Source organism: Chelonia mydas, chromosome 9, assembly GCF_015237465.2.
Source record: "Chelonia mydas isolate rCheMyd1 chromosome 9, rCheMyd1.pri.v2, whole genome shotgun sequence".
Classification (NCBI taxonomy): Eukaryota; Metazoa; Chordata; order Testudines; family Cheloniidae; genus Chelonia; species Chelonia mydas.
In genome coordinates, this window is record NC_057855.1 from 49,831,030 (window position 1) to 49,951,235 (window position 120,206).

The window sequence follows — 120,206 nt, forward strand, 5'->3', positions numbered from 1 at the left end:
ATGGTGGGAAGGTCCCTGTTTCCTTGTTGTGCAAACAACAACAATCTATTTCCCCCTCTGTCATTGTGAGAAAACAGATCTGGTGTATCCCTGGGACGATTGGCAGGCATGGAATGTCCTCCAGCAATGAGTCTTCCTACCGCTCCTTCCCACCTCCCAGCAAAGAATCTGATTCCTGAACCTCAGGTAGTGTTTTCCACTAAACAGTAGCAATGAGCTGAAAATCCCAGTTGATGTTTCTCCTCATTTGCTGAAGGATTGATTGATTCTGGCCTGGACTGAGCTGCATACCGTATCCGAGCAGGTGGGCCTTTTCCTGTTGATCAAGGTGGGGGCAAAAATGAAACCATTGGAACCGCTAAGGCCATTGCATAGAGGTGCTGCTCATCGGTCTTTGGTATCATGAACAAATTTTCTCAAGCATCCAAATGACTGGCAGATCTTATTTCATTCCATGATATTCCTTAAGGGGGTGAGTTTCATAATCACCGAGTGATTTAGGAGCCCAGGTCTTTCAATGGGGCTTTCAGTGGAACAAGCAGGAAAGAAACAAGGCATTGCCTGTAACTATGATCCTTTTCCCACAACTCTTGAGCTTATTTTATCTAGGCTTCTATGGCTCTCATTGCCACGAGTATTTGATTATAACGTAGGCTCTAATGTAGGAAGAGAAATAGCTGGATTGTTATACAGAGGGTTTGTAGGTTTGGTGTGTATGTATAGAGCTCCTGAGGCAAGATTTAGTCACAGAGATGCATTTGTTTAGTTCTGAAAGTGGTTAGTCCCATGGCCATCTTGTCTCTGACAAGAGTGAGCTCTGTAGCCAAGGTCCAGGCCCTGGGAACGGCCCATCTCTCACTGTTAATTGGCCCAATATATACAAGGAGTTGGTGCCTGCTCTCGCCCATTACAGCTAGGCACTGATACAGAAGCGAACATAGAGTGAGTTATTCCAGCATTCCACTTCCCCTGTGACTCTGCGCATTCTCTCTCTGTAAATGGATATGCTTCCAAGCCCTGTGGGTTCCACTTAGCAACTGACCGATTTCCCCAGAAACAGACGTGTTAAAGCAGCGCTTCGTTTTATCAAACCGAAAGAGAAACAGGCACAGCAAAGTCATTGCAAAAGCCTGATCCTCCAAAGCCTTACTCATGGGAGTAGTGTCATGGATGTACTACCTGCTGGAGTGAAGGTTACTCAAAGGAGTAAGTGACATGACAGGCCCTAGATGAAGAGGAATAAGCACCAGGTCCTAAATGATCAGGAATCAGCTAGTAAGGAAAAGAACAAACTTTCACTGCATGTGCAAGTGCATTGTAGCAGAATGGAAGTGGTCATCTGGTGGGGGGGGTGTGTGTGTGTATGTATATACAAACACTGGAACCAGTTTAAAAATAAGCCTCTGGGAAAGGAATACAGCATTCAAATGAGTCCCTTTTGCCATCCCCACTTGTGACAACATCCTGTTTCTTGGTGAAAAGCAGTGGATGGCGCATGGCTTGCTGAACCCCTTTAACAAATCTCACCAGGTTTCCACAGCCAGGACTTGCATGAGGCACAAGGATCCTTTGCCTCACTCCCCTTCACCTGAACCAGGAGGCAGAACGTCGCCGAGGGATGACCAACTGTCACTCTCTCTGCTAGTTGCTGCTTTTCACAACAGATCTAGGATGCAGCCAGGGGTGAAAGTAAGTCGAGTGACTTACCGGTACTCTGGGGCCAGCTCTGGCCCCAGAAGGGGCAGGGCTAGGGCAGAAGGGGCGGGGTTGAGGGGGTCAGAGCCAGCCCCAGCCCACCCTGTAAGGTAAGTGCCCCCCCCCCCCACTGGGGTAGCAGCCGGAGCCCTGGAGTAGTGGCAGTAGGACTCCAGTGGCTATTTAAAGGGCCCGGGCGGTAGAAGCAGAGGAGCCCCAGGCCCTTTAAATAGCTGCTGGAGCCCTGCAGCCTCTACCCCAGGGCTCCAGCAGTGGGGCTCTGGAGGCAATTTAAAGGGCCTGGGCCTCCAGCCACTACTGGGAGCCCCAGGCCCTTTAAATTGCCCCCTGGGGAAGCCAGGCTGCCCCAGTACGGTGCACCAGCTCTTGCCGGTACTCCATACTGGGGCACACTGGCTTACTTTCACCTCTGGATGCAGCCGGATGAGCTCAACTCTGTTACTAGCTTAGTCACTGGGAGCTACAAACCCTGATCCACTGCACTGCCAGAGAGGTGCAACAATGTAATATAAGCCCATGCTACAGCCCTCTTATTCTGCCAGGGTGGTGTAAAGGGCCTTCGTGTAAATGAGATCCCCTGCCAGTCAGGCAGGCTGCAGAGGAAGGATGGCCTGGTAATTAGGGCATTAGCCTAGGACTTGTGAGACCCAGGTTCAATTCTGTTCTTTGCCACAGCCTGCTCTTGCCCTTGGCACTTAGCCTCTCTGTGCCTCAGTTCCCCTTGTGTACAATGGGGATAACAGCCCTGCCCTGTCCTGCTCCCTGGGTGGTGTGAGGTGGAGTAGGTTAGATTGTCTGACGCTCTGATGATGGGAGCCATGTAGCTTCCTCGTCTACCTACCTGAGCTCACTGTGTTCTTTGCATTTATCGCTTGGGATCTGAGCAGCACAATGAAATGAGCCCTGTGACAGATACAGTAGCCAGGGCAGAGTCAATGTCATGGACAAAACAAACCCACTGAAGCGGTTTCATGTATTTGTGACAAAGAGGCTTATCTGTATTTACATGAGGTATTGCGTCTAATTAGAAATATTAGTCTCTTTCACATTGTACTCCTCAGTGCACCTGCAACCTGCCAGTATCTGAGGGAATTGTTCATTTGCATGTAAATGCAGCTATTTCTTGGAAGGTGTTAAATGCCCTCTGGTCAAAGAGAGCTCACTGAAAACAGGTTCCTGTTTGCCTAGGAGATGAGATAAATCCTCTCAGTTTTGTATGGAGAGAGGTTAGCAAGAGTTGAGAAAAGAAAAGGAGTACTTGTGGCACCTTAGAGACTAACCAAATTTATTTGAGCATAAGCTTTCGTGGGCTACAGCTCACTTCATCGGATGCATTCAGAGTTGAGAGTGTCACAGAGAATCCTATGAGTGTGAGAAGCCCAGGCAGCATCTGCTTTGTGTACCACAACCTTAGGGCAAAGCCCCACTTGTGGAAAATGGGACAGCACCTTTTAAGGCAATGAATTATCATAGAAAATCCATTGTAACTGGGAATCTGAGGGCCAAATCTGGCTTGCTGGCAGTGGGGAAGCTCACTTGACTTTACTAGAATGGCAGTGACTTATACCAGGTCTGAATGGGGCTCAGTATGTGTCTAGTAATAAGACAAAGGGAATTGTAACTTCTGGGCTTTGCTGTAGCTTCAGACAAGAGGATGCCCTGTCATCAAGGCCTCCTAGATAGTATGACCCAGCCAGCCTTTAACTAACTGTCCCTTCTGAGCAAAAGAAAATTAGCCTATTAGCAGGGCAAAGGTCTCTGCAATCTGGGAGCTCATTCTGGTGCTAGCGGTAGAAGGAAGAGGAGGTTTCTCTTACTCGATCTTTTCCCAGGTTTAACTTTAACAGCAGGATTTCCACACTGCAGAAAGCCATGTCTGTGGCTGATGTTTGTTTCATGAGGTGTTTGTTTAAATGTAGCATATTTCTGCTGGGGAGGGTGTCCTAGTGGGTAGAGCACTGTGCTGAGAGTCAGAAAAGCTGGGTTGTGTTCCCAGCACCACCACTGTCTTGTTCTGTGACCTTGAGCCAAATCACTTCTGTTCCCCGGGCCTCAATTCCTCCTACCACCATTTATCAGTCTTGTCTACTCAGATTGTAACGGTAGCAGCTGTACGTTGTGCCCATGCTCTTTGCGAGAGAGCGCTGAACTTCACTGGGGACACCATGGGTTTCTGTAATATAACCAATATGCAGCAGTTGCCTAGGTGATCTTAAAAATTAATGGTGGAAATTAACTAACTACCATGCTTCACTTATTGTGAGAGAAGATCTCCTCTGCCACTTCCAAAATGTCTGAAGACCTATTCTCTTGGCGGTCCACAGCTGCCTAGATGCTGGTGATGAGATAAGAGAGAGGCTCTCTTGAAGGCTGGTACCCAGAAGATTCAGTGAGGAGACACACTGTCAGTTATTTGATTTGACCTGACAACCAATTCGTTACACTTATTCTGGTGCAAACAATGTGGAGTTTATTAAATAAACCCAGTAATAAAGGCCAGGGAAGCAGTAAAGGCCTGTAGCAGTAAAAGGTGTACTTCAGTATTCAAATGCTGAAGTCCATTGGCTGGGTGAATGGCTGCAGTCTTGCTAACTTGTGGGGTTTTTTTGGTCACAAGGCTTGTGATAGCTTGTGTGCGTTTTTCCCTTTAAAGCTGCTGTCAATGTAGGAGAAGCGCAGCTTCCATTGCAAAGACAAAGGAAGAATCTGGCTCTCGTGGTTGCTCAGAAAAGCTTAAAACCATGACCTGAGTGCAACCTGAAGGCTCAGAGACCAGAGAGTAAAGGGAAAGAACAAACTTTGTGACCTTAAAAATCACACATCATGGACCATGTCATAGAATGAGAAATGTAGGTCCAGCCCCCTGTGCTAAGGCAGGACCAAGGAAACGTAGACCAATCTGGTCTGGTGTTTGTTCTTAAACCTCCAGTGATGGGGATTCCACAACCTCCCTTGGAAGCCTGTTCCAGAGCTAACTACACTAACTCTCAGGGTAGTTATGTCTACATTGGAAACTTCAAATCGCTGCTGTGGGAACGCTCCCGAGGCAGCGCTTTGAAGTGCGAGTGTGGTCAAGCGCTGGGAGAGAGGTCTCCCAGCGCTTCTGGTAATCCACCTCCATGAGGGGATTAGCTCCCAGCACTGGGAGCCTGTCTACACTAGCGATTTTTCACACCCCTGACCCAGCAAGTTAGAGCGCTATAAAGCGCTAGTGTAGACAAGCCCTTAGAAAGCTTTTCCTAATCTCTAACCTAAACCTCCCTTTGCTGCAAATTAAGCCCATTACTTCTTGTCTTGCCTTCAGTGGAGGTGGAGAACAATTGATCCCCATTCTCTCTTGAACAGCCCTTCACATATTAGAACACTGTTATCAGGGACTCTTATCTGTCTTCTTTTCTGAAGACTAAACATGCCCAGTTTTGGTTGTTTTTTTTTTTTTTTTTTTTTTAACCTTTCCTCAGAGGTCAGGTTTTTCTAAACCTTTGGTCATTTGTTGCTTTGTTTAGGACTCTCTCGAATTGTCCACATCTTTCCTAAACTGTGGTGCCCGGAATTGGAAACTATGCCCACGGAAGCCTCCCTGGTGCCTAGTAGAGTGGAACAATTACCGCCTGTGTCTTACATATGACACTCCTGTTAATACACCCCAGAATCTAAGCTCTTTTTGCACTTCATGACTGACCCCCAGGGGTTGGCTGTACTGTGTCCACACCTAGGTTTGTAGTAGTCCACCTTTCACTTACTTCAGTGCAGGGCTAGTGACTGAGCTCAGGAAAAACAGAACAACTCAGGCTGCCTTTCCCCTATGTTAGCCTTCAGGACTTTTTGTTAGTATTTAATAACACCCCCTTTTAGTACAAGAGGCCACCCCTGGCAGTCAGGGGCTGCCCAGATCAAGTACTAAATGGTAAGCTTCCAAGCAAGCTGTGCATTGCAAACCTTTCAGAGGGGGATCTCCCTGGCTTTGTAGACAGAGACTAGTCTTCCTTACTGAGAGCACTAACCCTCAGTGCTCAAGTCTGGAGCCAACAAAACCTCAAAGCCAGGTTTTATCCCAAGATCACCCGCTTAGCCGTGTACAGCACTCCTTCAGTGGCCATTCACCCAGCCCTTTTTTGATTAGATTTCAATACAGGGAACCCTTAGGCTTGCATCAGTACTGGGTTTACAATGGCGCCATGGCGCTGGGCCCACGCTCAAAAGGGGCCATGGCCCAGCCCACTCCACTTGCGCTGCACCTGGAGCAGCTGGCTCCTGCCCGCCCCCAGCTCGCTCATCTCAGCCAGCCCAGGGCTTCTCTCTGTCCTTGTCACCGGCCGGCAGCCGCGGATGGAGACAGGGGCAGAGAGGAGCCTTCAGCAGCTGCCACTCTGGGCTGATGACCATCCACTTCTGCCTACCTAGGAGCAGGGCCCGCCTCTCCCCGCTGCTCTGTGGAAGCGGCGGGCTGGGGGAGTTGGCGGCTGCCTCCCCCGCCACCCCATGCAAGGAAATGGCTTCTCCGCCATGAGCACCACTAGCACCAGGCGGGTAGGGCTGGGTGAGCCCTGGGGGAATGGGACTGCTCTCTGCTCCAAGCTTCAGCTGTGCGGGGGCGGGGGGGAGGGGGTCCCTGTTGCATTGGCTCAGCAGGGTCTGTGGGGCAGATGCTGGGCTGTGAGGAGGTGGTAGGCTCAGGCAGTGGGGGTGGGGTTGTGTGTTTTGGGGTGTTGGGCAGTGGAGGTCTGGGGGGGGTGCTGTGTGGTTATGGGGAAGGGTACTGGGCAGTGGGGGTGGGGGAGATCTGTGCATGTTGGGGTGGTGGTCAGTTGTGGGGTCTGAGGCGCTGTGGGGAAGGACAATGGGCAATAGGGGGTGGGGGAGATGCGTGCGGGAGTGGGGGTTCTCTGTGGGGTGCTGGGCTGTGTGGTGGGGCTAAGGGCGCTGGGCAGGGGTGGTGGTGTGCAGGGCACTGTGCATTTGTGCGTGGGGGTGCTGGGCATAGCAGGTCCGGGGAGTGCTGGGGGGGCTGTGTGGCGTGGCGTGGCGTGGCATGGTCCTGTCTCCAAGGGGAAGGGGCATGCTGGCAGCACAGGGCAGGGTGGGCTAGTGTGCATCTGGCGACTGCCAGTTTGTAAACAGTGCCCTCGCACTGGGCGGAGCGGGTCCGCCCCTGCCATGCCAGGCCATACCATGCCCCATTGCCCCTGGCCGGCCCCTCGCTTCGGGGACTGACCTCCTCATGCCATGTTCCATTGTTCCCATGAGGGCCCACAAATATGTTTGGGGCCGGGCCCAGAAAAGATTAATCAGGTCCTGGTTTGCATATTAATTCTAATTGTAGCTCCTGACAGAGGGAAGGTTTACACATCTGTAATTCTTCCCTGTCTCTCAATACCGATTGCACCATGTTCTCTGTCAGCCCACAACCTCTTCCCACACTGTGCAAAGGCTGTATTTTATAAATCATTAGCGAGTCAGCGTGCAGGAGAAGGGCCAGGAACATGTGTGGGCAGTGTTTTTCGTACAGCAAGTGAGAAACGGGGAACCAAGCCTCAGCATTCTTGTGCTTGGCCTCGGGAGCTCAGTTTATTGCTTTTACAAGACAGTTTTTGTTTCACGATTTTAACTGAGGTCAAAAGCAAATAATATGTCTTTTCAAAGGGCACTGTGTCACCCTGGCAGCCTTCTGCAAAACACAGCTTGGAAATAACAGAACCTGGACATCTCGGTCTGGTCCAAGAAGGAGCTTTGCAGATGGGCAGTATCTCTACTCCTGGCTCACGTGTCTCTGACACACCCTGTGGCTCTGATCCAAAGCCTTCTGCCAAATGGGGGTTTTTTCAGTGACGCTGTAGGGCTTTGGATCAGTATGTGTCTGACATGTATGTGGCTGTAGCGTGTGCTTGTTATCCACACACAGGCAGTGCAGATCATGGTCTCACACCTGATAAACTGAGCGTATTGAGAACATATAATTACTGCTTCTTTGGGGAGGACCACAGATGCCATGGTGATAGGAGTTGGAAAAGAGCCTAGACAAATGCTGTTGTTAGATACATAGGAGAATGAGACTTCAGGGGTTTACATCTTGTCAGAGGTGTCATTTTTCCTCTTCCTGTCAGTATGCTGCTGGCCGTCATGCTTCCCTTACTGCTGGCCAATAGGAAATTGATAGTTGACCCAAAGCTAGCGGGGAAGATGTGACCCTATCCAGCTACATATAAATGCTTCACTGCTTGTGACTCTGGTGGAAACGTTTGCAGTGTGAAGATTTTACCTGACCTGGTAGGGTGTTTCTCCCCTCCCCATTCCTGGTCTTTTCAATATTTTCACAAACTTTTCCATATTTTTTTTTCCTTATGGCAATAAATCTTGCAAAAAAGATACCAGGTTAAAAAAAACAATTAGTTTCCCCCCCATTCACATGTTTGTTGGTGCAAAATTTTCCCATCCAGGGTCCACAACTAACTATGCCCGTGGCCGAGGCATGGAGCTCAGGAATTGCACTAGCCAGTTGGGTGGGGTTTTGCCTTTAGGCCAGTCTAAGAACTGGCTAAGAAGGGTGCCTAGCCTGTTGTTTTTGTTACCCTCTCTCGCCTGCTCCATGTTTGTCTGTTTGTCTCCTCACCCATGATGTCTCCTCTTTTAGACTGCAATGTCTTGGAGACAGGGACTCTAATGTTCCACATGTTTGTACAGTGCCTGGCACCATAGGGCCCCAACCTGGTTGGCGGATAGGCACCACTGCAGTATAAATGGTAAATAACAATAAAAAGAAACTGACATTCCCAAGATAAACTGCATTCATGTCTCATTGGGTACGGTCTCTTATCCCAAACGTTACGTTTGGCAAGTGGATCTGTGTTTAACGCTGCTTTGGGCATCGTGGACTAGGAATAAAAGAAAATGAAGATGCCAAGCTGCTTTGCACTCTGCAGGATGGAGGTTAGTCATTCAACCACTTGTGTGGCCAAACGGCCGTTTTTGCCTGGGCATTTGGTCCAACAATGCCTGAACTTTGCAGCCACTTCTTCAACTGGCGAGAACGAGGGGCAGAAATCTGATCCAATGGTGAAAGCAAAAGGGATAAAGGTCCAATCCAGGCAGGTACGGAGGACCCTTGATCCTAGGATGTTCAATAGGCACAGAGAGCACTCAACACCTTGCAGGGCTGAGCCTTTAGCCAGCTGCCTCCTACAGAACTGCTAGGGAAAGCTGGACATGCTGTAGTGAAGTGCAGCACTCTGCTCTGCCGGTTCAAGATCATTTCAGCTGAGACAGGGCTAGGCAAAAAGACTAGGAAGCAGAAATCTGTTTTGGGAACTCTTGGGTGGTTTCTCGCTAACTTCAGTGAGGCCAGGATCTCACCTGTTCTTTCTAAAGAAGGGGCATGGAAGGTATTGAAAGCATCCAGAGGCTGGGTTGTACGGTGCAGGCGTGCCTTGTACTAGGGGAACAGGGTTAAATGGCAGCTGCTGAGAACAAAGGCATGGGAGTGGATGTGACTCTCGGCCCCAACACGGGCTGCACGTGCTCAGGAGCTGATTGCCTGGGCCGAGGCCGGTGCGGCGTGTGGGATGGGGTGGGCTGGATGGTGGGGGAGAAAGCGGGGGTGTTCAGAGATCAATAGGGCTAAAGTTAGTACTTAGGAGCCAGCCCGGCAGCGTGGTCTACTGTGAAATGGGAACAGCAAGGCTGGTCGCCCCCATAGGGGGCCAAGCACAGGACAGTGCCTATGAGGAGAAATCTCCATAAGATTCCCTTTAGCCCATTGGATTGAGGGAGCTGGGTTTGCACCCCACTGAAGCAGCTTGGGGGGCCGAGCCCCTCAACCCATCCCCATCCCTGGGACCCACACAAGCCCGAGAGAGCTGCTGCTCAGAAGGCCTCTGGGCTAGGTCCTGTGCCCTCTACTGCTCTTCCAGAGCTACCCCAGCTAGCACTGCCCCCTGAAAATGGGGGTTCCCAGTGCATAGGGGGCTCCAGCACAGTGTTATAGCCTAAGACAGTGCCTTCCCTGGCCCTACCTCTCTGGCTGCCGCCCCAGCGTGGATCCCTCTGGGGCTGGGGACAGTGAAAGGGGTCTGGGGTAGAGGAATGACTAAGCCTAGAATATGTAATTCTGACCTCAGCAGACTGGATCGCAAGGCTGTTCTTCCCACAATCGCCCATGCAGGCCAACAGGCGAACAGGCACAGATTACAGGTATTACAGAATAAGACACACTTATTGTTTTATGTTTGTTGATCAAACTACCGTGCTGGAGAGCTGCTATGGGAAGGCTATTTCTGGTGCAAATGTTGGCCTTATTGCCTGACTTGTAGGGATCTGGGCTGGGCTCTGATCTATCAATCAAGCACTAACGAGCTATGTATGACTTCAGGAAAGCTCATGAACAGGCAGAGGTGCAATGCAAGTCGATCACACCAGCTGATGATTCCCTTAGTTTGGCTTGTTTCATCAGAGTAATTAATTCATGACCTACAAGAATCCTAGGGCAGATCTCAGCCCTGTGGAAGGCATTTTAATCCCTCCCCTTGCTGCTTCTCTCTCTGACCACAGAGTCACTGTGACTTGAGTGGAGTTTTGCCTGATTTAGACCAATGTGAGGAGAGACTCAGGCCCTGGGGGCTATTTTGATACATCTGACTGCAGGCTCTGGTATTTTTAATGAGCTTTGCACACATGGCCTCCCACGCAGCGTGAGGGAAACACAGTCCTTTTGAACAAAACTGTCTAACACCTGCGCTGAGTGGGTTAGAGATAAGGGGCATGTTTTAATTGTTTCACTCCAGTCCCTTTGCACTATGCTGGTTGGAATTGCCATTCGCTCCCCCGTTACAGCCCGTTGCACGCCTGGAGCGATGTAGCAGGGTCTTAGTGTGACTGAAAATCAGGTTCCCAGAGTTTATTTATCTAAAATGTTGTCGTCATCTGTGCGGTCTGAAGTAGGAAGCACCTGTTATTTGTCATCTTCCCCTGTTCGGGCTCTTGCCTCCTGAGTCTTCTAAGGATCTTTGTTCCAATCCCCTCCCTGGAGCCACGCTAGCAGCTACAAGGAATGATTTGGAGCCTTTGTTGCTGTAATTTATACAAGTGAATGAAAACGCACCTTGCTTTGTCAAGGCGTCTTTCTCCACCTGATGTTTCCCAGCTGGTGCGGAAGCTGCCCCGCGTTTGCTTTGAAAATGACACCTGCACAGCAAGCGTCGGCGCTTGGCTGGCTTCCCCCCTACCCCCCCCCCCCCCCACTGTCGAGCAGTGTGGAACAGCTCATGCAGTCTTGCAGGGGCAGTTTACAGCTGGTTTGCAATTCCCAGGCATGTCCATCTCCAGCGCTGGCAGGCTGAGCGATTGCTCGTGGCCTTTTCCAGCTGACTTCCCCCTGCAATGTGGAGGGCCTGGCGCATTTAGGGAGGTTCTCTTGGGTGCAGCATTGCAAGAGAGGATGCAGAGGCCCAGGCTGTATAGACAGCATTGGCTACCACTCTGCATGGCTCTTTTCTGGGCCTCCTCTGGGAGCCACTCAGCCATTTGCTGGCTCCTGCTGCAGCTACTCAATAGGTGATGGAAGGATTCCCCGGTGGAGTTAATACAGATCAAAACTCTATTCGCTCTCAACCACCTAGAGGGCAACCTGGAACTTGGCCTGGTATGCTGGCGATTGATGCACCAGGGTGCAATTACTGTCCGGTCTATTGTTCCCCACCTATAAACCTGTGTAGGATCCCTTCTGCGAGCCTCCCGTAGGGGAGGAGCAGGCAGCACCCCCTGTCTGGGGGATTGTCCCATGGACAGTCCTGGAGGCCTGGCTTTATCACCACCTCGTCCTGTGGCGCTTTGACAGCCCTGCCAGTGTAAAGTGTCTGCACTTTGGGACAGCAAAGGCTCAGTCAGCTGAGGGAGAACAGGCCTGGCCGTGCTCAGACGTGCCCTCTTCTTGTTCCTGGGCTTTCCCAGCTCCTCAGGCTGTTCTGAGAACATGGAGGCAGACAGGGCCAGGATGCAGCCAACCCCAGGGCTGGATGGCACAGACACCTGGCAGGATCTGCTAACTCACCGGGACGCAGATTTCCACACCAGAACAGCCTGGACTCGGCCGCGGGAGAGCTGGCTTCTATTCCCAGCTTTGCTTCTGACCTGCTGTGGGACCTTGGGCTGGTCACTGACTCTCTCTGGGGTTTGGTTCCCAGTAGGTAAAATAGGGCTGGTTATCTTTCCCTACCTCACCGGGCTGCTGTGAGGCAGAGTCTAGGAGCTCGTGTGATTACTCCACGAGAGTCAACACTCCCATTGGAATAAATAGATGGCTGTAGTTCTAGCTGGGGGGCTGGGCTAGAACTTCTGTGGCCCAGATTCAGCCGCGCACCCCAGCCCACACTGTTGAAGTCCATGGGTTTCACAGAGAGCAAGGGACTGCAGGATTTGCCCCCGTGTGTCCCCTGACAGAACCATGACTGAGAGAGAGGCTGTGGTAGGGCGGTGCAGCCAGGAGTTAGCTAAGTGATATGCTTCATGGCGAAAGAACTTTCCATTATCAGCAATCAAATCAAGGCTGAAAATGGACAGGGCAGAAGGATGCCTTGAGATGTGACGAATAGCAAAGAATCATTGGCAGGAGAAATTCATTGTCCTGACTGAAAATGCCAGCGCGTTCCTGGTCCTGGTCAGAAGCCACCATCCAAGGCCTCCCCCAGAAGCGTATTGTACATAGCATCTTATTGCTTCGATATCATGCAAAAATCTGGATCCCGGTTTCTTATTGAACACCATAGTCTAGTTCCCCAAACATATGAACAATGCCACTGAGATTGGAGCAACAAGTACAAGCAAACTCCTCCATGTCAGGAGTGCTAACAGTACCAGACCAGGATTTCCCAAGGGATTTGAAGACACGATTCCCATTAGTGTCTCACTGAACTTCCCAAGCCACCTTTGAAAGTCCCACCCTTTCTTAGGGCATGGCTACACTTGCAGATGTAGAGCGCTTTGAGTTAAACCTGCCTTTGGAGAGCGCAGTAGGGAAAGTGCTGCAGTCTGTCCACACTGACAGCTGCAAGCGCACTGGCGTGGCCACATTTGCGACACTTGCAGCGGCACTGGGAGTGGTGCATTGTGGGCAGCTATCGCACAGAGCACCTCTTCCCATTCTGGCGCTGTGGCTTGTGGGAAGGGGGTAGGGAGTGTGGGGCATTCTGGGTCCTGTCCCAATGCCCTGTGGTGCATCGGTTCGCATCCCAGCAATCCCTCTGCTTCCGTTCACAATTGGCGCCATCTTTCAATGTTTTTTGTACTGCGCGCTTTGTCTTCCCTTTCGGGCTGCGGGAATGGAGCCCAAACTGCTGAGGAGTATGCTGACGAGTGTCGCCAGCATGCCATGTTTGGCAGTCGAGTTATTCCTTAAGATCCAAAGTGACAGCGAGGACTCAGACGATGATATCCACGCGAGTAACGCATATGACATGAGATTGCTTGTGGCATTCACGGACATGCTCACCACCGTGGAACGGCGCCTTTGGGCTCGGAAAACAAACACCGAGTGGTGGGATCACATCTTCATGCAAGTCTGGGATGACGAGCAGTGGCTGCAGAACTTTCGGATGAGAAAAGCCACTTCCCTGGGACTGTGTGAGGAGCTCGCCCCAGCCCTGCGGCACAAGGACATGAGATTGAGAGCTGCCCTGACGGTGGAGAAGCAGGTGGCGATTGCAATCTGGAAGCTGGCAACTCCAGACAGCTACCGATCGGTGGCTAACCAGGTTGGAGTGGGGAAGCTGACCGTTGGAATCGTGTCGATGCAAGTTTGCAGGGCCATTAATCACATCCTGCTCAGAAGAACCGTGATTCTGGGTAACATGCATGACATTGTGGCTGGCTTTGCCAAATGGGTTTCCCTAACTGCGGAGGGGCGATAGATGGCACGCATATTCCAATTCTGGCACCAGCCCACCTAGCCTCCGAGTATGTTAATCAGAAGGGGTGTTTCTCGATGGTTCTCCAGGCGCTTGTGGATCACCGTGGGCGTTTCATTGACATTAACACAGGCTGGCCCGGAAAGGTGCATGACGCAAGAATCTATTGGAACATTGGCCTGTTCAGAAAGCTGCAAGCTGGGACTTTTTTCCCAGACCAGAAGATCACCACAGGGGAAGTCGAAATACCCATTGTGATCCTTGGAGACGCAGCTTACCCGTTAATGCCATGGCTCATGAAACCCTACACAGGGAGCCTTGACAGCAGCAAGGAGCGGTTCAACAGGCTGAGCTGGTGCAGAATGACTGTGGAGTGTGCTTTTGGCTGTTTAAAGGGCCACTGGCGCTCTCTGTATGGGAAGCTGGACCTGGCTGATGACAGCATCCCTGCAGTTATGTCCACGTGCTGCACCCTCCATAACATTTGTGAAGGGAAGGGTGAAAGATTCATTCAGGCATGGAATTCAGAGGTTCATCACCTGGAGGCTGAATTTGAACAGCCAGAGAGCCGGGCTATTAGAGGGGCCCAGCGTGGGGCTGCAAGGATTAGGGATGCCTTGAGGGAGCAATTTGAGGCTGAAAGCCACCAGTAATGTCTGGTGCCCTGAACGGGAGTGAAGTGCAGTGGTTCCAATATTAGTAGGAATCTGTGTTTGCTATGTATGATACACTGACTTGCAGTGCCTGTTTCTTTCCTGGGCTAAGGTATCTTTTACTTTGTGCAATGATAAAGAATGTTTTCAAAGCAAAAAAATCCATTTAATGGAAAAAAAAAAAAAAAAAAAGGCATTTATTGAAAAGAAACACAACTGCTTGGGAAACAGACAGGGCAAGGGGATGGGGTGGGGAACGGTACAATCACAGATTTGCATGTGTCCTGTTATCATACTCAGCCTTCTTCTTTGGACTACTGTGCAATGAGTGCTGCACTTCAGGATGGCTGTACTGCATGGTGATGGGGGTTGAGTGCAGTGGGCAAGGGCCGTAGTTTTCAGGGCTGGGTGGTGAAGTCACAGGTGTTGGAGGCAGCTGATGGTGATAAGAACCTGGATGTTGGGGAAAGTGGGTTGGAGGTGACATGGGGGCACAAGGGAAAGAGTTTTGGGACAAGGGCTGCGGGGCAGGGGGCGTGCGGTAGTGCTCCGCCTGCATGGCTACGAGCGCCTGGATTGAGTCCGCTTGGAGCTCCATGATGCTTATCAGCCGCTCTGTGCTTTGGCGCCAGCGATCTGCAATCTGCTGGCGGACCCTCCATTCACTCTCCTACCACTCCTGCACTTTTTGATTTTTCATTAAGGGATTACTTCATGACTTCATGCAGCATGTCCTCTTTGCTTCTACGTGGCCTCTTCCTGGTTCTTTACAGCCTCTTGGCCGGTGATAACATGGACGGCTGAGATCTCAAGGTTGCATCTGTAAAGGAAAAATGCAACACTTAACAGAGGCAGCATTGTTCACATCAGACAGAGCAATGATTCCCCCGTACTTAAGGGCAAGCACAATCTACACAATTGCATAATTTGCCTGTCCCAAAGCTAGCGCACATAACCCCCAGGAGCCCCAACATGCTGAGTCAGCACATGGTCAAGGGGGACTGATTGTTTCACGGCTGTACTGCCCTCTGGGTGTCTGTGCCTTGGGGAGAGCCAACAGCTGCAGGGGGTCCCTATACTGAACACCGTCCCTACGTTTTCCACAGGAGTTTGTCCTGGAAGATATCTCGCTGCTGAGGGTCACCTGGGAAGCAAGGGAGGGTCTTCTACTGGAATGCGGCTTCCACCTTGGCCCATATGCAGCTTGCCTGTGTGCAGCAATGGTCCTCCCACCCCACATGGCACAATGGCGTGGCCGTTAGCCTGACTGGGACAAGGAACAGAGTGGCTCTCCCTAGAAACCTGTGCAAGCGCATTGCCCAAGTTCTGGATGAGACCTTTGAAGAGATCGCTGAGGCCAATTACCATGATGTGAGAGAGAGCACACCAACGCCCTATTCCGCATCTAGGCATGCATGCAGCCCTAACCCTCCTCGCCCCAAGAGCCCACACCGACCAACTTCCTTCCCAAAATAAAAGCCGCTTACCAGGAACCTTCTCTGGTGTTTGTCTTTCCCCAAGCACCTACCACCGTGACTGGCTACCTTCCTCCTGGCTTGAGAACAGCTCCTGGCTGCATGCATCTAGGGATGCCGGGGTGTCTTCCTCCGCCTCAGCACCCTCACTCCCGCTTTGCTGCTCCTCCTCCTCCTGCCTTGTTGCACGGGGCTCTGAAGTGTCCATGGTGATACTTGGAGTGGAGGTGGGGTCCCCCCCAAGTATCGCGTCCAGCTCTTTGTAGAAACGGCAGGTCTCAGGGGCAGCACTGGAGTGGCTGTTTGCCTCGCGGGCTTTGCGGTAGGCATTCCGCAGCTCCTCCACTTTAACCCTGCACTGCAGTGCGTGCAGGTCATGGCCCCTTTCCATCATGTCTCTTGATATCTGCCCGAAGGTATCGTAATTCCTACGGCAGGAGCGCAGCTCAGATTGGACAGCTTCCTCTCCGCAAACACTGATGAGGTCCAGCAGCTCGCCATTAAGAACATAAGATTGGCTATACTGGGTCAGACCAAAGGTCCATCCAGCTCAGTATCCTGTCTTCTGACTGGCCAATGCCAGGTGCCCCAGAGGGAGTGAACCTAACAGGTAATGATCTAGTGATCTCTCTCCTGCCATCCATCTCCACCCTCTGACAAACAGAGACTAGGGACACCATTCCTTACCCATCCTGGCTAATAGCCATTAATGGATTTAACCTCCATGAATTTATCCAGTTCTCTTTTAAACCCTGTTATAGTCCTAGTCTTCACAACCTCCTCAGGCAAGGAGTTCCACAGGTTGACTGTGCACTGAGTGAAGAACTTCCTTTTATTTGTTTTAAACCTGCTTCCCATTAACTTCATTTGGTGGCCCCTAGTTCTTATATTATGGGAACAAGTAAATAACTTTTCCTTATTCACTTTCTCCACACCACTCATGATTTTATACACCTCTATCATATCCCCCCTTAGTCTCCTCTTTTCCACAGAAAAGTCCTTTCCTCTTTAATCTCGCCTCATATGGGGCCCGTTCCAAACCCCTAATCATTTTGACTGCCCTTTTCTGAACCTTTTCTAATGCCAGTATATCTTTTTTGAGATGGGGGCCACAGCTGTACGCAATATTCAAGATGTGGGCGTACCATGGATTTATATAAGGGCAATAACATAGTCTCCCTCTTATTCTCTATCCCTTTTTTAATGATTCCTAACATCTCATTTGCTTTTTTGACTACTGCTGCACGCTGCATGGACATCTTCAGAGAACTATCCATGATGACTCCAAGATCTTTTTCCTGATTAGTTGTAGCTAAATTAGCCCCCATCACATTGTATGTATAGTTGGGGTTATTTTTTCCAATGTGCATTACTTTACATTTATCCACATTAAATTTCATTTGCCATTTTGTTGCCCAATCACTTAGTTTTGTGAGATCTTTTTGAAGGTCTTCACAGTCTGCTTTAGTCTCAACTATCTTGAGCAGTTTAGTATCATCTGCAAACTTTGCCACCTCGCTGGGGATCACCTGGCGTGTGGAGGCATGGTCACCTGGAAAGAGTCGCTGAGACAGGCCATCACCTTCTTCACTCTGCTTGCGTGTACGATCCTCGCCCCACAGCCCTCATTCTGTCTTGTCTGTTTGGAGTGTGAGCTCTTCGGGGTACGTACAGCGCCTGGCGTGATGGAACCCACCTGGGGCTGTCAGATGCTGCCGCAGTACTTGCAGTGGTAATGAGTTGCTGTATCAGAGCATTAAAACGCCCATCGTAGTCCAGGGCCTGAGGGCTCCCTTCATACACACAGATGTGACTGGTGCACATGGCACATCACTGCTCCAGTGGGGGCCGGTATCTCTGAGCGTGGATCTCCCATGGCAGTGTGGGCAGTGCTCAGACTGACCCCCCCCTTTCCCCCAGGTTCTACTTCAGGGAGCAGCTGGGGCTTCCTGGGTGCCCTTCCAGGGGAGCTTCCCCTGTAGGTGCCCTAAATGCACACATGCTCTAGACCCCACACCCTTCTTGTACCCTCAGGGGGTGGGGAGGCTGCATTTGCCTTGCACCCCTGCCCCGCTCTGCGGGAGGCTTTGTGCTGCCGGGGGCTGTGCAGCCAGGCCTAGGAGCCAGTCTGGATCCGGGAGGGAGAGGAAATGAAGCTGGGCCCTCGAGCAGAGACCTGTTCAGCTGTCAGCATTGGCCTGCTCAGGTGGCCATGGCCTGTGTGCAGGACTTGCCTGGTATGAGGTTCTCTGCAGAAGAGGGGCTTGCCTGTAGGATCCCAGCAGTACCACACCTGGGTGGTCACTAGGGGCTAGCATAGGTCAAGCAGCCCCAGCTGGTGGGATGGATGGAGACTCAGAGAAGCTGGCTGTAATTGTGGAATAACCAACCTGCAGCAGCTGGACAAAGACGGGCAGTCTCCAGGGCCCTGGCACTAGCCCGTGGCCAGTGCTGACGGCAATCAGGGCCACGTGATGCTGGGCTCCGGGGTCCCAGGCAAGGGCACAGGTGCATGTGGAGACTGTGTGGAGGGGTGCGTTGCTGGTTTGGGGACAGGGATGGATGTACTGGTGTCTGAGATGGGCTTTTTACAGGGAGAGCAGCCTGCCTGCTGCTCCTCCATCCCTGTCCAAGGGATGCATCCCAGGAGCAACAGTCAGCCCTCCCCAGGCCCACCTTTCCCAACCCCTGAGCACTGACCCAAGCTAAACAGCCAGTGTTAGAATCCACATGGGCCAGCTGCGAGGGAGGGAAGCGGCACGCACTTTGCCAGTGTTGTGAGCTATTTGTTAGATAACAATAGAAGTTGGGGGACCAGCATTTTCATCCTGGCTCTGAAGGGGAATGTGCTGTGCCAGCAGAGCAGCTCAGGACACATTTCAGATGCTCAGCATGGGGTGTGCATGAGACTTACGCTTTTCCTGTTGCAGGTTCTGTTTTCACCTCTGCATCAGCTGAGGTCGTGCAGTTGCTCTTACCTTATTTATAAAACGGAAGCTGTGGTTAGACTGCCTTGGAGGGTAGGTGTCTGAAGCCTTGACCAATGATCTGGGGTAGGAATTGCACTGAAATATAAAGAAAAGGTGTACTTGTGGCACCTTAGAGACTAACCAATTTATTAGAGCATAAGCTTTCATGAGCTACAGTTGTCTGAAGGTGAAGCCCCCAGCTAAAACCTCTCCAACGCATCATCAAGGATCTACAACCTATCCTGAAGGACGACCCATCACTCTCACAGATCTTGGGAGACAGGCCAGTCCTTGCTTACAGACAGCCCCCCAACCTGAAGCAAATACTCACCAGCAACCACACACCACACAACAAAAACACTAACCCAGGAACCTAGCCTTGCAACAAAGCCCGTTGCCAGCTGTGTCCACATATCTATTCAGGGGACATCATCAAAGGGCCTAATCACATCAGCCACACTATCAGAGGCTCGTTCACCTGCACATCCACCAATGTGATATATGCCATCATGTGCCAGCAATGCCCCTCTGCCATGTACATTGGCCAAACTGGACAGTCTCTACGTAAAAGAATAAATGGACACAAATCAGACGTCAAGAATTATAAAATTCAAAAACCAGTCAGAGAACACTTCAATCTCTTTGGTCGCTCGACTACAGACCTAAAAGTGGCAATTCTTCAACAAAAAAACTGACTCCAAGGAGAGATTGCTGAATTGGAATTAATTTGCAAACTGGATACAATTAACTTAGGCTTGAATAGAGACTGGGAGTGGATGGGTCATTACACAAAGTAAAACTATTTCCCCTTGTTTATTTCCCCTCCTACTGTTCTTGTCAACTGCTGGAAATGGCCCACCTTGATTATCACTACAAAAGGTTCTCCCCCCCTCCGCCCCCCCCCCCCCCAACGCTCTCCTGCTGGTAATAGCTCACCTTACCTGATCACTCTTGTTACAGTCTGTATGGTAACACCCATTGTTTCATGTTCTCTGTGTATATAAAATCTCCCCACTATATTTTCCACTGTATGCATCCGATGAAGTGAGCTGTAGCTCACGAAACCTTATGCTCAAATAAATTTATTAGTCTCTAAGGTGCCACAAGTACTCCTTTTCTTTTTACGGATACCAGACTAACACGGCTGCTACTCTGAAAACTGAAATATAAACAGCTGAGAGGTGAGGCTGGAACCTTCCCAGCTTAGTGCATGGTCTCCTCACCTAAAGGGAATTTGGAGAGTCTCTCTCATACCACAGTGACCAACTTTGCAACTTAGTGGAACGAAACTCAAGTGTACCTGAGCCCTCTGCTCCTGTACTATGCCCCTGTCTCTGAAGTCCAGGGTTTGTAATCCCAAGCCACACTGATACATGTAAAGCATTTCCTCCTGACTAATTGTGGGGCATCCAGAATGCCAAAGGGATTAATAATTTACCACTGGTTGCAGAGCTGCCTCCTGTCACAAGCCTTGCAAATGCATGAACACGGTATGAGGGCCTTGCATAGTTTGTTACCTTAGAGCTGTCTGGGGCGAATTCAGAGATTTCAGCAGCCTTGACAAATATCAGCTGTTTTCTCAGAAAAATGCAAGCATTGTGTGGGCTAGGTTGAATTTCCTGTGCCATGGACTGCCATCAGCCTTAGATATGAATGAGGAAACATACTTCCTAGCCTATTTTATACACAGAAGGATCCACCTGTGAGTGCTCTTATCCAGCTAGTATAAAATGGGTCAGTCTGGCAATTACACGTGGCCGAACTCCCCCAATCTCTCCAGGCCTTTGCAGAGGTGCCTGGAGAAAGAAACGCTCGGTCAGACTGCATGGTAGATAAAAGGAAATACTTTTCCCCATATAAGAAGCCTGGGGAACTCATTGCCACAAGATCTGAAGAGCTAAGCAGGACTCAAGAAAAAGGATCATCCATTTATATGGATGAGGGGATGTCTATAGTTACATTAGACAGGGTTTTAAAAAAATGAGGACAGGATACACCAAGCTCTGCAGAGTGGGGGAAGGAGGAACTGGTCACGCCATAATTGCTCAGTGGGGGTTCTTGCCACTTCCTCTGAAGTGCTAATCACTGTCCGAGACAGGAGCCCAGCTCTGATCCAGCCTCTGAGAACTTGCTTCCTCCAATCTCACTGTCGGACTAACAAGGATAATGTCACTGTTCATTTGTCGATGATTGTATTTGAATGCAGGTGTTAAGTGACCCAAGCGGCTGGCACAGGCTTCAGGTAGACAAATATGTAGATTTGGCTGATCTATGTCTGTATGGAAAATCATCAGCGACAGCCTAAACCAGCCTGTGGTTTCAGTGGAAGATGCTACATGCTGACACGCCTGAAAATCAGGCCATGTAAGAGCTACCGAAGGATTAAGGCCCTGATCCTACAAACACTTACCCACATGCTTAACTTCACACACATGAGTAGCCCCACTGAACTCACTTTGCCAGATTCTCATTTATACTAAGGCCCCTTGCTGGCAGTAGGAAAGGGCCTTAAAATGAGTAAATTACACTTACACCCAGTGAGCAGCCTTAGTGTAAATAGGAATAAGGCCGAATGAGAGTGCCTGTGTGTGTTTGTGACACCTAACTTTAGGTACCTGTCTTTGATGCTATGGCTTCAGGCAGTATGGTCTAGTGGATAGAGCGCTTAATGGGGACTCAGGAGACTTGGGTTCTAGATCTGGCTCTGCCACTGGCCTGCTGGGTGACCTTGGGCAAGTCACCTCCCCTTCTGTGCCTCAGTTTCCGCACCTGTAAAATGTAGCTAACACTGCTAACCTCCTTTGTAAAGCACTTTGAGATTTCCTGCTGCCAAGCACTATGCCAGGGTCTGTATTTAATCTTTTATGTTCATGTAATTAAAAAGACAAATGCGAGTTGAATGATACAAAGAACTTTAAATGGCAAGAACAAAGAAAAAGGAGGAAGTGCCAGCTGAGTTGCATTAAGTGCATTAAAATCAGCATTAAGTCCCTCTGTGGGCCCGACTCTGCATGAGTGCCCCATTGGGGGGTCTGTCCCCTCACGCATAGCGCTTGGCCAGATTAGGCCCCACAAAGAAGCCCATCGTTAAGTTGTCATCTTGAGTTCTTTAAAAAACAAATCAAGCCCAAGTTTTAACTGAAACTTCTTGGCAGTTCTTCCTGGACAGCAGTTTTCCATTTTGTAACTTGTCTTGTAGGGGAACTGGGAGGATGCTAATTGCATTGTTCTAAGAATAGGAGTCCCTTTTCTTTTTCTTTTTCTTTTTTTGTGTGGCTATAGACACCAAATGGAGCTTGCTGTATTTGGGGAGATTTTCCATTGCTCAGTCTGTTTGAATATTTTTACCTCCAGGGTTTCTAAAGCGACACTCTTGAGCAGTTCTTTCTTCAAGTGCTTCCCTTCTAGCAGATCAGGTTTTGCTGTCTGGCATTTAGGCAGGCAGTTATTTCCTTGAGCCATAATAATATTCAAAGGGAATCCCAGCAGCAGCTGTGCAGCACCACCTTGCCAGGAATCATTAAAACAAAACCTTTCTGCACAAAAGAGGGGTGTAATTAAATAGATGGGCTCACACCCACTCCACCCACACCCTTGTGTGCTAACTGCAAGCTAGCGGCAGCGTAGACACTAAAGCACTCAGGTGCACAAAGCCGTGTCTTTGCCTTGTTCCCATTTGATTCCCTCTCTGATTTCTCTGGAGAGGGAAATTCCTCTACCGAAGATTCCTACCACCCCCAGCTGAAAACAAACAAAAAGAAACAACCTCAAGAGGGCTGGGCAAAAGATACAAAGCTCTCTAAGGCGGTGGGACTCCTCCTCTTGACAACTGACTTCTCCTTTAAATGTCTGCAAAGGCAGGCTCCAGCTAGAGTTGCTTTTGTGGCTGCTGGGGGAAAGTCTCCTTCGGGCTAGGGCACTGGCCTCTCCGAGGCTCACCGGCCACATGTGCCAGCTGACACAGGCAGTTCCTACGCTTCCTCTTTTCTGAGCCTCCCACCTCTGTGCTGATTTTTGTGCTTCCTTCTGGAAACCTTTCCTCTACCTAATGCCAGCTAAGAGGCCAGGCGGAGACAGGGATCAGCCGGCACGTGTGGCCGGGAGGAGAAGCAAAGCGGAAGGGCAGCCTGCGTGGCCAGTTCTCAGAGGAGCAGTTGAAGCTGTGAGGCAACTACAGTGAAAGCCTTGGCAGAGTCCTGCTCCTGGAAGTGCCCGGGGGAGGGAGGGTGTTTACATCCAGGATGAGGAGGTCTCCAGAAGTGGTTGTCATGTGAGCTGGCTATGAGAAACTGGAGTGGATTCCTGAGCAGAGTGCCACCTGCCCAGGGTCTGAAGACAGGAGGGCAGGAGTGTTCTTGTGCATGGAGCCAGTGAAGAAGGCCTCCTGATGTCTGCTTTGCTGGTGGTCTGGGCTGTGCTCCTGCACTCGGGGTTCACCAGCTACCTGGCCAGCGGAAGGACGTCATGGCGACATTGCACAGGTAGGAGCAGCTTGTCTTGGGAGTTAGTACAAGTTGTTTGATAAGCAATGATTAGCCACCTTGCTGGTGGGGGTGGGGAGCTGGGTGTGGAGGAGCTTGCAATCCAACCTCTGCGCTCAGCGCTGCCCTTCCAAATCTGGGAGATCATCACAAACGTGTCAAACATCCCTCCTCTGGAAGAGCCACAGCTGCAGTCCAGGGACCCTGATGTGGAACTACACCCAGCATGGCTCTGCCATTGACAATGTCCTCCGGCACTCACACGTCAGTGCTGACTCTGACTTAGGGCCGAATGAAGCTGGCGGACATGCCGGGTATTTTGGGTCTGCCATGAGTCCTGTTTGCCCGGGAGCTTGATCCGGCGAAGTGTCCTAATCCACGCTCAGAAGCACAGCTGTGTTTGTTCCTTTCTCCCTCGAGGATCTTGTGCTGCCTTCTCTGGACGGTTTGCTTTGCTTTAGTTTGGCTTCCAGTCTCAACGATCGGAACCTCAAGTCAATGGCTCTTGCAGTTTTTGCAGAAACAAGTCCCCATGCTGTAACCGATGGATGGAAATTTGTAAAAGCAGGTGGGGCATCTGACTGAGCCAGAGCTAAGTGAACTGCTGGGTCTGCTTGTGGGCTTTTGGCTCTGCAATTTATTAAAGATGACCTGATTTATCTGCTAACGAGCTGGCTTTGGCACCACACCAAGTATTGTGATGAATAGCATGTGCCCCACCATTCATCCAATGACCTCCGCTAAAAATAAGGGAGGAAATCAGGCAATCCAGGCCTGGAGTATTACAGCTGCCGTTGGCTGGGGGCTGCAGAAGATGTGGCCAATAGTTACAGGGATTTAATCTGCCAGGATATGCTGTTATCTTCATGGCCTATATTGCTGTAGGAGAGTGTGTGAGGGTTGTAAGCAAAGGACTGAGGCAACTGCCAGCCTCCTGGATTTGCTGGTGTAAAAGGGGAGTAGGGCTACTGATGGTGACTAGGGCTTTGTTTGGGCCAGCTAGAGCCATTTCAGAACCCAGCCCAAATATCCTCCATCCTGAACTGTCATCATAGCAACTGACCTGGGTGCTCATCTGGCCCTCTGAGCATCGCCATCATTAATGGGACTTGATCCTTGCAGACCCTGCCTCCTGGGAGGGTATGTGTGTGGGGTGTTTGGTCCCCATTTAGTAGGCAGGGAACCACGACACAGGGCGGATGATATCACTTGGCAAGGTCACCCGGGCAGTCCGTGGCTGAGGCGAGAATGAAAGCTGGGTCTCCCAAGGCCCTAGCCCTTTGCCCATCTTTCCAGTAGGGGCTAGTTCCAGTTCCTCCCATCAGCAAATCTCGCCAGGGACTCTGGAGTCCCATGCTGCAAGGTGATAGCTGACAAAGACGGAGTTCCTGGTAGGGCTGTGGCAGCTGGGAGTGGACAGGCTGGATGGGGGCATGGAAGGGGGGAAGAGTGGGCAATATATAGCACATGTTAGAGGAGGAGGAGGAGTGGCCCTTGTGGGGCTGCCACCTTGTTCTCCTGCCTCCAGTGGCATCCTCTGCTTGCAGAAACCCATGAATACAGCGTGGCAGGGGCAAGGGGCTGCCCATGTGCGGGAGGAGAGCTGCAGGGAAAATACAGCTTCGGGGGGAATCAGGACTCGGGCAGGTGGTGAGGAGTGTGTGGAGGGGGGTGTAGGGTGGGACGGGGACTCTGGCTGGATGCTGCTGGGGGGCAGAGGGATGGAGTGTGGGGAGTGGGATCTGAACCAGCACTGTGATGGAGCAGAAACGGGGCCTATGGCTGGGAGCTGGGGAAAGGGAAGACTGCTGAGTGGAACGGGGGCACAAGGAGGCCAGTGGGTGACGGGGACTGGCCATGATGATGGAGGATGGGAAGTGGGGTGGGAGCAGGACTGGCAGTGCTTTGTGCTCAGGGTGGTCCCTAGCCCCTCTGGCAGGAGACCTGCCGTGGGGAGCCAGTGGGCAAAGGGAAGGCTGAGCATTTCTGCTGCACAGCAGCCACAGCTGATTAACTAGTGGGGCCGCTTAGTGATGTGTCCCCATCCAGCCAGGCCCCAGCAGTGCCCCCAAGCTGGGTGTGGGGCAGCAGGGCAGGTGCAGGTGATGATGTCTGCCTGTCCCCATCCCACAGCCAGGGTCTGCCAGCCCCTCAGCCCGAAACCCCATTGCCTCCTTGCTTCACGTGCATGCTGTGTTTACAGTGTCGGGTGCAGCAAGGCTGACTTTGGGGTGCTGGGGGTCTGGAGGGAGGGGCAGCACCAGATTGTGTCTTGCGGTTACGTTAGGTGAGAGTAGCCCTGGCAGATAGTGGCGCTCACCCTTCAGACTGTGTACAGACCTGCAAGACACTGCTGAGCCCAAAGGTTTAGTGGCAACACCCCTTGTAAATGCCAGAGTAGATCCTGATCTGTCGTGCATTGTGTAGGTCCTGTCTGAGGCGGGGCCTGAGCTGTGTGCCCATGGCAGGTCCATGCCATTGAGCCCATATGCGCTGGTTCAGGTCCACATACCGGGAAGAGGTTTGAATCCCTTTCTGGACAGGCTGTCCCTGGGATCCTTTGCTGTGGCGCTGCTGGAGTTAGTCATCTCTGCCAGGGGAGAGTCAGGGCTCATGGTGAGCCCACAAGCCTGAGCCTGCTGTGTGTAATAACAGTGCAGAGCGTTTATCATCTTTAAGTGCTTTGCAGGCACCGAACACCCCTTCCAACAGCTCCGGGAGGTTCCTAAGTAGGTGCTATTATCCTCACTTCACAGCTGGGGAAATTGAGGCAGAGATTACGTGTTTTGCCCAAGGTCACAGAGAAATCAGTGTCAGAGCCAGGGTTAGGCTCCATTCCTGCTGCTCAGGGCTGGGTGCATGCTCTTGCTTCATGATCATCTTGGAATTGGAGTCAGTTCTGTCCCTGCTGCTCCGGCAGCTAAAGCAAGGAGTGGCGGTGGCATTCACAGTGCACTATCTGAGCGGATTCATGACATGCTTAACACAAGGCCTAAATGAAAACACTAAGAATGGAAGGGTAAGGAAAGCAGCCCTCAATATCCAGGCCTTGCCCAGACGGCACCAGTGTCCTTGCAGGGAATGGGTAACACGACCCAATTTGTATTGCAAAATTGCAGGGTGGATGTTTCCAGCTGAAGAGGTTGCGGTGCTGGGGCAGGCTGGTAGTGCTGCGATTTGGAGAGCCATCTTGTGAGCTTGCTGTGCGCTGGGTGCCATTCTAGTGCTGCCCCTAGGATGCGGGGAGAGCTGCTGGGGGATCCCATTCACAGAACCTTCTCCACAGCTCTACTTCTGCATACGGGAAGGAGACCCTGATGGGCGGGAGGGGCAGAGATGGGGAGGAGGCTGGGAGGAGACCATTTTTATGCCAATGTTACGTCACTCAGCTCTCAGGGGGTTTGATGGCCCATGGAGGCAGATGTGCATCTCAACCAGGGGAGGAGGTCTAGCCATGCCCACACACCTTAGCGCTGTGACCAGTGAGTGGAGAACCCCAGCACAGGGTGGTACCCCCGCCTACAGGACCTGCCCTGCAGCTGGGCTGGGGCCAGTGCCCCGGCCAAGGGAAGGGCATGGGAGTGCTGTGGGGTGGCGCTCAGAGCAGTGAGCTGGAATGATGCCTGTGGGAGGCACGGGACACTGCTTGGAGAGGCAGGAGCAGGGCTGGGAGCTGGCACCCCAAGGGCTGGGCTTGGTGCTGGTGGTGCCCTTCCGGGAGGCCGGTTCTGCACCCAGCTTGTGTTGCGTTTTTGGTCTGAAATGCCCCGACTGGGGAAGGGAGAGGAGGGACAGAGCATAAAGGGTGACATTGGTGCACAAAGGAAATGGGGTTTCCTAGATATACCCCTCAGAAACGCGTAGCCGGCTCTCCTCTTGGTCTGTCTCATGGTGGTTTGAGGCAGCTCTGGGGTGCTCAAGGCAGGCTGGGAACTGGGTTTCCTGGCCCGTGAACGTTCCTGCGGTTTCGGGTCTTGTCTTGTTCTTTGTCAGGATGGAAGCGTGAGCAGAGCTTCCTGTGATTCAGGCTGTGCGGGACCCAGGTACAAGAGCCAGCGCTGCCTGATCCCGACCAGGCCCTTGAACCTGGCTCCTCCATATCCCAGGTGCCTGACCTAGTCCCCTGGATGCTGGCTGGTCTAGGGACAGTGACTGGCTTTCTCTGGCCACACATTCCTCCCTGGCCCTGACGCAAATTTAGTCCAGACTGAGACTGGTGCATTCCTGCCAAAAGATTGTTCTGGCAAATTGGCATTTGACAAAGGAGATGGGGGTGGGGGTGGGGGAGGGAGAGGAATGGGACTGGCTGGGCCAAAAGCCAGGGAAGGGATGGTGTCGGGAGGCTGAGGTTGGATGAGGAGCCCAAGGAGGGAGTCTGGGACTGGGAGCCAGTGGTGGGGGAGAGGAAAGACTGATCGGGCCAAGAGTTGTGAGCGGGGAACTGGGACTGGCAGGGCAAGGGGAATGGATTGGGATGTGAAGCCTGAGAGTGGAGACTGGTCCTGGGTAAGCAAGGAGAATAGGACTGAAAGTAGGAGCCAGTGGTGGGGAAGAGCTGGACTGGGACAGGGACAGATTGGAGGGGCCAGGGCAGAAGGGGAAAATGGGAAGAAGAGTCTGTGACCACTAGAGCACACTCCCCTCTAGAGCATGAAATGGAACCTCAGATGCCTATGAACTCGGACTGGCTATGAAACCTACTGGCATCCAGATGGCAAAGTGCATGTTTTGTTCCCCTTTAGTGCTGGTCCACACAGGGGATAACAACCTACTACATCTCTCAGGTACTCTGTTAGCTTGAGCGGCAGAGCTCTGTGCAGTGGATCTAACAGTTCCAACCCTGCTGATTAATCATGCGGGTGTCAATACAATGCCACAAGATGGAATTTGGTGTATGCATTATGAGACAGTTTTTAAATACATGATCACCTTCTATTTTTCCCACAGGACCCCTACCTCGTTCAGGGCACAGGACGAAGTTGCTCTGGGGATGAATAAATTTGTTAGTCTCTAAGGTGCCACAAGTACTCCTGTTCTTTTTGTGGATACATACTAACACAGCTGCTACTCTCAAACCTGTGTAGTGAATGAGGCTTTTGTCTGTAGGCCCTGTCTCATTTGTTGCAGAGGTTGAAAGGTGATTAATGAACGAGGCAGGGGTTTGCAGGTAGAGAAAGGAGGGTCTCATGGTTCAGGCAGTTGAATGCTGCCCTGGAGAACTGGATTCTATCCCTGCCTCTGCCACAGATATCCTAGGTGTCTCAAATTGAGCCACCAAAATTAGTGAAAACTCTTGACTTTCAGTACTCTGTGCCTCAGTTTCTCAGCTGTAAACTGGGGATAATACCACACCCATCATTTCACAGGGCTGTTGTTATAATAAGCTATGAAGCACTTGGATACTATAGTGATGAGGGCCATGGAAAAGATCGGGGGAGATTAATAATTCTGCCTTTAGAGAACGGTTTGAATAGTTTGCAATAAATAAGTTCTGGGGTCACACCCTGAATGAGGAGAATACAAAATATTCCATGGCTGCTCATTAAGTGAGCACCATCCATCCCGTGCACTGAATGAGGTAGGTGTCCTGTGGAAAAAAATACTATGTGATCATGTCATTAAAGACCATATCATAATGCGCACACACAAGGGAGCCACATTTAGGTTGCACAGACAACATTAATTCTGGCATTTCCTAACTGTTGAATACTTGACTTTGCAACCTTACAAATGTTCTTTTCATGCAATTATTTTGTGTGTAAAATATTTAATATTATAAAAATGAAACCTTTCAATAAGCTCATTTTAATTTTTCCAGATAAAAATGTTTTGGGATTTCCATTCGGGAAAATTTCTAAATTTCAACTTTTCTTCCTGATTTGGACCAAAAACCATTTTGGGAAGTTCTGAATTTCCTCTGGGACAGAAATTCTGTTTTCTGGGCAGCTCTAACACTTCGATTGTCAGCTCTTTAGGGTAGGGACAATCTCGCTGTTAGGTGTTTGTGCAGTGCCTAGCACAATGGGGCCCTGAGCCAGGACTGAGGCAACGAGGGGTCACTGTAATACAAATAAGACAGCCTCTTTCAGTGACTTGTAGTTCTGTTCTAGTCACAGAAATGACCATGGCTGTATGCAGTGTAGGGGTAGCTGTGTCAGAGATCGTAGAGAGACAAGGTGGGTGAGGTCATATCTTTTATTGGACCAACTTCTGCTGGTGAGAAAGACAAAAATGTCCAGTAAAAGACATTAGTTCACCCACCTTGTCTCACAAAAATGACCAGACTGGTTTGAGTGCAGGCAATATTTGCTGTCTGCACTGGCAAGCCCGGCTCTAAATGCAATAACACATTCAGCCAATCCTTTACGCACTGAAATGCACCTATTTTCTTGTAAGAGCATTCAGACTTTTTTTTCTCGTCTGTGCAGTGCTTCCACCCAAGAATAGCGTTCCTTTTTGCCAAAGGTAAGAGGTAGCTCACCAGATTCCAAGACATGAAAGCAGCCAGATTTCAAGATCTATAAACTGGCCAAACTACTCTAAACCACCCCAGCTGCTGCTCTAATCATTAATGAGGTTGTGTGTAATCACCAGCTGTGTTTTAATCATTAACAGTGCCTGTAATGTGGGAGCTGAACCAAAACACAAATCCTCGTCTTTGGTTTTAACTGAAGATCGACTTGGAGGGATGGTGGCTCTCCATCGTATTAAAATCTGACTGCAAGCTATGGAGAGCTTGGGTGCAAGAACAGCTCCCATTAATACAACTTATGAAACTCCTCATTCCAGATGCATAGCCCTGTGGGAAATGAATTTTGGATGATTCATCTGCACAAGACAGCTGTGATTAGGGAAAGAATCCATGGGCTGCTAACAGGCAATGGCTCTGTAAATCCATACAGAGTTGGAAACCCAGTCCTAGGCCCCTAGTTCTTCAGTTTCAGAAGTATAGATGTCTCCCACATGAGCCAGATAAGATCACCCTCTGCTGAGAGTTGCCAGCCACAGGAGAACATTACAGCCCATGGCTGCCTCCAACAGCAAGTCCGGGCCCAGGGGCAGAATAGTCAATGGGCCCCCACACCCGCACAAGCTGCGTCTGCATGGCCGCAGTCCACCTGACGTTTGGGCGGTGCTGTGCCTGCGTTGGCTGGTGCCCAGCGAGCTGCCGGCTCCGCTGCTGGGTGCGCTCTTCCGGCCCGGCCAGGGCTTCTGCATGCCTGCCCGGGAGGGTTACCAACTGTCTAATTGCACAAACCCAAAGACCCTTGTCCCACCCCTTCCCTGAGACCACGCCCCCTGCTCACTCCATCCCCCCTCCCTCTGTTGCTCACTCTCCCCACCCTCACTCACTTTCACCAGGCTGGGGCAGGGGGTTGGGGAGCAGGGTGCAGGCTCTGGGAGGGAGTTCGGGTGTGGGAGGGGGTGAGGAGTCGGGCTCTGGGAGGGAGTTTGGGTGCGGGGTGCAGGCTCTGGGCTGGGGCAGAGGGTTGGGGTGCGGGAGAGGGGCAGGGGGTCAGCGCTTACCTTGGGTGGCTCCCGAAAGCAACTGGCACACCCCTCTGGCAGTGGCTCCTAAGTGGGGGGCCCAGGGGCTCTCTGCGCGCCGCTGCCCACAGGCACCACCCCCACAGCTCCCATTGGCTGCAGTTCCCGGCCAACAGGAGCTACGGAGTTGGCACTCAGGGTGGGGGCAGTGCACGGAGACCCCCTCCCCAGGGGCTTCAGGGACGTGCTGGCCACTTCCGGAAGTGGCACCGAGCGAGGGCTGGCAGGAAGCCTGCCTTCACCCAGCTGCGCTGCTGGCGGTGGCCGGGGGCCTCCAGGCCCTTTTAAATCACCTGGGCCCCTGGGCAATTGCCCCTGCTCCTCCCCTCCCCCCCAGTCGGCAGGCCTGTCATACCTCAGATATGCATACAGAGTTGGTGCATGCATTCGGCTGGGATCTTCAGTATTGGCCTAGCTCTGCTCCTATTGAAGTCAGCAGGCATTTTACTATTGACTTCAACAGGAGTTAAGTTAGGTCAGCGGTTCTCAAACTGTGGGTCAGGACCCCAAAGTGGGTCCTGACCCCATTTTAATGGGGTTGCCAGGGCTGACTTAGCCCGAGCCCCACTGTCTGGTAAGACTACAGGCCCCCTGGCTGGTGCTGAAACCCCTGGGCTTTGACATCCCCCTCCGCCCCTCCCCCCGGGATGCCAGGAATCGGGTGGGCTCAAGCCTCGGTCCCCCGTCCTGGGGTCGTGTAGTAATTTTTGTTGTCAGAAGGGGGTTGTGGTGCAATGAAGTCTGAGAACCCCTAAGTTAGGTCATTGCAGGGCCCAGCCCCGCCAACCCCCTGCGGAGGCCTGTCCCGTCCCCCCCCCCCGCCCACAGAGGAGGGGCTGCGTAGGGCTCCAGAATAGCTAGGGATGGCCCTGTCCACAGGCAAGTCCCTCCCGACCTGTGTAGGTGGGGGGAGGAAGTGGGGCAAGAGCAGTGAGTGATGGGAAAGAGAAGTGAATGGGGGTGGGGCCTTGGAGGCAGAAGCGGGGCCTCAGGAAGAGGTGGGGCAGGGCCTTGCGGGGAAGAGGTGCGTGGGGGAGGTTCTGGCACTCCTGCTGGAGTGTTACGGTCTCTAAATATTGCAAAGTTGGCAACCCTACTGCAGAGTCATTTCACATGGCACCTCTTTCCTACTTGTTCTGCAAAGGTACATGGGTTCCCCAAGGAAACGGAGCAAATCCAGATCTGTTGTAAGAGGCTACAGGTCCCGCTGAAATCTCTGGGTCGTGTTCAGTAGTGATGTAAGCTACCCATCAGCTGTGCATGGGTCACAAAATGCTACCTCCAGGGTGGTAGAAAATTCTGATTGGACAGTGTTTTACTTGTCCGAGTCTCAATGACTAAACAAGCTGCAAGGCAGTGGAGGATCCAGCCCTTAGCACCGATTCATAGTTACACAGACGTTAAGGTCAGAAGGGACCATCTGCTCATGTAGTCTGACTTCCTGTGTAACACAGGCCACAGAGTATCACCCAGTGATTACTGCATGGAGCCCATAATGTTGGTTGAGCTGGAATGTATTTCTGAGGGTGTCCCTACACTGCTGCCAGAGGTGTGACTGCAGCAGGCGTAAACGGCTAGCTAGCTCTGGGCTTCAGTGCAGGCTAACCCCCTGGGGCTAGCTCTCTGCACTGCTAGCCAGATGTGAGCTCGCTCAGGTAGGTCTACTCCAGCTGCATCATACCACGTGACTGCAACACAGGCCTACCCGTAGAGAGACAGCCATTGTTCTCTGGAAGAAAAGTGTACCAGGTGGTCTTCCTAACTGGTGACCCCCTCAGACCAGAGGCTGTGGGGGAGGGCTGGAATTTGATGGTAGCAAGGTAGAGCTGAGTAAATTGGGGGGAGGACTTTCCCACGATCATTGATTTGAATTCAAACACAAATTCAGTTTCAGCCTTGTTCATGACCCTTTGCAGCTGGCTTGCCATGAACATTTAAGCAGTCAAGGCTTAGCATAAATAGCGTCTAAAAGCAAATGCTAATCTTGAAAGCATCCCTTTTGGCTAAAAGGAAATTTTGAATTATAATTTGTTTGAATTGTACATTTGGTGGTTCGTTACATAAATTAGGAGGCAGAAATAATAGCCTGTGACTTGTGTTATTAACCATCGTGGAGCCATTTTCCAAGTTCAAATGCGGATCATTTCCAACCGAGTGTTCACGAGCTCTTCATATAAGGAAAACAGCAAGGAAGAAATGAGCAAGGAGTTTGGTGTAATGCACGCAATCAAAAATTTTGTGATTTGTTTGCTAACCTTTTACAAGCAGAAGAAGAGGTGAAATTCAACAAATAATGTGTTCACTCATAACCCAACCAAATATTGAGTGCTCCACTAGGGACCTGGGAATTTCTCTGTTTAACCGGATTATGGAAACCAGGACAAATTTGTATGAAAAATGTGTTAATTTCATTCCCTAAAATGTAACCAATTCAAAGGGAGGTTATAGCACGGAGCCAACAAAACCCAAAGCAACAAGAATGGCTGCGTCCCAGAATGGTGAGAAATTGAACCTGGAATGGTAACCAAGGTCATCTCCTTGGTGCCACAGAGTGCTGCCAGCCAGCCAGTCCAGCTGCTCCACAGATGAGGTTTAGGTTTTCTGAGTGCCTGGTGAGTTTTATTTCACTCTGATCCTGTGGTGCTGGCCCACTGGAAATGCTTGGAGACGCAGGAATGGACAATGGGATCGTCTGGGTGAGACCCAATGCCCTGCCATAGCTTCTGGGACACGACAGGCCGGGTTTCATTTCCTCTGTCCTCTGAGGGGATGTCGTTTGCCTCATACAAACTGTGGGCCAAATTCTGATCCCCTTACTCACATGGAGTAGCGTCGTACTCTGTTGTGTTCAGTGAGCCTGCTTTCTGAGCAAGGTGCTACTTCCCAGGAGTAAGGGGATCAGAATCTGGCTCATTGCGGGTAGAAAATATTCACTTGCTACAGACACCTGCAGAATCTCTCATTGAATTCTGGGAGTTCCCGAAGCTCTTTGGGGCGGGATGGTCTCTTTGTTCTGAGTTTATACAGCACCTAGCACAATGGGTGTCTTGGCCATGATGAGGGCTTCTAGGCATTACAGTAATACAAATAATAATATCTTCTCCTACAAGCAGGAGCCAGTGGATACCAAAGCCAGGTAAGCTCGCTGTCTAGCACAGTTCTGCTGAAAGGTATCTTCACCTTAAAAGCATCAGTGTAGCTGAGGGTGGGAAGAACATCAGTGCACCAGATTCTGTGCAACAGACAGATCTTTACTCAAGTGCAAAACCAGTGCAAATACTCTGGTCTGGTCTACTTTTGTTAAATAAAGAATGTTGTCAGGGACGCTGACAGCAATCAAGAAAAATTGGACCGACGTGATGCTGATGCCAGTTAATAGGTGAAGCACCCTGGCAAAGTTTTCTCCTTTGCAGTTGCTCCACAGCACGGTATTTGTGAAGAGATCAAACGGTGGGTGCTCTTAACTGGCTATAATTCAGCATTGCTGGCATGGGTTTGAAGCGCTGCAGACAGGTTGTGGGTGGCCTAGGGCTGCCAGGCTGATGTCTGCACTTCCCAGCTGTGCCCAATCACAGGCTGTCTCCTCACTGAGTTTTTCAGTCCGGGGGGATGCCCTGAGGCCACCTGTGCGTTGCTTTCTTCTCTGAGTAGATGTTAGTTCTTTAACAACGATGTCCTATGGCTCTGTGTGCGGGCAGGTGGGTGGTGCATAATTAGGGATGAGCCAAAAAACCTGGAACTTCCAAAGCAAGTTGTTTCAAATTCTAGGGCCATCTGGATTCTGAGCCCCAGATCTAAACCTGCCCCTACGACTTCGGTCTCAGTTCAGATGCAGAAACGTTCAGAGCCCTTTGTGGGATTCTGGGTCTCTGAAACTTCATGAGAGCGGCGCAGCTCCCAGGACTTTCCCCGATTTTGACTGAATTCCTGTGGGAACAGCTCCCGAAGCTTTGATGACCTTGATTCTGCACCCAAACGCCAAAGCTGCTTGAGCCTCCAGCCTGAATCATAGTGTAAATCCAGACCTGAACTTCCGCAAATGCAGATGCAGGCTCTGGTTAAGGATGATTTCTAGGCTAAAACTACATCGGGATCCACACCCCATCGCCTCTGCCCATCTCTCTGCCTGCCAGACACGCAGTGGGTGGGGTGGTGCTGTACAAGGCGTTTACCAGCAGGAGTTTGGGCTGGCCGCATTCCTCCCCAGGGTGTTCTGTGCTTCCAGGAGTCTTTAGAAAGCTGTGCTGACACTGTTGTTTGTGTCCCGGGGGCATGTAAAGCCAGGCACCTCAGTACCATACTGTACTTGAAAGACTGTGTTATACTAGAAAGAAAAGGAGGACTTGTGGCACCTTAGAGACTAACCAATTTATTTGAGCATAAGCTTTCGTGAGCTACAGCTCACTTCATCGGATGTGTGTGCGTTGCCCCCTAGTGGCAGAGAGGATATGAGCCCCATAGAAGGGAGACGGCTTTTAGCTCACGTGACAATGACCAGTAGTTTTGGAAGAGAAGGGCCAGGCTTCTATTCTAAATCCGGCTTCCCCCATCCCCGCATGCTTGATTGGCCTAGTCATTGATTAGCCTATTCATTGAGCATGTTGTCTGCAGCACACAGATCCAATGCAACACCACTGAGAAATCCCTACAGTAGCTGTTATAATGCCAGGATTGCAGGGGCCAATCTCCTGGGCCATAGCAGGGCTGGCAATCAAGTGCTATGTCTCAGCGGGAAGCTGGCCTGATGGACTGAGAGCGACTGGCTCTTTAACCTGTCCCTGGCACAGGACTGAGCAGCGACTGCCCTGCAACTCAGAGCAGGGTCATTGTTTCCCTGGGGTGGGGAGGGGAAGGAAATCCATATCCGAAGGATGGGAGTAGGGGGCTGAAGAAGGAAAGAAATGTTTTTTTAAGCAGTTGTCTGAAGCATCTCACAGGTTTGGGGTGTTGGAGTGAGTCCCATGGAAGGTGGGAGGAGTGCAGGGGCAGTGCTCAAAGGTGCATGACAAAAACAGTTTGTCAGCCATCCACGCTCTGTTGTACGTGGATATCACCAATCCTTTTTCGGAGGTGGAGCTGAGCCCGGCATTCCCTCCTGGGGATTCTGCACGGTGTGGGCAGCATTAATTTATGGCCAGGGATCCATGGGAAAGGACATGCTAGATCAGAGCTTCCCTGGCGACTCTCATGCAGGTCCCACAGTGGAGGGAAGGGAGAAGCCACTTTCCATCAATACCCCTCCTCTATCATCGGCACGGACATCTGTGCCAGCAGAGACTGAAGTGGATCCTGGGCTGATCCTGGGCCCCAGTGCATAGGGGGAGATAATCTGTCACATTATCTGAAATGTATTAGCAGGATTTTTCCTCTCCCTCCAAGCACAGCTGAACTCCGGGTTCCAAGCCGGGATGGCTTTACAGGCAGAGGGATACAGATATTGTTTACAATGCGGAGTGAACTGGCGCTGCTTCATTGATCAGTCCCATGAGTTAAAAAGCATTCTTAATCCTTTGTGGTCAGGTAGGAAACTCCCGCCCCCAATGTATTTTTTGAGGGGAGAGGTTGTTTTCTAAGCATCAGGGATGGCCATGGCTGGAGATGGGACACTAGACAGGGCGGGCCAGGGCTCTGAGCTGGCACGAGACATTCTCTCTCTGGTGCTTGGCTGGCTGCATCTTGCTCACATGTCTAACTGATTGTCATGTGGGGTCGGGAAGGAATTTTCCACCACGTCAGATTGGCAGTGACCTCAGGGGGTTTCACCTTTCTTTGCAGTGCGTGGGTGCGGGTCACTTGTCAGGATTATCTGGATATTTCTCACTGAATCATTCCTGCCAATGCAGGGGTCTCAGGCATTGGTGCATCACAGTCTCTCCATTCTCTGACTTTGGCACACAATAGTCTAGTGTCCTGTGGACTGTAATATTTTGTGTTAATTCAGGTTGTTGGGCTTGGCGTGCAGGTGGCTGAACAGTGCCCAAAGTGGTCTGAAAACCCTGTGGGGGCTCCTCTCAGAATCTGGGAGCAGCAGCTGTGGTAAGATGGTGCTTGAAGTGTCCCCCTCAATCCCCTAGCTCAATTGAAATTAGTAGTAGTAGTATTTGGCCAGGTCTGCAATCCCTTGTGCCCTCTCCCCACTTCAAGCACTGTGGCTGGGTGGCGATGGGGGCTTGTGCTGTACAGGTCAGATTATGATCTGGTGGCCCCTTCCGGCCTTGAACTCTGTGACTCTCTGCAGAATACAGGGCATCAAACAAATTCCTGTCCAGGGCTGTAGAAGTGAGTGGGTGTCACCGCTCATGAGGAATCCAGCCATCTCAAACCAGCGATGCTACAGCGCTGACACCATGCAGCAGCGTGGGGTGTGCGTGAGCCATCTGCACGTGTCGTGATGAGTGCTTGTCCAGGATTCTTTCTGAGCCCCCACAGTGTGGGAGGCACCTCCCAAAAGCAACCACAGGCACATTGCCCAGAGGAGCGCACAGCCTGCATCCAAAATGACACAGCACATTGAGGGTTAGAAATAGACTAGGGGGAGGGGAAGCAGGTGGGCGGAGCTGACAGTGGTCATTCCAGGCCATGACTCTGGTAAGGAATGTGCGCATGGCATGGCAGCTGTGCTTTTGGGGGTTTTGTTTGTTACCCCCCTCTCCCCACATCTGATCCATCATCTCCCCCCCACATTTGTTGATGATTCCAGCTGGGTGGTTTTAGTTACTTATTTAGCTGAATTGATTTTCTGGTCACAAAAAGCATTTTTCAGTGCTCCCAAACTATTTGTGAATTTGGGTCAAATTCAACAAATGGTTTTTGGCTGAGGGAAAAAAATGAACTTTCTTTTTGAAAAAGTTGACACGTTTCACTTTGGCCATTTAGAAACAACTTGTTTGGCCTTTTCATTTTGAAACAGGTGTTTTGAATTCAAATTTGGCCAATTAAAACTCTCCCCCCCACACACACAAAGGGTGAAAAACACCTGAAAAAAGCCAATTTGAAATTAAAAACTCAAAAATCATTTTGAATCAACCCAAAATATTACAGTTGATTCAGAACACATTTTTTATTAGAATTTTTTTTTAAAAAGTGGTTTTGAATTAACCAGATTTTTTTTCTGGTTTGGTACCCAAATGGAAAAATCCATTCTTAGCTCAGCCCTACTGATGATCTTCATGCCATTGGCAAGGGTCGTGAGCAACCTTAGTGATGTGGCTCTGTGATTTCTCTGACACAGACTTGCGCCCCCTGGATATTCTCTCGGAAGTGGTTCCGACTAGTGGTGTGAGAAGTGGGATTCGGATGCTCCAAGTGCAGGGGGCACGTGGGTTTCAGTTCTCTGCATCAGCACGCCATGCCCTGAGCTTCCCGGCTTCCCAGATTTTCCTCTACTGTGACCTCTTCCCAGAGGAATTCTCCATCATCATCACCCTGAGGGTCCTCAGCGTCCCACCAAAGGTAAACACCAACCATGCCTGCACCAGGGCCCTGGGTGTGGATGCCCCTCCCCTTTGGTGAATGGTTAGGACCCAAGCCCATATCCAGACCTGAGTTGCACTCCAGAGTCTCAACCACAAACTCATCCTTCCTGCCTATGAGCTCTCAGTTCTCCCGTGCAATCAATGAGCAAAAAGGTTTGAATGTATAGTCGTCCATGGGCAGCCTCCACGCCCCAAATGCTGGCCTCAGAACTAGCCCTTTCCCTGCTCTTTCAGAAAAACGAGTATGTCTTCACTGTGATGAAGGAGGAGAGCAACACGGTGCTTGTTGGGCTCAGGTACTCGCTGAACAAACTCTACTTCCTCTTCTGGAGCAGAGAGTTCTCCAACAGCTGGCAGACCCAGGTCACCTTCCAGGGCATCTCCTTAACTGACAACCAGTGGCACACACTTGTCTTGGCCGTGTCTGGGCCATTCTTCTCCCTAACTGTGGACTGCAGTATCCCCATTGACGTGTATGTATAGTAAGTGCAATTCAGGGGGACCTCCTGGGTGTAGGGCTGGCTGGGAGGAGGTGAAAGCTTTTCAGATGTGGGTGCTCTGCAGGCTTTGCTGTTGCTCTGTCTACTCCTGCCAGCTCACTCTGGCACACATAACACTGCAGAGAACCTGGATGCTTCCCAATGCTGCACAAAGGACAGAACTCTATGTCCTGTCCCTGGCCCTCAGGCAGGGAGTCCTGGAAAGCAGAGTCTTGCTCCAGCTCTCACCAGCCTGGCATTCTCAGAGGGTACCCAGCAATGTCAGCAATTTTTTGGAGGACTCTGCTCTCTTCCCCAAGTTTGCAGCCAGGCTCCTTGGTACTGGGGGTGACCTGCCTGCCCCAAGAGGAGTTCCACAAACGTCTCCTCCGGGGCGGGAGCACTGAGCCAATCCAGGTTCACGGTCTCCCCTTTTCTGTGCCATTCTGCCATGGAGTTACGAAGAACAGAGCTGGCTGGAGTCCGATCATGCTGGGCTAGAGGCTGTCAGTCACCCTGGAGAGGTGCCATGAGGCGGGCAGGGCAGCAGGAGGGTGCACTGAGGCAGCATTGGCAGGGTAAGCTGGGTGGGGGTGGGGGAGATATTTTGGGAATGGGGAGGTAGGGAATGGAAAGAGGAAGGTGTCTTATTGCTCATCTCATCCCCACCATATGCTCCACTTCTGTGTTGTGTTTGTCTCGTCTCTTTAGCCTGTGTTTCAGGCCAGGGATCTGGTGCTCTGAGCTGTGTTGGGGCTGGCTGGAAAAATGTCACCAAAAAGCCAGTTAAAAACAGGGTTTCATTGACAAATGACTCTTTTTTTTTTTAAGCTGAAATGCCTGTTTTCAAGGAGATTTTGAAAAAAAAATTCTAAATGTTCATTTGGAAATACTGGGGAAATTCCCTCTTGCTCTTAGTCCCCCCCACCGAAAAAAGGTAGGGGGAGTAAAAGTGTGGGAAAGGGGGGAGCCCTCCTAAAACTGAAACATTTTTGGAATCAAAATGAATTTTTTCTAAATAAAATGAAAAATTTCCATTTTCACTTTGCAATTTTTCATAGAAAAATGAAAACCCAAAACCGAGTGAAACATTGGACAAAACAAAAACTGTTCATTTTCTTTCCAAAATTTTTGCAACCCCTACAAAATGTATGTTGCCCAGCTCCAAGGCAAGATGGATCAGTTTGGGAGAAGGGCCTTTGGGTGCTATTGCAGTATAAATACTACATAACAATCACCAAACTGGCTGCAGGCAGTCCATAGGCTGATTGGCTCTGCTGTCTGGTGACTTTAGTGTGAGAAGGGTCCATCATTGGCTCCCCCTTTGGGGGGAAGGGCGGGGGCTCGGCTGTAGCTTGGCTGGCTCAGGAGGAAGGTACTGACCCCTGGTGGAAGGTCTGGGGGAGCGGGTGCCTTCCCTGGAGGGAAGGGGATAATCTGGGGCATCTACAGTGTTACAAATGGGGAGGGAGGATTTGGTAGGCAGATGTGAAGGGGAGCAGAGACAGTGTCAGCTTAAGTAATCTCACTGAAGTCCTGCATAGGGGACTTGTCATCTGAAAAGTCGCCGAATGTTCTGTCCAGATCAGAGTCAAAACAGCCTGTGAGACCTGGTTCTTCCCTAAAATCCAGAGAAAAGGAAAACCTTTAGTGCCCATCACCAAATTACCTTGTGGAACTCTCTGCCACATGAAATCATCACTGAGGCAAAAGTCTTTTAGTAGGAGTCCAAATATGAATAGCCATCATAGCCACTGTCTGAGGCAGGATCCCAGGCTAGATGAGCATTGATCTGAACAAGTCTGGCAAGGCCTGTGTACATTTGTCTTCCTAGCAAATGAGCGCTGTAATTACACAAATCTCCTTAGGCCATCAGGCCCAGGGTTGGTCTTTCCAGTCACCAGTGGATGCCATGAAGTTAGCTGCTCTGTGCTCATGTGCCTCTTATTGTAATCCCTCCAGGGTGGTGGATACACCGTTCCCCGCATCCTTGGCTGTGAAGGGATCCAGGTTTTATGTTGGGAGCAGGAGGAGAAGGAAAGGGCTATTCACGGTAAGTGTCACTAGTGACATGGGATTGGCTCGGTGTGCTCTGAGAACACGATTATCAGACACAGGGCAGGCTCTGGCTCATGTGGGCTCCGGTGAGATATGTTAGCAGTGGCAGTGCAGGGTTGCCCCCATCTCTGGGCCAGAAGCATCATCTGTTTGAGACACACTCCTCTCAGGAAGACTGGGCCCCGGTAGCACAGAGTGCCGGGCTGTCCTTTGGGAAAGATGGCTGCACATTTCTCAGCCGAGCTCCCAAAGGCAGTGGGAGGGGACCCCAGTTTAAAACCCCACCATCTGAAAAAGGCTTAGGAGCTCCCTGGTATGCTGGCCTCTATTGTCTCCCTCCATTAAACAGCATCTAATGGCCAAGGCAGTTCCTGAGCACATATTGGCTCCCAGCCACATTGGCCTTCGGTCACTGTCCTGATAGTATCTACACTGGGTTTCATTCCAGTTCTTTATTCATGAGCCCAGGCTTCCGTCCGGTGACCACAGCCCCTGCTTGCACCATAGACAGTACAGAGATGCCGGGATTGCTGCAGAGCGGCCAGTGCTGTCACACCCCTTAATACTTTGCAGAGTTCTTTGGATTCCTCTGAGGATGCAAGGCCTTATCCCTAATTCTCTGGATGGCTCTGCTAATGTGAGCAAACCCTGCAGGACTGGAGCCAGGATGGACAGTGCTGATCTGCACTGTTGTGGCTTCTCCATTCACTATTCTGGCAGTTACAGAATTCTGATAGAGATTAACATGGCTGCTTCTGTTCCCTGCTGATTTATGATTGCAAACGCAAGCACATTTCTGAGCTGAGGCCATGTGCTTCTTCCCATGCAGTTTTTGCCCCCAGTACAGAATTCAGCTGCGAGACAGCATGACCAATGTCACAGAACAAACCTGGAAAATCTGGGGTCACTTCTTAATAGGGTAGACGCCGGTCCTGCAACTGATAGCATGCGAGCGGATTGCTGTGCCAGTGTGGAGTTCCAGTGGCACCATTATGAGCACTGGGCACATGGATTTACCCATGTGGTTCTTTCTGCAAGACTGGGGCCTTATTCCTTTTAGGTATTTTTGGATGGTGCGCTCATCTTCTCCCTCAAAGACAATGGTAGATACCAGATTACCCTTATTTTTGGAACAGCAAGGCCAACAAAAATTCAAGCATTATTCAGTTGCCTGTTACTTTGTTTCACAGCTGGTTACGTTGCTGAATGAAAATAGAGTATGTCAGCGGTCATGTTAGTTACCAAATGCAAGCACTTAAGATCAATGAAGTGACTAGAGGGGGAATCTATCTGTATTTGCCTTTTGTCTCTCATCTTGTACTTAGACTGACCTTTTACTCTGTGTTTATACAGCACCCAGTACAATGGAGCACGGATGCATATTTATGACTTACATGCTTTGCACCAAGAGGCCCCGATTAGTAATGGGACCTTTGTGTGTTACCACAATATAAATCTGTGTCGATAATACCAATAATTGTAATAATAAACCTTCCACTGCCCATGTAATCAACAACAGCATAATTCTTATAGAATATGAGACCAATTTCATCACAAGAGAATAGCTTTCACTCTTGCCAATGGTATGATGGGGTTTTGTTGTCTTTGTTTTGGTCTCTAAATAATTTTCATTTAAAAGATGTTGGCAAACAGGGAAGTAATGTCCATTAAATGTATTTATTAACTGGCCACCAAATTTTATTTTGTCAAATTACTTATAATTCCTTTGAGAATAATGACAGGTTTCAGAGTAGCATCTGTGTTAGTCTGAATTCGCAAAAAGAAAAGGAGTACTTGTGGCACCTTAGAGACTAATAAATTTATTTGAGCATAAGCATTCATGAGCTACAGCTCACTTCATCGGATGCATTCAGTGGAAAATACAGTGGGGAGATTTATATACACAGAGAACATGAAACAATGGGTGTTACCATACACACTGTAACCAGAGTGGTCACTTAAGGTGAGCTATTACCAGCAGGACAGCGGGGGCGGGGTGGGGGGAACCCTTTTTAGTGATAATCAAGGTGGGCCATTTCCAGCAGTTGACAAGAACGTCTGAGGAACAGTTGGGGGTGGGGGGGATAAACATGGGGAAATAGTTTTACTTTGTGTAATGACCCATCCACTCCCAGTCTTTATTCAAGCCTAAGTTAATTGTATCCAGTTTGCAAATTAATTCCAATTCAGCAGTCTCTCGTTGGAGTCTGTTTTTGAAGTTTTTTTGTTGAAGTATTGCCACTTTTACGTCTGTAACTGAGCGACCAAAGAGACTGAAGTGTTCTCTGACTGGTTTTTGAATGTTATAATTCTTGACGTCTAATTTGTGTCAATTTATTCTTTTACGTAGAGACTGTCCAGTTTGGCCAATGTACATGGCAGAGGGGCATTGCTGCACATGATGGCATATATCACATTGGTAGATGTGTAGGTGAACGAGCCTCCGATAGTGTGGCTGATGCGATTAGGCCCTATGATGTTGTCCCCTGAATAGATATGTGGACACAGTTGACAACGGGCTTTGTTGCAAGGCTAGGTTCCTGGGTTAGTGGTTCTGTTGTGTGGTGTGTGGTTGCTGGTGAGTATTTGCTTCAGGTTGAGGGGCTGTCTGTAAGCAAGGACTGGCCTGTCTCCCAAGATCTGTGAGAGTGATGGGTCATCCTTCAGGATAGGTTGTAGATCCTTGATGATGCGTTGGAGAGGTTTTAGTTGGGGGCTGAAGGGGATTGCTAGTGGCATTCTGTTATTTTCTTTGTTGGGCCTGTCCTGTAGTGGGTGACTTCTGGGTACTCTTCTGGCTCTGTCAATCTGTTTCTTCACTTCAGCAGGTGGGTACTGTAGTTGTAAGAATGCTTGATAGAGATCTTGTAGGTGTTTGTCTCTGTCCGAGGGGTTGGAGCAAATGCGGTTGTATCGTAGAGCTTGGCTGTAGACAATGGATTGTGTGGTGTGGTCTGGATGAAAGCTGGAGGCATGTAGGTAGGAATAGCAGTCAGTAGGTTTCCGGTATAGGGTGGTGTTTATGTGACCATCGCTTATTAGCACTGTAGTGTCCAGGAAGTGGATCTCTTGTGTGGACTGGTCCAGGCTGAGGTTGATGGTGGGATGGAAACTGTTGAAATCATGGTGGAATTCCTCAAGGACTTCTTTTCCATGGGTCCAGATGATGAAGATGTCATCAATGTAGCGCAAGTAGAGTAGGGGCGTTAGGGGATGAGAGCTAAGGAAGCGTTGTTCTAAGTCAGCCATAAAAATGTTGGCATACTGTGAGGCCATGCGGGTACCCATAGCAGTGCCACTGATTTGAAGGTATACATTGTCCCCAAATGTGAAATAGTTGTGGGTGAGGACAAAGTCACAAAGGTCAGCCACCAGGTTTGCCGTGACATTATCGGGGATATTGTTCCTGACGGCTTGTAGTCCATCTTTGTATGGAATGTTGGTGTAGAGGGCTTCTACATCCATAGTGGCCAGGATGGTGTTTTCTGGAAGATCACCGATGGATTGTAGTTTCCTCAGGAAGTCAGTGGTGTCTCGAAGATAGCTGGGAGTGCTGGTAGCGTAGGGCCTGAGGAGGGAGTCCACATAGCCAGACAATCCTGCTGTCAGGGTGCTAATGCCTGAGATGATGGGGTGCCCAGGATTTCCAAGTTTATGGATCTTGGGTAGCGGATAGAATACCCCAGGTCGGGGTTCCAGGGCTGTGTCTGTGCGGATTTATTCTTGTGCTTTTTCAGGGAATTTCTTGAGCAAATGCTGTAGTTTCTTTTTGGAATTAATTTGCAAACTGGATACAATTAACTTAGGCTTGAATAGAGACTGGGAGTGGATGGGTCATTACACAAAGTAAAACTATTTCCCCATGTTTATCTCGCCCGCCACACTGTTCCTGAGACGTTCTTGTCAACTGCTGGAAATGGCCCACCTTGATTATCACTACAAAAATCCCCTCCCTTCCCACCCCCCCACCCACCCCCGCTCTCCTGCTGGTAATAGCTCACCTTAAGTGATCACTCCGGTTACAGTGTGTATGGTAACACCCATTGTTTCATGTTCTCTATGTATATAAATCTCCCCACTGTATTTTCCACTGAATGCATCTGATGAATTGAGCTGTAACTCATGAAAGCTTATGCTCAAATAAATTTGTTAGTCTTTAAGGTGCCACAAGTACTCCTTTTCTTTTTGAGAATAATGTTTTCTGTGTAGTTTAATAGGCGAAGAGTATAACAGCCTTGATTTATAGTGAAATGACAGGTGCATGGGTCTTATATTGGAGACTGATCCATGTGTCTGTTTTAGCTTTTGTTTCTTTTTTTTCAAAAGGGTTTTATGTTTTGGGGTTGAGTAAATGATGGGTGAGTAAGAACGTTGTTGCTTTTTAAAGACCATTTCCTTGCTTGGACTAGTAGCAAAGCAGGAGGAGAGAAGTCCCAAGCTCATATCACTTGGCAGGCAGGAGCAGGGAAAACAAGTTAGCTGGCTCTGCAGCAACTCACCCAGTCCTGCGCGTGTTTGGGCCCTGCTGTATCTGTGCTCAAAACACAGAGAGCCATGAATCCTCAAGTCAAATGATAAGGACTGTCCTGGAGATCAGGGGGTTCAGGGGGCCGGTCACAGGTGTGGGGGTAGAGGTTGTGCCCATCCTGATTACCACAGAGGAGGGCCCTCTTGGGTACCACCCCCCATTCCTGCCCTACAGCTGCAGCTATTGAGCACCCTGTCTTAGGCTGCACAGCCCATGAATGTTCCCAGCTGACTGAGAACCACAGAGGAAAGCGCTCCCCTAAAGAGCTGGGGAAACACTGTGTATGGGTATTGCCATCCTGATGCCCTCTCCCATTGCCAGGGGAGAGAGTCGTCATGGACCATGCCCCTGAGCAGGGGGTGGGGTTGAGTGTAGGTTCAATCCCCTACTTGATTTTGACTGGCTTTCTGCTGCATCAAAGCACACCCAGGACATGGTACAATAGCATCAGATTAAAGGAATTCTAAACACCTAATTGATCTTTCCCCATTTATGCTGTTTGTTCAGTCTTTACATTTCTCGCAGCTTGGGTTGGGAAGAGCAGCTAGTCAGTTTCATGCTGGGGCTCTCCTGCACAGGTCCTGTTTAAGTTACAAACCGTTTGTGACAAGTTTAAACCCAAACATATGCAATGGTGCCAGTTCTCGTGATTTTGTTGCTAGTCTTGTGATAATTGCTGTTCATCAGTCTGGGACACTAAAAAGAACGGCTCAAGTGTGGGAATCCCCCGCACATCCTCTGAAGTGAAGACCAATAAAAAGAATTAATTTAGCTTCTCCACCACACAGTCCAGCATAACTGACAGCCTCAACCACTGAGAGCATCAAGGCTGGAATAAGGGGGTGAGCTGCAGGGCCAGATTCAGGTGCATTGGCAGAGCTGTGCAGAGAAATGATCCAATGTGCCTGGGCTTGCTATATCAGCATCTAATCCAGAGGTGGGCAAACTACGGCCCACAGGCCACATCCAGCCCGCGGGACTGTCCTGCCCGGCCCCTGAGCTCCTGGCCTGGGAGGCCAGTCCCCGGCCCCTCCCCCGGTTCCCCTTCCCTGTAGTTATGCCGCCGCGCGGGCAGCGGGGCTGCGAGCTTCTTCTGCTCTGAGCAGCATGGTAAGGGGGTGGCGGTGGTGGGGGGGTTGGGTAGGGGGTCCTGGGGGGCAGTCATGGGACAGGGGACAGTTGAGGTGGGGGGGTCCCAGGGGGCAGTCAGGGGACAGAGAGCAGGGGGCGGTTGGATGGGGCGGAGGTTCTGGGGCAGTCAGGGGTCGGGGAACAGGGTGGGTTGGATAGGGCATGGGAATCCCGGGAGGTCTGTCAGGGGATGGGTGTGTGGATAGGGTTCAGGACAGTCAGGGAACAGGGGGGGTTGGAAAGGGGATGGGGTCCCGGGGGGGGCAGTTAGGGGCGGGGGGTCCCGGGAGGGGGCGGTCAGGGGACAAGGAGCAGGGGGGTTGGATGGGTCGGGGGTTCTGAGGATGACAGTCAGGGGGCAGGAAGTGGGAGGGGGCGAATAGGGGGTAGGGTCCAGGCTGTTTGGGGGGCACAGCCTTCTCTACCCGGCCCTCCATACAGTTTCGCACTCCAATGTGGCCCTCAGTCCAAAAAGTTTGCCTACCCCGATCTAATCACTGCTGGGGGAAAACCTAATTTTCATTCAGCTGTGAAAGCCTAGGAGCGTGTGATGTTTGGAGAGCTCTTTGTACATACGGGTGTAAGAGCTAAGTGTGGCGGGATGGATTCAGTCTAGCAGCTGGGCACTACACGCATGGCCTAGACTACTAGGGAGGGGGTTTATTTCACCATGTTAAAAACTGCAACGCTTCTGCCTCTCAGCTTCACCCTCTCTCAGGAACTTGACAGTGAGTTCCTTGGGACAGCAGAGCAAATAATTCACAACAAATGCATCCAGATTTAGCCTCTCTGCTGCTTGGTGAATATCTGTGACCCCTGGTGATTTTCCTTGAATGTATTAGTTATCCACATTTATTCAGCAAATGTTGCATTGAATTAGTTTTTTACTTTCTGAATTGACTGAGAGCGGGTCTCTCTCTGAGAATTTCAGAATTAAAATCTGAGCTGTGGTGGCCAGAAAGTCACATGGTATTGTGGCTGGATGCGATTGCAAGGACCTCCAAATACTTGTGGGTGGGGATTTAAAGTTAGTTTCCCACAAACACTCAAACACATGACTTTGAAATTGCGTTTCTCTGAACATTGATGTGAGTAAATCTCAATTGGTTGGGTGTTTGCAGAAAGCAAGCACACAGGGCAGCAAACGTGGCCAAAGAGAGTTCATTTAAATGTGGGAGCGAATATTGTTGGAAAATGAGTTATCATATCATAGAATCGTAGAACTGGAAGAGACTTCAAGACGTCATCTACTCCAGTCCCCTGCACTCATGGCAGAACTAAGTATTCTCTAGACCATCCCTGACAGGTGTTTGTCTAACCTGCTCTTAAAAATCTCCAATGATGGAGATTCCACAATGTCCCTGGGCAATTTGTTCCAGTGCTTAACCACCCTGACAGTTAGGAGATGAAATATCTCACAGCTCTTTTCCAGAGGCAGCTATGCAGTCAGGTGAGTTGTTAAAACATTAGGCAGTAATTTGTTTCCCCTGTCTCTCATCTCTTGTTGCTAGTTAGATAAATGTGTTGTCCTGAAACCAGCCTCATCCTTCACTGAAACAGCAAATACAACACTGTCCGCCCCAGTGATCTATCCCTGGAGACCTTCCCTCCCGCAGGCCCACATCCACAGGCTACAAATATGAAATAAAGCGTGCTTGCGACATAATGGATAACTTGAAAGCAAGAGAATGGCCTACAGCCACCCCTGTGATCACAGGGTCAGAACCATCAGCCAGAGCCCACTGAGTTCCCACTACTGGCTGCACAGGTGGAGAACTTGGTGAGCGACTCTTGCAAAGGAGGTTGTGGAGGGGGCTCAGATGTGGAGCATGCCATGGAGGAAAAGGATTGCTAATGGAGTAGTTTCTTGCTGCTCTAGGACACACAATCCAGCCAGTGGGAGTCACCATGTTGGGTGCCATTGCTGAATCACCTGCAGGACATGCCAAGTTCTTTCCTCTGGATGGGCTGTCAGAGCTCCAGGAAATAGGCCCCTCCAGGAAATGAGGGTGTTGGTGGGGGGAGGGGAGGATGAGGGTGTTGCAGGAAGGGAAGATTTGGGGGCTTGGTGTGAGGGGACGGAGGATTTGGGGGTTTGAGGGAGGGAAGATTTGATGGGTTGGTGGCTGGGGAGGGGAGTTTTTGTGGATGTTTTGGGAGAGGGGAGGATTTGGGGGTTTGAGGGAGGGAAGGTTTGGGGGTTGGTAGGAAGGGGAGGAGAGGATGGGGAGGCTGGGGAAGGGGGAGGATGAAGGGGTTTGGGGATGTGAGTATTTGGGGGTTGGTGGGAAGGGGAGGGAAGGATGGGGGGCTGGGGAAGAGGGAGAAGGGAGGATAAGGGGTTTGGGGGGAGGAGAGGCTGGCAGTTTGGGAGGACTGAGGGGGGAAACTTGGGCGTGAGGGGACTTCGGCTGTAAGGGTGAGGCTGCAGGGGGGGGTGAAGGGGCCTCGCTGTGCTGGGCCTTCTGCTTGTGCAAGGGGCTGGCGGCACTTCGGGGCCTGCCTCCCCCCATCTTTGCTGACAGAGTCACGCCCCCGAGGACAGAGGCCATTCAGGAGCTGGGTTGGGCTCGGAGTGCGGCTAGCGCAGCTCCCCGGAGGAAGGCCTTGGAGAGGTACAGCACCATCCCCGCACCGGGGCTCTGCCCCCAGCTCACCTCGAGGGTGACATGGTTTAAGAGCAGCCCTCGAAGGGCAGGGCAGTGGCTTGGCCTGGGCACCCCTGTGGGGATGAATGCCAGCCTTTTACCCCACACAGGAGTCCAGGCCCTGAGGCCAGGCGCAGGAGTGAGCAGGGCAGATGGGTGGGGCTGGGCTGGGAATGGGCAGAGCATTGGCTCCACTCGCCCTTTTCTGGCCAGTGCAGAGAGTCGGGGAAGCAATTTGTTGTTGAGACATGCCAGCAGTAAATTACCATCCCCTGTGTGCAAAGGTAGGGACCTGAGCTCATATGGTGGTGCAGCAAGGACATAATTCTTCCTCTGCATAGCATGGTCAGTCCTCTGTTTCAAGCTGCTTTTCCTTTGCCAAGCCGTTGGCACAAACACCAGGTTAACCCGTGTTTTTTCTGAGAGAAGTGGGCACAGTGAATGTCAGTCATGTATCTGAAGCCCACCCCTAGACAGAACAAGCCCTGCTGGCTGTTATGTATCCACAGGCAAGAACAAAGCACGCCCCTGCAGTCTCAAATAACTGGCCTTTTAGATTAAGGAAATCAGCAGGTAAGAACAAAAGTAGTCTCCAAAAGCGAGCACAGTGTGTGCGTTTCCTCTGTTCCAGACTAGAGACAGCTCTGAGAACAAAATGGCCAATGAACTCTACATGAATCTACCTGTGTAGTTTAGGTGTTTTACGCAAAGCTGAGCACTGCCGTATCTATGCACTGAGAGCCAGATTATTTAGGTGCCTAAAGATGCAGACAGAGGCCTAGTGAGATTTTCCAATGTGCCTAAGCAAGTTAGGCATCCAATTCCCATTGAAACCCATAAATTAGGTATCTTATGAGAGTTTGAAAATACCATTAGATGTATAGGTGTGTTTTGAAAATACCACTAGATGGCTATGTTCATCTTTATATCCCTAAACACCTTTGAAAAGTGTGCCCCTGCTTCCCTAACCCAAAGCAACTCCCATTGATTTCAATGGGCTGTGGATCCGGCTCTGAGCACGGGAAATGTAAAAGCGCAGTACACAGAAATCCAATGTCAGTTTGTCAGCTACACCTGCCATATGCTCCACTCATAGCAGGCTATGCTGTGGGTTGATAGGGAGCGAAGTGCCGTGTGTAAAATTGCTGACGCACCTGCAAGAGGAAGGCTAGCCACATGCACTGGAATCTGACCCAACATTTCCTTGCATTTTCCCAGACTTGCATGACACATAGAAAGTGACTCAGGCAGTTTGTTAAAATGTCAAAAGTTTTTAAGCAAATATCTTAGAGGTGTGAAAAAATATTGACTGTCCCTTATCTTTGGGACTGATGTGGTTTTTGAAGTGTCAGTGATTTTGTAAAGGCAAGGGGACAGTTGCCTGTGGTCATTCTTCGTCTCTAATTTGGCAGCGAGGTCTTTTTAAAGCTAATTGTCTCATCATTGACATTAATATGATGATGGCTCTAGAACTGCTGTGGATGGACATCTTGGAAAGCTAAGATGGTGTCATTACACTCTGACCCTCGTTCATGAATCACACCCACTCAGACTGTAGGAGTTTAAGGGAAATTCAAACCACAGACCACCACCGTGCCCTGCAGTCTTGATGGATTATTCCTACCTACATGCCTCCAGCTTTCACCCTGACCACACCACACGATCCATTGTCTACAGCCAAGCTCTGCGATACAACTGCATTTGCTCCAACCCCTCAGACAGAGACAAATACCTACAAGATCTCTATCAAGCATTCTTACCACTACAATACCCATCTGCTGAAGTGAAGAAACAGATTGATAGAGCCAGAAGAGTTCCCAGAAATCACCTACTACAGCACAGGCCTAACAAAGAAAATAACAGAACGCCACTAGCCGTCACCTTCAGCCCCCAACTAAAACCCCTCCAACGCATTATCAAGGATCTACAACCTATCCTGAAGGATGACCCAACACTCTCACAAATCTTGGAAGACAGGCCAGTCCTTGCCTACAGACAGCCCCCCAACCTGAAGCGAATACTCACCAGCAACCACATACCACACAACAGAACCACTAACCCGGGAACCTATCCTTGCAACAAAGCCTGTTGCCAACTGTGCCCACATATCTATTCAAGGGACACCATCACAGGGCCTAATAACATCAGCCACACTATCAAAGGCTCGTTCACCTGCACATCCACCAATGTGATATATGCCATCATGTGCCAGCAATGCCCCTCTGCCATGTACATTGGTCAAACTGGACAATCTCTACGTAAAAGAATAAATGGACACAAATCAGATGTCAAGAATTATAACATTCAAAAACCAGTCAGAGAACACTTCAATCTCTCTGGTCACTCGATTTCTGATCTCAAAGTGACTATCCTTCAACAAAAAAACTTCGAAAACAGACTCCAACGAGAGACTGCTGAATTGGAATTAATTTGCAAATTGGATACAATTAACTTAGGCTTGAATAGAGACTGGGAATGGTTGAGTCATTATAAAAAGTAATCTATTTCCCCATGTTTGTTTCTCCCCCCCCCGCCCCCTCAACTGTCCCTCAGACGTTCTTGTTAAACCCTGGATTTGTGCTGGAAATGGCCCACCTTGATTATCATACACATTGTAAGGAGAATGATCAATTTAGATAAGCTATTACCAACAGGAGAGTGGGGTTTTTTTTGGGGGGGGGGGGGAGAAAACCTGGATTTGTGCTGGAAATGGCCCACCTTGATTATCATACACATTGTAAGGAGAGTGATCACTTTAGATAAGCTATTACCAGCAGGAGAGTAGGGTGGCGGGAGAGAAAACCTTTTGTAGTGATAAACACCCATTTTTTCATGGTTTGTGTGTATAAAAACATCTTCTGTATTTTCCACAGTATGCATCCGATGAAGTGAGCTGTAGCTCATGAAAGCTTATGCTCAGATAAATTGGTTAGTCTCTAAGGTGCCACAAGTCCTCCTTTTCTTTTTGCGAATACAGACTAACACGGCTGTTACTCTGAAACTTGATCTCCCTAGTTTTTCTTCCTCTCTTTTCAGGGCTTGTTAAGACAGCTAGTCCTGTTGCCAGGATCTGATGCTACCTCAAGGATGTGCACTAACATGAACTTTAAGCTAGCAGTGCTCTCCATCCCCCCAGTACTGCAGGATCTCCCAGTGAAGCCAGCGAGCAATGAGGTGCTGAAATACCCTGACGGTCAGTAACTTGCAGCAGATAGTTCATGAGGTGCTTCACCATCGCGCATTAGCAGAACGTTAGAGCAGAACCTTAGTGCTGCTTTCTAACCGCACGGAGCCTGATACTAGTCTGATGGGAAAGCCAACCACGGTGAGTGGACTGCATAGCAAGCAGGCAAGAGTTGCAAGGCATTTAGCATCTCAGGGGAAGGAATTTTTGTCTTCCATTGATTTTATCCTATTCCTTTTCTTGGAAACTTGCAGAATCAGTCATGGAACAGAGCAATCTTGTGGGTATTTCTCATCAGGTGCCTGGGCCAAGCTTGGAAGGAATAGCAGTAGCTCATCTCCTTTCCCAGAACAACACTTAGTTAACAGCAATATGCAAGACAATGTATTTCCCTAAGCAATTTCCTGTAAGTACAGTATAGGAAGAATCTTATCTTAAAACAGTAGTATATTTAGAAGAAGGATAGTAAAGTGACTACGGTGAGGGGCCTGGGCAGCAGCAGACCCAGCTTCTTGTTCTGCTATAAGCTTCCTGGATGATTTTAGGGTGGGTATCTTTCTGAAAAGTGAATGGCGTGTCGAGAGAGAGAGAGACGAGGGTTTTGAGAGAGACGAGGGTTAAAAAAGGAAGGTTTTCTCCCCTTCTGAAGGTTTGTTTTGGCTTGTCATAACTCCAGAATGGCTTGGCCCAGAAATGACTGATTTGGTCTAATCTATTGGTCTGGGTAAGAGTTGACGCTAATGAATAGTCTTAGGATGGGGCATATGGAGAGAGGGCCCAACAGGATGATGCAGGGAGGAGAGTTGGCCCATACAGCAGTCCAGAGACCCACTCCTGAAATAAATCCGCCATTCAGTCTTCATTAGACTTCAGCGTGAAGACCTTATTAAATCGCATGGGGACAATTCAGGCCATTCATATTCATTGTGTCAAGCTGTCTGCAGACTCAGGCAGGTAGCACTATTGTGTTTTGCATTCTGTTCCTGTTTGGAAGGTGTTTGTCAGTCCCATAATAGCTACAACCTTAATTTTTTTTTTTTTTAACATGAAAGCTTAGGCTAGCATCCAGTTCTGGCAAGGGGTGGATTGGGTGGCAAATTCTGCAGAGCCCTGTCAATAAGGAAGCTGGTTTTATCCCTTGGAAATAGCAAGGGAAGCTGCGTTTCTGAGTCTGATCTTTGCGGTATGTGTCAGTTTGCAAACGCCACTTCTGAGAATTGCTAGGGAACAAGGCCCTGCCAGCAGAATCGCAGATCAGAACTGTGAGAGCTGTCCTGGGGATGTAATGCCTGTAATGCACAGTAATATTCTCATTAGAGCTCTGCTGTGTGGAGCTCTGTGGAAACAGGTCTGGGCTGGTCTCTCTTGCTCAGAAAACATCCCAGTGTTATTCCCTATGCTGTTATTCTAAGCACTGCTGTGGTTTTGTTTCCCCTCCAGGCTATTTACTATCATTCTAAGCATAGTGCAGCATCTTCCAGGGCTTGTGGTCCAGGTCTTTGTGTCCCCGAAGGGAATAGAGCAGGGAGCTCACTCTGGAATTCTGGGAGGAATCCATTAATATATCTCCATGCCTGAGTTTCCGCTGGCTCACACCAGTGTGATTCCTCAGATGTCAGTGAAGTTACCCCTGATTTGCACCGGTGTAAGAGCGAGGAGAATCAGGCCCAAGTTTCGGGAGTCGCTGCAGAGCAAAGGAAAGCCAGGCACTGAAAGCAGGGGGATCCGAGAGCACGCTCTGTGGCCGGTAAGGTGGTTGTGGCAGGGGGTGATGTAAGCCAGAAGAGGGGGGAGAGAGAGAGAGAGTAGTTCCGCCCCACCAGCCCAAATCAGAACGAGGTGACGCTGGGCTCTGGAGAGTTCTGCAGTAGGTGGCTCAGAGAAACTGAACTAGCAGCTGAATTGAGATACCAGGGGGAGAGCTCGGAGTAGGGGGAGAAAATTAAAAAAAGAAAAGTTTTTTCCACTTTTAAAACATATGGAATCAAGGCATTGCATAGTGATCAATATGCAAATTAAGCTCTTGTACATTTTGTATGATATCTCCAAATTTCTGGACCTTGGGCCTTAACAGATATGGACTAGATTAGGCCCTCAGAGCTGTGCAGCATATCTGCTGAGTCTGGCTTTGTCTTGGAACAGTGCCCTTGCTAATTGCTCCTGCAAAGTGGACATACAGTCTCTTTCTCGTGAGTGAAGGCCCCATTCAGCACAACACTAAAGCACATGCTTGACGTTAAGCACAGCGGTACTCTAATTGACATGAGTGGGGTACGCTGATGTACTTAAAGCTAAGTGTGTGCTTAGGTGCTTTGCTGGGTGTGGGTCCTAAGCCATGTAACCCACTGTGATCTGTAGGAGTCTCTACCCAATCCAGGCCACCCTATGCTATATGCTCTGGCAGGGCAGTGGTCTCCATTTTTAATAGTCTGATTTAATCTTTCATTGTATTGAGGGCATTAAAGGGACCTGTTTGCTTTTGTTTTGTGTTCAGAGGCTGATATGAAAGTGACTCTGGGATCCCGACCTCCCTGCACGAAGAATGAAAAGGCCCAGTTCTGGTTTAACGCTTCTCAGAAAGGGCTCTATCTATGTGATGGGAGTGCATGGATCGCCATGCTAGAAGGTAAGAGATCTGTGACTGGTGGACAGCTCTGCTATTATGGCTCACTTTGTTGCTTCTAGTGGTAGAGATTTAGATTGTGAGCTCTGTGGAGCTCAGACTCAGTCTTCTCATCTGGGAGCACATGTGATTGGTCTGACACTCCCGTGGACACATCTTATGGAATTAAGATAAATGTTATTGAATTAAGTTTAATATCTTGGGGTCTATTGTATTAAAAATGCAAGTGTGGATGTGTTATTGTGGAGCATCTACAGGAGACTGACTAGTACAATCTCTGGGATGGATTAGGAACTTCCGAGGGCTTTTTGGGGACAAGAAGTATGAAGTGGAGCTCCTAGGAAATACATGAGGTGAGGGCATTGCAACTCCCCACCTACACACTCAGTCTTTGAAACTTCACCCTGGGGGGGGCACCTGTTTTCTATTGATGACCTGTTACATGCGGGCAGTTCAGAGACACAATCTGGATTCTCCAGGAACCTACAGACACAGAAAGGACTTCACAGAAAGATGACTCAGGGCCTTCTCCCTGATCCAACAAATGGGCAGGACCTCTGGGCGACAGAGGGCCCCAGTCTTTAGGGTTGGAAGGATTTGACCATCTGAGGCCCCATAGGACTGGGTGCTGGTTCTGAGCTGAGGCTTCTGACCGTAGCAGAGACCGCTTTGTGGGGTATGGAAGAACTTCTCCTGCCATAGCCCATGGTAGAGTTGGGGTGACCTCTGGTAAACTTGTCTGTGTGCACATAGGGTCTCTTCTCGTTTTTAATATGTTTTCTGTAGAGTGCTTTTACCCAAAGAATAAACGTGCTTGCTTAGGAAGAGCTGTGTGGTAGCTTAATTGTGGCCAGCAAACACTATTAGTCCCTGGAGAGAAAGCAAGCAAGTGTGCTTAGACAGATTGTCTTTTCCTGGGAATAACACGGTGATGGCTGGGAATTGTTCAGCCTGTAGACACCCTGTTCAGGAAGAAAAGAAACGCAGGTCTCCACCCAAGAGAGGTGATGGCAGGGGAGCTAGGGGCCCTTGCTGTACCACTGAGGGAAAACACAGGTGCAGTTGCCCTGAAACGTGACAGCACCTAGCATATATTTGGTGCTATGTGAATAATAATAATGATGATGATTAACAAAAGGTGTAAGTATGGCAAGTTGAGGTGTTTTCTCTCTTTGTCTCTTGTGCAGGGTTGTTCTTTGCTAGTGGGTGTGTGAGAGCTCAGCAGAGGTACAGAAAGATTTTTTCACTGCTCTCCTGCCCTCATTTTTCATTCTTTGTGTGATGGGTTCTGTCACAGAGACTCCCCTCGAGAGTGTCACTCAATGAGCTGGGATACCACTGAGAACAACCCTCCTGCCAGAACAGGTGCCCCTCCACTCCTGTCTTGCTGAGTTAGACACTCCAGCAGAGACCCAAAGGTTGGACAACATCTCTCTGCAGTTCACTGAAACAGATTCACTCAGCCAAGGAGCTTCTCAGTTAACAGGGACTTTCCCAGTGCCCAGTGTTCAGCCTTTCTGGGAGCCTGAACTCCAAATAAATCCGTTTTACTCTGTATAAAGCTTATACAGGGTAAATTCATAAATTGTCCACCCTCTATAACACTGATAGAGAGATATGCACAGCTGTTTGCTCCACCAGGTATTAATCACTTACTCTGGGTTTATTAATAAACTCAAGTGATTTTATTAAGTATAAAAAGTAGGATTTAAATGGTTTCAAGTAATAACAGACAGAACAAAGTAAGTCACCAAGCAAAATAAAGCAAAACCATGCAAATCTAAGCCTAATACATTAAGAAACTGATTACAGGTAATATCTCACCCTCAGAGATATTCCAACAAGCTTCTTTCACAGACTAGACTCCTTCCTAGTCTGCGCCCAATCCTTTCCCCTGGTACAGTCCTTGTTAGTTCCAGCAGACATCTCAGGTGGTAAGCAGGGATTTTCTCATGACTGGCTTCTTTTGTCCTGCTCCACCCCCTTTTATAGCTTTGGCACTCGGGAATCTTTTGTCTGTGCTTGTCCCCACCCTCACCTCATCAGTGGAAAAGTACAAGGATTAAGATGGATTCCAGTATCATATGACATGGTCACATGTCACTGTAAGACCCCAAGTCTCCATTTTTCCTGGGTTGGCCCACACATACACAGGAAGGCTTGTAGGTAAATAAACCATTTACAACCAATTGTCCTAGTCTATGGGATTCTAAACCACCATTACTGGCCCACACTTTACATATTTACAATAGGACCTCAGAGTTATACTTCATATTTCTAGCTTCAGATACAAGAATGATACATGCATACAAATAGGAGGAATATATTCAGTTGGTTATAACCTTTTTCATGATACCTTACAAGAGAGCTTTTGCATAAAGCATATTCCAATTACATCATATTCACACTCATAAGCATATTTCCATAAAACATATGGAGTGCAATGTCACAGTATGGATGTACATATTAAAAGACCAAAGGTCAGGCTTTCTCACCTATTTAGCATCTGGTTGATTGCTTAGTACTAGGAAAATTCATCTCTAGAACTGCACTGCATAGGGTACTAGACTAGGGTTCAGAGTGCCTGGTTTCTATTCCCAGCTCTGTTATGAAATGGCCTTGGGGAAATCAATTCAATTCTGTGTACCCATCTGTAAACTGGACATGGATTTCACCCCAGCACTGTAGCATAAGCACCTCTCAATATTTAGAAATGGCAGCAACATTTATCTACTGCCTGCCTTCCACTCCTGCAGGAGAACTAGCTTGACTAGTTGTTTGTGTGTGAGTGGGCGGGTTGTGTGTGAAGAACTTACTGAGTGAAGGCAAATTCAATCATTGTAATGAGACTCACCTGCCTTTATAATGCATGTTGAGATCTAGGACTGAACAATGCTATGCATTAAGTATTAAATGGCTCTATTATGAAAGAGGTTTTACATATAGCTGGGGTCTGCCCAGTTAAGAGCTTTAAGGAGCAACTGAAAAATAATGCTTGCAAAATGCTTTGTACAAAGTATTATTAAAGAGGGTCAGTGACAGGGGTGGGACTGGAACTTCAGCTGCAGACTCAAAACCTCTCTGTGCACTCCTTTTAAGCAGTGTGATTTCAATGAAGTCTTGTGGTTGGAGAGAAAGCAGCTTTTAACATTCCTCGCATGCATAGGTGCTAAGTTTTCTTTTTCCCCCGGGGGTGCTCCCCCCTGCCCTGCTCCAAGCCCCCCCTGGCTCTGCCTCTTCCCACCCCTGCTCCCCCTCCTCCCCAAGGCTCTGCCCTCTCTGTCTCTTCCTGGCCCGCTCCAACCCCTCCCCCAAGGCCCCGCCCGCCTGCCGCTTGCTGCTCTCCGCCCTCCTGCAAGTGCCTCCCCCAGCTGGTGGGTGCTGAGCACCCACTATTTTTTCCCCTTGTGTGCTCCAGCCCATAGTCCAGGGATTCTCACAACAAATGTTTGGGTGGCCTCAGAGTGCAGCCACCAACTCTCGCTGGTGGCCGCACTGACACTTTCCCCCTAAAATACTTAATTAACTTTCGGAAAAACAATTACATAGGCACAGATTCACATCCAAATAATTGTAACGAGTATTTGTAGGGTTTCTTGGCAGACTCAATAACAAAAATCATGCTGCCTCCCCCTTCACTTCACCTCCCCTCCCTCGCCCCATGCAGGGCTTAATGGGTCTTGGGGCTTGCTGTGAACAGAGATATTTGTATATTTGTTAATATCACAGCACACTTAGTAGCTACCTGGGAGGCTATGAAAAGTGATAAGTGATATTAACAAACATACAGGTATCACTTTTCATAGATAGCTAGTAAGTCTACTGTGAAAAGTGATACTTGCACGTTTGTTAATATCACTTTTCTCAGCAAGCCCCAGGACCCATTAAGCCCTGGATGGGGATGGGGAGGGCAAAGTGGGGAGGCAACAGGGGCCAGAGGCGATGGGGGGATGGATGCAGGGCTGGGGGAGGCTGAAGGGTCCTGGGGATGGGGAGGATGGATGTGGGGCTGTGGGAGGCAGTAGGGGCCTGGGGCAATGGGGTGGGATGGATGTGGGGCCAGGGGAGGCAGTGGGGGCCCATGGTAATGGGGGTAGGGGTGGATGTGAGGCCAGAAAGGCAGCAGGGTCCAGGGGCGGGAATGGATACAGGGCTGTGGGAGGCAGCAGGGGCCGGGGCGATGGGGGTCGGTGATGAGCCCCACTGTTGCATGGCCAGAGGCAGGGCCTGGTGTCTGCTGCCATGCGTCCAAGGCTCAGTGCCCGAACCCGGAGCTGGGGACAGGAACTGCATGGCCGGAGCCAGGGATTGGAGCCCACTGCCATGCAGCTGGAGCTGTGGGTCAGCGCCCAGGGCTGTTGCCTGCCGCCGCACGGCCAGAGCTCGGAGGTGGGTGCTGGAGCCCAGGGGTTTGTGGCTGCAGCCAGGAGTCAGCAGCCGCCATTGAGTGGCTGGAGCCAGCACTCCCTGCTGTGTGGCCAGGGTCAGGGGTTGGCACCTGGGGCCAGCTCCCACCACTAAGTGGCGGGAGCCCAGGAACAGAGCCGTGGTTTGGTGCCTGCTGCCGTGCAACTGGGGCAGAGGATCAGCACTAGGGGCTAGGGCCATGTGGCTGGAGCCTGGGGCCAGTGCCCACCACCACAGGGCTGGAACTGGGGGCAGAGGCAGTCTGAAGCTCTGCCGCCAGAGCTAGGGGTTGGCGCCCAAAGCCCTATGGTTGGAGCCCGCTCCCCTGGGGCTGGGGCTGGGGGTTGGTGCCTGTGGCCAGCACCTGCCACTGTGCGGTTGGAGCTCAGGACTGGAGCCGAGAGCCAGTGCCTGTTGCCATACAGCTGGAACCAGGGGCTGGAGGCTGAAACCCTGCAGCTGGAGGCCACGGCCATGTGGCTAGAGCCGGGGGTGGGGGTGGGGGTGGATGGTCAGTTGGAGCCTGTGGCTGCACAGCCAGGTTCCTGAAGTCCCGCTGCTGGAGCCTGCTGCCCAGACCCCCTCCCCCAAGGGGAGTCAAGAACTCACCTTGCTCCTGCAGCGTTGTGCCCCACTTCTCTCCAGAGGCGGTGCAGGGCGGTGCATCCAGAAGCAATAAGGAGGGTGGGGCCGATGCTTTGCCCCCGCACCCCTGGAGACTGTCGTGGCTGCGTGAAAAACCCCTGGTGGCCGCATGCGGCCCCAGTGGCCGCATTTGAAAAACGTTGCTCTAGTCAGTGCCTATGCTTTGTGACAGGACAAGGCCAGATGGCTATGGAAAAGTAGTGGGAGATAGATATATTAGCTCCAGGCTAAACAAATCCCTGGTACCAGGATAAATGAAATGGCAGCTGCTCCAGGTCAATTAAGACACTTAGGGCCAATTAAGAACTTTCCAGAAGGCAGGGAGAAGGCTAGGTTGATTGGGACACCTGAAGCCAATCAGGGGCTGGCTGAAACTAGTTAAAAGCCTCCCAGTTAGTCAGGTGGGTGTGCATGTCAGGAGCTGTGGGAGGAAGTTGTGCTGTTGGAGAGGCTGAGTAGTACACACCATATCAGGCACAAGGAAGGAGGCCCTGAGGTAAGGGTGAAGTGGAGCTTGAGGAAATGAGGGCTGCTGTGGGGGAAGTAGCCCAGGGAATTGTACATGTCATGTTTCTAAAAGGTCAGCTACCATAGCTGATACTATTAGGGTCCCTGGGCTGGAGCCCAGAGTAGAGGGTGGGCCTGGGCTCCCCCCTCTGCCACCTTTGCCCCCTGATTAATCACTGAGACTGGGAGACACCAGAGACTGTGCAAGGAAGGATAACTTCTCCTCACCTCCCTCGCTGTCTTATGATGAAAATGGCTCAGTAGACTGTGACCCTTGTTTCTAGAGAGAGAAGGGTTACGTGGAGGGTCACAGTGAGCCTCTGAGGCTAGCGAAATCTGCCAGGAAACGCGGGACCCACGGAGGCAAGGACAAAGCTTTGTTACAGCTTGCATGTTTTGAATTCTCTTGGTCCAGCAGGCGTTTCAGTGGGTAGTTAAATAGCTGTATGTGCATGCTTACTACACCCATGTTTGAAATGGCTGTGTAAAAGCTAATGACAGAGAGGATGGGTGAGGTAATATCTTTTACTGGACGAACTTCTATTGGTGAGAGAGACAAGCCTTCAAGTTATACAGAGTTCTTCTTCAGGTCTGGGAAAGGAACTGAGTGTCACAGCTACATACAAGTGTGGAACAGAGAAGGAGTTAATACATGTTGCAAGAGATCACACAAGGTGAAGTGGGTAGATAACACCTCTACAGGCCTAGGACAAAGGAGGATTACTGGGTTACTGCCTTGCAGTCTAAAAGCTCTTTTCTACTGAGCATGGGCTGTGGAATATTTTCAAACCTTCATAACTTCTCCATTTTATCTTCCAGTTTTTGCAGGTGCCTAAATCATGCACTTCCTACTCCTTGTGGATGTGCTTTTAGGTTGATTATTATTTATGTGTATTGCAGTAGCACCCAAACCCCAACCAAATCACACCCCATTTTGCTAGGCACTATACATAGTGTAAGAGACACTCCCTGCCTTAGATTTACAGATTATAAGGCTAGAAAGAACCATTGTGATAATCTGATCTCTTGTATAGCACAGGCCAGGGAACTCCTCCAAAACAATCCCTAGAGCAGATCCTTTAGAAAAACATCCGGTCTTGATTGAAAAATTGTCAGTGATGGAGAATCCACCATGACCCTGGGTAAATTGTTCCAGTGGTTAATTACTCTCACTCTTAAAAATTTACATCTTATTTCCAATCTGAATTTGTCTCGCTTCAACTTCCAGCCATTGATTGTGTTAGACCTTTCTTCACTAGACTGAAGAGCCCATTATTAGATATTTGTTCCCCATATAGATACTTATAGACTGTAATCACGTCACCCCTTAACCTTCTCTTTGCAAAGCTAAATAGATTGAGCTCCTTGAAGCTATCGCTCTAGGGCATGTATTCTAATTCTTTCATCATTCTCATGGCTCTTATCTGAAACTCTTTCCAATTTATCAACATCCTTCTTGAATGGGGGACACCAGAACTGGACACTGCCTTAGGGAGTTTACAATCTAGATAGACAAGAGAGAGGAGGGTAAGGGGAAGGAGTATAACATACAAGTAGAGTGAACAATATGATAGTGACGTGTTTGTGGCATGATAGTACCACAATTTTTTTTTTTTTGCCAGGCTCAGCTCTGGCTGGCTGAGTTTCTGGCTGTCTCCTCCCAGTAGTGTCTTCCACCTGTAGCTGATAGGAAGATGGGAGATCTGGTGTCCCTGAAAGGGGAATCCTTTGCACAGTTCTGGGTCTGGGGTGCTGGGGAGAGGGTTTAACTCCAGCTGATCTCAGCTCTCCCCTAGAGGCTGTACCTGCTGTAACTGCTTGTCTTCCCTCCAGGGGGCTCCTTCCAGTGGTCTCCTCAATTAGATTCAAAGTTCAGGGACCTTCCCCACCCCTTTTTAAACTAAAAAAAAGGTGATTTTTTTTAACCCTCTTATAGTGGGAAAATGCCTGACTGAAAGGATTTTGCTCCAACTTTCTAGAAGCATTCATGGGCTGGCAGAGACCGGACCTACAGAATGCAGCTCTGGAGGCGAATGTGTTGGAAAATGATCAGTATGTGTTATGCACAGGGAGGTACAAAGGCAACTGTTTTGCATCCTTAAGCAGAGTGGCCTCTGCAATACTTGTAACATCCTTCCACTCACAGCGCTGTGTTTTCAGAACCCTTGTCTTCCTGGTCCATGCTGTCCATTGTCTGTGGCCATCACTTGTCAGGTCACTTTGCCGAGGGCTGGACTGTGCAGGTAGAGCCCAACAGTAAATTAACTTGCCCTTTGATTGTTAAGTCCTTTAGCACAGGACTTTTAATTTGGCTACTCAGTGCCATGCATACGAAATAACCAAAAATATAGCCCTCCATTGAACTTTGGAACACAGTTGAATTAAGGAGGCATCTATTTTCCATTTCCATCCTTTTTTGTTATTTCCTAGTCAAAGAGAGGCTGGACTATGTAGAAGAATATCAGAACTTGATGACCAACTCTGAAACCATGGGCATCGAGATCTTCGTCATTCCAAAGGTGGGGGTTTTTGCGGCCACAGCCAATCGGTACACTCCACCTGGGTCAGCTATCTACAAATGGACTGATGGAAAATTCCTGTCTTACCAAAACATCCCCACCTACCAAGCTCAATCCTGGTGCTATTTCACCATAGGAAAAAAGGTAATTCCGCTTTTAGGGTTCCTTTTGTGCTGTGTCAAATTGCAAACGCGAGATGACAGCTTCTTCTCAGAAGGGCTGGCCCAACTTTGAGTCTTGTCAGGGTTAATGTTTTAGGGCCAGATCCTTAGCTGGTGTAAACTGGTGTAGCTCAGTTAATTTCAACAGAGTTGTGCTGGTATAATGGGGCTGTCCCCATGGCTAATCTGCACCTGTACATAGATGATTGGGAAGGGAACGTTGCTTTTTTTGGTTTTACTATTGTACAAAGCAGCAAAAATCCTAGCTAAGCTGATATCAGTTACTGACACGCCATAGGAAATAGATACTTGTTTGTCTCTCCATAGCATTCAAAGCTCATCAGTCAGTCCTTCTTGAATTACTATTCTCCACAGCATGTAGGTCTATATGAAGCCTCCAAGCCCGTGATTTTCTGCTCAAGACTCTCTAAAACAACAATTTGTTGCTGCTGATTTCTGGTGGACTTTGTCTGCTCTCAGCTCAGACATTAATAGGTTTCTATTAAAATCATATTTGTGAATGTCGCAATGTCCTGTTCCCATGCAGGTCATGTATCCAGCAGAATTGTATCGTGGATGGATTTTAATAAGTCTAATGGGTATGACTTTCCCAGTCTAATAACTGGCTTTCCAGAGAACTGGGCTGTGTGACACATGCCCCCTTTGATTCCATAAAACTATGTAAAGTCCCCATTGTCCAGAAAATAAATTCGATTTTCGAACCTGGGCAGAACTCCATGTCTGTAACATGAATCTAGAATCTTAGCCGGGACATGCTTCCATTTACGAGATCTGGAGCCAGATTCTCTTCTCCATTGTCCTAGTTTTATGCTGTTGTGACTCCATGGATTGTCCAGTCTATTTCCAGCATAAAAGTGGTGGATGGTGGAGTGGAGAATCAGTAAATTGCACATTGCTTCTGCTGTAGTTTGCTTCCCCTTTTCTGATGTACTCGTAAATGGAATCACACCTTATGTTATGTGTGTGACTGTCATGGTTCAGGGCCAGCTGCTCCCATGGCCCAGCTCTTATCTCCCCAAGTGCACCCCACTCCCAGCGTCAGACCTCGTGCCTTCGCCTGCCCTGCAGGGAATCCCGCGACTCTCCTAGTCTTAGACTGGGCTGGGGGCTGCAGTGCCCTGTGACTGCTTAGCAGGTGGTAGCACAGTGGGTAGCACAGGGCGTGACCAAACAGCCTTCTCAAAACAAATGATTGTTTCCCCTTAGCAGCAGGGAAACAGCGCAGCACGAGAGAGAGGATTTCAAACAGTGAAGGCCTTTACACTGGTCGGTCGGACCAGGCCCGGCCCTCAAGAGGGACCAGCTGCTACAGACCCATCCCACAGGGCCTGTCTCTGTATCAGTCTGTTTCTCCACAAACGGGTCCTGAGAACTGCCTCCTCCGCAGTCACTTTTGATCTGTTTCAGTCCTTTCAACCCGGCTGTGCCAAACCGGGCAAAACAGCTGTGTAACCTAGCTCACCAGCCCAGGCCCCTTGCAAGGGTTTACCTGGAGGTTTCTTATCTATTTGTGTTCCCTTCCTGCTACCTCTGCTAGTCAATATAGTCCTAAAGTTCACATTGCCCGTGACTCGGTCACATACAAGCTTCGTGAATGAACACAGATCTGTAGTAACGGTATTCCTATGTTATTGCATCTCAGCCCCACCTCCTGCCCACTGACCTCTTGCTCTGCACACTGCTCAGCACCTTGCTCCTCATCGCATGGGAGCTTTCTGTGCAGGCGGTGTGCATACGTTACGTGCTCTGCCGTATGCACATGCTGTCTGTTGGGGATGGGCAAAGAGGCTTGTATTTGGATTTAGATTATGTTTAGCTCTGAAGTTTCTGACATTTGGATGATGATCATGAATACCCGGATTCGGGAAAATGTATGTTGATCTGGGGAGGGAGGTGTTGGTAGAAGAACGGCAGCACTTTCCTAGCAGATTGAGAGAGCAGGAGAACCACATCGGGAATTCACCAGCTCCAAAGCCCACCATAATAGCTGGGCCCCAGGGTTCAGAGACCACAGACTCAGCCAGGGAAGCGTCTTCCAAGGAATGTTAGTGGGGCTGCTCTTGGCTGAGAGCTGGCGGCTCTGTGCAGGTGATGCTGTGGTGGGTGTTTGTTCTCTCGCTCGCTTTGTGCTTCCTGTCTGAAGGGGCAGGCTGCTCAGCCACAGAATCTTCAAAAGTTCTCAGCAGCTCCTGTGGCTCTCCCTGGAGCCTGCTGGGGGCTGAGCTTTTTTGAAAATCTGGCCCCAATTGGGAGTGTGGAGACCTTGAAAACTTGGTCCTGGGATCTTTTGCAAAGCTGGCCCTTCGAATCCCACTGTTGGTGGTTGCTCTCTGGCTTCTGTTCTCGTGCCTACAGGCAGAGGTAGGGAGCTGGGCCCGCAGCTCGTGGGAGAGCCGGCCTGCTGTCTGCAAACACTTGAGAAATGTCTTTTCACACTCATGGATATACTGCTATGATTGAAACACATGTTGAAAACAAAGGCCCCCCCCAACTATGTACATGCACTGCTTACGACCCCCCAACTATGTACATGCACTGCTTACGACCTCCCCAACCTCTGTACATCTCCTTTGTCCATACACAAATCCTCCCAATCCAACCCCCCAACAATCACATCCCAGTTCCTTGTGCAGCTGAAGCATAGAACTCCGCGGAGCCAGAATTCACCATGCCAGGGTAAGGAAGGCAGTCAGGGTGGCCTGCCAGCACCTGCCTCTCCTCCTCTTCCTCTCTGCCACTCTCATTCCATTGTAAACAGGTACTGCAGCAGCACCTGCAACATGATCGTGCTCCTGTCCAATTTCTGTTGTGGCAAGGGAAAGAACTGGGCCCCTTTTCTTAAGGATCCTGGATGTACTCTTCAGTTCATGCTGGCTACTCTGGATGTCTCAGTTGTGGAAGCCTTAGTGATAGGAATAATAAAATAAATAGTTGATCTAGCTGTCCAGAAAATGTAATAGCATCTTACTGAAAGAAAAGTTGGGATAGGTTCTGAAAAAGTCCTTTTAAAAATTATGAAGATATTAGCTTTTGCTGTATTTCTGGGGCCCTTCCTAGAGAAAACCTGTATTTCTACTTGTTTCAGAGTAGCAGCCGTGTTCGTCTATATCCGCAAAAAGAACAAGAGTACTTGTGGCACCTTAGAGACTAACAAATTTATTAGAGCATAAGCTTTCGTCGGATGCATAGAATGGAACATATAGTAAGAAGATATATAGATACATACTGATAGGTTGGAAGTTGCCATACAAACTGTGAGAGGCTAATTAGTTGAGATGAGCTATTATCAGCAGGAGAAAAAAACTTTTGTAATGATAATCAAGAAGGCCCATTTAGACAGTTGACAAGAAGGTGTGAGGATACTTAACTTAGGGAAATAAATTCAATATGTGTAATGACCCAGACACTCCCAGTCCCTATTCAAACCGAAGTTAATGGTACCTAGTTTGCATATTAATTCAAGCTCAGCAGTTTCTCGTTGGAGTCTGTTTTTGAAGCTTTTCTGTTGCAAAATTGCCACCTTTAAGTCTGTTACTGAGTGGCCAGAGAGACTGAAGTGTTCTCCTACCGGTTTTTGAATGTTATGATTCCTGATGTCAGATTTGTGTCCATTTATTCTTTTGTGTAGAGACTGTCTGGTTTGGCCAATGTGCATGGCAGAGGGGCATTGCTGGCACTTGATGGCATATATCACATTGGTAGACGTGCAGGTGAACGGGCCTCTGATGGCATGGCTTATGTGATTAGGTCCTATGATGGTGTCACTTGAATAAATATATGGACAGAGTTGGCATCGGGCTTTGTTGCAAGGATAGGTTCCCGGGTTAATGTTTTTGTTGTGTGGTGTGTGGTTGCTGGAGAGTATTTGCTTCAGGTTGGGGGGCTGTCTGTAAGAGAGGACTGGTCTGTCTCCCAAGATCTGTGAGAGTGAGGGATCATCCTTCAGGATAGGTTGTAAATCTGTGATGATGCGCTGGAGAGGTTTTAGTTGGGGGCTGAAGGGGATGGCTAGTGGCGTTCTGTTATTTTCTTTGTTGGGCCTGTCCTGTAGTGGGTGACTTCTGGGTACTCTTCTGGCTGTGTCAATCTGTTTTTTCACTTCAGCAGGTGGGTATTGTAGTTTTAAGAATGCTTGATAGAGATCTTGTAGGTGTTTGTCTCTGTTTGAGGGGTTGGAGGAAATGTGGTTGTATCTTAGAGCTTGGCTGTAGACAATGGATTGTGTGGTGTTTCCTGGATGGAAGCTGGAGGCATGTAGGTAAGTATAGTGGTCAGTAGGTTTCCGGTATAGGGTGGTGTTTATGTGACCATTGCTTATTAGCACAGTAGTGTCCAGGAAATGGACCGCTTGTATGGATTGGTCTAGGCTGAGGTTGATGGTGGGATGGAAATTGTTGAAATCATAGTGGAATTCCTCAAGGGCTTCTTTTCCATGGGTCCAGATGACGAAGATGTCATCAATGTAGCGCAAGTAGAGTAGGGGCGTTAGGGGACGAGAGCTAAGGAAGCGTTGTTCTAAGTCAGCCATAAAAATGTTGGCATACTGTGGGGCCATGCGGGTACCCATAGCAGTGCCGCTGATTTGAAGGTATACATTGTCCCCAAATATGAAATAGTTGTGGGTGAGGACAAAGTCACAAAGGTCAGCCACCAGGTTTGCTGTGACATTATCGGGGATACTGTTCCTGATGGCTTGTAGTCCATCTTTGTGTGGAATGTTGGTGTAGAGGGCTTCTACATCCATAGTGGCCAGGATGGTGTTTTCTGGAAGATCACCGATGGATTGTAGTTTCCTCAGGAAGTCAGTGGTGTCTCGAAGATAGCTGGGAGTGCTGGTAGCGTAGGGCCTGAGGAGAGAGTCCACATAGCCAGACAATCCTGCTGTCAGGGTGCTAATGCCTGAGATGATGGGACATCCAGGATTTCCAGGTTTATGGATCTTGGGTAGCAGATAGAATACCCCAGGTCGGGGTTCTAGGCATGTGTCTGCACAGATCTGTTCCTGTGCTTTTTCAGGGAGTTTCTTGAGCAGATGGTGTAGTTTCTTTTGGTAATCCTCAGTGGAATCAGAGGATAATGGCCTGTAGAATGTGGTGTTGGAGAGCTGCCAAGCAGCCTCTTGTTCATATTCTGACCTATTCATGATGACGACAGCATCTGCTTTGCAGCCTTTTTGATTTTGATGTCAGAGTTGTTCCTGAAGCTGTTGATGGCGTTGTGTTCAGCACGGCTGAGGTTATGGGGCAAGTGATGCTGCTTTTCCACAATTTCAGCCCGGGTACGTCGATGGAAGCACTCTATGTAGAAGTCCAGTCTCTTGTTTCGACCTTCAGGAGGAGTCCACGCAGAATCCTTCTTTTTGTAGTGTTGGTAGGAAGGATTCTACCTTAGTTAGTATGTTGGTCAGAGGTGTATTGGAAATACTCTACTGGCCTTACCAAGCACAGGGTATCAACCTTCCAAAAGGAGATCCAAATATAGTAAAATATAAATTACAGGAGGAAGTCAGTGAAGAGTCCTTTAGGTTGCTGCTGAAAGCACATGTCTTGAGCTGATGCAAGCTTTTCTGTGGTTTGTATTCTCTGCTCTCTTGCCAGCAGCTCATCCAGTTTTGCATGTGGATTGCAAGAAGCTTTAATTTGCTTAGAAGACACAGTGATCCCATTTTTCTTAAAGTGAACATGCATTGAAAGGCATCCGGTGTCATCACTAGTCAAGGGATATGTATTGTTGCTTTCAGGATATGGTTTTGTTGATCAGTTGGAGAGGGGTCAGAGAAGAGTCACAAGAATGATTAAAAGATTAGAAAACCTGCCTTATAGTGATAGACTCAAGGAGTTCCATCTATTTAGTTTAACCAAGAGAAGGTTAAGGGGTGACTTGATCACAGTCTGTAAGTACCTGTATGGGGAACAAATATTTAATAATGAACTCTTCAGTCTAGCAGAGAAAGGGATAATAAGGTTGAATGGCTGGAAGCTGAAGCTGGACAATTTCAGATTAGAAATAAGGAGCACATTTTTAACAGTGAGGGTAATTAAGCACTGGACCAATTTACCAGGGACCATGGTGGATTCTCCATCACTGGCAATTTTAAAATCAACTGGATTAAAAATAAAAATAAAAAAGACCTAGTTCAAACAGGAATTACTTGGGGCCGTTTTCTGGCCTGTGTTATAGAGGAGGTCAGAGTGGATGATCACAGGTGTCCCTCCTGGTCTTGGAATCCATGGATTGCCTCGGTTTTATTAAAGTACAGAATCATTTCCAGCTTGCTTAGTGCCCAGCCCAAAAGGATTTGCATGCCCCTGGCTGCTTATAAACTGACGGCAAACAAACTGATGAAGAAATGTCATATCCTTATGCAGTACTGCCAACCCCAAGTGTTCAAAAATCATGAATCAGGCCCCAAAAAGCATGAGATATTTTTAAAATAAATATTGAGTTCTTTTTATTTGCCGTCGGATTTCTGAGGCTAGGGTACATTCTGGTTCCATGTTCAAGCTTTTCTCTGCAACCACAAGGGCTGGAAACATAGAACTTGTCTGCACTTGGAAATTTACTGAAGTATCTATCACAAGTGATCTTTTGACACAAAAGGTATAGCACCCAACATAAGGTAATTCTATTTTGGACCTCCTTGTGATGGCTAAAGATGAATTAATCACTAGACTGGAAATTGATGGTTGCTTAAGGACCAGTCAATGTGATCTGATTATATTCAACATGGGGAAACAGAGGATAGTCCCAATCATTGATATATGCACTTGGGGCATCAAAGGAGCTACTTTCCCAAAGCTGAGGAAAATTGTGAGCGAAATTGACTGGGAGGAAACATTTAGACAGAAAAATTTGAATGAAAATTGGGAGTTCTTTAGGAAGAGTTTATTAGATGGGAAAAAAAGCCACGATTCCATTATAAAAGAGGACAACTTTAACTAAAACCCATCTTGGTTTAGTGAAAGCAGTAACTAGAAATAAAATGGCAAAGTATAACAAATGGAAAACAAGGGCAGATAGATAGTAATTGATATAAATTAGAAGTTATGAAGTGTAGAAAATTGATAAGGGAAGCTAAAGACATAAGGGAAATATCCATGACTAGAAGTGCTAAGGACAGTCAGAAGGAGATTTTAAAGTATATTAGGAACAAAATAAATAATAGCAATGATATAGGCCCATTACTAGATAGAGATGGTAAAATTGTTAATAATAATCCAGAAAAATCAAGAGTATTCAATAAATATTTCTGTTCTGTGTCTAGAAAAAAACATGATGATGTGCTTGTATTGCATGAGGATGGCAAAGTACTTTCCAGTCCCTTATTAAGTAAGGTGGATGTTATACATCTACTCAGGATAAACATTTTAAAATCAGTAGGCCTGGATAACTTGCACCCAAGAGTCCTAAAAGAGCTGACAGCTCATTGATGTTAATTTTTAATAAATCTCAAAATATCAATGAAATTCCAGAGACTCAAACAGTGCTACTGTTGTGCAAGTATTCAAAAAGGACAAGTGGGATAACTTGGGTAACTATAGGACAGTTAGCTGCACATAAGTCCTGGGCAAAATAATGGAAAAGCTGATAGGAGATTCTATTACTAAAGAATAGGAATACAATTAATGATAGTCAATATGGTTTTATGGAAAACAGGTCTTGTCAAACAAACCTGATTTTATTCTTAGAGGAGATTACAAGTTCGGCTGATAAAGGTAACTGCGGAGATGTTATAGACTTAGTGTTTTGTAGGGCATTTGACTTAGTACCACATGATTAAAAAATTATTACTATGTGATATCAGTAAAGCATACATTAAATGAACTCGTTACCTGGGAGATCTCAAAAAGTAGTTGTCAATGGGGAATCATCATCAAATCCGGAGTGTTTAGTGAGGATCCATAGGGATCCGTTCTAGGCCCAACACTATTCAACATGTTCATCAGTGATCTGGAAATAAATATAAAATCACTGCTGATAAAATTTGTAGATGACACAAAGGTTGGTAAATAATAATGAGGACGGGGCAGTTCTACAGGGGGATCTGGCTCACTTGATGAGGTGGGCCATTTCAAGCAAAATACATTTTTATACAGCCAGTGCAAAGTTATACATCTAAGGACAAGGAACGCAGGGCACATCGACAGTACGGAGGACTGTATCCTGGCAAGCAGGGACCCTGAAAGGATCTAGGGGCTGTAGCGGGTGCACAACTTAAACTGACCTCCCAGTGTGAAGCTGTGGTAAAAGGGCTGATGGGGTCCTTGGATGTAGAAACAGAGGAGTAGTAGGGAGGTTATTTCCCCTCTGTATATGGTTGTGGCTCCCAACATTTTACTAAAGCAACCCACCATTTTGGGGGGCCTACCATTACTCCTGCACACTCTGCCCCTTCTCAGCTCCCTGCTCCCCCATCTCCACTCTGCTGCTCAGTCCAAGCCCCCTGCTGAGCTCCTCCCCCCACAACTCCCTTGCAGTAGCTTTCCCAGCCCTGTCCCTTCCCACAGCCCCAGCTCCAGCCAGCTCCTCTCTCCCTGTGGCTGGGCCATGATCACTACCAGGCCGCTGACTGTCTCTTTGCTGGCTCCAGCTGCTTCCTATCCTCTGCTGCTGTGATCTCACTCCCCATGCTGCCGCCTGCTGCCCAGGGGAAGTGAGAGCGTGGGGCTGTGGGGCGAGAGCACATGCAACCCACCTAGACCCTTCCTGCAACCCACTGGCGTGTCGTGACCCACCATCTGGTAAACACTGGTCTCTGGCATCGGGGAGACCGATAGTGGAATATTGCATCCAGTTCTGGTGTCCATGTTTTCAAAAGGATGTTCAAAAATTGCGGAGGGTGCAGAAAAGAGCCACAAAAATGATTCAAGGGCTGGAGAAAATAGTGTAGATTCAGGTGCCAGGCTCTGAAGCCCAGCAGGCGGGGAGGGTCTCCAGGCCCGGGCTGGAACGTCTACACTGCTATATCGAGCCCTGTAGTGTGAACCCCACAAGCCCAGCTGACCTGGCCCTGAGGCTTTCTGCAATAGGGCAGGGGGAGGTTGCAGTATGGACGTTCCCAGAGAGCTCAATCTGTTTAATTTCTCAAGCAGAAGATGACAGTGTCTGACAACCTTCATGGGGCTCTTTAATCTAGCAGGAAATGGCATAGCAAGAACTAATGGCTGGAAGCTGAAGCCAGACAAAGTTTCAGTGAGAAGCAAGGCACCCAATGCTGACAATGGGGGTGGTTAACCACTGGCATGAACTACCAAGGGAAGTGGTGGATTCTCCATCTTTTGTCTTCAAATCCAGCCTGGCTGCCTTTCTGAAAGGTGTGCTTTAGTCAGACACAGGTTTAATCACATTCAGGAAAACCTGGGTGAAATTCTCTGGCCTATGCTATACAGGAGGTCAGACTAGATGCTCTAATGGACCCATCTGGCCTTATATTCTATGAATAACATTCTGCGTGGACACACTTATTCTGGAACGAGTACCAGTAGTTAACTTATTGCTTGTAAGGGACGTTGGGAAATACTGACTATACAAGGAGCTATACCAAAGGTATATACCAAAGATAACATTTGCAGTAGAAGGAATTATTTTTCCTTATTTTGGAAACTAGAGTGAGCAATGGAATTTTTGGTTCGGTAGCTGAGCCAATAAATTAGAAAAAAAACCAGCCAGTGCATTTCAAACCAAAACTGATTTCTTTTTTTTTTGTTTTTTCTTGCTAAAAAACTGAACTTTTTTTGCATGGGTCAAATGCAACGTTTTGAATGTTGCTTCGAATGAACATTTTGGTTTGCAAATGTCTTTTCAAAATGAAATGTCAAAGTGGTTTGCTTAAAAAATGTCAAAACAAAACATGTTGGCCTTTCCGAAACAAAATCAGGGTTTTTTTCGCCTGAAACTATTTGCCGAATTTTCTCTAAATTATTCCAAACAGTTAAATCCAAAACAGTCTGCGAAGAGTTACAAAGGGATCTCGCAAAACTGGGTGACTGGGCAACAAAATGGTAGATGAAATTCAATGTTGATAAATGCAAAATAATGCACATTGGAATACATAATCCCAACTATACATATGAAATGATGGGGTCTAAATTAACTGTTACCACTCAAGAAAGAGATCTTGGAGTCATTGTGGATAGTTCTCTGAAAATAGCCACTCAGTGTGCAGCAGCAGTCAAAAGAGCTGTGTTGAGAACCATTAGGAAAGGGATAGATAATAAGACAGAAAATATCATGTTGTTTCTATATAAATCCATGGAACTCCCACATCTTGAATACTGCATGCCTATGTGGTCACCCCATCTCAAAAAAGATGTATTGGACTTGGAAAAGGTTCAGAAAAGGACAACAAAAATGATTAAGGGTATAGAACAGCTTCCATATGAGGAGAGATTATGAGACTGGGACTTTTCAGCTTGGAAAAGAGAAGACTAAGGGAAGATATGATACAAGTCTATAAAATCATGACTGGTGTGGAGAAAGTAAATAAGGAAGTGTTATTTACTTCTCATAATGCAAGAACCAGGGGTCACCAAATGAAATTAATAGGCAGCAGGTTTAAAACAAACAAAAGGAAGTATTTCTTCACAGAACATGCAGTCAACCTGTGGAACTCTTTGCCAGAGGATGTTGTGAAGGCCAAGACTATAAAAGGGTTTAAAAAAGAACTAGATAAGTTCAAGGAGGATAGGTCCAGCAATGGATATTAGCGAGGATGGGCAGGGATGCAAAACCCTATTCTGAAGTGTCCCTAGCCTCTGTTTGCCAGAAGCTGGGAATGGGCGACGGGATAGATCACTTGATGATTACCTGTTCTGTTCATTCCCTCTGAAGCACCTGGCATTGGTGGTTTAGTTGGGGTTGGTCCTGCTTTGAGCAGGGGGTTGGACTAGATGACCTCCTGAGGTCTCTTTCAACCCTAATCTTCTATGATTGGCCACTGTCAGAATACAGGATACTGGGCTATATGGACCATTGGTATGACCCAGTATGGCTGTTATGTTCTTATGTTAAATTTGTGAATAGTTTCAGTGCCCCGAAAAAAGTATTTTTTGGCAAATTCACTATTCACTGATAACATTTTCACCCAGCTCTGTGACAGTTTTAAGTCTGATTGTGATGGGGTGGATCGGCCCTGCACTGCTACCGAAAGGGTTCCAACTGGAAGTCAGGTATAAAAGCCTGCAGAGCTGCTCAGTCAGGGCTGGCTGCTGAGGAGGAAGGACGCTTGGCAGAGGCTCCAGCCCAGGAGCTGCTACAGCCCTTACCTACGAGAGCTGAAGACCCAGAAACTTGGGCCAGAGGCCTGAAGCTATCAGAAGCCCAGGGAGTGCCGGGTGCTGAGGAGCCTGGAGATCTCAAAGCTGAAGAGCCAGAAACCTGGACCAGAGGCTTGCGGCTGTCAGAACCCCAGGGAGCATCTGGTGCTGGGGAACCTGGAGACCCTGATGCCATATGGACTACTGCTGCTGGAGAACTGGTAGGAAGTGACCCAGGGAAGGTAAGGGAGTGGCACCTTCCACCATAATGAGGTCAGCGTGTTTCAGTAGGATTCACTGCTGATCCTGTGGTGGACCGCTGTGCCACTGGCAGGGCCCTGGGTCGGGGCCTGGTGGAGTTGGGTGGGTCCTGGCCCCCCTACCAGGGGTCACCACCCCCTTGCAACAGCCCCAGTTACCTGACCCTTGTTTTGTCTTCAAAGTGGGCAGCTTGGACTCCAGCTGGTAGGCTGCGCTATCCCACTAAGGGAGGGGGAATTAGGCAGACTCTGGTCATTGGGCCGCACTGTCCTAGGGGCACATTGCATGGACTCCGGCCGCTAGGCTGCATTACCCCACTCGGGGAGAGGCAGTATGCGGACCCTGGCCACTGGGCCACACTGTACTGACTACCGGGGTGTGTGTGTGGAAACAGACATAGGCGTAGAGAGGCAGGTTACCACTCCCCCCCCGACTCAAGGGGTTGACGAGGTACAAAACCCGCCACACTGACGAATTGTGATTATGCTAGTGCTGTCTTTTCAAAAGCTACACAAGCTCAATTCAAAGCTCTCAAGTGATAAGTGTACCACTTTGCTCAGTAAGATGCTCCAATGGTTCTTTATCTTCATTGTTAACAAATTGCATTTTTTCAAGTTTGAATTTTTCTAACTTCCACATCTAGCCTGTGGATCTTGTTCTGCTGGTGAGAGCTAGATTACAAAGCCTGCTGGTCTCAGAAAGCTCCTCATCTTGTAAGTGTTTGTAGACCATGATCAAGTCGCCTCTGAACCTTCTCTTCAATAAGCTATTGAGATTGAGCTCCTTCAGTTTTTAACGGCCTTCAGGAAGGTGTGCTTCCCGGATGCTGGGACTGGAAGACGGGGGGTGGATCACGTGATAATTGCCCTGTACTGTTCATTCCCTCTGAAGCATCTGGCACTGGCCACTGTAGGAACACAGGATAGAGGACTAGATGGACCACTGATCTGACCCAGTATGGCCATTCTTATATTCTTATGACCTTGAATCATTCTTGTAGCTCTTCTGAGTCCTCTCCTGGTTTTCACCGTTGTTTCTGAAGTGCGCACCTTGGAAGTGAACTCTGATTTTTTAAGTCTGCCTGTAGCCTAGTACCTACAAGAGGCCAGATAAATATTTTTATAGATAAATATAATATAGATAAAGGCCTCCCTGGCAACAGCCTATCTTACCTGCTCATGGGACAATCTGACCTCTGGGTAAAGGGTGTATTCATTTATCTGTTCATCAATTCTCCCATCTGTGCTGTACAGAACCTAGCACCCAGCTCCCTGCCTCTCTGCCCCATCATTCACAACCTCCTCAGCCAAAGTGGAGGGAATGACGCAGAATGGGAGAGGTGAGAGCGAATCTGGTGCACTTGAACAAGATGGTTTGAGGGGGATTTCCAAGGTTAATGCTCCTAATCTGATCGCTGCTAGCCTGGTTGTAAGGAGCTGGTGTTGTGGTCCTAGCATCAGACCCACTGCCCAAGGGAGTCAAGAGAGAGGAAGCTTTGCAGTGACTCCACTGAGCTTAGGATCAAACCCCTATCTGACAGTGCCTTCTGCCCACATGAGCAAGAAGAAAGAGCCAGAAGGGATTGGACATTATCATGTGAAGCCAGGTATTTCCCCACCTGGATAGAACTCCACAGATGCTGTTCTTCAGAGCATCACATGGACTGGAAGGTAAATTATCTTGCGAGTAAAGTGTGGGGGGTTGGATTTTGTTTTTTACTTTCAGTAAACCCTCCCTCAGCCACAGACAATGCATTGAATAGAAATAATCCAATATTCACCCTGAGTGATTCTCACTTTCCCACCTCTTGTCATTAAGATCCTTTCTATCAGAGTGCTTTTTGCTATATTTTGCATTGTTAGGTAGATATTAATAGAGGGGCCATGTCTTCTGGCTATCATCCAGCCCTGCCCACATCTGCAGACTGAGCAGGCCTTTCAGCGATTCCAAAGCCAGAAGGGACCACTGTGATCCTCTAGTCTGACCTCCTGCATAACACAGGGCAGGGAATGTTCCTAAAATAATTTCTAGAGGAGAGCTTTTAGAAAAATGTCTGTCTTCCTTTAAAAATGTCCAGTGATGAAGACTCTGCCAAAATCTTTAGTTCCAGGGTTTAATTACCATCACTATTAAAAATTTAAGCCTTTTTTCCAGTCTGAAATTGTCTGGCTTCAACTTTCAGCCATTGGAGTTTTTTACACATTTCTCTGCTAGATTCAAGAGCCCATCATAAATATCTGTTCCCCATGTAGGTGCTTATAGGCTGCAATCAAATTACGCCTTAACCTTCTCTTTGTTAGACTCAACGAGCTCAAGCTGTTTAGCTTATCACCATAAGGCATGTTTCTAATCCATTAATCATTCACAATTCAACATCCTTCTTGAATTGTGGGCACCAGACCTGGATTCAGGATGTCAGCAGTGCTCTCAGCAGTGCCAAATATAGATTCCTTTGTTTTTGCATCCCAGCATCACATTAGTTCTTTTGGCCACAGCATCACACTGGGGGCTCATGTTCAGCTGATTCTCCACCATGACCCCCAAATCTTTTTCAGAGTCACTGGTTCCCAGGATAGAGTCCCCCGTCCTGTAAGTATGGCCTGCATTCTTTGTTCCTATACAGATACATTTACATTGAGCCAAATTAAAACACACATTGTTTGCTTGCACCCAGTTTACCAAGCAGTCCAGATCGCTGCGTATCAGTGACCTCTCCTCCTCATTATTTACCACTCCTTCCATTTTTGTGTCATCTGCAAACTTTATCAGTGATGATTTTTTGTTTTCTTCCAGGTCACTGATAAAAATGTTAAACGGCATAGAGTCAAGAACCAGGGGCGGTGGAAGCTTCTGAACAGTGGGAGGGCCACTTGCGCCCAGACCATGGCCCCACCCCCCCATACAGCCCCTTCCCCTGAGCCCCTGCCCTTGAGGCACCCCTTTCCCTGATGCCCTTCCCCCATGCCACCCCTTCACCCGAGGCTCCACCTCCCGCACCGCCCCTTCCCCCTAAGGTCCCAGCCCTGCACCGCCCCTTCTCCCCGAGTCCTTGCCCCCATGCCATCCCCTCCCCCTGCCCCTGTGCCACGCCTTCTCCCCTGCCCTCACACCACTCCTTCCCCGGAGGCCCTGCTCCCACACAGCCTCTTCCCTCCTAAGACACCATCCCCTCCCCGCATCGCTCATCCTTAGGGCTGATAAAAGGTGGAAGGGCATAGCCCTCCCTCTTTTAAAAGTGGAGGGGCCATAGCCCCCAGCCCCCCATTCCAGCACCCCTGCCAAGAACCAATTCCTGCGGAACTCCTCTAGAAACACACCTGTTCAATGACAATTCTCTATGTACAACTATATTTTGAGATCTATTAGCCGGTTTTTAACCTATTTAATGTGTTCCATGTTGATTTTCTATTGTCCTAGTTTTTTAATCAAAATGTCATGTGGTACCAAATCAGATGCCTTACAGAGGTCAAGTGTATTACATCAGCACCACTGCCTTTATCAACCGAACTTTGTAATGTCACTAAAAAAAAGACATCGTTAGTTTGACATTGTTCATCAAATGTCTGCTGTTTCCCACATGAGGCTCTGTCACATCTGCAAATTACAATCCAACAATATGAGCATCCTAATCAATTAGGGGTCAGTTACCACATAACTGATTCAAGGGTTCTTAACAGGGTATGTTACAGCTACGCAACCTGTGAGAGGAAAGCTATTGGAGAAGCTATTGGAGGAAAGCTAATGGAGAAGGTAAAGTATTGGATGGAAATTAACATTGTGATTACATGGGCACTTTCTGTCTTCTCCCTGGTATCTGGGGAAATCTTTCATAGAAGATTAGGGTTGGAAGAGACCACAGGAGGTCATCTAGTCCAATCCCCTGTTCAAAGCAGGACCAACACCAACTAAATCATCCCAGCCAGGGCTTTGTCAAGCTGGGCCTTAAAAACCTCTAAGGATGGAGATTCCACCACCTCCCTAGGTAACCCATTCCAGTGCTTCACCACCCTCCTAGTGAAATAGTGTTTCCTAATATCCAACCTTCACCTCCCCCACTGCAACTTGAGACCATTGCTTCTTGTTCTGTCATTTGCCACCACTGAGAACAGCAGAGCTCCATCCTCTTTGGACCCCCCCTTCAGGTAGTTGAAGGCTGCTATCAAATCCCCCCTCACTCTTCTCTTCTGCAGACTAAATAACCCCAGTTCCCTCAGCCTCTCCTCGTAAGTCATCTTTGCAATGGGAGGTATTCTAACAGTAGAAATAACAGCTTTTCTTAAAAGAAAACAGCCAAGGTTGCTGGTCTTAAACTACTCCAACAGCAATCTCATCAGGGATGCGTTCGCATACAGATTGCAAACAAGCAATTATTTTTCTCTTCCTAAATCCATCCTTGCTGCAGGATGAAACAGAATCCCCTGTTGCATGCCTTTGAGTGGCTGCTCACTCTAAACAACCCTGCTGTGAGAGGCCCATGCATTCGATGCATTCGTGAGTTTTGCTGGAAGCTATTTTTTTCTTCACTCTGTAGCAAAGTTCAGTTAAAAATAAAATTGCAGTCCCTTTAAGCCTATGACCTGCCAGATCAGATGCCTGTCATTTGTAGGCTTTGTGATAGGGTGCTTGGAGAGCCAGGCAGCCTAGCAGGTAGCACACTCAATTTCCAGCCCCTTGCTCTCTGTTAGGGCAGTAGAGGGGCTGGTCCCTGACCCTAATCTGGAATCTTTGGCTCTCCACCTGCATCTGGGCAACAGCCCTTAAGTGGCTGTGTGAGGGGGACCTGTTCCTTCCCTCTCCACATATCCCAGCCCAGGGCCCCGTGGGAAGCAACGCTGGCATGGTTCTCCCTTCAGGGAGCCTAAATTCACTGGCAAAGCTAGAGAGCCTTGTGGGTCTGTTGGTTAAAGAGGTTTGTGCCTGTGAGCTAAGAAACTTCTCCCTTTGTTCTTGGTCCTTCTGTATTTGGAGGAGCTGGACTTTGTACGTTCCTTACAACTAAACAAGATGTCAGCAAAGAAAGTAGCAGCCTCCATCAATGTATCCTTCCAGCTTTGACTAACTGCTTGGATCAAAGAGGGGCAGCACATGTGTAGGAGTGAGACCAAGTTTCCAAGGAGACTAGAAAGATTGTGAGCTGCTGTTCCTGTTGAACCAAGATGGAACAAATAATGGAGTTACTTCCAGAAAACAAAAATTCCCAGCACAAATTAAAACAAGACCTAAAGCAGGATCTAAAGCGAGAGCTGGAGGTTACCCGGAAAGGGCTCAGAGGTGACGTGCATGCTGAGAGGAGATCCCGTCTGGATCAGCAACTACCAAGTGCTCAGATGGATTGGGAAACCCAGCTGTGACACCTAGGCTGGAATGGGGTTGACCAACAACCTGACTGCCACAGACCAGAGATTCTGCCAGGAGATAGTGTAGACCAAACAAGCTTTGGCCAATCTAGAACTTGCTTACTCTGATGAGTTGCAGCAGTTCAGCCCCCCCGAAGGAAATCAAAGGGTCATTGACCATAGCAGAAGGCAGTTGCCTAAATGATGAATTGGGCCAGCCAGGGGACATTTACAACAGTTTGCTACCCTGTTTGTAACGCGCAGAGGGCCAGAGGGGAGCGGTCAGGCTGTCCCAGCTCAAATAACTTTGTCCCAGCTCAAACATCCGATGAAGTGAGCTGTAGCTCATGAAAGCTTATGCTCAAATAAATTTGTTAGTCTCTAAGGTGCCACAAGTACTCCTTTTTTTAAAAAACTCTTGGAGGTTTATTTGGCTTAATTCAACACTATAGCTCAAATGAATGGCTGGGAAGAGGGACAGAAGGAGGGCGACGATTAGCAGCCATCTTGGGTGGTCCAGCTCTGATGGTGCTGCATAACTTACCCCCAGAAAAGAGATTAAGTTATCCAGACCCAGGACAAACCTTTGAAATGTGGTTTGGAGCTAGCCATGTAACTTAGGCCTTGGCTAAACTGGGAACTTACATTGGCATAGCTACGTCTCTCAGAGGGGTGAAAAATCCACACCCCAGAGAGACACAGCTGTGCTGACCAAAACACCTGGTGTAGACAGACCTGGATTGATGAAAAATTTTTTCCATCAACCTCGCTACCGCCTCTCAGGGAGGTGGATAGCTACAGCAATGGGAGAACCCCTCCCATCAGCGTACATAGTGTCTACACCAGCGGTTGTCAACTTGCGGCCCATTCAGCACAGAGCTGCGGCCCATGTGACATCCTCAGGCCCAAACAGGTAGATGACACATTGTGGGCTGCACGTGCGGCCCACAGTGGTAAATAGGTCGAAAGCCACTGATCTACACTGAAGCACTACAGAGGCACTCTAGCTGTTGAAGTGTAGATATAGCCTGCGCCAGCCGGGGCACAGCTAAGAGCTCGGAGAAAAGGGAAAGAAGAAACTTCACCTGAACCAGCAGAGGATCTGCACAGACTTGTGTTCCTGGCATACCCAGATACCAATGTGGCCTTCCAGGATAAACAATGTGTAGGTGCGCAGCTAGAGTTGGATCTGCAGATCAAGATCGGTGGAAGGAGGCCACAAACGCTCCAAGAGGCTGTGGAATTTGCCACCGAGCTAGACTCTCTTTTTTTGCAGCAATGCACCAGAAGAAAAAGCAACCAGGTGTGGGGAAGTTGCAAGTTGATCTCTCTGAGCCTGGTAAGTGCAGCTGTGTCTAATATGAGTGATAAAAGAGGGGATGCTAATCTGGCTCATGACACTTTTGAATGATTAGAAAAAATGATACATTTGGCTTGTAAAACAAAGGAAATTGGCAATAATGCACAAACTAAAGGAAACAGTTTAGTTAAATGCTGATACTGTGACAAAACTGGCCACAAAAAGATTGTAATAAATTTAAGGCAGGCCAAGACCAACTGTCACAGGTGTGTAATGAAACCTCTTTCCTAGTTTGGGAAATGGGGAACACCAAGCTGAAGGGACAAAGTTTGGGGGAGGTACAAGGATCAGACCCACAGATCTGGGCAGCTAAAGCGCAATATTGGGGGTTTAGCTATTAAATGTGTAATAGGATGTATCCTGTGTATTGGAATAGTTGACACAGGCTCAAACATAACAGTTGTTAGACCTGATGAAGAGCTCTGTGTAAGCTGGAAAGTTTGTCTCTTTCACTAACACAAGTTGGTCCAATAAAATATATTACCTCACCCACCTTGTGTCTCAGGCCTGGCCTTCACTCAAAAGTTGGGTCGACACAGCTACGTTGCTTAGGGGTGTGAAAAAGCCACACCCGTGAGCGACATAGGGCTTGGCTACACTTACGAGTTACAGTGCAATAAAGGAGCCCCGGGCGCACGAGCTCACTACCCGTCCACACTGGCAAGGCACGTAGAGCACTCTGACTCTGCGGCTACAGTGCTGCTGGTACTCCACCTCGGTGAGTGGAATAGCATTTGCTGTGCCCCTGCTGGAGTGCCGCGGCACCAGTGTGAACGAGGTGTTTCTTTACTGCACTCTGATCCGCCTCCGGAAACGTCTCCTAATCCCCTTAAGTCAAGTGGCCACTCTTGTCATTGTTAGGAATCGGCTGTAGGAATGTGGAAATGCCCTTTGAAAGCTCCCTTTCTGACAGCCGGCTGCTTATCTGCTCCGGGACAAAGCAACCATTAGTGTGGAATGCTGAGAGAGAGAGAGGGGTGTGGGGGTGAGGGGGATCTGCTGCTGTCTGAGCTTACAAGACATCATGCTGACATGCTCTCAGCCCCCCCAAAACCCACTCTCTTCCCCCCCACATACACACAACACACTCCCTGTCACACTCCACCCCCCCCATTTTAAAAGCACATTGCAGCCACTTGCATGCTGGGATAGCTGCCCATAATGCACCGCTGCAAGTGCCACAAATGTGGCCACGCCAGTGTGCTTGAAGCTGTCAGTGTGGACTGACTGCAGTGCTTTCCCTGCTGCGCTCTACAAAGGCGGGTTTAACTCAAAGCGCTCTACATCTGCAAGTGTAGCCATGCCCATAGTTAAGCCAATCTAACGCTCGGTAGACAGTGCTAGGGCAACTGGAGAATTCTTCCATCAACCTAGCTGTGGCCTTGTGGGGAAGTGGATTACCTACACGGATGGGAGTATTCCCACTGTTGCTGTCAGGAGTGTCTACACTGAAGTGCTACAGCAGTGCAGCTGCACTGTTTAAAGTGTAGACAAGCCCTTAGTTATTTGACCAGCTGTGCTAAAAAGGCTAGGGGATAGGGGATCCAAAATAGAAGCACCTATTTGGTTCCAAATGGATACAGTGACACCCATCCAAAATTTGGGAAAATTGGGTTTGAATATTGGTCCTCTGGAATTCAAACAAGAAGTTTGGGTGGCTGAAATGGTGGATGAGACAATAATTTGCTTGCCATTTTGACTAATAACTGTGTAATCAGTGCCAGGAAACGTGTCCTCCAACTTCAGTCTGTGGAAATTCCTTTTAAAGATGTAGCACAGGTGAGACCAATGGTTTGTAGGCATTTGTTTGCAGTGAAAGAGTTCTCCTGCCCCTGGGGTTGGACACTATATCAGCTATGTGCTGTGATAGCTTTCCAGCAAGGGAACAATGGGGAGTGATTGAAACCAGTTCTGAGACCCAGGGTCTCAGGGGAATCTTAGCTGCTAAAGCTCTTTATGGCTTCGAATCAGGAAATGATCCCTGTTTGCTGAATGTCTCTGATAAGCAGCAAATATTACAAAGGGAACTGTGGTTGCAAAATGTGAACCAGTGGATCTGGTAAATATCAGTAGAGAGGAAAACTATAAGAGGGAAGTAGGGGAAGGTGAGCTCCCCGAGTTTCTATTGGACTTGCTGCAGCACAATGCTGTACATTTAAATGAAGAAAAGCAGAAGAGTGCAGGAGACATTCTGTTCAGGAATCAGGAAGCTTCTCTCCTGTCCCAACAGAGATACAGGCTGTACTGCATTGGTCTAGCCCAGGACTGATGCTGTGGGAAACTAACCCGTTAACCATCCACCTCACCGGTCACCGGCAGCAAAAAAGGGAAGAGGCACTACAGGCCGTCGCTGAAATGTATCAGGGAGACACAAGTGAGCCTTCAGCCAGCCCTAGGGCCTCACCTGTGGTGCTGGTTAAGAAAAATGGTGGAAGCACCAGAATCTGTGTGGATTATAGAAAACGAAATGAAGTCACTTTAAGGGATTCTTCTCCATTACCATGAATGGATGATGCTCTGGGTGCTGTAGCAGGTTCAGTCTGGATTTCACAGTGGATCTGAAAAGTGGGTATTGACTCCAAAGGACAGGGAAAAGACTGCTTTCAAAGCAGGACAAGGCCTCAGACTGGTGGCTTGCAGCCTGTGCAATAAACCAGACACATTTGAGAGGCCCATGGAGAAGGTGTTACATGGCATACCCCTCTCAGCCTGACTGTTATACCTAATAGATATAATTATGCATGCTAAAGCATTCCAGTGGGAACTCATACATCTACAGCTGGTCTGTGCTAAACTGATGGCTGCCAGTCTGAAAATGAACCCCGGGAAATGTGAGTTTTTGCTCATAGAGGTAATCTGCCCTGGGCACACAACCAGGGAGGGGGAATTCCCTTGACGAAAAGAAATCTGAGGCTGTACAGATCTGGCCAACTCCCTGAACACACGTTTGCACAAAGATTTGCAGGGCTCTGCTCCTGTTCCACAGGGTTTATGTGTGGGTTTGCCAATATTGCAAGCCCACTGCATAGACCGGGTAAGACGGGGAAAACCATTTCCGTGGTCAGCAGAGTGTGATGTATCATTTTCTGAGTTGAAAAAGGCTCTGGTGACTAATCCTGTCTTGGCCTGACCATGTTTCAAAATCTCTTTCAAATTGGACACAGATGCTGATGCTTATGGTTTGGGGCCAGTATTGACACAAGAAGACAAGGGACGTGAGCGGGTGATGGCTTATTACAGCAAACATCTAAGCTCTCTGGAAAGAAATTATTGCAGCACCCAAAAGGAACTCCTGGCAGTGGTTAGATCTACAGAACATTTTCATCCCTATCTGTGACGGGAGTTCTTTATGGTCAAGACAGACCATGCTTCCCTGCAATGGATCTTTAGATTCAGAAATCCTGAGGGGTAGCTTGCCAGGGAGTTGGAGAAACTACAGTGCTGTGATTTCACAGTGACACACAGGCCATGGTAACTGTGATGCCTTGTTTGGATGGTCTTGTTGGGAAGCTAATTGCAAACCCTGCCCCAAGCAGGAGAGCAAGGAATTGGCTGCTCAAGGGAATGGATACGCCTCTCTTCCTCTAATTCGCAGAAGTCCCCATGGTCCTAGTTCATTCATGGGAACAGTGGGGGTGGGGTTTCAGGAATGGACCCCAGAGCAACTACAAACTTCCCACAGAGGATCCTGATGTCAGGATAGTGTGTGATTGGAAAACCAACAAAAAACCCCTGGATATAATGTCCCCTGACAAGGCCACAGTAAAAGCTTTCTGGTCACAGTGGGGAAGCTTGGAGTTCAAAGATGGAGTATCCTATAGGTCGGAGATGGGGGAAGCCAGTGAGTGATAGGTACAGGTGCCAGCTGGTTGTGCAGATACATTGAAAACAGATATAGAAAGCTGGTGCAGGAATGTGTTGCTTGCATGGCAGAGAAGGGCCCCCCTATGACTAGGAGAGCCACTTTACAGCAGTCTCGTGTGGGGGCACCAGTGAAGCACTTTGCTATTGATGTTCTTGAGCCCTTGCCTGAGCCAGAGTCTGGCAATCAACATTTGCTGTTAGCTATGGCCTGAGGCTTATCTAATACGGGCTCAAGAAGCTGTGATAGTAGCATGGGCCTCAGTGAATGTATGTTTCACCAGATTTGGGGTCCCAGCTGAATTATACACAGATCAAGGCTTTGAATCCAGTATGTTTCAACAGGCTTGCGAGATTCTGGGATTCCACCAAACCCCAGCTCAGCCCCAGTCTGACGGGATGGTGGAAAGGGTCAGTAGGACTCGGGGGGGTTCAGCTGGTTCCCTGTGTGGCACAGCACCAAAGGGACTGGGACCAGCACATTTAATTCCTTTTGATAGCTTACAGAATGGCTGTCAATGAGAGTGCACAGTGTACCCCAGTACTCCTCGCGTTTGGGCAGGAGCTGAGAACCTCAGCAAAGCTCTTCCCTGGAGAGGAACAAAGGGATTTCAACCATTTGGAGCATGTAGAAACCCTACAACGCAAAACTGAAAAAGTTCACCCCTTTGCTAGGGAAAATGTGAGGATCTCCGTTACCAAAGTGAAAAGGCTATAGGATGTAAGGGTTGTATAGGGAAACTGGTTTGACAATCCCAGAGGAAAGAAGGGTAGGAGCCCTAAGCTGAGTGAACCTTGGCAGCGACCGTACACAGTGCTCACCCAAATAAATCAAGTGTACAGGATCCAGCTGGGGCCCAGGACTAAATCTAAAGTGACCCAGAAGGACCATCTGAGGAGGTAGCGGGGGAGAGGATTTCAGCATAGCTACCCCCAAGGGTCAGATCGCTGCTCAGCCTCATTTGGAGAAAGAACTTGGGCCCAGGTCTCCCACATCCCTGGTGAATGCCCTGTCCATCTGGCTGTTGTGAGGCAGGCTGCTCACAAGCTCTTCTGGAAGAGTTGTTCGGCTTTGTATAAATAATTAAGCATTCAGTAGAGCAAGAGCTTGGTCCCAGGTGTCACATATCCCCAGATCCTATCCACCAGGCTACAGAGTCAGTCTCTCTAGCCCAAAGTACATTTAATTGTTTGTATGAAGTGGAAGAACTCCAACAGGAGAGTCTGAGACTGTTAACTAGAAATCCTCCCTATAGTTTCTTGCAAAAATTTTCAAAAGGTCTCGGGTTCCTCTCAGCGTTGACCAAGAAGTGTTTTGAAATGTCAAAAATATTTGTGGGGCAGGAAAACTGTTTCTACCCAGCTCTACCTTTAATACTTTTAATTGTAAAACCACAAATGTTGGCCGAATACTGCTGAAAATATTAGGCCAAAAACTGGAAAGACATATGGTTTTTGGCTGACAATTTTTCAGTTTTCTGACCAAAAGTCAAAAATGTCCTGGGAAAACACACACTTTCTGTAGAAAAAATTTATTGAATGAAAAATCCAATTTTCCCTTGGAGGGGAAAAAGGTTTCAATGGAAAAAGTTTGCCCAGCCCTACTAGAAAGCTGGTCTTCTCCATCCTAGGAAATATAGCGAGGCCTTTAGCTAGCTAGGCAAATAGCTGTCATGGCAGGGTGTTTTCTGAGCAATCAAGAACCGGCGGAGCAGAGTTTCTGTAATGCTTTTGTGGGATTGTTAACTAGCTGTGTTATGGCTGAGGTGGTGACCACCAAAGATGGACTCAGGAGATATCCATTAGGTGCCCAGCTCTACCCCAAGACACCTTGTGTGACGTTCCTTTATGCCTCATTTTCTGATGGGAATAATATCACTTTCCTGTGGGGAGTGCATTCGTGTCCTGGGGACAGTCAGTGGTTAGTCCCTGAGGTCTGGAATAGCTCTAAAACAGAATGAGTTTATTACGTGCCCTCACTGCTCTTTGCCCAGGTGCTGTGAGCATAAATTCAGTAACGTGTATGGGGTGCTCTATGAGCACCACAGAAAATCCTTTATATAAAGCCAGTGCGGTACAAGCTTCCTCTGACTGTGGGTGTTGTGGCAGACATATTCATAGGCACCCCACTGCTGGTGATTCACAAAAACACTTGTGTATTGAGTGTGGATGCATGTGCACGCATCGGAGCTGTGCTGTGCAGGCCAGGATGCTGGTGGCAATGCCGAGCATTTGCACGAGCTCCATGGATTTGCCTGGTTTTGTAAAGCTAACTTCAGACAGCTTGGAGTTGGATATTAGCTAAGGGGAGTGCCAAAATGAAGGGATGCTTATCTGAGCTAGCACCAGATGCCGTGGGTCTAATTGGTCAAGCTAGAAGCTGCAGATTCAGAGGTGGGGGAAACCAGTTAACATTGCTTTTCTGAACCTCAGAAAAAAACTTTCTTTGAATTTGGGGTCCAGGTGGAGGGGGCTCTTCTGTTACCCAGTAGAGCTCTGCAGAGCAGCTTCACCTTGCAAGGAATTTGGGGTGTCCTTCAGAGCGATACGGTGGTAACTGTTAACCAGGAGAACTCACTTCCCCTCTTCCCCCGTGGACGCAATAGACATCAAAGATATCATTGACAAGGGCCAGTCTGAGCCCTGGCTCACGGACCTGGAAGGAAAGGCGGGCAGACGGAGACTAGGCCGACTCAGAATGCCTCCAGCTGGTGCCACAGAGCCCCGTTGGGGCACAAAGCAGCCTTGGTAGAGTCTTTAAAGGGGTCCAAATGCCCTTTCCCCTCTGTCCATTCTCTTCCGCCCTTTCCCTCCATGCCTCTCCTCCCTCTCCCTCCCCTCTGATGCAGGGACGGGGAGGGGAAGAGAGAGCTGCTCTGTGTGGCCAGCAGGGGGTGCACTTTAGCTGCACTGTCCTTCAGCCCCTCCAGAGAGCAATAGCAGCCCTGCTGCCCGGCCCTGCCGTGACCCAGTGGGACGTGCCCATGTGCCACACCCAGCGCTCTGTTCCAAAGTGTGCCCCATTTTCACTGCACCTGTGCTTGATCATTCCCTGTGAGGGGAGAAACTGAGATGTCCTGGCTTGTTATTTTTCAGATCTTCCTAGCAGTGGCTAATTTTGAGCAGAATGAAAGGGGTCAGGAGTTCTCTGTAATTTACAAGTGGAGCCACAGAACAGAGAAATTCTTCCCGTACCAGCGGATCGCCACGCACAGCGCTAGGGACTGGGAGGCCTTTGACATTGAGGGAGAGGCCTTCCTCGCGGTTGCCAACCACCGAGAAGGTACCTTGCCCTTATTCTTCCTGGCAGTGCTCGGTCGGTAGGTGCTGAGTGCAGGAGGTTTAGTGGGATAAAGCCATCTGGGACCTGCTGAAGGAGGACTCGGGGACCCATCCTGCCTGGAACCCCCCATTTCAGAGTGGGGATGTTCTGGACCAACCTCATGGTGTCGTTAAGCGCCCCGTTATTGTGCAGGCACCTCCACAGCGGGAACATGGGGTGGGATCCTGGCCCCAGTGCCATCAATGGGAGTTCTGCCAGTGACCTCAGTAGTGCAAGGATATCACCCATAAAATGCAAACCCTGGGAAAACGCTGTTGTATCTGGTAAGGCTGATGCCTAGTAAAGTTTTAAACAGTAGCCTTTTGCATTCTCAGTGTGCTGTCTGTAGCAAAGGCAGGAGCTAGCCCTGCTTTGGGGGCACTGTTTTGGCTGGATATTGTGATTCATTTCCATTTGTTTGTCAGGAGAAAGGGTACGGAAGAAGATGTAACAGTAGCTACTGAAATCAGCAGAGACTGATCCTTGTCATGGATTAGCCTGACCCCGCTAATGTAAATGAAGGGCATTGGACATCCTCTCTTTTACCTGCAGAACCTTCTTACCCCTTCCACCTACAGGTAGCAAAGCACTCTACAGAAATTATTAAACCACTCAGAGAGAGAAAAATATTGTCTGCATCTTACCAAGGTGGGGAAACTGAGGCACAGCATGATTAAGAGTCTTGCCCACAATCACACAACAAGCAAGTTGCTTAGAAATAGACACCAGATCTCCCAGCTCCAGTGCTTTAACTACTAGTCATGAGTCTCCCTAACACCTCCTAGAAGGTGGTGCGATTTTCAGTTAGCAAACAAACTGTGGTGATGGGAAGAAATGTGGTCATTGCTGGGAGGAAGGGTGTACAATGATCCATTTTACCCCGTGGGAAATTTCCAATCCCGCCGGCCATCCACACACAGAGCTCCCCTGGTTGTTAGGTCAAAGAGATCCCAATCCCCTGTCATTCATAGGTGACCTCTTCCATCACAGCCCACTTCTAGCCCATCACTGGAACAGCATCTCTGCTTTGTAGAGATCCCTCTCCCTCTTATCCCGGTGTGGCTGTAGATATGAAATGATACATGTGAGTTACAATTTCCCTTCTCACCATTAAAGTGAAGGATTCCACTTCAGAGGGACTCTGACGAAACTCCTCGCTAATGACCCAGCAGTTGTTGCTTCTCGCTAATCCTCCTGTTTGTCACAGTTCCATCCTGAGGCACAATCCCAGTTGCCTCACTGCGGTCCTTGACATGCGTTCCTGCTTCACGCTGGAGAAAGTGGGTAGTGTACAAATGGGTCTTTGAAACACCAGGCCGGCGAAGAAACCAGCGTCTTTCTCCTGTTGAGTTAGCCAAATCGTGTTTCGCTGCACCCAGAAGACCCTTACAAACACCAGCCCTTTCAAGATGCGCCTTCTGCTGATCTGTCAGACGTTAATGACTGTGAAGTATCTGCATCAAAAGGGCACCGTCAGCCTGGCCACATCTCATCCTGAGAGAAAAGTGTCCCTTGAGCTCTCAAGTTAGGGCAACCATCGGGAGCACAGAGGCTACCTTGTAACATTCTCCAGAGTACATATATGTTCTTGCTACATACTCTAGGGTAGTTGACTAACTGTTGCTTGTATTGACTGCTTGGACTGAGAGTCATGAGCCATTTCTTCATTAAAGTGTGTTTGCATCTGCCCCGCCCCCAACCCCATCCTATGTGGAGTAACCATGAGCATACCATGCTGGTCTGACTTCATTCCATGTGTTCACACTGGCGTTTGTGTACCACCAGCTGTGATGATCTAGTGATGGGGATTTGGATACCCCCATACAAGCTGGCTGGGCATTGTGATATCCTCCCTAATAGCTCGCTTACCACCCCCATCTGTGGTTTGTTCTGACAGGAGGGATATTGCAATGGATTCAATGGATGGGCTGCATTAAGTGGCATCATTCCTAAAGGCTCATCAGAAGAGTTTTAAAGAGATAGTACTTCTACTGGGGAGCAGTGAAAACACACTTGGTTTCCCAATGGGTTAAAATAATCTCTGAAAGTACCTTTCCTCTTACACAGTCTGCATCTCCCATAATAGCTCGCTAGGCTTTATACAGCACTTTTCATCAGTAGGTCTCAAAGTGCTTTACAAAGGAAGTCGGTATCATTCTTCCCATTTTAAGGGTGGGGAAACCAAGGCCCAGAGAAATGATGTTCCGTGCCTGGTCTTAGCAGAGCCAGGAATAGAAGTCAGGTCTTCCACTGAGTGCTGTAGCCACAGTTCTATACACTGTATCTGACCGCCAGGCAAGGCCTGGTGGGGTCCTAAAATGAGAGTTATATAGTAAGAGACACCTGCCAGGGGAGAGAGAGCCCCACAACCCTGGAGTCTACGGGCTCTGTCGGCCACAGGAGTAAAGACAGCAGTTGCCTGCGGAAAACCTAGAACTAGCAAATATGGGCTGGTGAATCTGAGCGATGAATCCTGTGTTTGTAATGGGGAATTGGGGACGTCAGCAAGGAGTGGGAGGAGACCTTGGGAGCCGTTTCATTTCCAGGGGAAACCTCTGCTTCGCAGCTGGAATCCTCAAGGCCTCACATCATGGCCACGATGCAAGGGAGGCGCAGGGTCTAGTGGTTAGAGTCCTAGACTGGGGTGTGGGAAATGTGGGGTCAGTTCCCTGCTGTCACAACCTGCCTGTGGGACTTTGGGTGAGTCACTTAGCCTCTCTGGGCCTCGGTTTCCCCATCTGTAAGATGGGCATAACAGCCCTGCCCTACATATGTTAACCACTAGGAGGTGCTCAGGTGCTGTGGTAACAGGAGCAGATAATTACCATAGATAGACTCCAGCTGTCAATCATTCCCCTCCCCCGGGGAACGTCTCTAGGTGTAATGCCTGCGCACCACTTCACTCATCAGCATGGGGGTTACATGGGACTTACGTGTGCCCAGACCTTGTGCTGGCCTTGCATGGGGTGAACATCATTATTTCCCCATTTTTTCCCCAAAGTGTTCATGTTGCTGTCACACCATCTCCTCTCCCTTGGCCTCTAAGAGCAGCGTGGTCTTTCCCCGTGTGTCAGCTGCGTCTCCAAACATCATCAGCTAAGGGCTAGTTTTCCCAAGCGCTGGGCATGTTTGACCCTGTGAGGTGCTGACCACTAGCCAAGCACTTAAACACAGGCTTACCTTTAAACTTCAATGGGATTGGGCCTGGGGCTTGGTTTCAGTGGCACTTCTCGCAAGCGCCAAGCCCCCTGGACTGAGTCCCAAACCCTCAGCACCTTGCAGGATTGAGCACTGGTGGTCTTCAGCTCCCACTGACTGCTAGCTTGTGTCCATACTAACAGGATGCAGGAGTTCGGACTCTTTCCACACACTGAGGCTAGCCATGAAGTTGCAGTGTGCTGCCACCCAGAGGGGAATGTTAGTATAAAACCACGATGCATTCAAATTATTTAACACAAAAGGGCCGCAAGTACCACTCAGAGCTTTGGCAAAGGTAAAACGAGTGACTAGCCATTGGTTTAATCAGTTTCATGAAAATAGCTGAATCTGTCTGAAAAGCACATTGTTCTACTACTAGAGGCACAACCACAAAGAAAAGAGCAAAGTTTGCTAAAGGGTTAGGGTGGTGTGAGGAAACGGTTAATAAATTCATAGGTTGGAAGGCCAGGAGGAGCTGTTAGACCATGTAGTCTGACCTCCTGTACACCATAGACCAGGGACTTGCTCTTAGTGATTTCTGCATCCAGCCCATATTCGTGGTTGAGCTAGAGCATATTATTAGAAAGACCTTCAATCTTCGTTTAAAGACTGATTTCCCCCTGAGAAATGATCATGTCCATAACTGAAACCTCCTTGATATCTATTTTTCTTCTATATCTGTCACCTTCTCTTTTTATGCTTCTGTAGTAAATAAACGGTACAAACAACCAGTCCACTTCTCTGCAGTTAAAAAAATGAGCGATTAAAAATTCGATAAAAAATGCAGGATTAAACTAGTGTGCCTGAGAAGGAGTGAATCACTGCACTGCTGCAAATATAAAGTGGAAAGATTTATTTCGGCCTTCTCACTGTAAATCAAGCAGCCAGCCAGCCATCCCGCGTGACCAGCTGTGCAATAATTAGGTATAGAACCACAAGAGGAAGGAATCGGAGATATTGACAGTAGGTAATCAGTGGCCTATGAAAACTATCAGCCCTGCATTTTTAGGGGCCCACCATTACACACATACTTGTAGGAAAAGAAAATTCAGGAAAGAGACTTGTTTTAGCTCAATGACAGTATGAAAATCAAAAGGATCACCTTTTATTTTCTATTATAATAGATCATATAATACAACATAAAAACGTTGCAACAAAAAGTCATTTCAAAAGGAAAAACTGAAAATGTTTCATTGTGAAAATGCCGAGACGGAACACTGGGATTGCTGGAACTATTTTCTCTCTCTTTGTCGCTGAAATGTTGGTGAAATTGATGTGATTTTGTGACGTGTTTAGATTTTGATGGAACTGCATGTGCTGATGGAGCACTGTTGGGCTGTAATTTTTCAGACCAGCTCTAGTCCTTGCGCATGCATTAGTACGCATTAGGCTGTGTGCTAAAGGCAGGCTGGAGTGACTCACACGTTTGGGCAGCACTATGGTCCAGGAGACCCTGGGAGTGGGAGCTGAAAGGTGCTGGGTAACTCCACAGAGGAGAGATGAAATGGAAGCCCCCAAATCAGGCCGCCCAGGAGGTTACTTTGCATGGTGAGGAGGATGGAAGGGAGGGTAGAGAGCTCTATTCTCAAGTGTTTTGCTGGGAAAGGGAAAGCTGGCAATGCAGCCAGCCAGTTGGGCCAAACAGCATTCTCCGTTGCGCACACCTGTGTGTCACCCCCGATGCCTGGTCACAGCACTAGCACCTCTCACTTTTTCTCCTGCACGGCGGGCTTTGGAACCAGGTTTGGTATTTGGGAATGAAGTTCTCTTGCTTTCGCAGGGGGCTAGCTCCACAGCTGCAGCCCAGAGGTACTCAGCACAGTTGAGTCCAAAGGTCACTTTAAGCAAACTTTGCATCAGGAGGATGGGGCTTGTCTAGCCCCTGGCATGACTCAGAGCAGACTCCGGACTGCTCTGTGTTATGTCTGGCTGCCCTCAGCCCTAAGGAGTTATTCAGGCAGTTAGGGAGTGCCATGGCATAGGGATAGCCTGGCATGAGCTGCAGGACGGTCTAGCTGCCCCAAGTACATGCCTAGGGTCTCAGATGGGCCACAGGTGGGGTGGTTAGTCCTTCCCACAGCTCATGCTGCCAGGGCTGCGTTCTATTTTCAGTGCACTAGCTCAGGGAGAACTAACACAGTACGTCTCTGCGAGCTGGCAATCACACCCCAACCCAAAGCGTAGCCTCACCCCTAGATGTAAGAGCTGGTAGAGCCCAGTCAGGGTGTGTGTGCGAACAGGCAGGATTACGCTGTAGTGTCTATATCTGTACACGCACAGAGAGGAACTGATTGTCCCTTCTGTTGATCCATCCTGTGCAATATTTCCTCAGGTCTCTCAGAAGCAAGACTGGTCCAGTCTCACCTAGTAGTTTTCCAGGGTTAATGGCACATCCCCAGCTGCCTGGTGTAGCTGGGACATTCCCTTTGAAGTGCAACATTTCAGTGGTGCCCAAGCACCAAACTCGGTAGCTGCACCCCTACTGAGTGGCAGAGGGCTGCAAGGCACTGTCAGAATTGCCCCCACATATCCAGGAGAGGTTTCCACTTAGGTATTACTTACTCCTCATTGTCCTTGCTGGGTTAACGCTGTCATTGGCTGAGAGAGGAACTGAATTGGTAGCATTTGCTCGTTTGCTTCTTGGGAAGAAATTAGTCCCTAAGGGACAGACAGCTTAGCTGCTTTCCCCCCTTTCGTGTATTTCCTCTGATCCTTCGCTAGTCTCTGTCAAGTTACTGTCTCATTTCTTTTGATCACTGAACTGCATTCTGTTTGCTAACGCCCTCTTCTTTTTCTGTCATTCCCAGGGGATAATCACAACATCAATAGTGTCATATATCGGTGGAACCCCAGGACTGGGCTTTTCGAGGCCAACCAGACAATTCCTACCTCTGGAGCCTACGACTGGGAATTTTTTACCGTTGGACCTTACTCTTTCCTAGTCGTGGCCAACACATTTAATGGCACATCTACAAAGATCGACTCCCACATCTACATCTGGCTCGGTGGCTCCTTTCAGCTCTTCCAGTCAATCCTGGTAAGAAGTTGCTATTAGTCAGATTTGATTTCCCTTTCACACTGAGTAGTTCCAGTGAGTTTAATGGGACTTCCCAGCTAAGTGAGGCCAGCTGGATATGGCTCTATGAGGAGGTGCATGGCTCATGGAGGCCAGTGGGATCTGGCCCTAGGCAGAGGTGCAGCTCCTGGGGCCAGTGGGATCTGGTTGTAGGAGGAAGTGCGGCTCCTGGGGCCAGTGGGATCTGGTTGTAGGAGGAAGTGTGGCTCCTGGGGCCAGTGGGATCTGGTTGTAGGAGGAGGTGCGGCTCCTGGGGCCAGTGGGATCTGGCTGTAGGAGGAGGTGCATGGCTCATGGAGGCCAGTGGGATCTGGCTGTAGGAGGAGGTGTGGCTCCTGGGGCCAGTGGGATCTGGTTGTAGGAGGAGGTGTGGCTCCTGGGGCCAGTGGGATCTGGGTGTAGGAGGAGGTGCAGCTCCTGGGGCCAGTGGGATCTGGCCCTAGGTGGAGGTGCAGCTCCTGGGGCCAGTGGGATCTGGCTGTAGGAGGAGGTGTGGCTCCTGGGGCCAGTGGATTCTGGGTATAGGAGGAGGTGCGGCTCCTGGGGCCAGTGGGATCTGGCGGTAGGAGGAGGTGCAGCTCCTGGGGCCAGTGGGATCTGGTTGTAGGAGGAAGTGCGACTCCTGGGGCCAGTGGGTTCTGGGTATAGGAGGAGGTGCGGCTCCTGGGGCCAGTGGGTTCTGGGTATAGGAGGAGGTGCGGCTCCTGGGGCCAGTGGGCTCTGGGTATAGGAGGAGGTGCGGCTCCTGGGGCCAGTGGGCTCTGGGTATAGGAGGAGGTGCGGCTCCTGGAGCCAGTGGGATCTGGCTGTAGGAGGTGGTGCGGCTCCTGGGGCCAGTGGGATCTGGCTGTAGGAGGTGGTGCGGCTCCTGGAGCCAGTGGGATCTGGCTGTAGGAGGTGGTGCGGCTCCTGGGGCCAGTGGGATCTGGCTGTAGGAGGAGGTGCGGCTCCTGGGGCCAGTGGGATCTAGCTGTAGGAGGAGGTCCATGGCTTATCGCCTGGGGACAGACCGACAACCTCTCTCTTTGTGCGTGAATTGGTGAAAAAAGCGAAAGCTGCTGAGAGTGTCTCCTTTGATCACGGAACTCGTGGAAGCCTATTTTGTGCCCACTGAAGACAAAAATCAATATAGAAAACTAATCAAGCTTCTTCCTTCTCACAAAACGTACACCCTTCCCCAGCTTTGTTCTCTTGTCTTTTGCTACTTGAGTGTAATAGCCCGACGTCTGTCTCCTGCCTTCCAGGGATTCGAGACAATGCTAGATAATAAGTGTAGAGAGAAGTGTTCTCTAGTCCCATGGGGTACTGCTGGGGTTTTCTTTCCTAAAGACTTGCCAAGTTCAGGTTTTTTTTGTATGCAGTGGCAGTGTCGCTAGCTGACATCAGTGGCTGGGAGGTACCCCCTTGGGTAAGGTGCCAAACCGGTTTGGGGCAGCAGAGGAGAGGAATAGTAGAGTGCGGGGCAGGGGGGCTACATGACCTCAGAGTCAACCCCAACCCCATTACACACCTGCTTTCATCAATGCACATATTAGTGTTTGCTGTCTGTACAGTTCCAGTCGTGTGCTAGGCACTTTAGAGACTGCTGGGAAGACAATGTCCATGCCCTCACAGGCCAAGACCCGAACATACAAGCTGAGGAGAAGAGCTGGGGGCAGCTCCTTGAATGCTGCCTGCCTTTCCTCACAGCTTTACAGCAGCTCCTAGTGCATCCTGCCATGGGCTGACTCAAACATGCAGCAGAAACCATGTGAACATCAAACAAGCCCAAACTCGCCACAGCTACTTCCGATCACTCTGGATATAGAAAAAGTGACTTATACAGCCCCTGCTGTGTTATCTTGCTGGGGGGAAACATTGCTGGGTGGGCGGGGATCTCCCAAGTCACTTTGCAGGCCACTCTCCAAATCAGCAGAGCAGCGGGGCTCGGTGGGCTGATGGAGAGAGCAGCCCTGGCTGAGACAGCAGCGTAGTGCTCTCTACATCCCTACAGAACTGTTAGGCTCCGTCTCTCTGCCCTTCTCTTCATACACACCTCTGCCCTCTCAGGACCTGTGTTCCCCAGCCCGTTAGCCAAGCAGCATCCGACACTGATGGTGAAACTCTAGCCCTCTGAGGTCTATGGGAGTTTTGCCATTGACTTAAATTTCACCCTCATCCCGTTGACTGGAGCAGTCTCTGCTGAGTGCTGGGAGTTTCTTTCTATCTCCAGGAGCTGCCTTCACAGCAAGAGCAAGAACACAGCGTAGGTTTCACCCAGCTCCTGGGTGTTAATCTGCCAAACTGTCCTCATTTTAAAAGCAAGTACCCGTGCTTGGCTGGTCTCCCTGCCCAGCCCTTAGAGCTGCAGTCTGTGCTCTCTGAGGGTGACATCCAGGACAGCAGCTACCGGGGTCTCGCTGGATCTAGAGTAAAAGTTCTGCCTGCTGAATAATAGCCTCTGTTCCTAATTAGTCAGAGCCAGGGTCCAGAAAAGTAAGGGAATCACTGAGGTCACCTGCAGTATCCTTCTGAGAAAACAACTGGCTGAAATCAGCAAATTGCTTGCCTGGTGGCGTTGCCACACCCTTGTACAAGGCTTCTTGGAAGGTTCATTATTTATACAATTTCACCTTCCCTCCCTTCCATGTGATTTTTAAATCCATGATGATGGTGCTGAGATTTCAGTCCCTGGAGGACCGGGGCAAGGAGTGTTGTGAGAGGAATTCTGGGTTTACTGGAACACTTCACTATGAGAAAGAGCCACTGGAGGATTCGGAAAGCTGCCGCTCTCCGCCAGTTACCAGCAGCAGGACTTGCTTCAGGCCGTAACAGCCAGTACCTGTGTGGATGTTGTTTTTGGCAGGGCATGATTGCCCTCTTGGGGTATGTTCTCTCTTTCACAGAGGAGTATTTAACAAGCTCCAAATTTCAACCAGTGAAATGTGGCAGCTACATTCTCACAAGGCGGAGATGCATTTCAGTCCCATTTCTTGGATGCTGCTCCATGTCTGGAGAGCTTGATTTCTTTTTAATGGGAAATTGCAAACTCCCAATTTGATTTTAAAATTTACCCTTAAGATTTGTGAAAATCCCTAGCCTCCGTAAAGCAGCAGGAGCTAATAAAAGGAACAGAAACTTCAGAACTAGAGCTAACCAAGCTATGCCCTCAACATCAAATTGCCTGGACATTGATCTCCCTAAGCATGTCACTCTAACAGGTAGGGCTTTCTATCTCTCTGTTTCACTTTGCCGGGAGGTTGTCACCTAGATACTGTGCTAGTGTTGGGGAGGAGAACCTGTGTCCCAAAAGCCTGTCCTGGAGCTGCCAGAATCTCTTCTCTTTCACAGCCTTGCTCAGATTATTTTGTGACAATTGTAGCCTCTGGATCACCAACTCTGAAACAGCGTGTATGACATCTGTTCCTGATACATGTATAATAGCATCACAGTGTGAAGCTGCTGGGGATGAGAGGTGGTGCACTGTACAATGCTTTGGTCCTTCCATACAACAGCCTTCTCAGGCCTTGATTCAGTAAACCATCCCTCTTCAACCAAGTACCCTTTAAGTTCTGTATGCACTGTAAAGGGACTTAACACATGCTTGAAGTAAAGCATGTGCTTAAATGCTCTGCTGAAATGTGGCCTAAAACAGGCCTACGCACACCTGTGTAATAGGTTTGAGACCTCCATCAAAAATTTATTCATTGAATCATGGAAATGTCAGGCTGGAAGGGACCTCAAGAAGTCACCAAGTCCAGTCCCTTTTATTGTCGCAGGACCAAGTAAACTTAGACCAGCCCTCATAGGTGTTTGTCCAACCTGTTCTTAAAAACCTCCAAGGATGGAGATTCCACATTCTCCTTTGGAAGCCTATTCCAGAGCTTAACTACCTTTATAATTAGAAAGTTTTTCCTAATATCTAATCTAAATCTCTTGCTGAAGATTAAGCACATTACTCCGTGTCCTACCTTCAGTGACCACAGAGAACAATTGATTGCCTTCCTCTTTATAACAACCCTTAACATATCTGAAGACTTTTATCCGGTTCCCCCTGAGCTGTCTTTTCTTAAGACTAAACATGCCCACTTTTTTATAGCCATTCTTCATAGTCAGGTTTTCTAAACTTTTTATCATTTTTGTTGCACTCCTCTGGACTCTCTCCAATTGTCCACATCTTTCCTTAAGTGTGGCACCCAGAACAGGACACAGTATCCCGCTGGGGCCTCACCAGTGACAAGTAGAGCAGGACAATTATCTCCTGGATCCTACACATGACACTTGTGCTAATACACCCCAGAATGATATTAGTCTTTTTTGCAACTGCATCCATTGTTGACTCATATTCCATTTGTGATCCACTATCACCCCCAAGTCCTTTTCAGCAATACTACCACCTGGCCAGTTACTCCCCATTTTGGAGTTGTGCATTTGATCTTTCCTTCCTAAGCAAAGTCTTTACTGAATTTATGCACTTGTCTTTGTTGAATTCCATCTTGCTGATTTCAGACCAATTCTCCAATTTGGCAAGGTCATTTTGAATTTGAATTCTGTCCTACAGAGCGCTTGCAACCCCTCCCAGCTCAGTGTCATCTGCAGATTTTATAAGCACACTCTCCAGTCCATTATCCGAGACATTAATGAAAATAATGACTAATACTGGATGCAGGATTGGTCCCTGCAGGACCCCAGTAGGCACACTCTCCACAGCAAACCATTGAAAACTACTCCCTGAGTATGGTCTTTCAACTAGTTGGGCATCCACGTTATGGTCGTTTCATCTAGACCCCATTTCCCTGGTTTGTTTATGAGAATGTCATGTAGGACGGAGTGAAAAACCTGACTAAAATCTAAAGATATGTTACCCATGTTCACTTTTTCGTTTCATTCTAGACTTTTGGTGCTGCCGACTGGGAGGTCTTCCGCATTGGAGACAGAATCTTCCTCGCTGTGGCTAACAGTCACAGTTATGACAGTGCAACCGTTGTGCCGAACAACCACTACGCCATCAACTCCTCCATCTATGAGCTAAACATCACGGCACAGATGTTTGTCAAGTTTCAGGATCTTCTCACCTACAGGTACCAACTCTCTTTTCAGTGCAAAAACATCTGTACTGGGTCCCAGAGAGCTCCCGATTTAACGTCCTTTCCAGTGATCACAGAGTCAGACATCTGTAGATTTTTCAGACCAGAAGGGACCGTGACCTCCTGCATAGCACAGGGCAGAGAATTTAACCCAGGGATTCACATAATACCTGCAGCTGCCAGGAATTGCACTCATAGGCATAGTTTGACTGCTATATTGGGGGTGGGGGGGAAGCGCACCCATGTACATGCAAGCACCCACACGTGCACGCTGAAGCCAGTCCCCTTGGTTCACTGGCTGTCTCCCCCCGCCTACAGTTGTACCTGGGCTGCTGGTGCTGGGGGGGACAGAAAGGCATAACGGGGGAGCCCCAGCTGCTGCTGGCAGCCACTCCAGCACCGGCTGCTGCAGTGATGTCCCTGCTCTACTGCTGCGGCAATTGCCTCCCTGCTGGGGCTGCTGCTGACCAGGGAACACCCCATGCTGGGCTCCTGCTTCCCCCTGTCCATTCCTGTATCCCCTTTTCTTCCCCATCCCCTCCCTCTTCCTCTCCCCTTCTCTTCCCCCTGCCCCAGCCAACTTCCCTTCCCCACTGTCTCTTCTCCTCACCACACCCACCTTACTCTGTTCCCTCGCCCCGCCCCCAGGGGCACTCGTGGCTGTAGAGAAAACAGGTGGGCACTAGTACCCAGGAAAAGCTGCTCACTCAGTCCTGCTCCATCCACTTCCCAGAGCCAAAATGATGGCAATGACAAAGTCCCCTTCTCTCCCTGGCCCCCAGGCTGAGCAGAACAAGCCCTGCAGGGCAGCTGAGCACTCACAGAAATAGGGGGGAAGGAATGGCATGTGACCCCTCCATGCCTCCCCTGTTTGAGAGGACCGTGCCCCCAGAGACCCCCCAAATTACACCTATGATTATGCTTCCCCTCCCCTCGGGAAACATGATGAGAGGGAGTCACTACGTAGGAACACCAGGGCCCGTACCCTGACCTAGCTTAAATCAGCCGACTTCCATGAACTTCAATAGCTGTGCTGATTTACACCAGCTAAGGATCAGGCCCCAGATTTGGAAATTGAGGCATGTTCCCATTTAAGCAAAGGAGGGAGAGTGTGGCACATGACTGATGATTGGGGGTGGCTGGGGTGCTCAGAAGAAGGAGAGTCCCGTGTTTGTCAATGAAGGTTCCACCAACGCGTCTGTTCCCATCCTGTTTCAATGAACCACATTGTGTAAGAGGAGGACACAGCTGGCCACAGGGGTTATCTGATGTTTAGCAGTTGGGAGCGTAGGTTGAACAACTATCTAGATAGTTACTCTCTCAGGTCTACTGGCATAGAACTGGGAGAAGGTGGTTAGAGGAACCCCCCACTTTGGACCCAGTTTTCCCCTCCCCACACTGGATTTCAGTGGCTGCATTATACGTCCCCTTTGCACCATGTAACAGGCTGCCCAAGGTGCAAGGCAGAGGAGAACCAGGCCCAGTGTCCTATGCAGAGCTCAGTTACAAAGTCTGTATCACCAGCAAAGCCAGACAAGAACAAAAGAAAACACCCCCTTCATTGTCTCTGTCCATTTTCCCGGCCCTCTGCCCAGTGGGGACCCACCATACCCAGGGCCCATCCAGATTACCCAGGGCCCATCCAGATACAGGCACTTCATTCTGCTCCACACATTCCTCTGCGCTGTGGTGGATCTTCCTGGCCAGGCTAGTGGGGAGGCCCAGGTCCTTCTGCTGGCAGGGTGTGGGTAGATTTCAGAGTGCCGATCCCAATGGAAGCTGTGGATCACGTGGCCTCAAGGCCTGGCGCTGGAGCTTTGTGTGTGCTGAGACCGGGGACAGAAGGGAGCGTTGAGAGGCCGTTTGTAGCTCAGCAGAAAGGAGGCTTCTCCCCATTCGATCTGAGTGCAGACCCTAGGGGGATGGATACATCGTAAAGCCTGATTGGCAATGTAAGAGCCCTGGGCCGGGCAGGATTGCTCTTCCTTCACCCAGCTGCTTCCATGTCAGTGTCTCCACAATAAACTGAGCCCAGACAAGCCCTCCCTCATGAGTGCTGCCAGCCCTGTGCATTGGCGTAACATCCGCGAGCCACCTGCACCTTGGCAGGTCTTTAACTGAACTCCTCCTCCTGTGGGAAATCAGCCTTTCCGTGGCATCAGCACCATGGCATAGGTGAGCTACTTGGCCATCGTTTGTCAGCCCGCTCGGATGGGGTTCTAGCCCAACATGACCTCAGCTGCTCAAAGGGCAGCGTGCCTCTTTTGGCTGAGACCAAAGCAAGGACGTGTGTTTCAGGCCCCCTGCCGTAGCTGGCTGTTTCCCGCTCCTTCTCACAACCAGCAGCCGTTCCGGAAAAGGCAAGTGGGTGAGTCCTTGGTGCTTTGGCCTGTGTGCGAGCAGTGGCCTACTCCATTCCCCAGAGCAAAGCACTCAGGTCATCTTCTTTGGAGCTGTCTGCAGGACACGCGGAGAGGTGCCCCATGAAATCTCTGCCAGCCAATCCCACTGCGGGTGGAGGTTCAAGCTTGGCAATAACAAATAGTGCCAGTCTGGCTGTTCTCAGCCACCAGATTCCAGCCACTCAGCTTAGGACTTCAGCCCGCTTTACAGGGAAGGAAATGGAGGCAGCAAGCTTAGTGGCATCATCGTCAGGGCTGCTCAGCACTTCGTAAAATCAGGCCTGATAGCAAGCACCAGCAATGCCTGCTGTGTCCCACCCATGCCCTGTCCCGGGGTTAATCAATAGGCGGCCCGCAGGTCAAATCCAGGCTGCCAACCGCTTTTGAACGGACCCCGAAATCTCGTTATTTACATAGTATTGTTACTGCGGTGTGAAAAATGTTTCTCTGGAGTCTGGACCTTGGCCGAGAAATGTGGAGCTTGACAAAAAATAACTGACTACCCCATTCCCTCTCCGCTGACCCACACTGGGAATTTGCTGAATGGTAGCTCATTCTGGAACATGATAGTCAGGAACTAAAATCCGTGAGAATCAATTGTTGAAAAGATTCTTTTCAAAATGTATTATAACTGAAGGCAGCTTGGGGAAAACCTGCCTCTACGTGGAAATAGCTGCATTCCCCTCAGACTGACATAGTTTTTGTAAGTCACTTTTAAGGGAGGGGTGATCTTGCCTCTTCTGTATACAGCATACAGGCCCAGTTCTGTCCTCCTCAGTGCCCAGCCCAGTCATGTGTGGCTCTGAATTTAGCAGCAAGCATATCTCAAATGGAAAGCTTGGCTGTGATCCCTAATCATTCCCTGTATCAGTGCCTCTGGGTCTGGACACCACAGTGCAATTTGACCATGCTGAAAGGAGGTAAGGTGTTGTCACCCATTTAACTCCTAACCTCTTGTGGTGCGAGATGTCACAGTACAGCCACAGCAATGACCCACACTGTCTGTGTCTGCAAGGCTTGGTATGCTGGCCTTCACCTGGCCAGGGCTGACATGACTCTGTGGCATGTATACCTCATGCCCACATATGGACCGGCCACTGTTACCAGAGGCCAGGCTTGCTATGACTGAAGTGCTTGTGGAAAGGGCTGAATTAGCAACTGTTTATCCACAAAACAAGTGCCTTGTGGGCAGTGGCCCAGCAAACTGTCCCACCAATGTGCCTCCACCCTGACCTGGGGAGACCATACCTGTTGGGAGGGGGGTACTTTATGCCCATCATCCCTTCCTGCTGCCACGTCCACTCCATGCCAGTTGCGGTCATGGCCTCTCTCCTGGAGACACTAGGATCTGGACTGGAGCCACCAACTCATCACAAAGCCCAGGGAATGACCAGCAGACGGTAACAGCTTTGTGTCTCTGTGCTGCCCTGGGCCGGATGGCGGCTGGTGCCCCAAAGGGACCTGGTGAGCCTCTCTAGGGATGGTTCTAATGACCCATCTGTGTGCTTGCTCCCTATCACAGTGCTCTGGACTGGGAGTTCTTTTCAGTGGGAGAAGATTATTTTCTGGTGGTAGCAAACTCCTTTGACGGATTCACCTTCTCTGTGAACAGTATTATATACAGGTAACTATGCCCGAATGGTGCGGCCCCATCTTAGAGCCACAGGCAGTTGGAGAGGCACCGTCAATTGTCTGCAGTCAAGGGCCAGAGGAAATGCAGACAGACACGGCTCAGAAGGCTCGAGTGATTCACTTCGTCCCTTCACCCTGCTCTGCCTCCTCAGGATCTGGGCTGCTCTGCGTGGGGCCAGGTGGCCCAGAAGCAGAGCAAGCAGGAAATGTACAGGGGAGGTTATTCCACCCTTTCCTTCTACTCTTGCTACCTGATTGCAGATCCATATCTCTGAAAGGGCCCTAGTGCAAAGCGAGCATCTTTCTAACCCATGCAGAACTGGGCCATTTCAGCCAAAAGCATCAAAAGAAGGCAGTGGGCCTGAAGGAGGAGTCAGGGAGAGAAGGAGTGAGACTGCGCCTTCCACTGCTCTCTGGTGGCCAATGGATGTGTTGGGTTCAGTGCCCACAGGCAGTGACTAGAGGGGGGACCATGCAGAGGCCTTTCCCCTCAGGTTTTTCCTGGTGGATGCAGAGCTGGTAACGTGCACCCGAGCAAGCGTCCTGCAGGCCTCTGTCGGGCTGGGGACCGGTGCTGTGTGGGCAGCAGCCCCGCGAGCTCTGCATGCTGCCCCCCTGCAATCCTGACCGGGAGGTGCCACCACCAGGGCGAGAGTCTCCATGGCTGGGCTGCCGGTTGACCTTTGCTGAGCCTGCCCACCTGCTCTCAGTGACCTGTGGGGTGGTGCTGACCCTGGTCACTAGGGCCTGGACTGAGGCCACCAAATCCATTTCACATAGGCTACCCCACCTAGCCATCAGGTGACCATTCTACGCCACTACTGGGCAATTTTTCAAGCACCAGCCTAGAGGGAAAAGGTTCAGTATTTCATGACCAGTCACCAGTGCCTCATCGTCTGGAGGGGGGCAGAGGTATGAAGCTGTTCAGACTGGGAATGAATCCAGTGTCTGCTTCTGCGCAAAACATCCCTGACAGGAGAGGTCTAATACAGCACCAAGCCTCGAGCAGCGGGATCTTCCTCTAGTTCTGTTCCAGTCACAGCCCTTCCAGATAAGGAAGCATGCAATGGAGTAATGGGGGCTGGGAGGGGCCAATGCATCTTTGTGGGACAGCGTTTCTGTCAGTTTGAACTAGCAAGGGTCTGTCTACGCGGCACTCAGAGGCATGACTGCAGCACGCGCGGACATACCTGAGCTAGCTTTGATCGAGCTCGCTCGGCCCATGCTGCAGCGGCTTCGCTGCTGCTGTCATTGGAGCTAGCTAGGTCAGAGCTAGCTTGGGTGCCTCTACACCTGCTGCAGTCCCACCGCTGACTGCAGCGTAGACAGCCCTTCAGAGTCACTAGCGTGGGGAGGTGCCCAGTGGAGATGCAAGCCCATGCTATGGGTATTAGCGCGTATCCTCTGTGCTGCAGGTGGCAAGGGTATGAAGGCTTCGTAGCGGTTCATCATCTTCCGACGTTTGGCTGTCGAGACTGGGAAGCGTTTCACACAACAGCGGGCTCCTACCTCATCTACTCCAGTGCCAGGGAACCACTCTCCAAGGTGCTGAAGCTGAAAACCGTCTGATCAGATATTCAGTGATGTCCATTTACTCCCAGGAGCGGGACAAACCCAGGCAAAGAAGTGACTTGTCCAGCTCTGCCCAGGCTAGAATTATCCCCCTGCAGGAAATACGCCAACTCAGGAATGCTGGGAAAGTCTGAAGCCTCAGCGCCAAATCCCTGGGGTTGGTTGAGCTGTGCTCTGCTCAGGACCTGGACAGATGGGGGAACGTGGTTCTATAGCACCTATCCCATTCCTTCATCCAGGAGCTGGCCGGGGCACCATGCGAGCCCAGCTATGGCTTGAGCCAGCTGGCGGCCGTCAGGCTGGTGCCGTTCTGAGCTCCAAGGATAACATGCAGCAGGGGAGATGGTCCGAGGGCACAATCTAGTCCTACATTCAAACCCATCCTAGGCAGCCATCCTCTAGCTCACTCTGCAGTAGACCCCAGCGGGTGAGAACACCAGCTCTGAGGAGTGTCCAGCCTCCATTGGATTGGTCTGATGCACAAGCCTTGCATGGTTATGTCCTCCAATAATGCTGCCCGTGTCCTCCAAGGTGTATTGATTCTTGTTTCCATGCCCGCCTGCCTGTAATGCTGAGGAGGCGTGGAGTGTCTGTCCAACCTCCTCCCATTATTGTAGTTGTTTCCAGTTATTCCCTGTACGTGACGGGTTCATCTTGCAGAAATCAATAGGTATATTTTACAAGCACGCTGAGTAGATGGAGATGTAATGATTTATCACCTATAATGATAGAGGCAGTGGTGGCAGTTCCACAGTTACGGCTGCACTGCGATTTGCACTTAGAGGGATTTTAGTCCTTAGAGTAGCAGGCCAGATCCTCAGGTGGTGGAAATCACCCTCACACCATTGGGCCCTCGCCCCCCAATCTGGCAAAGACATTTTCCCATGGAAGCATCTGTTTAATTGTTTTAGTAAGATATTCAGTCAGTCACAGAGGGAACGTTGCAAAATGCTCCAGTTGCAATTTTGTCCTGTTTCTCTCATCCTTCTTTGGGGTCCTCTGCTTAGAATCATAGAAGATTAGGGTTGGAAGAGACCTCAGGAGGTCATCTAGTCCAAACCCCTGCTCAAAGCAGGACCAATCCCCAACTAAATCATCCCAGCCAGGGCTTTGTCAAGCCAGGCCTTAAAAACCTCTAAGGATGGAGATTCCACCACCTCCCTAGGTAACCCATTCCAGTGCTTCACCACCCTCCTAGTGAAATAGTGGCTCCTAATATCCAACCTAGACCTCCCCCACTGCAACTTGAGACCATTGCTCCTTGTTCTGTCATCTGTCACCATTGAGAACAGCCGAGATCCATCCTCTTTGGAACCCCCTTTCAGGTAGTTGAAGGCTGCTATCAAATCCCCCCTCACTCTTCTCTTCTGCAGACTAAATAACCCCAGTTCCCTCAGCCTCTCCTCATAAGACATGTGCCCCAGCCCCCTAATCATTTTCGTTGCCCTCCGCTGGACTCTCTCCAATTAGTCGACATCCCTTCTGTAGTGGGGGGACCAAAACTGGGCACAGTACTCCAGGTGTGGCCTCACCAGTGCCAAATAGAGGGGAATAATCACTTCCCTCAATCTGCTGCCAACGCTCCTACTAATACAGCCCAATATGCCGTTGGCCTCCTTGCCAACAACTGCTGACTCATATCCAGCTTCTTGTAATCCCCAGGTCCTTTTCTGCAGAACTGCTGCTTAGCCAGTCGGTCCCCAGCCTGTAGTGATGCATGGGATTCTTTCTTCCTAAGTGCAGGACTCTGCACTTGTCCTTGTTGAACCTCATCAGATTTCTTTTGGCCCAGTCCTCCAATTTGTCTAGGTCACGCTGGACCCTATCCCTACCCTCCAGCATATCTACCTCTCCCCCCAGCTTAGTGTCATCTGCGAATTTGCTGTGGGTGCAATTAATCCCATCATCCAGATCATTAATAAAGATGTTTAACCAAACCGGTCCCAGGACCGACCCCTGGGACACTCTGCTTGATACCGGCTGCCAACTAGACATCGAGCTGTTGATCATTATCCGTTGAGCCAGACAATCTAGCCAGGTTTCTATCCACCTTATAGTCCATTCATCCAATCCATACTTTTTTAACTTGCTGGCAAGAATACTATGGGAGACCATATCAAAAGGTTTGCTAAAGTCAAGATATATCATGTCCACTGCTTTCCCCATATCCACAGAGCCCGTTATCTCATCATAGAAGGTAATCAGGTTGGTCAGGCATGACTTGCCTTTGGTGAATCCATGTTGACTGTTCCTGATCACCTTCCTCTCCTTCAAGTGCTTCAAAATGGATTCCTTGAGGTCCTGCTCCATGATTTTGCTGGGGACTGAAGTGAGGCTGATCGGTCTGTAGTTCCCCGGGTTCTCTTTCTTCCCTTTTTAAAATATGGGCACTATATTTACCTTTTACCAATTGTCCGGGACCTCCCGGACTTAACCAACCAGAGGCCTACCAATCCATAGGCTCAGAGACAGAGCCCCCTTTGAACGCTGAGCACTCATGGAGTTATTGCCATTATTAATCACAGCCCCAGTCTGCCCGCCCTGGCTCCCCGGGTGCACCAACCAGCAGCTCTGGGAGGCTGAGCACTGGGAGAGGGGACATGCGGGTGGCAGGGGCATGTGAGGGGAGCATGGGAAGACAATTGGGGTGTGAGCTAGAGGGGAAAGAAGCTGCACTCCAACGAGCCACCCCCAGGCATTGGCACTGGGTGCTCTGAAACAGCCGGCCCGTTTCCTCCAGGGGGGGCTGCATGGAATCACTTGGGGATGATTTGGGAAGAAGCCCTGTATGAACATAAGACCAATGTACTCCCCCACATTGGGGAGTGCTTCTGGGGGAGCCCCAGCATGCTCCGGGGGGGAGTCCCCTAGAGAGATGGGAGCACCAGGTACAAAGATTCTGATGAAGGAGTCCTGACAAGGGGACAAATACTGCAGAAAAGATGGGGCAAGATTAAATAAGAAGGGCCCCCCGGACCCCTAGTGCGTGGGCAGAAGGGGCTGGGCTGGGCCCTGAGTCCCCAGTGCGTGGGCAGAAGGGGCTGGGCCAGCTCTTGGGTCTCCAGTGCACAGGCAGAAGGCAACAGACAAAGACTGAGGAAAAACCCATTTGTGCTTCACAGCCAAACCCAGCCTTCCCCTTAGCTGCCCGCTTTGGAATCTAAACTGGAGCGTGTATTTCACACTGTTGGGGCACAGTGGGGAGGTGAACGTGGCTTTCAGCTCAGAGAACCTGCCCCGGCCTCGCTCACATCACAAGTACAAACACTTCTCCTGTGGCCCCACCCAGCACCCCCAGACTGCAGGGCTATTTCAGCTGGCTGAGGCTGGAGGGCTCTTGGCAGGGTTACGTCTGGGCAGCCAGCGCAGCAGCTGCCTGCACGTGGCCCGACAGTCTCACAACTCCTCGTCCTGCCTGCAGCACTCGGCCTTTATTACACAGCCGACCATGGCTGTGGGAAATTGCACTGAGCGAATGAGGCTTGACTAGACCAGCTCTCAGCTCCAGATCTCTCCTGTCCCAGCTGCCTGGCCCACTCCAGAACAGCTGTAATACCCATTCTGCCCAGAGTGCAGGGTGTGTATAACAAGCGATAGGACCACTGCTGCTGGTTGCTCTGCTAGAGCCGGGAAACCACTCCCATCTTAGCTAGGGCCCCCCCTGCCAAATGTCTACATTGCCTTCACGCGCTGCCACGTGACTCCACGCCCACTAAAACAGGTCCCACCCCAATCCCTTTCCATTTCCCCTTCATACACCCCCAACCCAGCCAGCGGCTGGTTCCCCCCTCTCCTGCCTCGACCTGGGCTACGTTTAGAAATAAGCCACAGCGCGCAGGGCAGTGAAACGTGGTGCGCGGCAGTTACGGTGACCTAGCCGCTGGTGTAGACGCAGCTCAGTTGATGGAAGGATTCTTCCATTGACCTAGTTACCGCGTCCCGGAGAGGTGGAGTAACTGCATGGCTGGGGATAGGACAAGTCTAGGGTGCTATAACAGCACAGCTGCAGCACCATAGCTGTGCTTAGAGGCTGTAGTGTAGACATGGCCTTAGACTATAATCCTACCCTGTCCTCTTCCCAGGGGTCGGGCACCCACTGACAGAGCTGGGATATCTCCCCAGTCTGCGCCTTTGAATTCTTCTCTGCCTGGAAACTCCAGTCTCCTAAGGGTTACCACGTGAGGAGAGGGATTGCTCCGGTTCAGTTCCTGAGCTGTGTCCCTCCCTCAGCTATGTCCGTATCGCCTGGGAAAGGGAGGAGAGCAGAGATGGCCAGGGTGGAGTCCAGGACATTGGGAGAGGCTGGCTCCCACAGGCTGTGTCACCGAGTGGCTGAGTCAGGCTTTCCTAAGCAGTAATGTCTGGTTTAGAGCAGTGCTTTCCAGCCAGCTGAAGAGGAGAACATTTTAAATGCTCCAGCTGAGAAAGGCCTGTCCTGAAAACATGCTGTCCACTGTGCCCATCGCCTGCTGCTCTCCACAGCACACTCCCCAGGCGTCCTTCCCCCACCTCCAATTACCGTCCGAGAACAACTCATGCAGCCATTTCAACTGGCGCCAAAGCTCAGTGCCCTGGTTATATTTCATCTTCCCTTCCCGACCCTGACAAATGGGCAGACTGTATTTTACAATCCTGCCACGGGGATGAGACAATTAAATTAGCAGATGCAAATCGAATCCGAGGGAACGGTTTGGGTTTGGCTCACCAGAAAAGCCTGACATTTTTGCCTTGCTCAGGCAGTAAAAAAAAGCTCAGACATGTTTTTCCTTAGTTTTCCATTGGTTATTTTCCCACCTCCTGGGTCGTAGCACTGCATGGGGCTAGTTCATTGCTACATGTAAACTATGGCTGTGCTAAGTGGCTATGTCTGCAACTAGCAATTTGTCTGACTCCAGGTTTTAGATGTCTAGTGCAATTAGACGCTGTGGGTCCTGAAGATGGGTTGCCCAGAATGTGCACTAGCTAAATTGTTATCGAGGCAGGGGTGTAACAAGGGGGGGTGGGGGTAGAGGGCTGAGGTCCCCTCCTTGGCCCCTGACCAGAGCTGGAAATTTGGCCGGCCACTCAGGGCAGTTGGGCCAAAATTGAGTGGCATTGCAACCCCCCTCATATCTGATTCCCCCACCCCTCTTTGTAGTCCTGGCACCTGTGGCCTCGCCCAGGGCCTGGGGAGAAGAGGGGCAGGGGGCATCAGGACCCCCCAGCCCCAGGAGGGGTGGGTCCAGCTTTTGGTGCTTCCTGGGGAAGCAGAGGTGCAGAAGGTGCCTGGATCAGGGGCTCCCAGAACTGCCTGGCTGCTGTTGGGGGTGGCACTCTTCAGGCAGACCGCCTCCCTTGCACTCAGGTCTGGGCACGGCACAGGTCTGGGTGCAGGGTGGAGCTCAGAGCTGGGTGTGGGGCAGCAGGAGAGGAGTGGTTTTGGCTCTGAGGGCAGGGGGAGAGTCCCGGTCAGGGTGCGAGGACAGCAGGGGGTGAGGCGAGGGGCTGGGGGAGAGAGTGGGGCAAGAGCTGGGCCACGGCAGGGGAGGGAGAGTCCTGGGCCCGCTCTGCAGGAGCCTTCTGGTCGCACCCCTGTCCAGAATCTATATGGGATGATGTGGGATAGAATCATAGAATATCAGGGTTGGAAGGGACCTCAGGAGGTCATCTAGTCCAACCCCCTGCTCAAAGCAGGACCAATCCCCAATTTTTGCCCCAGATCCCTAAATGGCCCCCTCAAGGATTGAACTCACAACCCTGGGTTTAGCAGGCCAATGCTCAAACCACTGAGCTATCCCTCCCCAGAACCTCAAGCCCTCCCCTGAACTGCAGCTGTCCCCCATGAACGCCCTCCAGCCCCAGGAGCTGATGGTCGAGCTGTCCCCAGGGTGACGGATGCAGCGAGATGGACAGGTGGGTGATCTGCCCCAGGGGAGTGGCACAGCTCAGATTAGAGCACAGCACTCCAGGCTCCAGTCCTGTGCCCTCAGCACTAGGCCAGACTGCCTCTCTCCAGGATGGTTTTGGCATGTAGCTGCGACCAGCTGTTCCTGCCATCTCAGTGCCACCTGGGGGGATTTGGCCTAGAGTGTAGCACGCGGTGGGGGGCGGGGGGGGCAAGTCCACGTAGACCGAGAGCCAGCACAGTTACGTTGCTAGGGCTGAATGTATAAGAGCGAGAACCCCTCCTGCTGCAGGCAGGCCCAGGGTAAAGAAATGTGGGACCCTGTGTGCTATGAAAATTGGGGGCCCTACAGGGAATGTCTAGGCAGAATGTCATTGGGATGCCAGCCCCCTACCAGCCAGCGTAGACCTTTGGATGGTTAGTGGTTATGGTCAAAGTGGAGCGCGGTGGGGGGGAGGGCAAGCACCAAGGCACAGCACCACTCAGGTTTGGCCCGGCCACCCCTCTCTTACACTTCTGCATGCCCCCTCAGCCCATATATCCCCCCTCAGCCCCATTTACCCTGACAGCCCCCCAACCCAACCCTGCAGCCCCACACCTCAGTCCCCCAGCCCCCAACAACCTCTTCCATTGCTCCCACAGCCCCCCACCTGCTCCAACATCCCAATTCTCCCCACACCCCCCAGAACTCACCCCATCACCCTTTTCACACCTCAACCCCACACTCCACAGCCCCCCAATGTCCACCACTCCACCAGCCCTCTTGCACCCTCAACTCCACTCGACAGCTCCCCAAAATCCTCCAGTCCACCACTCCTCTAATCCCCACTCCACAGCCTCCCAACATCCCCCACTCACCCCCACCACTCCATCACCCCCTCACACCTCCAACCCCACCACTCCACAGACCCCCAATACCCCCCACCAGCTCCACCCCTCCACAGCCCCAACCCCCTACTCCACAGCCTCCCAACGTCCCCCGCTCACCACCACACCTCCAACCCCACCACTCCACAGCCCCCCACCATACCCCACTCACCCCCCCACCCTCTCACACCACAATCCCCACTCCACAGCCCCCCAATGTCCCCCACCTCATTACTCCTCCAACCCCTCATGCTATAGCCCCCCAGTATCCCCCATTCACCCCCCCCTCCTGGCCACTCACCACTGCCCCTGCCCCACCTTAGCTCTCTGCTTCTGTCCCAGACTGGGGCTGCTCCTCCCAGTCCTGGCCCCCCAGCAGCTCCACTAGTGCCCACAGCCTGTCCCACACGCCCACGGCCCTGCACCCACAGAGCCCCGCACCACTCATGGGCGTCTGGGCCAAATCGGAGTGAGTGACGCCCTGGGGTAGCAGCACCACTCAGGTTACTGTTTTTCCCCAGCAGTCCGGGGACCTCAGATCGGAGCCCTGAGCACGGGCAGTGAGTGCCCCTTGATTAATCCAGGCCTGGGACCAGGCCAGAAACCGGCCCCGCGCTGCCTGAGTTCAGCAAGACGCTTGTTCAGTGCTTGGGTTAGTCCCCAGCTGCCTGTTAAAGTGGTTCTTGTGCCTTCCTCGAACGTAGCTGGTGCTGGCCACCAGCACAGCTGGGACACTGGCTTAGGGGCCTCAGCCTGAGCTGATTTGCAAGTCTTATGTGCCTGGCTCTGGCATGTTCTGCCCTGTGAGTGTGATGGGACGATGCTACTAAGTCCTAGCCAGTGGCCAGGTGGGCAAACCCTCCTCCGTGCTGGTGAGGAGCAGACCGGAGAGCGCTCTGGATTGGGGGCCTGGGTTCCACATGTGCCAAACCAGCTTAGCCGGACACACACCGGACACATCCATCCCCTGATGCACTCTGACTGTGGTCCTCCCCAGCAAAGCCCCCAGTGCGCAGGGCCCTAGCCAGGGGTGGGCAAGCAAGGCGCTTGTCCTGGGTGCCTGCCAACTTGCAGGGGGCACTCAGCTGGTCCACGTTTTTCCTCAGCTCTCTCTGATTGGCTGGCTGTTTGAGCTCTGATGATGATTGGCTGGCGGAGGTTTTCTTTTTTCCTCTGTTTTGCTTGGCCGGCGGGGTCGTACGGTATGGGTGTATGGCGCTCAGTGCAGTTCAGGGTACCCTCCAATGAGCTGCCATATGCTCCCGCCCAGGCATCAACTGGGCATATTCTGCACCGTGCCCAGCAGGTGGCAATGCAGGTGCAGGGAACATGCTGGGCCCATGTACGATCAAGCTCTCAGAAGACAAGTGGCACCAGCTAGGGTGAGAGACGAGCAGAAATTTCAGGGACTTCAAGTACAAGAGGCCAGAGAGGAGCTGTGGGAGCTGCCTGGGCACTGGTGAAAGAGTTGCTTTAAGAGGCAGGCTGCCTACGTGGTTCGCTCAGCTGGCAGATGGGGCCTCTGCTAACACAGCACGTGCAAGGCTGCCTCCAGCCCGCAGCCAAGGGGAGTTATTGGGCTAGCACCTCCCCTGGGGCTGTGCCAGCCTGCGCCAGCTCAGGAGCAGCCCAGCAATGTTCCACCCAAGTGTGAATGGCACAGAATGGTGCCTGGTGCGCTCATTTCCGTCCTCGCTCCTGAGCGGGAACAAGCCAATGACCTGGGGGTGGCCAAGGACCGAGTGTGGTGAAGTTCCTGGTCCTGTTCTGAGCAGAAACCTGGCGTGTTTGGTACGGACCAGTGAGCAGCCTGGAGCCCCTGGCTGCAGCATGCGTCTCTAAAGCAGCTGCTCTACTAATGAGGAGACAGGTTGGCTGCATCTCAGGTGTCTGCCGCTCTGTGACAGAGCCCGTGTGAGTATCACAGCCCGGCTGCTCGAGGGACGTGCTCCAGTGGCTGCCGGCGCCGACTGCCTCAATGCAAGCTTCTTACACAGACCCTGGGGATGGCTGCTGGGACGAAGGAGACTGAGCGGCTGTGGAGCACCGTGGGCATTACAAACCAGTGTAACTCTTTCAGTGCCACACAGCGCGGCTGTGCGTCCAGGAGCCCAAATGGGGCTCGTGGACCCCAGCCAGCTAGGCAAGCCGAAGGGGCCCGGACCCGAGGTGTGTAGGGGCGGCAGGTTATATCTCCATGTGGTGCCTTGGCACCAGCAATATTCAGAGCTCAGGGGCCCAGCTCCACCAATATTTGGGGCAGGGTGTCCCCCCCCCAGCCCCTCTGTGCCTCCCCCGAGTGTCCCCCAACCCCCTCTTGCTGCCCCCGCCCCCACCCCCGCCCGCACACCTACCCGACCCCGGAGCAGAGCATCCCTGGCTGCCTCTTCTGAGCAGCTCCATGCTGCCTCCCTAGTGCCCCCCATCTCCACTGCCAGGGCAAACTGACTGAGCCTGCCCTTCCACCTCAGATCCTTCCCTTTCCCGGCAGGACCCTCCAACAGCACAGGGGGGCTCCCCCGCCTGCAGTCACCACTCCTGCCCCATGCTGGCTACAGTGAGGGGCTACAGTGAGGAGCAGCAGGAGGGGAGGAGGCGCACGCAGCACCCCCCGGCACCCACCATGGGAGAGGTGAGGGAGATTCCTGGACCGTAGAGGGGCCCACGGAGCACATGCAGTGACAGTGGTGGGGGTGAGTGGGCTGCTCGGGGGGCGGGAAAGGGGGGCTTCTCCCCCAGAGCTCGCTGCTGCTGGCAGGGAAAGGGCTGGGGGGAGTTCTCCTCTCTGGCCCCTGTCCCAGAGCAGCTTGCCTGCACCCCAAACTCCTTATCCCCAGCCCTGCCCCACCCCAGAGCCCACACCCCCCAGCCAGAGCTTTCACCCCCCCACACACCCTCTACCCTAGCTCTGAGCCCCTCCAACACCCCAAACACCTTATTCCCAGTCCCAGCCAGAGCCCTCACCCCCCACACCCCAACCCTCTGCCCCAGCCCTGAGCCCCCTCCAACACCACAAACCCCTCATCTCCAGCCCCAGGAGAGGCCGGGAGCAGGCGGAACAGTCCCTTCTCTCATCGCCTGTCACTCAGCCTTGGAAATGCGACTGGTTTTAATGTGGGAACAATCTTCAGGCCATGCGGGGATTCCCTGTTGCCGAAGACGAAAGAAATGCCATAGTGGCGCAGGGTGACACAGCACTGTCCCGCCATGCCTTCACCCCACCCAGTTCCTGCCAGCCCAATTGGTGCCTAAGCCCTGCCATTATCTCTTCGGCAAGGCTGCCACAGTCTGCCCGTGGGGCCTGGGGCTACTCACCTGTCCCTTTGGCATCAGTTCCCCAGCCGCACAGTGGGAAGTAACAATCCATCCATCCTTTGGCTCTCTTGTTAAGGTTGATCGGCAGCTGTCTGGAGCAGAGACTGTCCTCTGGGTTTATACAGCACCGGGTGCAATAGGGCCCTGAGTGCAGATTACGGCCCCCAGGAGGCAGAGCGACTGGCCTGCTCTTTAGCTGAGCGTCCAACTATGCTTCATACACATGAGCTGGAAAGTGGTGGAATCTCTTGCTCACAATTTTTGTTAGACGCATCAGCAGCACTTGTTCCATTTTATTAGTCAGGGCTCGTAGCTGCCAGGGCTCACATGTGTGCCCAAAGCGGGAGAGGTGCATGAGTTACGAGCTGCATGGGGGCTCCTCAATTTGGAGGAAATAAGCAAGGCTCTTGGTTTGCCCGACCCTGCAACTCAGAACATGTGGGATCAGCGGGTAGGTCTGGGTACAGCAGTCTGGTGAGCGCCCACCAGGGAGAGCTGATACAGGGTGGTAACAGGCCCCATGAGAACCCTGTTTCAGAGGCACCCCCCCCCTTGAGCAGTGGTGGGTTGAGATGTTGAGGCCAGAGGTTCAATGCCTGCAGATGGCCCCCCAGGGCTGTTCTTATGAGTAGTGGCCTGGACAGGGAATTGAACTGCTGTGGATCTCCGATGCTCAGGACAAGCTGCCTTGAGTGTATAACACGGCATGAATTTCTGGCCCACTCTAGGGGTGTGGCTGCATAGAGAGGTTTCTGAGTAAACTAACTGACCTTTGGCTCAGGCAGTCTAGGCTTAGACCTGGAGGTCCCATGGTCCTTCCGAACACAGGATGCGTGCCAGGGGGTGTCATTGCACAGTTCTGCCAGTTTCACCCTTGAGTCGGATGCTGTGGTGACATAAGGGTTCCTGGCACCTCTGTAGTGGGTGGGAGCCCAGGGATAGCTGCTCCACCCTTGCTGTCTCAACTGCGGGGCCAGGCTTAGCTCATTGCTCAGAATCGGCAACTCTCCAGTGGAACAGTTCTCAGCGCATCCCAGGGAATGACCCTCAAATGGCTCTGACCCCCCTTCACAGTACCCTGGTCTGTCTCTCCCAAGCAGAGTCTGAGGGAAGCCTAGGGAAGCTGGCCATCTTTTGTCTCCATCCTGTGCCGTATTTCCTGCAGCTGCTGGGTGATCTGTGAGAGGGCTCTCACTGAATGCTGCTTGGCAAAACAGCTTAGTGTCCCCATCACCTCGCCCACATAGGACACCATCCCTTCCCCCATGGGGGAACTGGTTCTTCCTTTCCCGGCCTGGGAGTACTCGCACACCCAGAGTTCTCTGCTGGACTGAGGGTTATGTACATACTTGACACACACAGCATGGTCTAGATCCTAGGGCAGAGGTAGGCAAACTACGGCCCGCGGGACCGTCCTGCCAGGCCCCTGAGCTCCTGGCCGGGGACGCTAGCCCACGGCCCCCTCCCCTGCTGTCCTCCCTCCCCCGCAGCCTCAGGTCACCGTGCCGCCAGCGCTCTGGTCCACTGCTCCTGCCGGGCAGTGCGGCGGAGTGGCTGCGAGCTCCTGCTGCTCTGAGCGGCATGGTAAGGGAGCGGGGAGCGGGGGGGAGGGGTTGGATAAGGGACAGGGGATCCTGGGGGGCAGTCAGGGGACAGGGAGCAGAGGTTCTGGGGGGTGGTGGTCAGGGGACTGGGAACAGGGGGCGGTTGGATAGGGTGTGGGAGTCCCAGGGGACCTGTCAGGGGGCAGGGGTGTGGATAGGGGTCGGGGCAGTCAGGGGACAGGGAGCAGGGGGGGGTTGGATAGGGGGTAGGGTCCCATGAGGGGGAAGTTAGGGACGGGGGTTCCCAGGAGGGGGTGGTCAGGGGACAAGGAGTGGGGGGGGGGCGGTTGGATGGGTCTTAGGGGGATGGGAAGTGGGAGGGGGCAGATAGGGGGTGGGGGCCAGGCTGTTTGCGGAGGCACAGCCTTCCCTATCTGGCCCTCCATATAGTTTTGCAACCCCGATGTGGCCATTGCGTCAAAAAGTTTGCTCATCCCTGACCTAGGGCATATGGCACTGACCTGGCAGTCAGGGTACCGGGGAAGTCTACAGCTGCAGCTGCTGATCTGCTGTGTGGACCTTGGGCCAAGCATGTCCTGCCTCTCTGCAGGGACCATCTCTCACTAGGTGTCCGCGCCGCCCCTAGCACAATAGGAACTGGATCTTAGCCAAGGCACGGATGTAATGAAAAGTATAACGAACGTAGGCACTGCTGTAAGGAAAACAGCTCCTCCAGCAAGCCTATTTCGCACAACTTCTGAATGAAGCTAGAGTCTTACAAAACTTCCAGCCCCCCGGGAAGGTACTGCCGCAGCGATAACCGTGTGTGTGGGGGACCTTTTGGAAGTCCATGAAAACGCCAATTCCCTTGCTGTTAGAAATACAAAACATTTCCACCTCACTGGCAGAAACAATGTATCTTCACCTCCGTTTTGTATGGGGCTGCAGCTCTGGCCGCTGTCTTTACTGGGACAGAGTTTGCTTACTTCATGCAATTTGCTGGAGAACAAATTCCCTTAGCAAAGCCGTAGCTGGTGTGTAAAGTGGGTTCAGCGGCAGGAGTTCACTGATTTCTCCATTTAATTTCCTCCTCTTGGTGGAAACAGACAATTTGATCTTCTCTCCATTACTACGCGCCAAAAACAACAGCCCTAAATCGGCCCCAAGTAGATGGAAAGGCAAGATAAGGAAACCAGACAACTGCTGGGTAACGGCCTGTGCTGTGAGGTAGGGAAATATGGTTTGACTCGCAGAGAAAACTGTGCCCGATCCAGGATGTATTGGTTATTCCCTGTGGTAAGCTGGGCACTAAAATCTCGGCTGGAGGGATGGACAGAAGACTGCAGAAGCTGTAATGTAATGGAACTGTAGTTAATAAACTGATTAATCAACTACGTTTGCGTCCTGCTCAGTACTTGTGCTGCTGTTAGTCTAACATATTCTGCTCCTTCTCCCCTGACCTTGCTATCTTGAAAATTCCCTCTAGAGCGCCGTGCCCGCCCACATAGCCTGGGTTAATGGCCTTCTGAAGGCAGGATCCTGCTAGCCTCTCAACAAGCCTTTGAATCTTGCAGTGAAATGAGAAGGGGGTTTGTGCTGATGAATCCCTCAATGCGTATGAGATGCTCACACACTTCAGAGAGGGGCCATAGCAGGACCTACGCAGCTAGATAGCATAAGAGGCGAGCCAAGATGATCACTGGCCCAAACCAGAAGAAGAAGGAGGGGCTAAAGCATTGCCTAGCAACACCGAGCTGCCAGAGAAATAGTCCGATTGTGGGGTCAGTGGCTTGCTGACATGTGGGGAGAGCGGGAGGGGTTGGTGGTTGGCCTGCCTTGTGTATTCCCAGCCAGGGGTGCTGCGCTGAGCCACGGCTTGCTGGGATCGGGGAGAGGCAAGGGAATGTGTCTGGAGCTGTAAAGCAATGCCCAGAACTGGCTGGGCCAGCAGCAGGCCCGTCCAGTGCCCTAGCCCCTAGCTCTAGGTGTCTCAAATGTCTCTTCTTGCTGACCCCATATTCGAAGCCCTGACTCCTTTATACCTACTGTACAGTAAGAATAAGTAAAGCAGCTGTGACTGGGTGTTAATAGTCAAACTCCCAGTCTCCTTGTGCAATCAGTCCCAGTTTCTCTCTCCCCCTCCAGTCCCAGTCTCACCAGACTTCTTATCCCAAGCTACTCTTCTCCCTGCCCCTGATCTGGCTTTTGTCCTTTCTGCATTCGAATCAGATGGCTTCCTCCACATTGCCTGGGGGGGCGGGGGTCACTGAGAGGCTCCCTGCCCTCAGTTCCTATGCCTGGCCCCATCCTGCCGCAGCTGGAAGCAGCAATTACAGGAAAAGGCCTATCCGCCCTGTAGCCTTGGGCTGAAGCGTGCTCAGTCACTCTGTGAGGCTGGTGCACACAGTGTGTGGTCAGCACTTGGAAATGCTCCAGCAGTTCCAAGAAAAGATCACACGATTGCTTTTAATATGGGCAAAATAACACATTTTTTCCCCAAAGCTCCTTCTTGGGAATGGCTGAACTGTTTTGGCTGAAATTTTCCAAATTTCCTTGGCAAGGAAGATTTCAGGCCTAACAGCTGAAGTTTGGAAAAGTTATTGTAACCCTTCTGCCCGTCAGAGTTGGCAGCAACAAGGGCCGGGTTCAGTATCTAGGGGTTCCATTCCAATAACACAATGCAAAACTGGCTCGAGCCTCCACCCAGTGACCTGGGACAAATATATACCACCCCCGCTGGGCGCCTCCAAGAGGCAATACTTCCCCTCTCGCAAGCACAGAGTCGGAGTATAGCAAAAATCCTTTCAATAACAGAGAGAAACAATGTGGCATTAGGTTGGGGAAACACCACCAACAGGATTCATAACACAACCCGTGAGCAAAAAACCCACCCCAAGCAAATTGGGGCATGTCCTTTCCCTTTGGTTCTTGGTTCCAGCAACCCCAAATCACCCAAAGTCCCAAAAGTCCCACGACCCAAAAGTCTCCATCCCTGGTCAGGGCAGCCCCAGAGTTTGAAAGTTTATCTGCAGAGTTTTACCTCCCAACCTGGGTGGAGATGTGTGGGGGGGGGGGGTTAAGGGGCACCTTACATGGTCCAAAGCTGATTGCCCCACCTCTCCATGGGGCTGCG

At 50.2% G+C, this 120,206-nt stretch overlaps 1 protein-coding gene across 1 annotated transcript; it reads left to right on the plus strand.

Annotated features, from left to right (window-relative positions):
- The first annotated feature begins 22,448 nt into the window (after positions 1–22,448).
- On the plus strand, positions 22,449–107,397 carry TSPEAR (thrombospondin type laminin G domain and EAR repeats). The gene is made up of 12 exons (XM_027835070.3): positions 22,449–23,188; positions 37,968–38,188; positions 38,446–38,684; positions 40,653–40,743; positions 52,092–52,248; positions 54,734–54,865; positions 62,852–63,084; positions 88,292–88,478; positions 94,523–94,752; positions 99,664–99,851; positions 103,782–103,883; positions 105,307–107,397. The coding sequence occupies exons 1-12, from the start codon at positions 23,095–23,097 to the stop codon at positions 105,458–105,460; spliced, it is 2,028 nt and encodes a 675-aa protein (XP_027690871.2). The 5' UTR covers positions 22,449–23,094; the 3' UTR covers positions 105,461–107,397.
- Positions 107,398–120,206: the final 12,809 nt, after the last annotated feature.

Coding starts and splice junctions, on each gene's coding strand:
- TSPEAR (XM_027835070.3), top strand. CDS start 23,095: ATGTCTGCTTTGCTGGTGGTCTGGGCTGTGCTCCTGCACTCGGGGTTC. Junction 38,685..40,652: donor TGCAGTATCCCCATTGACGT/GTATGTATAGTA, acceptor TAATCCCTCCAG/GGTGGTGGATACACCGTTCC. Junction 88,479..94,522: donor GGTTGCCAACCACCGAGAAG/GTACCTTGCCCT, acceptor TGTCATTCCCAG/GGGATAATCACAACATCAAT.